The 144,179-nt window shown below is 40.8% G+C and overlaps 4 protein-coding genes across 8 annotated transcripts; all 4 read left to right on the forward strand.

The window, feature by feature from the left end:
- Positions 1-8,340: 8,340 nt before the first annotated feature.
- LOC131128152 (transducin-like enhancer protein 4) lies at positions 8,341-35,303 on the forward strand. Of its 5 annotated transcripts, none has more exons than XM_058070743.2 (20): positions 8,341-8,849; positions 9,092-9,189; positions 12,801-12,864; positions 12,975-13,019; positions 19,272-19,334; positions 21,811-21,885; positions 22,888-23,089; positions 23,452-23,468; positions 27,729-27,851; positions 27,932-27,985; positions 28,065-28,217; positions 28,860-28,995; positions 29,084-29,259; positions 29,609-29,685; positions 29,787-30,036; positions 30,119-30,366; positions 31,400-31,547; positions 31,616-31,766; positions 31,861-31,937; positions 32,439-35,303. In XM_058070743.2, exons 1-20 carry the CDS (start codon positions 8,805-8,807, stop codon positions 32,544-32,546), a joined length of 2,310 nt encoding a protein of 769 aa, XP_057926726.2. In that variant the 5' UTR covers positions 8,341-8,804; the 3' UTR covers positions 32,547-35,303. The 5 variants fall into 5 exon arrangements, with proteins under 5 accessions (XP_057926726.2, XP_057926727.2, XP_057926728.2 ...); XM_058070744.2 differs by having other exon boundaries at positions 28,863-28,995; XM_058070745.2 differs by having other exon boundaries at positions 22,891-23,089.
- Positions 35,304-40,734: 5,431 nt separating this feature from the next.
- mccc2 (methylcrotonyl-CoA carboxylase subunit 2) lies at positions 40,735-50,422 on the forward strand. Its single transcript, XM_058070810.2, has 17 exons — positions 40,735-40,955; positions 41,398-41,464; positions 41,859-41,943; positions 42,055-42,156; positions 42,310-42,437; positions 42,651-42,763; positions 42,888-43,001; positions 43,092-43,156; positions 43,223-43,322; positions 43,402-43,497; positions 44,897-44,969; positions 45,054-45,130; positions 45,913-45,979; positions 46,725-46,881; positions 47,076-47,190; positions 47,566-47,651; positions 48,073-50,422. Exons 1-17 carry the CDS (start codon positions 40,824-40,826, stop codon positions 48,188-48,190), a joined length of 1,695 nt encoding a protein of 564 aa, XP_057926793.2. The 5' UTR covers positions 40,735-40,823; the 3' UTR covers positions 48,191-50,422.
- tmem8b (transmembrane protein 8B) lies at positions 48,556-90,440 on the forward strand. The gene is made up of 14 exons (XM_078789660.1): positions 48,556-48,598; positions 51,653-51,891; positions 56,119-56,308; positions 57,205-57,412; positions 61,895-62,028; positions 63,252-63,523; positions 65,102-65,484; positions 70,829-70,925; positions 71,050-71,173; positions 74,469-74,611; positions 75,313-75,491; positions 76,792-76,938; positions 81,049-81,165; positions 86,714-90,440. Exons 2-14 carry the CDS (start codon positions 51,825-51,827, stop codon positions 87,047-87,049), a joined length of 2,397 nt encoding a protein of 798 aa, XP_078645786.1. The 5' UTR covers positions 48,556-48,598; positions 51,653-51,824; the 3' UTR covers positions 87,050-90,440.
- A 30,444-nt stretch (positions 90,441-120,884) lies between these two features.
- Positions 120,885-128,957, forward strand: tars1 (threonyl-tRNA synthetase 1). Its single transcript, XM_058071690.2, has 19 exons — positions 120,885-121,061; positions 121,568-121,636; positions 121,813-122,003; positions 122,480-122,603; positions 122,677-122,801; positions 123,213-123,330; positions 123,422-123,486; positions 123,569-123,647; positions 124,343-124,489; positions 124,785-124,883; positions 125,380-125,546; positions 125,640-125,802; positions 125,923-126,060; positions 126,654-126,731; positions 126,815-126,915; positions 127,029-127,133; positions 127,229-127,301; positions 128,292-128,406; positions 128,489-128,957. Exons 1-19 carry the CDS (start codon positions 121,002-121,004, stop codon positions 128,635-128,637), a joined length of 2,166 nt encoding a protein of 721 aa, XP_057927673.2. The 5' UTR covers positions 120,885-121,001; the 3' UTR covers positions 128,638-128,957.
- The last annotated feature ends 15,222 nt before the right edge of the window (positions 128,958-144,179 follow it).

A 144,179-nucleotide genomic window follows, 5' to 3' on the forward strand; every position in this document is an offset into this window, starting at 1 on the left:
AACATAAATGTACCCAGCAGCCCCCCGGTGGCCCCCTTTCATGTGTGGTTCTTTTCTCTATATGTTTGTGTAAACCTGCTGGTACACTGGTGTCAGCAGCACAGCAACCCTCTGCGATCAATAACTTCCTGCCGATAAGGAGAGAAATCAGATGACAGAATATTACATTAAGATATCACTTTACATTATTATTGACAGATCACATGACAGGATTTCTTGGGCACTTTTCTTCTTCACTTTCTTGTTGCAAGGTCGCTTTGATGGTGTTAAAATATTGAAGGTTGCTGGGAATTAAGTAAGTCAATTTGTGCTTCACATTCTCAATTGAAAGTAACTGTCTTTCCTTTGAGAACCAAGATAATATAAATAGAATTTACAAAATAGGCCAACAATATAATTGAATTATATGACCATTCATTTGAGAATCACTAGATAGTAGGGGTGCCACAACATACTCATTTCATGACACAAGATGATGCACGAGATTTGATCTATGAGAACAAGACAATATCTTAACATTACTCTTAAGAAAACTACAAAGGAAAAATCTAACTATATATGACAACATGTTGCATTCATTAATTTATTTTCGACCGCTTATCCTCACAAGGGTTGCAGGGTGCTGGAGCCTATCCCAGCTGTCTTCGGGCGAGAGGCGGGATACACCCTGGACAGGTCGCCAGCCAATCACAGGGCACATATAGACAAACAACCATTCACACTCACATTCATACCTATGGACAATTCGGTGTCGCCAATTAACCTAGCATGTTTTTGAAATGTGGGAGGAAAACGGAGAATGGTCGAGGCCAGAATTTAACTCAGGTCTCCTAGCTGTGCAGCCCACAACAATGTGTTACAATGTAGTAAATTCATTTCTATAATGTTGTACTTTACTGTACTTTGTGTATGCTGCCAGCCCACTGTCTCTGTGGGTGGAGGTCGGGCTGGTATATATATGTATATATATATATATATATATATATATATATATATATATATATATATATATATATATATATATATATATATATATATATATATATATATATATATATATATATATATATAGAATGTGTGACTGGGTTCACTCCGGTCTTGCCATTGGCGCATGCACATGGCAATATATTGAGACCGGCAAAATTAGCTAGTTCATTTTCATTTATTGTGGACCATAGGTATGAATGTGAGTGTGAATGGTTGTTTGTCTATATGTGATCTGTGGTTGGCTGGTGACCAGTCCAGGGTGTACCTCAACTCTTGCACGAAGTCAGCTGGGATAGGCTCCAGCATACCCCTAATGTTACCCTAATGAAGATAAGCGGTATAGTAAATGGATGGATGCCATCACACATACACCGTTAACGTCTTTTTGACCAGTCAAATAAACGCATCATGTAAACATCATAATAACAATCATATATTACTTCTTAAACCAAATACATTCTTACCCAAAATAATAATGCTTGCAATCGTTCCACTCCTCGCTTTTCTTAGCACAGTTCTGTGATTTCCAGCGCCCGCTTGATTGGTTTGCATTCCAGTCACCTCTCATTGGGCGAGGCAGAAACCTGACTGAGCCGGGCTAATTTGCCATGCTAATGAGATGGCACCAGCAAACACAGCCAGCTGGAGACCGGAGTAAATGATCCTGTCACCGGTCGAGAACACAAACACGGCTAACGGCTAATTAGCTCTCCTCGGCTTGTCAGGGTGACATTATTGGTGAATCTGAGAAGGACGAACGGGGGTGGGGGGGCGCTGTGTAGAGACAAAGGGAGCGTATATACTTTTGTAACATTAGGCGCAGCAGCTTTCTGCTGCGTGCCTTCTTTTCAGTGTGCTGTACACTGAGGGGTTAGTGTGGCAATGGGCCATGAGAATAAGGCGGGAAAATATGCTAAGCAGACAATCAAAGGTGTACCCCCTGGTGCTAAACAGCCAATCACTGCCACCCCAGCGTGTGTCACCAGCCAGCAGGAGGCAGAATTAGTCCTGGTTAGCGACCAAGGCCCTGCAGTGTGGCTGATTAGGCTTTTAGAAAGAAGAGGAGACAGGACTTGAAAAGTCTGCCTGTGTGAGGTGACTCAGACAAAGGACTTTTTATACTGTACACAAAGTTGGAGTCATAATTTCACTTTTTAATAACATTGTGTTGCCCTTACAATACAGCAAATGTGGATTTTTTTTATTTTTTGACCAACTGGATTGATCTTGTTTTGTGTTATCACACAAACAAGTCACATGACCCTGGGATGGAAAATGACTAATTGGCCCGAATTTGTGTATTTCCACTTTGGTTGCCATTCATTAACTCATTTAATCCCAGCCTTTTCCCAATGCATGACTGATCTCTCAAGGCAGACAGAATATTGTATCATGCAACTGTATAAACATAGAACCAAGCAAAACAAAGATTAGACTGCTGTCTTTCATCATTTTTCTGTTCTTTAGTAATCAGCAGTCGAATAGGTAAGTTTCAGGAAAATATCTTTTTGTGAAAATATACAGTACATTTCAAGCATTTCGCGAAGCCTGTTTCTGCCACTGAAAAAAAAAGTTATCCCAATGGTAAGTCATAATTATGAGATAAACAGTGGAAATTATGAGATACAAACTTTGCATGTGGCACTGGTGCTGCCTTCTTCACTTGGCAAAGATTAATTTTGACTTTCTTATCTCATAATTTTGACTTTTGATCTCCTAATGATTTCCCACCGGGATAACTTTTTTTTCCCAGTTTCGGAAACAGGCTTCCATACGAATGTTTGTTTTCTAACTATACCAACATAAACATCACAAAAGGGAGTTATTTTACAACAAATCAAGAATTTATTTACAAATAAAACGGATTTGGGCTGCACGGTGAATAAGTGGTTAGCATGCATACCTCACAGCTAGGAGACACAAGTTCAATTCCACCCTTGGACATCTCTGTGTGGAGTTTGCATGTTCTCCCCATACAAGCGTGGGTATTCTCCGGGTACTCTGGTTTCCTCCTACCCAGAGTAACCCAGACATGCACGGGGAGAACATGCAAACTCCTCCCAGAAATGCCTGTAGCGTGGAATCGAACCCAGGTCTCCTTGCTATGTGGCCTAACCACTCTATACCGTGCAGCCCATGTCTGTGCATTCATAGAAAAATATGATTGAAATGTAAACACATAATGTAAACATTTATCTGTTCTTTCACATACACATACGTACAGTATGAACACATCTGTCACTTTTTATGCAGATGTAAACATCTGTATCTGTTCAAGTATGCAGTCCAGTCACTGCCAATATTCATTCATATACTCACATCATGTCAACATCTGTCTATCCATTCATGTACAGGCACGATACACACACGATAAACATCTGTCTGAGAGAAAACAAATACATTTGTCATCTTGGTTGCTTTGCATTTTTCTTCCAATTAAACACTTGCAGCCATTTGTGATGTAATAAAGAATCATCAGCAAACTGTGCATTGCTGTTAGGGGCGGCCTGACTTTGAGCACCAGATGCTGATGCTCCCCTAGGGTGGTCGCTGTGATGGAGCCCATCCTTAAATGTCTCCTCACACACGTCGCTCTCCCTGTGTGGAGGCAGGATTAACCTGCTGCTGGTGGAGTAAATCCAGTGCTGCCTCCACCTCTCCATCTCTGTGTCTGGTTATCCCTTCACATGAGCTCGTCCGTTCAAAGGGGACGGCAGCCGGGGATTAATGATGTGTTAAAAGGCGACAATGGGGGATTTAGATGCAGCTTGCTGTAAGGACAGGAGATTTGAGAACACGGGCCACCGGTTAGTGCACAGTGAAGTATGATTAGGTAGGAGCAACAGCCCACCCCACTACACACACACACACACACACATACAAAGACAGCATGATAGACAGGTCATATATTATTATTTCATGTGCCGAGAGGATAGCATGGTGGCGAGCTATTCCTATAGTAAATATACATTGAGAACCCTCCTGACCTTAAGGTCAACAGCACCAACCCCCACAATCAAGTGGTGGAGTTGACATATTGTTGTCACTTGTTGACATATGTGTGATTTATTTCTCCATATTTATTTGTACAGCTTAGTTTCTGCTGCACCAGGTATATAAATATGAAATTAGGAGAAGAAGAAGTGACAACCCTGAGTCGGTGCGTTGTTCAAACAAACTTCCATCCATTTGCTCTACTCGTATGAATATGACGCACCAAAACACCGGATGTGATCACCAAATGATCAGACCATGGTTATCTTCACCAAACAGAAAGCTGAGGCAAAATCAGCAAAAATAAAGAGTTAAATATCACCCTTGAAGCGTAAATATAGTTAAGTATGAAGCCTGATGATTGACATTGATACAATCCCCCTTATTACCAACACAATTTGCTTCTGTTCAGTTTAGACAGTTTTTCACATTGTTACAGCATTGGAATGCTACCAAAATATATATAGCACGTTTTTCATGTTCTCTTCCTCTTCTGTGTCAAATTCATTGGGTGGATTAAACTGTGTCGCGCCTACACACCCCACAGTGGAAACAAAAGCCAGATCAGGGTTTACTGTTCTGAAAAAGTAGTGAAGAGAGCTGAACTGAACTTAACCACTTAGTGGAAACATGTCTGTTGATGTGGCTCGTGTTACTTGTCTGAGATGGATGTAGGGCAGGTAATGCACAGAGGAAGTATTTGACAATGACATTTAAAACCATGTCATGAGATACGGTTTGGATGATTAATTGCATTTTATAAAGCTGGTTTTAAATGGCAGCTATAAATTCAAATGCTGAGCCTATATCAAATTCTATTTACATTGACTGTCATGTGATGTAGTATATCTGATTCATATCTGATTTGCATGCACACTTAAAGGTCCAATATTATACCATTTCTCAACAGTCCCTGCACAACTGTGCCCAAACTCTAGCGAAAGATAACAGCATTAGCATAGCTATATAAGCTACAGTGCTAACATTACAATCACATTTAATGATCAACATCATAATTGTTTAGCCTTTTCACTAGTGCTGTCAAAGTTAATGCGTTTAATGGCACTATTTATGATGTATTATTATTATTCATTCATTCATTTTCTACCGCTTATTGAGTTTATACTTGGCAGCAGGCTCATCTAGCTACGGGCAGGTCAGAGGTGGTAGAAGGTCATTCCTTTATGACGTCAAGAATATTTGCAATTTCAGTAGCAAGTGTTTGAGCGCCTCCGATTTCAAAAGTGGGGGAGGTGATGGATTTTCTTTTTAACGTTTGGTGCTTATAAACAGACTCCAGGGACGCATACTTTTGTAATTATGTCATTCAAATATCAATTTTGCTTTGTTGGGGACCTGTAAAAGTAACAAGAATCGGATCAGAGGACCATCATATTTTACACGTTTTTTTTTGTGTTTGATGCACATCTGAATTGGGAGACCAGGGCGAAAAAAAACTGGGTCACTTGAACCATGTAGGTGTAAATCCATCCAATGGTTTATAGTTGCACATAATACTGTATGTTACAGCCACCTCTTCAGTCGTGCTTAGTGTTGCATTTAAGGACGTACATGGAATGGAGCACAGCTCGCTTTAGCTGAAATAGACCTTCTTACTGTATGTGGCACACTGGACAAGAACAATAGGTTTTTGGTTTTGTTGTGTTGGTGAGGAGCAGTCAAATCCCCACAAAGGGTGAGGGTAAGACACTATATAGCCCCCTCTACAAATACACATACATACAGTATACACACATTGACACTCACATCCAGCCTAACCATCTCAAAAACCTGCAATCTCCTGTGCATCAGATGCCAAATGAAGTTCCTCTTTAGAAAACAAAAAAAAAGAAGCTCGAGCTGTCAAATCGTCAGAGGCTTCGTGGCCGGCGGCCTTGCAGCCCTTGTGTAGAAGCCAATAATCCGGCATCGGGGCTTCAGGCGCGCAGAGAGCCGTGATTGACAGGGCTCGATATGAGGCCCTCGCCTCACTTGACATTTGGGTTTCATAAGGTCTGGAACAAAAGGCAGGGGCAAAATAATCAGAGACGGACGCAGGCAAATAAATCTGTTTATTCCTCCTCACCTGCCTCCCCTCCACTCCCTCCCTTCTGCAACTCCCATGCTCGCCCACATCACCGCTCGGCCGTTGGAGAGGATAGAGGGAAGGCATGATATTACCTTTTCTGAGCCTTAGTGGATTCACGCGCCACGACAGCAGGTCACTTTAGGCCCTGTGCTTACCTGAGATATTAGTTTGTATGTGTGCTGGATCGAGATGTGTATTTGGATGTGTGTGTGCTCAAGCCAGTCTATGTGCCAACCAACAGAAAAGATGGAGAGACATAGGCAGATACATGATGGATGTAGCGTCCAAGCCTAGTTAATTACGCTACAGACCTGAGACCACACTGAATATAAGACGACGACTCTTTTTTTGAAGACCTATTTTTGGAAAAGACTGAATGAATCTTTTAGAATTTATCAGCAATATCATTAATTCATTCATTTTCTACTGCTTATCCTCACGAGGGTCACAGGGGGGTGACCCTCGTGGGGTACACCCTGGACTGGGTGCCAGCCAATCACAGGGCACATATAGACAAACAACCATTCACACTCACATTCATACCTATGGACAATTTGGAGTCGCCAATTAACCTAGCATGTTGTTGGAATGTGGGAGGAAACCGGAGTACTCAGAGAAAACCCACGCATGCACGGGGAGAACATGCAAACTCCACACAGAGATGACCGAGGGTGGGATTGAATCAGCAATATCTTAAAATGATTATCCTAACGCCTCCTCTAAATTCTTAACAACTTATGAGACACTTTTCCAGCATGTCGGTATGAGTGAGTACCGTGAGTGAATGAAGAAAAGCTCTGATTGGATTGGGGAGAATTTGCTGGAAACCACCTGTTGGTTGGAATGTAATCATACCTCTATCCTGAATATAAGACGACCGGTTAGAGGGGAAAAAAATATTGTTTTATATTCCCTCACTGTATTACTTTTTTCAATAAGTAATTTATGATCACTTGTTTTGTGGATGAATATGGTCGAGTAAGAAAATGCATACAAAAGCAAATTGTACGTATTTGTAGATTAAGCATTTTCAAGCATAAAAGTGGCTCAATTAACAAAAATGCCAATAAAAGGTATTGATAAGACTATTACAGTATGTGAGCAGGAGGTTCACAGTGTAGAGAGTGGCCGACAGCAGCTCCTGTGTGAATGTTCACTGCATGCATCTTTTATTTGTTAATAAGGTTATTGTAGTGCGTTGTGAGTCTCTTCATAACCATAAACAGCGTGGCAGTAGAGTAATATTCAACACCAGTCTTTATGTGTCAGTAACGTTACAATAATGAGGTCGGGAAGTACACTGTCAATTTTGGCTTATTTATGTTGAAGATGAAGATGACTACATGGGTGCTATTTCATGTCCAGAGGTCTCTGTATATGATACATATATGTGTAAATAACATCCATGTCTGACACATGTATTACAATTATGTGGAGCTGCATACAGTATATTCCAATAGAGCACGACTTGATTGATCATTGCAGCCTATATCCACAAAAATATCTATATTGTTAAACCACAACATGATCTGGAAAAATCTGCATTTCTTGACAGTAGATATGTATTACTAATTCTGTGAATTAGGAGACCAACATACCTATATTTACATGTACAGTATCATTAGCTCTATTGGTTTCATTGTACTCAAGCAGGACTTCACTTTGCTAATTCTTTGTTCCATTGGAAACTCCGCGTTTCTGTTTAGGTGACAATATGACAACGAGCCATGATGGAAATAACCATACACTATATGGCTGACTTTGGCAGTTGTGATAATTCACATTGGATTCACGTCAGCACACCTACATGTGTTAATTATTCATGTGCAATACAAGCAGACTGGTATACCTGCAAAGGTGTCAATTTAATTGTGGGGATTGTGAAATTTAAAAATCTCCACATAATGGCAGACTGTTTTAATGGGTTAGTAAATAAGTGGCAGAAAGAAACAGGGAGCACGTGTTCACTTTGGAGTTTGTGATAAAACATACATAAATCTAGGGATCGTTACCATTGCCATTGTGTCATTTAGTAGCAGACAGAGAGCCAACCCCACGTGGGGTTCCTGCATAGCTCACACCTTTTTCTGAGGTGATTGGACAACATGAAGATGAGTGACAGGTTGCTAGAGCGCGGGCTGGACTCTTCTTGCTCGCTATTGGTTGCCTTTAATGACCGCCTCTCCTTTAGACCAGAAGCAGGAAGTTGTAGTTTTATTACTCCGATTCACACTCTACTCTCCTTTGGGTTAAAACTACAAATCCCAACATGTTCGATTTACTCGCTTGTAAACGTCGTGAATGTGTAATAGCGCTCGTTTGACTGGCTGCTTCTAAATTTGCTTCTTGAAAGGTGGGGGTGAGAGCCGTCAGTGTCGGTGAAGTGGTCGTAGCCGCCGGGATATGTGAACATTAACGAGGGAAGTAGGAAATTAACTGGCTGGTGAGATGTGGAGACGCCTGCAGGAGGACAAGTGGGGTCACGACATGGCGGAAGACGACGATTAGAAGAGGAAATTCAACAAATAAGTGATTACTAGTGGGATATTTTCTCTTATCACACGGTGTAGACTTTTACAAAATTATTGCTCCAAGAATGGCGATTTGCCGAAGGTCCGAGGGTGTTTACACTCGGCTAGCCGGCTACTGACTGTCTTTTACGCACAGGAGAAAGAGCCACACTTCACTCTTTGTTTCTCGTTTTCATGTGGAGGAACTTTCTAATGCCTTTTTAATGATTCGAGACTTGAGCAAGATGTACCCTCCGGCGCGGCATCCGGTAAGTAGACAAAAAAGCTCATATTGAGGAGCCGTGATCCTCATGCGTAATCACTTTGGTTCGAGTTTCCGTGCCACTGCGCGCTAGCAAGAACAATTGGGCTCATTGACATACTTCTGTGTCCAAAAACAGACATGTCAAGGAGGCTGAGAGGAAACGTTTGTTGTCTTGACACTCGCATTTCAGCTGTCTTAGTCTTCCCTCTCTTTTTTTCTTCTTTGATTCTGTTGGTTCGGTTTGAGGTCGTGCACCAGCCTGGACAGCCGTTTAAGTTCACTGTGTCCGAGTCCTGCGACCGGATCAAGGAGGAGTTCCAGTTTCTGCAGGCACAGTATCACAGGTGAGTGTTTGGAGGAGGGAACAGGAGCGCATTTGTTGTCCAACGGCTTGTCATGGGGTGTTTTGGACTATTAAACCATATTTGTACTATGGAATTAAATCAGTACCAAAATCCGAAATGTGGTCCGAAATGTACAATAAATACAAATGGTCTCCTCTACTGTTCCATCCTTCCATCAATCCATTTTCTACACAGCTTGTCTTTGTTAGGGTAGTGACTAACGAATGAGCTGGAGCCTATCCCAGCTGACTTTGGGTGAGAGGCGGTGTACACCCTGGACTGGTCACCAGTCAGTCACAGGACACACATAGATAAATATAGATCAATTTAGAGTTAACCTAACATGTATGTTTTTGGGATGTGGAAGGAAGCCGGAGTACCTAGACAAAATCAATTCAAGGAGCGGGAGAACATTCTAATTCCACACAGAGATGGTCCGAACCAATTCCTCGAAACCTGTGCAGCCCACATTCTAAATAACAATTTTCCGAACTACTATTGTGCTAACGTGAGAACACATCTGTCCTAGTTTCATCAATTATACCACCAGTGGCTAACCACAGGTATACCTTATCAACCTCCACATTGCACGTCTCCCTCTGCAAGAGCAAGAGGTGTGAAATACTTTTTTAGCCAACATGATGAAGTGTGAAATACATTGCCTGGAGGCAGAACCCGCAAGCGCCATACCAATGCATAATAATCACCTTGCACCTCTGGCCGCTATCATGCAATTATTGCCCAGTCACCTGGTGACTGTTGGCCAGTGGTTCTTTTTTGTTATATTGATTATTAAAGAATTTTTTTTAGATGACGATGTGCTGTTGGAAAAGAATATGTGCAGGATTTTCTGTTTCCTGATTCTGTGGGTCCTTGTAATTCTTCAAAATGCTGCAACGGAGGACTAGCATTTAATAATAATAATAATAACAAAGCACTCGGAATAGTTTGCTCCTTAGATGAAGAAGTGAAATAAAATTGTAATTGTATTTTGTTCTCTTTCTGCTATCACAAAACGGAATTATGTTTCTTTCAATAAAGCAAAAGCTTTGCTTTTGAGTATTTGTACACCTGTGGCTTTTACTGTATTCACATAACTGCAGAAAGTATCAGGTAGCTATTAGAGGGAAGGCATTTATTAAGTGTCATGTTTTTATTTCTACAATATATTAAATATTCGATAGTTTTAAAAATACTTTCCACAGGTCTTTGTCGCTTTATCATTTTTTTTCCTCTTTTTGTCCGACATAATTTCTGGGGGGTTCGTCAGGTTTTACTCCACGGATATAACCAGCATTTTCTTTTTGACCTTTACTGCAAACGTCAGCTTTACAGACACCATGTTTGCTCTGCAGGAGTAAATTTAGTAGGAGTACATTTAGCAATTTTTATAATGTTTTATTTAAAAAAAAATATATATACGTATATAAATATCAATATGGGGCTTTAATTTTGTGGCGCAGTGTGGCGGAGCATGGCGCAGCCCTTACAGTGGTAATTTGGTCCACCACCTTGCACAGCTGATTTTGTAATTTGGTAGACTGCACTGCGCCAAGATGGGCGTGGCGACGCACCAGGGGAGGAGTCCACATTTTCAGCTCGGCACAGTGAGAATTCCGTGACAAAATAGCCCGCCAAAGGTCTATTCGGGGCGCAGGCGAAGCGCAGCCTGCGTAATGGTAAATTGGCTGACAGGCGCACAGTGCAGACACGTCACCAAAACCTCACAGGCAGATTGTTCAGAGTGTTGCACACATTTCAGTGGAAAAAGACAATGCCAGCTTTAATTTACATACTGACAGCAGCTGAAAGTATGATGCCAACCGGAGCCAACTCTACACTGGGGCAGGGTGGTGGGCGTGACGGGGGACAACGCCCTCCTAAATAAATGGCTTGTACCCCAAAATCAACATTTTACAAGTGAAAACTCTAAAATGGAGGAGGAGGAGATACCGCGAATATACCATAAAGGCTCTCCTATTTCGCAATGTAGAACAGGGATGCTGGCGGAAAAAAATTAAGATGCACGGATTAGCGTGATGCTGTGTTTAATGTAACTGTCAGGAACAGATGACATGTCCACGAGGTGGCATGTATAGTGAATGACGTGCATTTGATGCACAGTCCAGTTTGGCGCATTTAAAGGCAATGAGAGGCGTTTATTTGATTAGGTAAGATGGGTTAAACCCTTCTCTCCTCCCTCTTTGCCACTTGCAACGGTGGTAGGGATGGAGGCGTGGGTGCACGGTGCTGTACCAGACTGCGCTGCTCACGAAAGTGCGCTGGCCACACCCCATTGGGGCGGCGTAGACAAGGCCTGGTCTACGAAATTAGAGCCCATTGTGTCTGTTAGAGTGTAAGTGGTTATTTAAGGAAATGCAGTACAGGTGGTCCTCGGTTTATAGTGTTCCACGTGTTAAGTACGTGTTCGCATAAATGAATGAAAAACTTATGAAAAACATAAATGCGAGACTTGCTGGAGAACTTACAGGGCAAGAATACCCTATGTGCTCAATATGCCGGTACATGTATCAATGGCTTGACTCTCACAACCATGACTACAAATAAACATTTTACTATAAACAAGCTACTGTCGGCCAAACTGCGCCAAAACAACATCGGCCGCAAACTCAGCGGCCACAGCCACACACAGTCAGAGCACACATCACATTCACATTCACAGTCCACATAACTCTTCAACACTACACTACACATAACTGCCGGTTCTGCTAACTGCTGATAACTGCTGATCCTCTGAAAGTGACTACAATAACCAAGTAGTGCAGTAGTCTCATTATTGAGATGGAAAGTTTGTATTTTATGTTGTTCTGTGTACAGTGTGCGTGACTTAGGAGTTAATTTAAGTATAATTTAGGGGTAAGATACGACTTGCACCAAAAGTCGACTTACATCACTGACAAGGAATGGAACTCATGGGACCACCAGTATTTGTTGCAGTCCGCTGGAAAAGTTTCCAAATAGTTAAAGTGCTTAAAAGTCCTTAAATTTGGACTTGAAAAATGACATACATGCCCTGTCTCTAGTTCCTGTGTCTCTGGGATTACATCGAAATTCAGTGGCATATGCATCATTATTGCACGTCAGTATGTTCCAGAAAAGCCACAGACATCCGCACAGTATGGTTTCTCTCCACCGTATTGGTGTGTCAGCATCCTCACTTCACCTGCACTGATAAGCTGACTATTATCTTATAAAACACTCACACTGTTAAAGAGTCCAAGTGGTAAGTGGAGAGCTTCCTGTCGTAGACATCAAAATAGGAGGAAAGGGTTAAGCTTTAGTGTAACCACACTTGTGATATGGATGTTTGTTGTATCGTAGTTATTTTGCCGATGGTGCAGTTTGGGCCTTATGTTGAGGTTTGTGTGGTTGACTATTGATCCGTTAATTACTGAGACGTACAGTACGTGCTGAGTAAGTGTCTGCAGGGGAAGCTGGTGAGATACGAAATGCCACATTAAAGTAGCAGGATGTGGTTGTGCACGCTCTCGCCTTTTGCATCCTGAAATTGTTTTTCTGACGTTTACATTGCAAAGAGTTCGCGGAATGTGTCGTTGCACCTTACACTGATTTCTCTATCTACTTCACAGTCTGAAAATGGAGTGTGAGAAACTAGCAAGTGAGAAAACGGAGATGCAGCGACACTATGTCATGGTGAGTTTCATTCCCTAAGCGTGTGTGTGGAATTTTTATCGATGCAAAAAAAAAACAGAACCACACAGGCCACTCGTTTGTTTTACCTTGCTCTGCTCTTTGTTTTTCAGTATTACGAAATGTCATATGGACTTAACATCGAGATGCACAAACAGGTAGGAAATACTTGAGTTGTAATGTGAGGCAGAAGTGTTATTTGTGTCAGAAGGACACTGTAAAGGACGCTTTCAAACACTGTTACATTGCGTTTATGGATGTATAATTTTGGTGTGTGTTAAAAACAGCTCAATTTTAATTGTGGCTTGTTCATATTTAGGACATCTTTTGTTTAAGGAATTATGGAAAACATTAAATTTACTCACATTTCCACTATCCTCTAACTGGGCTTTCATCCACTGATGTTTTGGATCTCCTGTGAGACACATTGATTTCTGCGGAATTGCAGAATTGACTAATAAAAACAGAATCATCTTATTGTGAATGAAATGCTGTCATCGTGAAAAGAAGGACTATTTATGTGGGGAAGTATTTAGTCGTGGCGGAATCTACACTAACCCTAACACTAACCCGCCACCCGAAGTAAATGTATTGAAACTGCAACATTAAACTCAGCGAAAAAACTGTCTCACGAAGCTAGCTCGGTTAGCTTAGTTTAGCAGAGCATGCTAGTGCAGCTGTGTGTGCGCCTGTATGAGTTTCTTGACACGTGTTATGTTTAATCACTTTAGTGAGACACATTTATTCTCATCTTAACCTTCAAGACATTCTCAACAAACACAACACACTTCCGACCTTCAAAATAAGAGCGATGTTCGCCAAATCCCGTCAAATTGTGTAAACAAAATCAGAGTTTCATAAAAAAAATATCTTGCATTAACGCCACCATTGGAATTGCATACGCCGTCTTTTTACCACAAGCACAGATATTAACAGTTTGTCAGGGATTTGTGTGCAGAAGCTGAAATCCCAATAGAAAAATTACAGCTGGGCAAAATGATGAATTGCACCAATAAATGTAAGGATTTTTGCCTTTAGTTAACATTTTATTTACTCTCACAAAAGTGCACATGCTAAGTTGGTGAAGTAAATGTAAAATGTATAAAAAGTAACTCCAAAAAATTGAATGGATTACATAGGGCCTGAATTATATTTGTCTGCAACTCAGATTAGACATAATTGATTCATCTAACAAAGAATGATTGTGAAGTATTTGGTCGATTGTTGTGGAATATTTGCGAATAAAAGCCAAAATAGAGTGCACTACTCGGCTTCAACCAGCAGAGGCGCTGTTAAGTCTCAACTACATTACAGTTTAAAGAAAGACAACATGTCGTCAGCTATGGGAGGCTGAGCTAAAGCCATGCTGGTATTCCATGGAGCATTATTCTGCACAACCTAACACCGGCATGGACACAGGCATTCAGAACATTTGGGCAGAGTTTGTTCCAATCCATTAGAAATAATAAACTGTTGATTAATTGATTGTTACATTTTCCCATGGTGTGTCATGGAAGTTTCCTTTCAATTACCATATATTTAAAACAAACAGAAAGAAAAGCAGTACAGGTCAATTTCTCAAGTTTCTTCTTTATTTTCACTTGTGAAAAATAATTGTCATTTTAAATAAAAGGAAAAAATGACAAGTATTTAGCAAGCCTATGCATTGGGGTTGTTTTTTTTTGTTTTTTTTTTAGAGCAGGGGCCCATTAGCATAAATGTCTGTGTTAAGCACTCATCAGCTGCGAGGCGAAATGGGCCACGGCTAACCAGCCACGCATTCATCTGCAGCAAAGTGTGTGTGTCTGAGTGGAGTTGAAAAAAATGCTTTGCTATGCAGTATGTACAGCATGTCTGCTTGTGTGTGTTTGTATATGCTATATATTTACCTTGTGTGTGTGCGCGCGTGCATGTAGTGTGAATGTGTGGCCATGTGCACATTGCAGTTATTTATTCAATTCTGTGTGCACGCTGATGTTATATTGTGTAAATTTCAGAGTGTTGTGATTGTATATGACGAGTGTGTGCTTACTTCCACAAGGGAATGTTACACACACACACACAGCTTTTCACCGCCCACTAATCATGGTTACGTGATGAAATATGGGGTGTCCACATAAATCCTGCTGTCCGCTGCTGTTTGAGTCCCTTTTGTGTTTGTGTATCTATAAAGCCAAGATGGAAACAAATAGAAATGTGACCGTTGTTTGCATTCTATGGGCAGGCAGTCCAATGATTTCTGTCAGGGTGTGTTTGTGTGTCTTGTAGAATCAAATGATCTTTACACGATGTTTATGTGCGCAAGCCTCTGTGTAAATGTGTGTCTACGCCATCCGATATGACGATGCGACCTGCTGTCTGGATGCCGAGATTGAACAGGATGGTGTGGAGGGTGTCGCTGGGCCCCCCGAGCTCCAGTCCCATTACGGCAGATGGTCTCTCCCACCAAGTGAATCTCTGATATTGCTTGTTTAGCATTTTCCGAGGGTAATAGGCCCATTGATTTTTGGCTCTGCTCTCTGTTTTATTTACACAGAAGGGCCGCGGCGCCCGGGGAGGGCAATGTACCAACACTCGTTAAAGAGAAATTGACTTGTGGACCGAGTGCAGGCTGAGAAGGGAAGGGGGGCATGAAGGCTTTGGAGCAGGCGACTGAGCTACATGAGGACAGCTAATCAATTGCAAATTAGTGAGACTGAAAGAGAAATAAAGCAAGCGATGGACGGGCCGAGACGGGGAGGAGGAGAAGGTGGTGAGAGGCGGAAGTAATAAGACGCTGTGATAGTGAGGAATGGCAGCGTTCTCAAGCAAACCTGACAACTCATTTACAGCTGGTGGATGTGGGGGGGTGTTGGGGGGGGGTGGTGGGATTCATTTGGAGGATTTAACACTCTTTTAATCTGTGACACTTTGGGAGACGGCTCAGGATAGAAAATTAAAAACAACTTTAAATCATCTGAAATAACATTGGTGCTTAAACTGACCTGCTGCTATTTAAGAGGCGATTTTAGACCAGTCACACCAAACTTTTTTTTATTTTATATATAAGAAGTGTCAACAAGCTCATTGTGTTTTCACACTTACAGTTTTTTTTTGTGATTCAAATCCCCTGGTGTGGTTTTCTTTTCACACAGTAAAAAAATAATGAAAGCAACCAACAAACACACAATGTGTGATTGCTCTCTTTTCTTACTGGCTGCAAGAATGTAACCGGAAAGCATATTTTGTATGGACTAGTGAGTGAAATGGCACCAATAAACAAAACATGAAGCAAAATGAGTCTTTAACCGTAATCATTACTCTATTGACCCATATGTAAGATAATACTGAATAAGACTTATTTATTTTTTCAGTTTTTGTATAATATTTCTAGCTGCTTGACATCTTCCCTGATCACCATTATCTGAAAATTTGCATTCTCCACATCGTGTGAGTGACGGAAAGAAAAGCTCTTGTGTCTATATCATTATTCAAGTTATCACTCACTATTTCCTCTTTACATTCTGGCACCCAGAGCTGACCAATTAGAGAAGAAAGCGATGCCATGTTGGCATAGTTTTTGGTGTTCTTCGAACACATCAGCTGATTCGTACCAGAGAAAGTAAACAAGGGTGATGAAATTTGATGTGACATGTCGACTACTGCTTTGCTATTTATTTGCATTTTTCCATCAGTCTCCCAAATAGAAACACCTCTACCCTTGTGTTATGAACATCATCTTGCAGCTTCACATTCTGTGCAGCGCCCTTTCTTTCATAACTCTGTTTCCCTCCCTGCCTATCACACTCTCTTACTAACTCACACACTCCCAGCCAGCCAGTCCCAGAGGGATGCAGCCTTTATATAGTGAGGTCCATTAGGTGTATTAGCTAGTGGTGAAAAGCGGTGCTGATGTGATGCTTACAAAGCTCCACGGGGGAGATGGACATTTGATCTTCTTCCTGACCCAATCTGACTCCAGGGCAGCTGCCTGGTTTCATTTATCTGATGTGATGCTGTTACTGTGGAAGCGTTACCTCTTTCTGATGCTTTCAAGCGACATCCAGAGTGATAAGTAGCAGTCACAGAGTCGCTGTTGTTACGCTACAGAAGCTTGCCATCTTGTTATCGCCATGAAGCCATGGTGCTTTAACCTACATTGGCCCTGAGGCTCAGAACATAAAAACCTATCAAAACCACTTTTCTAAGCGATGACTTGGAGTTCCTTTGGAGTTGGACCAGTGACCTGCAGACCACACTAGTCTAAAATATTTTGGGGCCCAGACTGGACGCCTCCCATACTGTGTGGTTGTGGTACGGTGGCCAACGCTCTAAAACAGACTAGAGCTGTCCCATCTAGTCTGACTGGTGTGTGTCCCACTTTGCGCTTGAACTGATGAAGCCTGCTTGGATGGGAGGCGAAACGTCTTCTAAGACAACCTAAACAGTCCAGTTAGGATCAATTGAATACCCTGAGAATACGATAACCGAAAAACAGAAATTACCCAAAACACGCAAATTAAAATTGCTGCAATAGCTGTCTTCAAAGACTTAAAGACGTAATATTTTAAGGTGTTATACAGCAACCGATTTTTACGAGTGTTTAACAGAGATATTAAAAAGAGTACCTTTCGTTCCACAACTTCCTCCTGGGCATCCTGCTCATGTCTTCTGATATCCTCCAGGTATTAGTTTTTTTTTTATCTAGCAATATTTTTATTTGTGGTATTTTTTATGGTGTTTCTGTGCATGGTTTTTGATGTTTTTTCTTTGTTTTGTTTTTTGAATGCTTGGACATTGTTGCACGTTTGCCCCTGTCGGCCATTGTATTGTGGAAAGTTTGAATCAACTTCAATTTCCACAGAATTGCCACTCTCGATATGCCACAGAATGCAAGACTTGTTGATGAATAGTAAAACGTCTTCATTTGTACAAACACAGAAGTCATTACCGTGGATGCAGGGTGCTTTTTTTTATGCATGCAGGTTGCGGTCTTCTACATCTTTTCTTGTTTGCATGCACGCTGGGTTTGAATTGCACTTCTGGCACTTCCTTTGGGACAGTAGATCAGGCAATTTCCTGTTTTAAAAAAAACACCTGGCGGGGGTGGGGGTGCTTTATAATCTTTAAAAGCTAACCCTTGGGTTCAGTAAAAACATCTGATGAATACAGAGTAGCCTGGGGAGGTGTGTGCATCTAAGGTGTGTGCATGTACCACTCTGCAACAGAACTTGTGTGTGTGTGTGTGTCCACTCTCATGGCCTCTGGCAGCTTGTGTTAGCGCTGATACCAGAACTTCACCTCTGTCAAGGTCATAGACATAAATCAAGTAGTTTAAGGTGAGATTTACGCCCCCCTGCATTAAGTTTGTGTTAAACTTTTGCTTACTGTTACTTTCATCATGCTGTTTTGCACTTCAGTCACTTTTCAAGTCACAAATCAGGATTTTGGTGTATTTTTTTCCCCCCATATAGTACTCCCTGAGATACTGTCAACAGCCACAACTTTAAGTACACCATGTAGTCGATATAGGAGCGTATGCCTCTCCAGACATTATAGTTATATTTGGGGCCCACGCATGAATACAACTAAGATATTTATATATCAAAAACAAGTCAGAGCTTTTCTTCATGTCGCTCACAAACAGCAGTAGCTGCCAAGGAAAAGTACTTCAGAGGTTGGTAGAAAGTTGGCAAACAACACAGGAGGACATACGAGTAATCAGATATTTCTATTGTTATTATGTTATTGCCTTATATTTGTGTCAATACAGTAATTGTTATCAATTAATGGTTTACCTGATCAGGTCAAGCAGCATAGAAAATAGATGGATGGGTTTTGCCTGATTGTTCATTGCCTCGAGTCAAAAAAAAAGAGTGCAATACTTGGCTGCAACCAGCAGAGGTGCTGTTGATTTCGTCTCAACTCGAAAGCAGGCTGGAAAATTGATTTACATCACTTCTGACCTTCCCATTCTCCTTAATGACACAGAGATGGGAAGAGGAGCCAGAAACATCCAGAGAACGATTCTTCCATTTTATTCATATATTTGAAAAAAATAATTACATACATATTTATATTGCTATATCAATTCCTACCTCTGTTGAAGGCAGCATTATTGTACACTCACGTGTAGCTAGCAAGTTTGAATGTAGTAAATTGAAAGATATTTTTAGTATGTTATCTTTACACTGATAAGTAAACTCAAAGTCCTTCCGCCACCACTTTGTACTACTAATGTAAAAGCTTTCAACAACACAGTATACATCACATTCTGATAGCACATCAACTTGCCATACAGATATTGATGACTATTTATGACACTATTTACTACATCAAATTGCCAAGATGGGAGTATTTGCAGGAAGTGCGCCAAATGTGTTTCTCCTGTCAGTCGCTTATGTTTATGTGCCCACTTTTCTGTCTTTCAGGCGGAGATTGTCAAGCGGCTGAATGCAATCTGCGCCCAAGTCATCCCTTTCCTCTCTCAGGAGGTGAGAAAGAAATGCCTGTCGCTGTGAGTTAAGGAGGAGGCGGGTGAGAGAATATGGGAGAAAAAGGGAGGAAGGAAGAGTGTAGCGTGTGGTAGATGGCGAAGAACAACAGACAGCATGAACGCACATGTGCGCTCGCATGTTCACCGCACACACACATGCGCGTGCACACACAGAAATGGATTATCCTGGGTTTATCCCCCCCCCCCCCTCTCAGGATAGGCAGATATGCTCTGAACCTATTAAATGTCTCCCACTAACATATGCAGGAAAGAGTGTAATTTGTGCTGTAATGTGTGCAGTGTTTTAGTAGTATGTTTACTATGGAATGCTTCTTGTGTATGTGTGTGCATTTAGCAGATAAATCCCTCCTCTGGAGGAGTTAAAAGTGCCTGTGTGTGTGTGTGTTTGTGGAGGGGTGGGAACAGCAGAAAAGTGCGAGTGTGTACTCCAGAACTCTCCTCCAGATTAGCCCTGGATTAGGAGGGTTTAGTGTGGATTAGAAATAATGGTATTAGACAGCAGTGCCGCTGCTGCTTGCTGCACAGCCCGGAGGCCCACAGAGGATGGAGGCAGCGAGAGGAAAAAGGCTTTTTACTGTTTTGTTTGGATTCACAGCCACGCTCGCTGGGCATGAATGTGAAATGTAACACAATCACATTAGCACCGCACTTTCATCCTATCTGCATCTGGAAGTGTTTAAGGAGCTTCTTTTATTTTGCGTATGACATTAATGATATTGTGCTTTCATGCTGCTTTAAAAGTACTGTACACATGCTCCTCTCTGAGTTAGCACTTTATCGTGGTGGAGGAGCTTGCATGTCCCGAGGAGCTAAATTGTCAGGAGGCTTTTATGCCCCTGGTACGGCCAAGACAAACAGCTCTTAGGTGAGGGATCAGACAAAGGGTAGCTCAAATAGACTCCTATGACAAGCAAAATATGTGGGCCACTGTTTCCCTTGCCCGGACGAGGGTCACTGGGGCTCCCGTCTGGCTTGCCTATGGCCATGAGCTTTGTGTAGTGAGTGAAAAGGACAAGATTGCAGGTACAAGCGTCTGAAATTAGTTTTCTCTGTAGGGTGGCTCGGGTCTTCTTTAGCGATAAGGTGAGAAGCACTGTCATCCGGAATTGAACCTCCGCTCCTCCGTATTGAGAGAAGCCAGATGAGGTGGCTTGGGTATCTGGTCAGGATGCCTCCTGCACAAGCCTGCCTGGAAAGGTATTCCTGGCATGTCCGACCAGTAGGGTAAGAGACCTTGGGGAAGACCCAGGCCACATGGGAGAGACTTTCTCTTAACTGGCCAGGGAATGCTTGCTTAGGCTACTACCCCCACAACACGACCTCAGATAAACGGATGGACTATACATGTTTTTCTATATTTTGGCTTATTTCTGTTATGATATAGGATCATTTTGCATGTACACTGACTTTGCACAACACTTGTACCATGTCATGAGACCAAATGCAAGAGTATTCTGCTTATACAAAGACAGCAATGATCAGTTTGTTTTGAATTTAGAGTATATCCTATGGGGCGGATATGTTTTATTTGAATTACTCTGACATTTTGTTTGTTTGCCATAGCAGTGTCATATCATTAACCTTAGGAGGGTGAATATGTATACATTGTGGTAGTTTACAGCCACAGTGTATACAAAAAAGTTTCTTTTTTAAAAATTGTATCTGTCGTTCACAATGGTGTTAGAAATCATAAAGTGTTTCTCATATTTTGCCTCTTTTAATGTAGTTAAATAACCAAAATATGAAAACGCATAATAATCCATTGCAAGTGACAGCAACAAGAATAACCAAACAGTTAAATTAATACCTTTCTGACAGTGTCAACAAACAGCGCAGAATTGTCTGTGTTGTATTCATTCTGGTTCAGTATAAATGATGACAAAAAGCAATTATTATTACAACAAAGGAGTGATACGATGTCATTTGTGCTAATGATTTACTGTCATCATAGTGGTTAGACTTATTATTGAAGGATATGTTTCACACAGGCAGGCTAGACGCTGGAACTACACACTTGTTCATTTCCCCACCTGATAAGCTCTTTCATCTCTGGCCTACTTTCAGTTGTTGCTCCTGGATGAATCACTCACACTCCATCTGGATCTCTCTTTCTCTCCATTTCCCTGTCAGGAATACTAGTAGTGTTTGTTGTCAGCTAATGATATCGATTTGGTAAAGTTTAGCTACCATTTAATGTATTGCCTACAACGTGCATAACGGCCATCATGCCAATCTGTTCTTGTACACTTTTATTGGTAACATTTGTTACCCGGCTGTGTTAGGAGCAAGTTACATACCGTCTCCTTAATGGTTGGCATAATTAGGAGCTGTACCACAGTCCCTGGAGGAGGTAAAAAAATCGGTAAACAGTTGTTATTCACAGAGGTCACAACATTTTTAATGCACTTTTGTCAACGTTGTGTCGAACACTAATTCCTCATTGTGTGTCTCAGCATCAGCAGCAGGTGGTGCAAGCAGTGGAGAGGGCCAAGCAGGTCACCATGGCTGAACTCAACGCCATCATTGGGGTGGGTATTCATTTTTCTTGCAGGCAAACATTTAAAGCTCATACTGATACATTTATTTTTCCACTGCAAAATATTCCGAATATTCAAATTCAGAATCCAAATGTATGGTATACAGTCGTCCCTCACCATATCACTCTTCAAATTTTGGGGTTTCACTATCACGATTTTTTTCAAATAATAAATCATTGTTGTTACATAATTGAATACGGCATACTATTAGTCATAAAAAATAATGTTTAAGCAATTTGTATGTAGTTTTTGCCTAAATGATGCATTTCACATGTAAAAACAGTCCCACACTGTGCTCCTTTATAGGAATTTAGTTTGGAATTTGTTATTTTTTTCCCTCCCCTCTCCTCTTGTTTTCCTTCATCCTCCTACTTCATCTCCCAATCATCCTGTCTTGTCTACCTCTTGTCTACTGTATATTATGTTGTATATGTATGGATGGATGAAAAGGAAATATGCAATTTCCTCTTGTGGGACTAATAAAGACATGTCTCTCTTGCTCTCTAAATGACTTAGTGAACTAAAATACAAACATAAGACAATAAATAAAAATGCATCGGAATACATGTTGATATATAATATCTACTCTGGTCGCTAGGTGTCAATAATTAGTCAGCAATACATTAGCCATCACAAGACGTCCCGGAAGTAAAAAGAACACGGAACTCTCCAAATGCTAGCATATATGAGTCTGTATTATATTATATTTTCTGTTTATATGTCTACTATATTGGGTAATAACAGTGTAAAGGTGACTATAGGGGTGTTATTTAATGTATAGAGGGCTCTAAACTCTTTTTCATCTGAAAATAGCTTTTCTATGCTGTAAGTAAGACAATATGCCATTAAAAAAAAAAGAAAATCCTACTTTGTGTGATAAATGATAAATGAGGGATGACTGGGGGAGGGATATATGTTCTATCTGCTCTTTCGTTTTCCCCACTTGTTCAAATGAAGCATTAATGGCTGCCTCGTTGTGTGTGTGTGCTTCAGCAGCAGCAGCTCCAAGCTCAGCATCTCTCTCATGGCCACGCCATCCCTGTCCCGCTCACACCGCACCCAGCAGGCCTTCAGCCCCCTTTGCCCCCTGGTGCCGGTACTGCCAGCCTGCTGGCGCTGTCCTCTGCCCTGGGTCATCCGCTGCCCCTCAAAGATGAGAGGAAAAACCAGGACAGCGCCGAAGAACACCCAAGAGGTAAACCTTCCCTTGAATGTGTTGTTAAGTTGATTTTGCGGAACACATGCTCAATTTGCTCACCAGTGTACAAACTCATTTAGAGGAAGATTAGAATATATTAAGATGCTTTGATAGTTTGAGGCGTCCTGGTTTAACATGTTCTCGAGCTACATGTTTACAATTTTAATGAGCGTATGTTGATTGAATGCAAACAATGAATGAAGTTCTAGTGTTACCTCATGTTGCATCAGACAAAAACCCCTTTATCTTTATTTATTTGTGTGTGTGTGCTTCGTAGTTGTTGACATAATTATGCTGCCTGGTGTTTGCTGCTCATCATGAAATGTTTCCGTTTTCTTTCTCTCGTCATCTCCTCACAGAAAGAGACTCAACTAAGGTAAGTCCTTTCAGTCCTCTTACAATCTGTGACTTCATGCATCAATACAATAGCAGATGTTAATATACATACATCAATGAGGCAATGAGCAATATTGCACTTATTAGATGTACGTTTTAAGCCTGTGGTTACTCAAGCTAGTCTAGTGTTTTTTAAGATTTTGCAATGTGCAAATGGAGACAGAGAAACTTAAAAGGATGATGGTTAGTGAAGGGAGGAAGCGCCAAAGACAAACATTACAGCTTGTAGTAATTAGTCCCTTAAGCTGAGCTTTTTCCCTAGGCAAACATTTGGTTTGGTGAATACTCAATGAGCAGATTAGCATTTCTTTATTCTGGCAGCCTGTGCTCGACTCGACGAACGCACACACTATTAGGAAACATGCACACGCACGGACACACTTTGCAGGCTGCATGCTCCCTTGTGTTTGGGAGTAGGTGGAGACAGGAGGAATGCTTAATATGTTATCTCCTGCCCCCCTCCATGTAGTCTATCCTCCTCCACATACACTCGCAACAGTAGGCACTGTGATGGTAGTGATTAGCCGTGTGTATATGTGGGTGCATATGTGAGGTCTTCTGGAATCAGTGACAAAGATTGGAAGACCAGAATGATGAATGCCTTTCATTAGTGCCCGGTGAGAGAACAAACACACACACGCACACACACACACACACACACAGTTAGAGATGCTCTTTGACATGGCGGCCAACAGTCACTTCATGAAACCAATAAGCCCCTTGTCAGCGGTCTACAGTTGCCTTGGCAACAGTCCACTGGGTACGGTGTGTGTGAAATGCATGAGCTTCTGTGGCGTAATGTCCTTGGTGTTAGCACCTTGCACATTGACAACGCGACGTGGGCGTAAACAGTGACATACGATGTGTTGGTCTGCAGTCACATTATTGTTGTGGTGTGTTCAAGGACTGTAGGTGCTCAGGTTCCTCGTCGTTGCTGATACTTTAAATTATTAAATGAAGTTAATTCTAGGTTTGTTTTTCAGGCTTCAGCAACATTTTATATTCAGCTTCTATAGCAATATAGAGTTACTATACACTGAAAATAGTTAATACAGTTAGGTCCATGGACACTGACACAAGTTTTGTTTTTTTACCCTTTTACTGAAACATACTCCAAAGATGGTGATATAATGGACATGGACATAAAGTGCAGACTCTCACTCAGCTTTTGAGGGTATCGACATTCAAATTGGATGAAGGGTTTAGGAGTTTTAGCTCTTTAACATTGGCCACCCTCTTTTTAAAGGGACCCAAAGTAATTGGACAATTGACCAAAATGCTATTTCATGGGCAGGTTTGGGCAATTCATTCATTATATCACTATAAATTAAGCAGATATAAGGCCTGGAATTGATCTGAGGTGTGGTGTTTGCATTTGGAAGATTTTGCTGTGAAGACAACATGCGGGCAAAGGCGCTCTCCATGCAGGTGAACCAAGCCATCCTTAGGCTGTGAGAAGAGAAAAAAACCCGTCAGAGAAATGGCTACAATATTAGGAGTGGTAAAATGTACAGTTTGGTACATCTTGAGAAAGAAAGCAGGCACTGGTCAACTCAACACAAAAAGACCTGATGGCAGAATCATTTCCATGGTGAAGAGAAACCCCTTCACAACAGCCAGTGACGTGAACACCACTCTCCAGGAGGTAGGAATATCAATACCCAAGTCTACCATAAAGAGAAGACTGCACAAAAGTAAATACAGAGGGTTCACTCATAAGTCTGAAGAATAGAAAGGGTAGATTGGACTTTGCTGAGAAAGATCTAAAAAACTAGAATGTTTCTGGAAGAACATTCTTTGGACAGATGAAACCAAGATCAACCTCTACCAGAATGATGGCAAGAAAAAAGTATGGCGAAAGCTTGGAACAGCTCATGCCCCAAGCACACTACATCCTCAGTAAAACACAGGGGAGGCAGTGTGATGGCTTGGGCCTGCATGGCTGCCAGTGGCACTGGGTCACTAGTGTTTATTGATAATGTTACACAGGACAGAAGCAGCCGGATGAATTCTGCGGTGTTCAGAGACATTCTATCTGCTCAGATCCAGTCAAATTCAGCCAAATCGATTTGGTGGGGTTCATAATACTGATGGACAGTGACCCAAAACATACGCCAAAAGCAACCAAAAGCAAAGAATATATGGAATATTCTTGAATGGCCAAGTCAGTCTCCTGATCTCAACCCAATTGAGCATGCATTTCACTTGTTAAAGACTAAACTTAGGACAGAAAGGCCCACAAACAAACAGCAAATGAAAGCTGCTGCAGTAAGGACCTGGCAGAGCATTGGAATGGAGGAAACCCAGCGTCTGGTGATGTCCATGAGTTCAAGACTTCAAGAAGTAATTGCCAGCAAAGGGTTTTCAACCGAGTATTAGAAATTAACATTTAGTTTTTGGTTATTTAATTTGTCCAATTACTTTTGAGCCACTGAAATGAATTGAAATGAAGGGATTGTGTTTAAAAACTGCTTTAATTCCTGGCATTTTTATGCAATCTTTTTGTTCAACCCGCTAAATTAAAGCTGAAATTCTGCACTTGAACTACATCTGAACTGTGTCATTTCAAATACATTGTGGTAGTGTACAGTACCAAAATTAGAAAAACTTTGTGTCCGTCCAAATATTTATGGAACTAACTGTAGACCTTGCAGTGAACATGTATGTCGTGTAATTCATACAGTTGGTGTTATTGTACACACATTCAAGTGTCCAATAGGCAACGCCTACTCAAGTGTGTTGACTATCAGATGTTTCTCAAATTAATTAAAGTGATTATATTGAACTGTCTGGCACTGTCTGACAGTGGGTAGAGTGGGGGTCAACTTGTCTCATCAGTAAAAATTAATTCCCCATGATGTTATTGAAAGAGCTAATCTCCAGGCTAATTAATCTAATCACTGTGGAGAGCATCAACCTTCTTCAGTGCACTTCCTGACATCTCAACATTGTTTACACACACTCACACACACACACAGGGAGCACTAAAATGTAAACATGTGCGAGTGCTGCAGGCACACACACACTCGGGGAGCACTAAAATTTAAACGAGTGCTACACACACACGCACACAAGCGGCAAACCTTGCTCCACCCTCACAGAATCCTTGTCATCAACACTTGCATCACGGCAAAGGGCAGCGGAAAGGTTGCAAGCGTGAGTTAGTGGAAAGGTCGAGTTAAAGGTCCTGCTTCTTTTCTCTGCTCTCTGTTAGTTGTCTGCGGGGTGAGAAGCGTTTCCCGATGAGACGGCAATTGATGGGCAGTGAGTGATCAGGACAGATGGCCATTGAATTGAACATATTTACGTTCTTCCGTAGTACAACTATCCAAAGAATTCCATTAATGGAACTCCATGTTGATTATTTTTCTGGTCTCTATGTGTCAGTAATGTTACATTGATGAGACAATAGCCACCGGGAAGTACGCCGTTAATGCAGACGTGTGAGACTAGTTTGTAGTATTTATGTGTAAGAAGGCTTATTTTCTATTATTATGTGTACTATATTGGGCCGTACAAGTGTAATGGTGACTACAGAGGTTTTATTTCAGGTCCCGAGGGCTGTAATCATGGTAAAATAAAAAAAACATATCGTTTTCTATGCTCCAACTATGCGTGGGTATTCTCCGGGTACTCCAGTTTCCTCCCACACACCCAATAAAATGTTAATTGGGGATTCTAAATTGCCCATAGGTATTAATGTGAGTGCAAATGATCATTTGTCCAGGGTGTACCCCACCTCTTGATGGGATAGGCTCCAGCATACCCCTAAGACCCGTATGAGGATAAGCGGCACAAAAAATGAATGGACAGGATGGATGAACCCTGCTTCGCGGAAGTTCACTTATCTCTGTCTGGTTTGGAACCAATTAACTGCAATAAACGAGGAATGACTTGGAAGTGGGCAGGTGTGGGTGGGAGTGGCTGGGCAAACCCTAACGCTTACTCTAACCTGGCAATTTTCGACCTTAGGAAGCTATTTAAGAGCTGTAAGACAGGCGGAAAGCTATCTTTATGTAAGGGAATGTTACAATGGAGACACCGGATGTGGAGTTTAACACCCAAAACTCACCTCTTATGCCCTGCTACCCTATTGACAACAGAAAGGAATGTATCAGAACCTTATGCAATCCGGGCATCATTGTGATTAAACTGCATAAAGGTCCTGATGATGGAAAACCTTATTTTGTACATTCTCCATGTCATCTTATGTTCAGTTTACGGCTGTTATTACTTTCAGAGCTCATCTGTGTCTCCGCCTGCCACTTTTCGGACTGGAGAGAAGCACAGGGGTTCGGGTGATTACACCGCCGACAGCAAGAAGCAGAAGACAGACGATAAAGAGCTGGGCTCGACACGCTACGTAAGTCTGTCTTGTCATATACGGTACTTAAAATATGAACTATAGAAGTTAAAACATCAATTTCATACTACGCTTTCCAGGAGAGTGATGGCGAGAAGAGTGATGACAACTTGGTAGTGGACGTCTCCAATGAGGTATGCTTCAGTATCATATTTAGTGCTATTTGGTGTTTGGAAATGAAACAAATGAACTGAAACTCAAAAATCACCCCAGGATCCAGTGTCTCCCAGAGGAAGTCCCGCCCATTCTCCCCGTGAGAACGGTTTGGACAAAAGTCGACTGCTGAAAAAGGATGCACCCCTGAGTCCTTCCTCTGTCGCTTCCTCCAGCAGCACACCTTCATCCAAGTCCAAAGAGATTAATTTGGTGAGTCATTTGGGTAATTATATCCTTCTGATCTTCTGTGTTTCATTTCTCTCGGTAAGTTGCTCTTCTTGTTGGTGATTTTAGCACCACAGATAAAACCTTCCCAATTAAATTTTGTGTGGAAAGTTTATAACAGTAACACCCCCATCACTTTTCAACAGCAATTTTTAGCATGGCATAGCTTCTAAACGGACTATACTATAGAAATGAAACATGAATGTACTTTTGATTAGTTAGTGTACAGCTTGTACTGCAGTACAGGTTTGTTGGCAACACACAGCCATTATTATCTGGCAACACAAATGAGTACCAAGATAAATATGTAGAGCTTGCAGTCAAACATTGCGGTGGTAGTGTAATGGTGTGGGGTTGCATGAGTGGTAGCATGTGGTTCAGTGAAGCGGAACATGTAACATAATAAGGAGCCCAAACCGAGGCAAAAATATGGGATAAATTTTTTTACATTAACCGAAAAACATGGCAACTTGGGTGGGCACTAACCGAGGTTCCACTGTAAATATACGTACACAGCTGTACAATCTGTACACTGACTACTTTAATGTATATTAAACTTTTGTGCTTTAAGTAAGTATTAAATATGAGATTTAATACTCAATTGTTTTAATTTTTTTTTTTTTGGAGAAGAATGAAAAATCCACAACACCTGTTTCCAAGTCCAGCACACCCACCTCCCGCTCTGATGCACCCACACCCAGCAGCACCACCACCCTGGGCCTGAGGGCGGCACCCAGTAAGCCATCAGTAGTGGAGACACTAGGTAGGTAGTGTTGTGTAACGTAATTAATTCCAACCAAATATATGTGCATAGACATTTTAGACCTGATTCTGATCTATTCTTGTTGCAGCCCCGGGTCTCCGCACACCTCTGGCAGTGCCGTGTTCGTACCCCGGTCCGTTTGGAATGGTTTCTCACCTTGGCATGAATGGCGAGCTAAGTGGAGCGGGGGCCGCCTACACTGGCCTGCACAACATGAGCACTGTGGCTGCAGCAGCTGTGGCCGCTTATGGACGCACACAAGTAGTACGCAAAACAGTACCCCTTTGTGTTTGTATTAGAGTCATTTTATATCAGCAGGTAGTATACTGATAATATGTCTGTGTTTGGGGCACCTGGTCATAGCAGGAAATAAAAGTTGTAGAAAATAAGGAATAGTAGCTCTTCTGGGATAATTTGATGAAGAATTTAGATTAATGGAGGTGTGTCCACAGACTTTTATGTTAGAGCAGTGATTCCCAACTGGTTTTCAGTGGGTCGCAGGGTGTGTTTGCCAAAAGAATAGGGTGATGGTGGGTCCCACAGCCAAACCAGTTGAGAACCACTGGTCTGCAGCGTATGTCGTATTGTTGAAGGTAACCTTCATCTTCTCTAGGTTGGATTTGATCCTCATCATCACATACGTGTTCCTGGGCTCCCTCCAAACCTTTCGGGCATTCCAGGTGGAAAACCGTATGTTTCTTTTTATACTTATTTCCACTTATTTATACATTCCCTGCCACCGTTTACTTGGTCAAATGTGACACAATGTGTGATGTATGTCTTTACTTTAGAGCCTACTCCTTTCACGTCAGTACTGACGGACAAATGCAGCCGGTACCTTTTCCTCCTGACGCTCTGATCGGCCCTGCTATCCCACGGCACGCGCGGCAGATCAATACACTTAATCATGGGGAGGTGGTGTGCGCTGTCACCATCAGCAACCCAACACGTCATGTTTATACTGGCGGCAAGGGCTGCGTCAAGGTGTGGGATATCAGTCACCCAGGAAACAAGACATCTGTGTCACAACTAGACTGCCTTGTGAGTCACTTCAATGACCGTCTGATTTGTGGAAGTTGGATATTGGTTTTTTTTAAATTAAAATACGTGTCTGTGCCACCAGAACAGAGACAACTACATCCGCTCGTGTCGACTGCTCCCTGATGGACGGACGCTCATTGTCGGAGGCGAGGCGAGTACTTTGTCAATATGGGACTTAGCGACACCGACTCCACGGATCAAAGCAGAATTGACCTCCTCGGCTCCTGCGTGTTACGCACTGGCCATTAGTCCCGACTCCAAGGTGTGCTTTTCCTGCTGTTCTGATGGAAACATAGCCGTGTGGGATCTTCACAACCAGACTCTGGTTAGGTAGGTCACACATTCTTCACTATACATATCTAGGTCACTGGGGGGGGGGGGGGGCGGCAGGAAGAAGTGCTGTCCACCCTGGACTTAAATTGCATCCTTTCCGCAAGCTATTTCTGATGCTACATCTATTGTTGAGAGGTAGGCTGCATGGCGGAGGAGTGGTTAGCGCGCAGGCCTGAGACCTGAATTCGATTCCTCCCTCGGCCATCTCGGTGTGGAGTTTGCATGTTCTTCCCGTGGGTTTTCTGCAGGGACTCCAGCTTCCTCCCACATTCCAAAAACATGCCTGTTAATTTAATTGGCGACTCCAAATTGTCAATTGTCATACAAAATTGTATGAATGTGAGTCTGAATAGTTGTTTGTCTATATGTGTCCTGTGATTGGTTGGTGACCAGTCCAGGGTGTACCCCGCCTCTCGCCCGACGACAGCTGGGATAGGCTCCAGCACCCCCGCGACCCTTGCGAGGGTAAGCGGTAGAAAATGAATGAATGAATGAATGTATGTTGAGAAGTAAACACTTTCATTCACCATTTGCCATCCCAAACTTATTTCACGGCTCACTTCCAAATGAACAAACCTCATTATATGAAACATATTCATTCATTCATTTTCTCCGCTTATCTTCACGAGAGGCGGGGTACACCCTGGACTGGTCGCCAGCCAATCACAGGGCACATATAGACAAACAACCATTCACACTCACAATCATACCTATGGACAATTTGGAGTTGCCTCGCCGTATCCACATATCCACTCGGTCATTATTTGTCATTAAGTGTAGCTGTCATGTTTGAATAGAACACATACTGAATCCGTTGCGGCCGCCGGAAGTATTCCGCAAGATTGAAATCCCTGTTGTAGGTTCACACTAGCTCCATGCGGTGCAGCTTCATCTCTGGCAGAGGACACAAAATGTATTTAACAATGGACATCTTTGGTCTACCGTACTTTAGAAATTCAGCTATCACTCCTGTTTCTTAGATGTTATCTTCACTCAAAGGCAGCTTCTTTGGCTTTGTGTTTGTCTGCAGGCAGTTCCAGGGCCACACGGATGGAGCAAGCTGCATAGACATCTCCAATGACGGTACCAAGCTTTGGACGGGAGGTCTGGACAACACCGTCCGCTCCTGGGATCTTCGAGAGGGTCGGCAGCTGCAGCAGCATGACTTCACCTCACAGGTACGTCACAGTCTTCAGCTTCTTCAGTGAACATTCAGTAACATAAACATTATGAACTGTACTTGCAGATCTTCTCACTGGGCTACTGTCCAACTGGCGAGTGGCTGGCGGTGGGGATGGAGAACAGCAACGTGGAGGTCCTTCATGTCTCCAAACCTGACAAGTACCAGCTTCACCTTCATGAAAGCTGCGTGCTGTCACTCAGATTTGCTCACTGTGGTGAGTCAGTTGTTGTTTGCTTGTGTTTCTTTTGGCCATCATTTGGGCAGTTGTGTGGTTGTCGTCGGCTCATTAACTGTGCTGTCATTTGCAGGAAAGTGGTTCGTCAGCACAGGAAAAGACAATCTGCTTAACGCATGGAGAACCCCGTATGGAGCCAGTATATTCCAGGTAACTGTGGAGGAACGTCAAGATTGCATGCTGCTGACAAAAAAAAAACTGTAGAGATAGCAGTAAAGTTACAGTGAAATATACACAGAGGAAAAACAAGACATTCAGATGGAGCTCAGGGTGGACCGATTCTAGTGATATAGAGAAGAACATAACGATCTGCTGAAGAAAGGAGATAGAGAAAGGACTACAGCGACAAAGGATATATAGCGCTAGAGAAATAGTGTCCAAAGTGCAGTCCAGGGGCCATTTCTGGCCTACAGCTCACTTCATACTGGCCCACAGCTTATTCTAACAATAAAATGAAATGTCACCCATAAGAGAACAAAAAGGATGAAAAGATTAATTGTAATGGTAAGGGAACAAGTTTGCTTAGTCCCCTTTTGACACAATGCTGAGATGTAGGCTGTTTTGACTTTGAATCTATAGCATCTGCAATTGAATTCTTCAGTATTTGGAGGATTTCCACACTGACATATTCCCCCTCCTCGCCCCCGACAGTCCAAGGAGTCTTCTTCAGTGCTGAGCTGCGACATCTCCGTAGATGACAAGTACATTGTGACGGGCTCTGGAGACAAGAAAGCGACTGTCTATGAGGTCATATACTAAGAGAGGGGCGGAGTCATTCTTCCAATCCTCTCATCCTGTTCAACGTGGCCAGCCCTGTGTACATTATGTATGTTTGGACTTTTTCTTGAACTTTTTTTTTTTTTTTTCTGGTCTTAAACTGTTCTGAACGAAGCACACATTTTTTTTAATGCGTGAATGTCAAAACACACTGAGCATATGTTGATAATTTATTTTTCACACTCTTCTTTTGTCTTTCTGAATGTGTTTGCGTGGAAATTCTTTGCATTACCTATTGCTGCGTGTGCATGGATACTATCTCCTGCCTCGCACATACAGTATCGACAATATATTGTAGGAACTAAACACGATTGGAAGCATATATATATATATATATATATATATATATATATCAATGTATACAGTGGAAACTTGGTTTTTATGATAAAACCTAATTGTAAGAAAACTGAAATAATCCAATTCATCTGTTGTAGACACCCATAAATGTTAACACTTACATATAAATGAGAAATAAATTATAAAATAAATGGGATAAATTTAACATCACTTTTACCTTTTCTTGAAGTCGACATAGAGAGATATACTTTGCTTCTAGTTTTTGATTGAATTCAATAGTGTTTGTCATTTATCTTGCCTTATTTATCAAAACGCTGTCACTCATGTTATATCCAACAAGGCACGGACAAGCACTCGCACTCGCACTCGCACTCTCACTCTCACACAGAGCCTGATCCGCCAAGGTGTGTATGGGAAGAATACGAATAATTGTTGTCGAAAACCAAGGTTCCACTGTATTTCATTTTGATTGTGTTTTTTCCCCCACGTAATTAATACTCAATTTACATTTTCCAACTGTTGAGAAAAGCGTAAAAGTTGAATTGACGGCAAATGCTTCCTAAAATTGTCTTCATTTATTCACTATTGTGAGGAGAAAGTGCTTATTTGTTTTCTTCCAGGATTGAAGCAGAAGAAATGCGAACAAACATAGCTGGAACCACTCCAGCACAGTAGTTCAATACAAATAATTATTTGTATTGAACCACCCCCTCTAATAATAATTATTCCAATAATGCCTAAGTTGAGATAATGATGCTGATGTTTAAACCATCTTTACTTCAATGAGAAGTTTGCAAAACCTCTATAGATAAATTACAAATGTTTTTTTTTCCCCCGCCCACTCACAATAATCTCCTTTTAAATGTGCAGTAGTTTGTGCCTGACATTCGGAAAACCGATTTTTTTGGTTTATTTTTGTCATAATTCGAATACGATATCAAACCCGGTTTGTGTGTCTGTCTACCTCTTGGGCGTATAATAAGTCTGCCCTCTGTGCCCTCATTAGTGAGCGGTTTTTACACTTTTGGTTGTTACCCCACAGTTAGAAGTCTGCTTTCTGTTTAATGACACAGCAGCTCTCCTCCAACAGCACGTGGTCTGTGACATGTCTATTACTCGTCTTGGACTTGTTTGTAGAAAAAAAAACAAAACAACAGTGCCTTTATGCTTCTTTGTTGGACTGATGGATATTACTGTTATTTTTTTGTGGGGTGTTGCGGCAATGGAGGCTCCAATTCAAGTTAAACTGTAAAATATTTTCTTTTATTCCTCGTTTTGCATGTGAAACACACCACTATATACGTAGTTACTGCTGTGTTATTAGTGGTTTGAAGCATGGTGTCATAGTGCCTAAAAAACACTTTCACACAACATCCCATAAACCATGTGCTAAACTATAGCTACAAAGAAGCATTACAGCAACAGCCCTGCAATACAAACTGTGTGATTACTGTTTGGTTGTAATGCTTTATTCATGATTTAGGATTTCAGGGTAGGCTTCTTAGGCAGGCTTTTACAACCTTAAGGTCCAGATTTTCATTTTCTTCATTAAGTTTATTACTTGTATGCGTCTTATATTCTTTGTTAATTTATCAGTGTTATGGTGATTGAGTGCCAGGGAGGAACCCGATTCCTGATTTGGGCTTGACGTTACAAAGGTTTTTGGAAATCATGTCAAAATGGTCAGTTATTATTATTTTTATTCTTTTTTTTAGGCATTTCATTACCTCATGGTGTCCTGTAGAAAATATATTGTATTTCCGTGAGTCAGTTGGTTTACTTGTCACAGCAGTGTCTCAAATGGAAAACATGGCGGGAAACAATGTGCTCTTTTTTCTTCATCAACCCTTTAAAATGCTGCCTCATCTTTAAAATCCCCCCCCAAGCAAGCAGTCTCTTCCAAAAAAAGGATATAAGAAAAATACTGTGAAAACAGTTATAAAGGTATTACTGTTAGTATTTGGGATGTCCGATATTGGCTTTATTGCTGAAAACCGATATCGTCCAACTCTCAATTTCCGATTCCGATATGTGTAACATGACATATCTTCTGTGGTGGAATGAACACATGTGTGTTGTATGCAGCATTTTTTTAAATATCATTTTTCATGATCGGGAAAAAAATCCAATACCGATATCAACCCATATTGCACTGATAATTATCGGACATCCCGAATTATTATTATTTTCTATTTGCGGTTGTTACTTTATCTTCACAGATCTGTGTTGATGTTTGACATGTGTAAACATACAATGTTCAAGCACCATAAAACTGAAATCTAAGCAAGATTAGATATCTCAAAGCAATGTACAGTCGGCCCTCGCAACGTATTCTGCGTTAGACATTCAGAAAACTCATTGAAAGACATGGCATGTAGTATTCTACACTGACCACTAGGTGTTGCTAATGTTACATAAGCCACCACAAGACCATCTGGGAGTTATTTTTTCTGATGATGTTTATTATTTTGGGTATTACCAATGTAAAGACAACAATAGGGGTGTTATTTCATGTTTGAAGGGCTCTAATAGGTTGTAAATAGGTTTTATATGATCTTACAATGAAATTATTCCATTTATGAATTAAGAATCACTTATCAAGTTTGGGTCTGGACCCAATTAACCTCAACAGGGATAACATTTGAACATACTGCGATAGTATTATATCCCGCCTCTTACTGCTTGCATGCACTGACCTAACACACGTTTGTCGTTTTTAGTATTAGTACTCGCGAAAATAAATCACCATTGGTAACATATGCTAGCCGATATTTTGTGAATTTGGAGCAAGTTGCATACCATCCAAGTAAAATATCTACCATCATCTTGCTTTGCCACTCAAATGTTCTTTTTCTGTTGACAGACGATTATATCTCAAATTTCATGAAGTATTACTTAAAGATGTAATAGAAAAATGAAAAGTGCTTACTTCTGCTTGATTTCTACTTCATCTTGCTTAGATTTCAAATTTTTTGCTGACAAACTACCATCATTCACACCTTTTTCTTTTATGCATTTGGATGAATATGTTACTATTTTGTTCCACTATTTTGATACAGTCAAATGCATTCACTAATTATGAGAAATGTTACAAAAATGGTTCATGGACTGTGTTACCTGCAAGCAGGGTTTCCCTAAACATGACCCATCAAGTATTGCTATGATGTTGACATACACTGTACATAATTTCATGATTAAACCACAGATAGCATACATTGACTACAAGCTTTTGTCAAGAAATTTTATGATATCTAACATCATAGATATAAATTAATTTGCATCCTGACCCTAAGTTTGGAGAAGACCTGCCCTACAGGATCAAAGTCATCTGGCTGATACATGGAACTATGATATTGAATAATACGTAAAACATTTAGCTTGACAAAACTTGTGATGGTATTGTACAATAACTGTAAACATGTAATTATTTAAGCTTAAAAAGAAACTTCCTGTTGCTAAAAGCTTTTTCTTCTCTACAAATGGCCTTTGCTTTCTTTTTTTCCTCCCCAAGTCTGTATATGATTTTATTAAATTATTGTGTGGATTTTTTGGAGTGTAAGATTTCGTTATTCCCTTTCTTAACTTGTGAGAATGTTCACTCAGTTCACTTCAAAGAAAGGACCACCGGATCTCTGGGCATCTGTGTGGAGTTTGCATGTTCTCCCCTTTCCTGTGTGGGTTTTCTCCGGGTACTGCGGTTTCCTCCCACATTCCAAAAACATGCTAGGTTAATTGGCGACTCCAAATTGTCCATAGGTATGAATGTGAGTGTGAATGGTTGTTTGTCTATATCTGCCCTATGATTGGCTGGCGACCAGTCCAGGGTGTACCCTGCCTCTCGCCCGAAGACAGCTGGGATAGGCTCCAGCACCCCCGCAACCGTCGTGAGGATAAGCGGTAGAAAATTAATGAATGAATAAAACAATTATAGTGCCTTACACTCATAATTACGATTGTTCCTCAACGCCTCACGGCGCAAGGGGAAAGGAGCAAAAAGGAAACAGAGCATGAAGTTATTCATTGCTCTGTGTGCATCATCGGAACAAATACCCTGTACGTAAGTTCACTTTTACACCACTGCAAAATGTTATATTGTTAAATACCCTCTCTAACAGTGTCAGTGTGTACCTAAATAAGTGTCCTATGTGTGTATAATTTCGTAGCACAAGCTTACTGGTCTCAGTGCTGGGCCATCGTTGGAGTGGGTGATCCAAGCTGTGAGGGCTGTGGAGGATGATGGTGATGCACCATTACAGTGAATGATACTCCTGTTAGCGCTCTCCAAACGGCCTCTTCAGAGAGGAAAGGTGTGGACGTGATGTGGGAACGAGGCCTCCCCATTCTCGTGTTTTATATTTGCAGCTCCGTCATCTGACAAATTGGCCACTTTGCAGATAGAAATAGGAGCAGATTAAACCAACGCGGCCTCTGGAACTGAAAGATGGAGGTTAATTGTCATCACATATTTATTGTTCTTTTACTGACCTTTCGTTGCTGATGCTGCTGACATTTACATCATAGGAAGATTCTTGCATATTATTATTATTATTAAGTTATAGACCTACTTATGCATAGTGTGTAGTACCATATCGACTCATATATTGTATAAGGCTTTATTTAACCCCCTAGAAAAGTCTGAAAATGGTGGGTCGTCATAGGAGCTTCTAGGAGGAGCTTCCCTCCTGAGACTGCTGCCCATGGGAACTCTGAATTAAAGTGACCCAGGCAGAACTTACACCCAAAATATGTTAACAACTTACATTGGAAGATGAACATGAACATGGAGTCTGACCAACTAGTACAACAAGTCCAGTTGCAAGGACGGCCAAAACAAAATAAATGGCTGAGCCATTCGATGAGCTTGTGGGTGGTCTACAGGAAAACAAGCTTCAGCTTGAGCGGCCTATTTTCCGCTTCATCGTAGTGTTTGACGGAACTCCTTTAAAAATATAGCGTAACATTGTTTTGGGAGGGTAGAAACTACAGCTGACCAAAACTGCCCTTTGAAAAAATGCAGGGGACATGTCCTCTTTGCCCCCACCCCCAAATTCCATCCAGTGAGTAAGCTTCACTACTGAATAAATTCCAACAACAAATGGTATAAATGTGATCTTTATCCGTGATCTTATTCAGGAAATGTATTTGTTGGAGCTTTTTAAAGATCATATTATCTATGTGCTGCTAATATTTTAGTGCTCTGTTCCAGAGTGGACAGATGATTAATTCATGTTCCTGCCGCCTTAACGAGGTAATGCCTATGAGTGGGCAGGAGGGAGGCGGCACTCAGCCACGCTTTGATATCCTTCATTTAAGTCTGTGTCAGCCATTAATGACTTCTTTCAGATGGGAAACCAGCATCATTAACGCTTTCTAAAAAGGGGAATGAGGAGAGAGCTTGAGGGGACTCAGTGTGTGTGTTATTGTTTTATCACGTTATGTGGAACACTTTGTAGTGTGGGGTCCGAACAGCAGAATGCAATGTCACTTAGGCTACTTATTCCTGCTTTTTCAGATCATTCATTCATTCATTCATTCATTTTTTACCGCTTATCATCACAAGGGGGTGCTGGAGCCTATCCCAGCTGTCTTTGGGCGAGAGGCGGGGTACACCCTGGACTGGCCGCCAGCCAATCACAGGGCACAAAAACAAAAACCCATTCACACTCATATTCACACCTATGGATAATTTGGAGTCGCAAATTAACCTAGCATGTTTTTGGAATGTGGGAGGAAACCGGAGTACCCGGAGAAAACCCACGCATGCACGGGAAAACATGCATGAACTCCACACAGAGATGCCTGAGGGTGGAATCAAACTTGGGTCTCCTAGCTGTGAGGCCTGCAAGCTAACCACTTCACACCGTGCAGCCCGGTTTCAGATCATCTGTTTTTCAATGAAAGTTTTATTATTAAAAAAATCCTCCAAACCTACATGGCCCTGTGTGGAAAAAGTGAATGTAAAAGTACATCAGATAAGCAGTAAAATATGGTGGTGGTAGTGCGATGGTCTAGGTCTCTTTTGCTGCTTCAGGACCTGGAAGACTTGCTGTGATAAATGGAAGCATGAATTCCGCTGTCTACCAAAAAAAAAAATCCTGAAGGAGAATGGACAATGATCCAAAACACACCAGCAAGTCCACCTCTGAATGGCTGAAGAAAAACAAAACGAAGACTTTGGAGTGGCCTAGTCAAAGTCTTGACCTGAATCCTATTGTGATGCTGTGGTATGACTTAAAAAAGGCACTTCATGTTGGAAAATCCATCCATTCATTTTCTATGCCGCTTATTCTCACTAGGGTAACGGGTATGCTGGAGCCTATCGCCAGCCAATCATAGGGTGGAAAATCCTCCAATGTGACTGAATGACAACAATTCTGCAAAGATGAGTGGGCCCAAATCCCTCCACAGTGCTGTAAGAAACTCATTGCAAGTTATTGTAAAGGCTTGATTGCAGTTGTTGCTGCGAAGGGTTATTAGGTCCCTAATAATCACTATTATCACTTTATCACATTATCACTTTTTCACACATGGTCATGTAGCTTTGGATTTAGTTTTTTTTACCCCTTAATAATATGTATATTTTTCAATTTTAACCAGTTTTGTGATTTCATTGATTGATCATAGTGAATAATATTTTTCCCATTAAAAAAAAGCAGGAAAATGGCACACAAAGCAGATGCACAAATTCTGAGAATTCTGTGATTTGTGTTAAATTCCCCAATGCAAACATCCATTTTCACCCAAGCTATTGTATGAAGCACTCTCCTGCTCTGCAGCTTTTCATGCCTCTACATCCATTCTGTCACTCCACCACTGTGGTAAGGGAGGAGTCAAAAGGTCACGGCAAAGTAGAGCGAGCTGGATGTACCAGAGTGTTGGAGGTCGCACACAGAGTGGAGGATTGTGTATTTGCTAAGACAAACAAGAGCAGCCATTTGAGTGGAGGTCACAAGCACGCTGACGGAGCGTTGGAGGAGAAGTGAAATGAACTAAAAAGCTCTCGTTTTGAACACTCTTCAGCCCACTCGGACAAACGTACGCTGCCTCTCCATGGAGTACTTGGGTCAGAAAGGATGTTTTTTTCTTTTTTTTCCAGCTTTTAAGCTAATGCTGATTTCCATTTAAAAAGCTCTTTAGTTCACATTTATAAATGAGAAATGGTTATAGCGGTGTGGAATTTTATTTGAAGGGCTTTTTATTTGAATCACTGTCACACTCGCATGAATCCTATACATATTTCAGCCAGATGTATTTACATTTAGCAGGGTCAAATAAACAGAGTTAGCATATTTACACAGCACATTTATTTTTATTATGTTTATTTGTATGGAACTATGGATTGGTTAGTTAAATTAGATAATTTTGCTAGAATCTGGTGCAAGTGTTTTGTTGTACTAAGCCTAATGTCTAATGTCTATGTCTCCTAATTGATAAACAACATCCGTTAATTAACATGACTGCAGAAAGTTTGACGACATATGGCATACTTTTGGGTTATTGGTTTGAAAAAACTAAAAAAATTAGTTTGTCAAATATATATATTTGACCTATAATACCATCATAAACCATGTAACACGTGGGTGATCATTTGTATGTGACACTTATATTATACTGTATTAGACTATAAGTTTTGCAAGAGCCTATACCCCGTGCTTTGTCGCCATCTCGCGGCGATATTTCTTAATACAAGTAGTTGCTCTATAACTCTAATGTTTTTCAATCATTGCACTCATCAAAGTATTCCCATGCAACACTGAATAAAGACTGAATTGCTGTTGTGTCAAATGTGAGATAATACTTTCTATTTTATAATAATTAACAGTGAGCCTAATGATTTCAATGTAATTATCATCTGCAGCCACCAGGGAGCAATATCGGTTTTCATTGGTGCTGAAGATAACCAAGAAGAAGAGCATTGCTAGGCTAGCTAGCGAACGCCAGAGTCGAAAACTAAGCATTAAAATGCTGCTTCAGACGGTCAAACCGTTGCTTTTCCGTTGCAGGAGCCTCCCGCTGGCTTGTAAGAGGTCGTACTACGCCGACAAAGTTGCCCGTCTCGGTTCTCAGCCCGATAAACACTCCACCGACTACCAGGTATGCTAGATGCTAACGCCAGCCAGCCCTTGAGGCTAACAGGCATCCTTGCTAATAAACTGTATGGTAGTATGTTAGCAAGGGCTTTTTAAAAAAAAAAATGCCTAACCTTAAAGCCATTGGAGATGACTTCAGTACAATTATACAATTATCAATTTTTGTGCAATTATGTCGATGCATCGATGTTTTACACTTAAAACGCCTTTTATTGCCTTCAACTCACAGTAGATGTCACCTAGTTTTCGCTACCTGTCAGTTAACCTCTATAAATGTCACACAAGGCAGTCAACATAGACGTGTAAATTACAAGTTGACATTAAACACCGATCTTATGTTCATGCACAATATACACATATCGAAATGCCCAGGACACAAATTCATAATAATACATATCATATAAAAGTTGTGTGCTGAGTCTCATCGTTTGTTATTTTTCTTTCAGGAGAACTATGAACGAATGCAAGCTCTTGTTGAAGAATTGAAAAGCCGCACGGAAAAGATTAAATTAGGTGAGTGGTTCTGCGAATGATCTTGACACGTATGAGAATGCACCCCATAGTCCACATTGATGTCACGTCCCCACAATGTAAAGACATACAATATCTCAAAGCATCCATTTTTATTACTGTATACATCTTTTGAAGGGATAATATAGTGGTGTCATTTGCAATATCAGCTGCAGAGAATTAATTCAGCGGGCAAAGGGAAAGGGCAAAGGTTGTCAATCTCTCGCCTATGCTCAGCTCTTCAACGTAGACTTCGTAGACGTAGACGTAGACGTAGACGTACCAAATCTGATGTATAATGTGATGATAACATGTCCTTACAGGGATTTCGTTGATGCAATGTAGTGAAAAGTGGTCACATAAATGTCACTCATGTTTATTTCTGTTACGTTTGCAGGTGGGGGAGAAAAAGCTAGAAAACTTCATACTTCCCGTGGTAAACTCTTACCCAGAGAACGTATCGACAGACTCCTGGACCCAGGGTGCTGTTCTCTTTGGACGCTTTCTTATTGTCTTCACACAACACATTTCATTTTTATTTCTGTGCTCAGAAATCTGCTATTCTTTACTGTTGACTTATTCCTGTTTTACAGGACTCCGTTTTTAGAATTTTCCCAGTTTGCAGCGTACGAGTTGTATGGAAAGGAGGAGGTGCCAGCAGGTGGTATGATTACAGGGATTGGACGGGTGTCAGGGTAAGCCTTATTACTGTTAGGCATCTAGTTTACATACATTCTTTTGCATAGTCTTTAATAACTCCAAACACTAATTATTTTGATAATTTATTGTTGGTAATTGTAAAATGACACAAGGGTCAAACATGTCATAATAATATCTATAATTACCAGGGTTGAATGCGTCATCGTGGCCAATGATGCAACAGTCAAAGGGGGGACTTATTACCCCATCACAGTGAAGAAGCATCTTCGTGCACAAGAAATAGCTCAGCAGAACCACTTGCCCTGTATTTACCTAGGTGAGGTTTCACTCGTATTTGTTCAGTATTTGGACACTTCGGCCAAACAGATATATTAGACTCACTTGTTGCTTTATAAAACGGGGCTTTCATTTCTGCAAAATCTGTCAAATGTAAAAACTCAGCATGTGGACTGAAAATCCAAAGAATAAATAAATGTTTTTTGTGTGTAATGTGAGATCTCCTCACCACATGATGTTTTGATGTCATCAGTGGACTCAGGGGGAGCCAATCTTCCCAGACAGGCAGACGTCTTTCCTGACAGAGAACACTTTGGACGCATTTTCTTCAACCAGGCCAGGCTGTCATCCCAGGGAATAGCACAGGTAATACAGACACTTAATGTTTTGCATTTGCATCTCTATCATGAGGTTATTGATGTATGATGACTATAGTAAATATTGGGAATTTCTTATGTTAACAAATAGTTTTGTCTTGTCTGTCCTTCAGATTGCTGTGGTGATGGGGTCCTGCACGGCTGGAGGAGCGTACGTTCCTGCCATGGCAGATGAAAGCATTATTGTCAGGAAGCAAGGAACTATTTTCCTCGGAGGACCTCCACTGGTTTGTCATGCTTCTACATGAGTTAATATGATGTGTTATGTTTGTCATAATAATAATTTAGCTTAATCTAAAAGTGTGTGTTGTTTGTAGGTCAAAGCTGCTACTGGAGAGCAGGTTTCTGCTGAGGACCTCGGGGGTGCTGATCTTCACTGCAGGTTAAAAATAACACTACTTCTTGACGTTCCCTGTGCGTATTTGTGATGCTTCTCTTTATTTAACAGAAAGTCTGGTGTGACTGACCATTACGCTTTGGATGATAACCACGCTCTTCATTTGGCGCGGAAGGCCGTACGAGGACTCAACTACAAGAAAAATATTGAGGCAAGTCCTGTGACTGCAGGAGTGTGGCACATGTCCAGAAAATAAGCTAATGTCAAGCGTTATACATATATTATTTTAGGTTACTACAGAACCAACCGAAGCACCTCTTTACCCTGCAGATGAGCTCTATGGCATCGTTGGAGACAATCTCAAACGGAACTTTGACATCAGAGAGGTATAATGAAGTATTTTTCTGTTCATTGTTTGAAAAGTTCCACGTCGTTACTATTTTTCACCAATTTTAAATAAGCCTCAGAGTGTATTGGAAAATGTGTTGGCCAAAATCTAGCCTTGACGCTAAAATTTTGACAGTTTCACAGTGCTTTTAATTGGCCTCAATTGGGAACAAACTGCTTTAGTGCGTGCTTGTGTGCAAGTGTGTGCGTGTAGCTTTTAATGCTAATGAACTGTGAAGCACTACAGTCATCCCTTGCCACTTTTCAGTTCGAACATCGTGTCCTCATTCGGCCCCGGTTTCTCAAAAATGTATTAATTCATAAACTGCTGTTTGTGGTTGACTAGGGCCTATTATTATTTTTGTGTGCATATTAAGCATGTTTTTGGAATGTGGGAGGAAACACAGAGAAAACCCACACACAGATGCCCAAGCGGAGGTCTTCCAGGTCTTCCCAATCTCGGGACTGGTCAAAATGCTATCCACTGTTCGGCCCTTAAATACACATACGGTATAATGGATTAAAGGATTAAAGAACTGTAGTACGCTGGCCACTAGGTGTCACTAGTAATATGCACCAGACTTCATTGCTATCAACAATTATTTCCGTTTTGAATGATCTCACAACAGGCACAATAATAATAATAATCCTAATAACAACACAGGCTACTGTTGTGGCGGTATTCTTTCTCTTTCGGCTTTTCCCTTTAGGGGTCGCCGCAGCATATCTCCTTGATCTTCCGCTGTTGTGGCGATAATCCTTCTAAAACTCAACTCTGAATCCTCAATGTCACATCCCGTCCACATGTCTGGAAGACATTTATTGAAACACACATGAACACAAGTCTTATTTATTCTTAAATTGCTTATTTTCCTCTCATTATATCTAATATATTGGGGAATATGAGTGTAAAGGTGACTATGTGGGTGTTTCTGTCATGCACCTCCCCCCCAAAGGAAATAATTTTTTTTTGTGATAGCCCGATTTGAAATACTAGACAAACTGATAATATTTAATTTATCTGAACTGTACAGACTTGTCTGTTGTTATCTACATATTACATTGCTGTGGGACTAAGAATGGTAGGTGGAATATTAACCGGCTGTGATTTCAATGAAGCTTGTGAAGTCATTATGAGCTCTGATGTTGCTCTCGTTGTTTAATTAGGGATTGATATGCTACGCAGGGAAGGAGTGACATAGTGTTAACTGCATTTTGCTGACAAAAAATGTCAATGCTATGTGGTCTACATTGGTTCGGTTCTTTATAAAGGGAAAATCCTGACATTTTTAGGCGGATATGGGGCTGATAATTATCGGTGGTGACTTAATAGGGTATTACATTTCTTATTTCTCATTGTTCACATGAAATATATTTTTATATATATTTGGAATGTAGGTTATTGCCCGAATTGTGGATGGAAGTAAATTTGATGAGTTCAAGGCATTCTATGGAGATACGCTTGTGACAGGTATGTTTCTCTTTCTGAATGAAGCACCAAATGGAAATCTACAATTTGCATTGCTGTTATGTGACTTTGAATATTTCCCTGCAGGATTCTCCAGAATTTTTGGTTACCCTGTTGGAATAATTGGCAACAACGGAGTTTTGTTTTCAGAATCTGCAAAAAAGGTGACTATTGTTTGTGTAACTCAGTAGTGCCTTTAGTCATGTGAAAGTTTAGAAAGAGTTTCCTAAAAGCGTTCGCCAAGTGTCAAGGACTTAAAGACCTTAGCCACTGTGCTTCTTGCAACAATGAATACCAAGCGCATGGTCCTAATAGACGATTTGTTCTGACCCATTTTAGTGCAGGTGCTGGTACAATAAGCTCTCTAATTGCATTTGTCCTGGCCTACTGCTGAGCGCCCAGAATGGTATCGTAATAGCGTTGGATTTGAAAGGCGCAGACCATTTTCATTCAACATTGCTCACTTAATTTGCCAGGCAATTCTGCCATGAACAGAGCTGAACTATAGCCGTCCTTAAAACGGATGAGGGGCTGAATGTGTTATTTCACTGCACTTCACTGCAATTTGAATTTGATTTTTTTGGGGAGTGGGGGGTGTGTTTTATCAGCATGATAAATGCGACTGGCATGGTGCTTCAAATATGCCCGCCAAGCGCATCTAAGGAAAATCAATACTGCACTCGCATTTGGAGATGTCATCACTGAAGACAATGACGACCTTCTGTCATGCTAAATGCTTCACTCCACAAAGCTGTTTGTGTTTGTGAAAGGCTGCCAAGAAAAGATTGGATTCATGTTATTGTGAAATGACGCGACTGATCATTTGTCTGTCACATCATCTCCTACTTTGTTAACATTCTAATTAGAAGACAATGGCTAAACAAAGAGTATGTCTAGACGGTTCTTTTTTTGAATTTACTCTTTTTTTTTACTTTTGTTTTTTTAGGGGACACATTTCATTGAGTTATGTTGCCAGAGAAACATTCCTCTTCTATTCTTACAAAACATAACAGGTGAGCTGATGTTTATGTGTTTTCATGTGTTGATGTATATCGGTATTCACAAAATACACCCACTGAATACATGATTAGGTATACCTGCACAGTCTAAGGTCAAAACCTTTCAAATCCTTTTGCATAATAGAATGCATGGGAAAATCCAATGGTGTCCTGTGGGTTTCACTGTGCTTGTCTACAAACTTGGATTTCCTGTTATGGTTGCCCAAAGTGCTTCCCAAGTATGAACTTTATAAGGAAGTCCGCCTCTCTGTGACATCACAAAGGAACTGTTTTACCACGCCTTTTCAAACCGACCTTCTTTCAGGACTGACTTCCAAATGCTCAAATCATTTAACACGAGAATACAACATTCTAACTATATTTATAAGTCAGAAAAGTGGAAAAAGCATAATAGGTCCCCTTTAAATTACCTAAGTGTCTTTGAACGCAACTCCTCATGACTCGGTTAACAGTGTGATCCAAAGGTTCTGCTACTGCAAAAACAAATACTCAAGACATGTGTGGTATCTTTTTAGCTTTAGTTACATTTTCAGTGGAGCTGTTAATACATACAAAATAATACACCGTGTCATGTACAGTTTTGTTCATAAAATACAATAAAAATGGGCATTTTCCACACAGTTTCAAATGGGATTAATTTAAAAACTAAATTAATTAAAAATGTTTAATCATTTGACAGCCCTAATTATCTAATCTCATTACATTGTGTTCATTTTGTAAACACAATACTCCCTGTCAGGTTTCATGGTGGGCAGGGAGTATGAAGCAGGAGGAATTGCCAAGGATGGAGCAAAGATGGTTACTGCCGTTGCTTGCGCCAATGTACCCAAGATCACGGTCATTATCGGCGGCTCATATGGTGCAGGAAATTACGGCATGTGTGGCAGAGCCTACAGGTAGGGTTACCTGGAGTCTTCTTTTTGTGTGGGCTGCATCCAAATTATGTTTTAGGAACAGGAAATGACTACCCAAATGTTCCAACATCAAATACCTGTGTTTATATTTTGTCACTTTTGGCAGCTCTTCATATACTACAGAAACGGTTAACACATCAAAAATACGCTAACGGGCACATCTTCTCATTTCACAGCCCTAGATTCCTCTACATGTGGCCCAATTCCAGGATATCTGTCATGGGTGGAGAACAGGCTGCCACAGTCCTGGCCACCATCACCAAGGATCAACGAGCCAGAGAGGGAAAGGAGGTAATGTGGAGCACTGATGGCCTTTGTTAGCCAAAAGCAAAAACATAATGGCTACCTTTCTGTAATGCCTTGACAGCTTTTATATAAAGATCTAATTACTTAATGTTGTAATGATTCTAATTAGTGCTGTCTAAGGCTTCAATTAAAATGTGTTAGCTGTACTGTGAGGGATGTGTCAAGGGCATTAATAGCTTCAGAATGACACCTCAGCTTGGCACTGATTATTAAAACGTTACAGATTTTCATTTTTATTGCACCCCCCATGACCATCATGACCATCTGCAAGACTGCCCTCGAAGGAACAAAATTGCTGCTACTTTTTAAATTAATGCCCTCGTCTTTAACTCAGTATCCTAATTTCTTCCCTCTGAAAAGTTCACTGCAGAGCAAGAGGCTGCCATGAAGGAACCCATCGTGCGACGTTTTGAAGAAGAAGGAAATCCCTACTTCTCCAGTGCTAGGTGATGTTTGACCTTTAGACATTTAATGTTATGTTGCTGGCACTTTGCAGTTAGAGTGGATGTCGAGAAGTCTGTTCCAGGACGCTAGGCAGTCTACATATTGATCGCAAAGCAGGTTTTTATCAACAAAATGTTGCCATTAAAAACATTATCTTATCATACAAGCCTTTCTAATATTTGAATGTCATAAGTGTAAAACTAACTAAATAAAACTAAACTAAAATTACTCAAGCTTGTGGCAAACGTGGATATGATAAGAAAGAAAGGTCTGCCAGCTTCATGCGATGCTCTTATGATGATCTTACGTATGATGAATATTTTACATCCATGTTTGTGTTTGAAGTGACATGCATTCATGAATTCATTGCTAAAGCCTCAGATTATAGTATTAATTTTGTGTGATGCATTTGTTTTTCCGCAGACTATGGGATGATGGAATTATAGATCCTGCTGACACTCGTCTGGTTTTGGGACTGAGTCTGAGTGCAACACTGAACGCACCGATGAAGAAAACACGTTTTGGAGTGTTCCGAATGTGATGTACTGATTGAACCGATCAGTGTGACGTGTATAGTACTTGACATAGGTTCACACATAAACAAAGGAGGGATAATACCGGTAGCGCAATTATTTTTGATGATTGTTTTTATGGGGCCAATAGTAATTTGTGCCTTAACTGTTACAATATGTAAATGCTTCTACTATTATAAAACTAAATATTTTGAGTTGTTCAAACAGAAGATGACCTTTTTTTCTCAGTAGCATCAGTGTTGAAAGCTCATCTTTTTCAGGAAATATCTGAGAGAGGAAGCAGTTATCACAAGGGGGCGCTGTGTAGCCATGACTATCCTCATGAAGCTTAACGAGGCAATACATGAACTTGGCTGTTGACAGAATATAGCCGCCTTGGGGGAGCATCTAAAAAGGTGTCTAGAGCAGAGACAGAGGTGGGTTTGTTTTGGTTTTTTTAAATTTGAGTTAATCTTTTATTTTTTTTCTTGACTGTTTTGTAATGGTGCAAATATTGTGTCCTAACAGCAGGGTGGTAGCACCGAATCTGGGGCCCCTGTACAAAACCCTGTCCCCCATACACACACACAGTAATTATTGTGTACATTCGGATGAAACCTGCTTTTTTGCTCTCTAATCGATGGTCCTTGAAGGCATCACAGTTATGTGAAACTTATACATCACTTATAGTTTTTTCCCCATTCTTATATCATTATATTGTTCTCAAGTGTTGCCGCTGTGTGTGTACAATTGACATTCAAGTAAAAGAAAACAATCTTCATACCATGACAATCACCCATCCCCGCCACTAAAGGTTCTTCCATTTTGTATCTTGTAAGTTCATCTGGTAAAATGAACATGTTAACATAATAGTAATAATAGCAATAGTGTTTCCTGAACACTTGGGTTCCTGGAGACTTGGGACAGAAGCTGCTGGTCAGGTTGCTATAGATTGAGAATTTGGAGCAGAAATAACTTCTAGACCCCACTGTGTGAGACGGCGAGTGTGTGAAATGAGTGCCCACCCACACACCGCCTCCTCTAGCATCTAGCACTGATTTTTAAAGCCGGTTTACTGGCCATCCCTTCATCCTCTTCCATCAAATGTACCCAACGGGCGACATTGAAAATGTATGAGACTAAAAAAAGTTTTATGGAAATAAGGTAACTTCATACATTTAAAAGTAAGAAAAATCATTATGGTCGCCTTTTCTGCTTTCAGCGTTCCTCCCAAAAGACTAGGAGGAAATCCTTTAGGACTAATGTAAAATTGGACCATTGGTTGGTGTAGTGTCATGTCACCTTTTCCCCCTCCATCATCTTGAATTGGCTCCACCCCCTGATGTGCATGACCAGTGTAAGTGGTATAGAACATGAATGCATACTATTGGAGAAGGGACTACAATAGTCTCTATTGGCCCATGATTCACCCTTCCACTAAGTTTCTGTACTTTGCGCTGGCTAGGTTTTTTTTTTTTTTAGAATCCTGCTGACGGAAGATGGATTAGCGACCATTGCACAAGTCCAGTCCAAAAGAATGACCCCCCCCTTGACAAATCCTATACTCGAATTATTGCTGCTGCTTCTCTGCATTCATCCACTAAGCTTCAAGCAATCCTTAGCTGGTAAATTAGAGCTCCTATTTGGTTGTCCATGCATGATACCATGTTTAATGTATGTCCCTTGGTCCGTGAGCTCCTTTGCTCCCTGACGAAATGTACTCAGACAATTATGACTCATATTTAAGTCACCTAGCAGCAGACTAAAAATAATCCTGACAGCAAGTGAGTCAGTGTCCACTTCTTGGAGAAAGCTTGATTGTTCTTGGATACAATTCTATAGTACAGGACCCCCCTCTCCCCCGTCCAGCAACCCATTATATTATCTCAAGGGACAACAGGGATACACTTTAGAGCAGTCTATGTACAGCTTGTAAAGCAGTATACAGTCAAGGAAAACATTATCTTCAATGTATTTGTTCACTTTAATACCTGCTACAACTAAAGGTTGTTTTTACAAATATAATAAAAAAAATAGCTTGTAAGAGTTTAAGAGCGTATATCTTGCCATTGCCATGGTTTTCTTGATAATGACCAAAATCACTTAAGTTCTTATGTTAATCGCAATGGCATTACACTGCCAAACACAGTGCTTTCAGGCATTGTGTTTTGTTCATTGCATCCTTCAGGTAACATACCTGTATTGGTTCCAGCCATTAAAATGAACACAAAATTGAACAAAACAAAGGTGAGCTAATCTTTTTTTCCATGACTGCAGATTTACGCTGACTCCAAATAGCTAATGTTGCCTAAAGAGTTGGCAACACAAGTGAGTACACAACACAGTGAACAATATTTCTTGTGAGCACCATTGTTATCTAGCACTGCCTTTTATCCTCTTGAGCATGGAATTCACCAAAGCTGCAGAGTTTGGTACTGTAATCTCCTTCCACTTCTTTGTGATCACATGACTGGAGCTGGTGAATGTTTGGCACAATGTGCTCCTCCACCTTCTCTGGAGAATGTGCCACAGATGCTCGGACATTGGTCCCTCCATTCCCTTCGGCTTTTTCAGCAAGGTACTGTGTTTGTCTTCATAAACCTGTCATGTGCCCCAGTTTCCCCTGCAGGTCAGAATCCTACCGTGCATGTTGGATATTCGCATAATGAATCAGAACTGTAGCTCCCTAGTGACAGTAGAACCCAGATCATGACACTACCACCACCATGTTTGACTGGAGGCATGACACAGTTATCTAGCGACTCGCTTGTATTGCCAGCGGTTGTTTTATTATTGTTGTCTCATTTTCAGTAGATAAGTCAATACTGCTATACAAGCTGTACACTGACTAAAGTATATACAAGATAGTATTGTCCCTTGAGAACATGTACTGTAATGAACAATGGTTACAAACAAAAGGTAAAATCTATCCCAAAATAGCTCCAATTACATTTATACTTCAGTAATATACCCTGCCCGGCCAGGGTATCAAGTACACCTGTACTATATAAAGATGTTCAGAACAAGAGCAAACACAAGGCTCACTATGCCAGTTATGGCTAATATTCTGGCTTCATGAGTGGAGACACAGACTTGGAAACACCTCTGAGTATGATAGCCACTACGCAGTAGATGTGCAGTATGATTAATAACTGACTGTATTTGACTCATTGTATTTCCCTGGTTGCATTAGTATGTGTGCTTTCCGCAAATGTCCAACTGTCCCAGAAATCAATATATTTTATTGAAAGCCTATGATTAACATATCACGCACAGTGTTGTCAGAATGTAGTCATCATAGTTACAAAGATGATAGATACAGTATTGTGGTACAAAATTAAAAGGCTGTCTCCTTGCAATAGTAAACTTCGTCCATCTCTTGTCAGCGTGCGCGCGCCTGACGTAGCCGCTGCTGCAACCCGACGTTGCCCCCCCCCCCCCCCCAGACTGACATCACCGACCCTCCAATGAAAATCTCTTCTCCTCCGTAGCCTGTCGAATCAAAACCCAACCAGCAGGCGGTGTGCTGGGTGACGTCATGCACTAACAGCTGGTCGATGAGCCACCAAAAAAAAAAAAAGGATGTAAAATGTAAAGCGGGCACAGCAGCGAGCTGTGAGCTGCACCGCGGCTCGAGCCCACAGCCACGGAACACTCGGAACCATGTGGATCATCAGGAGGAGGAAGATGCTGCTCTACATCGTTTACACTTTCCTATGCGCTTCTGGAGGTGAGTGCTAATGTGTGTGCGCGCGTGTATTGTTGGCGCTGTCCATCTACTGGTGGTACTGAAACGGACCCGTGATCCGCTCCTTGTTGTATCCTGTTTCGAACCCTGTACTGCACCTATGGAGTACCTTCATTGTAGAGATTCACTGGCATGTTACACCACTACATGCCAACTACATGCTGACAACTGACACCCATTCTATTGTCTTTATTTCACTTATTTGTGGTGTTTGATTACACATGATTCAAGTTGGCACAATTTGACTGACATTCTTATAAACAATCAGGTGGATTTACGATTGGATTATTGCTGCAACATAAGTATAAAAGCATTGTACTCCTCTGTAGGCTAAATGTAAAGGTGTTTTTCCTCTATCACCATGTGAGACCCAAGCATGAAACAAAGACGTCAGCTGTCACATTATCCTTAGCGGTACCTTCTTTGGTTTTCTAGTTTTGTTCCCGCTAGTTTAAAGACAACACGATTTATTACGAGCTTTGCACTACTTTTACTGTCTGTTGAAGGTCTAAAGTAGCCAAAAAGGGGGCTCACTCCCTCCGAAATATAGTATGTTCCATTGTGTTGTGCTTATTCACTCTGACAGCAGAAGCTTTTGCATTGTTTGAACCTAATTTTGTTTATACCCAGTATGTATGTATATACATATATTAGAATTAGTATATTTACTGTATATACAGTAAATAATATACTGCTACTGTCCAGTATAAACAACATGTAAGTCCAAATTGTGTTGATTATCCTGATAATTTTTAAGAATTAAAAATGTCATTGTCATTGGAGAGCGACAATATTTATTAGTTACTGTATATATGACTATATTATTGTATCCTATCCATTTTTACTTGTACAGCACATTTAATCAAACATTTCCAGAGATCTGCATGTAGCTCCACTACTGATAAAATACACCAAAACATAAAAACTGCAAATAAAATAATAATACTAACATTTTAGATTATTTTGATTTCAATGTACACTCTACTGACTCTCTCCACTTAGGCATCTTCTCAATATTTGTTATTATACATTCCAATATACTGTAACACAACAATTTCATTGTGCTTTATTATCTATACAACCGTGTTTTTCTTTGCTATTATATTGGATCTCATTACATTGAGGCATACCTAATGATGTGACCAATGGGTGTCAATACACATTCTGGACAATGAATAATGACCATTAAGTCATTAAACATGACACAATTGAGCCCCACCTACTCTAAGTCATTCTTTTCTATTTGTTTATGATTTATGAGGCTTTTGACCAGCAATTGTTCATTGGCAGCATTTTAGTGTGATGATGCAGCTTTGTGCTGTCATGCTATGTACTGCAGATTGTGAAAAATGCTTCTCTGATCGTATGATAATAGATTATTGCTGGTTTTGTTTGCTTTGTATTTTTTTCTTTAAGTGGTGATAAATTGCGCCTGTCAAATATTAAATGTGTCCATATACAGAAAGTGCACAGTTTTCCAATGCCACAACTACCAACGCCTGAAAACACTAGAAACCAGTGTATGTATTGTATATGCTAATTATTGCTCACTGGGATTTGATCTGGTATGAAGGTTGTGTGATACTCTGACTGTCTTTTATTGCTGTTTGTATTGTTTTAGTATTATTTTATCATTAAGTGTATTCATTTATTATTGTACATTTTCTGTACATTCGTTTTTGTTTATATATGTTAGCTGTGCATGGGTCAGACCTAAAAAAAAGAGTGTAAATGACAAAACAACAGAACAAATGAGACAACACAGAACAGGTGGTGAGACAGGAGGTGGTGGAGCATAGCTGGGTTGGCCAGGTCAGATGGAGGAAAGGTGTCCCGGGAGAGAATACGACACAGCACTATGCAGGTGACGAGCAGACTGGGAGAATGTAGAAAATAAGTCCTTGGGAGGCATTAATCTATACAATATTATATGTGCTTGTTGTGCTTGTAATGAAGTAAAACTGGTTTTGGAGGGTGTCAGTAAAAATAATCACTGAAACATGGCAGTAATCGCAGTGCTGCCTTCAGGGGCATGACTAAATGTTGGAATTAGTCAAGCTGTAGGTCGTAGAAAGGATGAAGACGTGTTGGGAATGTCTTCATTTCGTTGGTAAACAAACTTTATTTTCCTGTTCCTTGGGATTAAGCCTCATTATCATACAGTATACAGTGGTGTGACAGTTTTTGCCTCCTTCCTGTTTTATTTATTTATTTATTTATTTACTGCATGTATGTCACACTTAAATGTTCATCAAACAAAAAAAATAATATTAGTCAGTGACAACACAAATGAACACAAAATGCAATTTTAAAAGAAACTTTTGACTATGAACGTGGAGGAAAAAATGAACCTAAAATGGCCTGTGTGGAAAAAGTGTTTGGCATTTAAGTTACCATACATAGTTCCTTGCCTGATGAAGTACTGCATCTTCTACTGCATCATCTACATCTTGAGCTTAAAGGGGAACTGCACTTTTTTTGGAATTTTGCCCATCCTTATGTGAAACAAGGACACATATTTCTTACTTTTTCTGCGTATTATTACACAAGAAAATTTGTTAATATGAGCTAGCTAAGAATGGACATCAGTGAAGAAAACCTCTAACAGCATTGCATGGTTTGATACATATGTATACTGTGATCATGCATTAACACATACACTGATGATAACATGTAATAGTTGCAGTATCTTGTTGTATTTTGTTGTTTTAAAACACTATAGAAACTTATTTCTCAGCGGCTTGATACACAGTCTTCTGCTAGTTCCGTCAGCAAGAGCAGAATAGTTAGAGCGACAACACTTACAATGTCTGCTCTCATTGGGATGGCTGTGTCTTCCAGCACAAGACGTGTGTTCCAGTCCTCAGGTAAAAAAATGCTGACGGCAAACCAGCATCTTGTTGGATGTTGATCGTGAAATTGAGAGCTGGGTATCCACTCTTCTGTAAATGACGCTGAGATGAGGCTTCATGGTGTCTGCTAGATAGAAATAGTTTTTCATGTTAGCTGCTACGATAATAATATCGGTTTTTGGTTGGTTAATATATGTCAGTTATGCAAATGGAACACTGTTGACATTTTTTGAGGGGCTTTTTGTGTGATGGCTATAACTTCAAAATATGTATTTCCTATGATCGGCATTGTTAGCTAGCTCATATTAACTTGTATTGTTGTGCTAGAATACACAGAAGAGGCAAACAAATATGTGTTCATTGTGGATGATGAGCAAAATTCACCAAAAAAGTGCAGTTCCCCTTTAAATGGGACCTAGTATTGAGTTGTAGACTGGTCTAGAGCAGCTACACACGATAACCTGCACAGAAAGCTTTCTAGATCTTCCAGAATCCGCACCTATCCCAGCTGTATTTCCCTGGATTTATTTATTGGATAATATATGATAATTTATTCCACCCATTTGTACAGTTTAGCTTTTACAACGCCCATATCAGGAAGTCTGGCACACTGTGACATCACAGAGAGCCAGTGTAAGAAAAAAAAACGATGGGTCCATTTAACTCTTATATGGATGTACTCCACTGTGTGTGCACATATGTATTTACCACATTGATAGTATTCATTTAATGACAAAGCAACAGCCCTTACACAGTAAACGTACAGACAGCTCTCTGCGTTTGCTGAGATGAGAGCAAAATAAAAGGGAGCTTTGTAGCTGGGATCAGACTTTAGCTCTTGACAACAAGATTTCTTCATTCTCTGGAGTTTCTTGGGCTTTATCATTCAAGGTTACATCCGGCAGAAGAGCATGTGTGTGTTGTAATTTTTCTCCTTTTACGAGCAAGCATCACAACACACTGCTGAGGGTGGCTGGATTTTCTTGGCTCGGTGTTCCTATCAAGTCCAATGGAAGACATCCTCATATTTTTCTATTAATGTCCATAGGCGATGCAGTATAGAGCAATTAAATGACTCACATGCAGTTTTTGCTGTTCTTTTTGCCCACCTGCTGGCTGAGCTCAGTGCCAGTTTGGCTCATGGCAGATTACACCTGTCACTTGATCTGCTGCTGCTTTTATATGCAGAGCCTCAGCTGGATGTAATCCAAGGATTTGACATTAAGCAGGATGCCTGAGCGCATGCACACACAGATGTCTTAAAAAAATAAGTCTAGGATGATGAACAACAACAAAAAAAACCAAAGAAGAACACTGCATTCATCTCCTCACCTGTTGTTCTTTCTTTTGTTTCCAGATTGCCTTTTTGTGACTGAATACTTCACCCGAACGCCTCGTAAGCTCAGTGCTTTCAACTCCTTCGCCAGTGTGGAGCTGTTTCACTTCAATGTGCCTGATGACACCATGATGGCCGTATGGAACCTCATTACCTTCAAAGAACAAGGGGGCACCTTTGGAGACCGCTGCCCCAATCGCAATGTGACTGTGTAAGGCAGCGACACGACACTTTGTGTTTATGTTTGAAACTTTTGCTTGAGACCATGGGATGCACTTTGACCTTGAACCTGACCCTTGTTATTGATTGTTAAGACTTGTGCGGTCACTGTTAGTGTAGTGGTTCACTTGACGGACTTCCATGCAGCCAGCGTGGCTTCCTGCTATTCATGCACTTCCATTGGCAAAAGGTCAGTTAAGGTTCCAAGCTTTGTGTGTAGTGTGAGATTGGTGATTTCTGAAACATTTCAAGAGACACGGTTAGAAGTTAGATACATAAACCACCTTCACTGTTAATTCCGAAACATGAAAGACCATTATATGGTATAAAACAACTTGTATTTTTAAACTTTCATAATCATTTGGGGCGCATGAGAAAGTGTAAGGGAAAACATAGCTCTCTATGACCACATGGTTGTCTATTAACAACACAGAACCCAAATTGTAATCTCTGTAAGGAGCGAGCTGCTCAGCCAGCATGACATTGTAGCTGTTGGATGCTGACCACTCATGATACTTCAAATGCAGATACTGCCATCGGGAAAAGTTAATTTAAAAAGGTTGCCTCCACAGCTGTTCATGCAAATGTTTTTTGACACAGCACTAATTAGACACCCCGGCAGTTATTTGCTTTTGTCGACCACGCACATTAACTATGGGAGCAGTTAATTGAATAGAGGCATTAATTGGAGCATTTATAGTAAATTTGTTCTCTTCCATTGTTGTGGTTTCTTAGCATGTCTCTTTCCGACTGGCGTGTTCAATGCGGCTTGTTTTTTTACAGATCTTATTCAATTATACAGATGTACAGACGACAGTGTGTGTCCTTGATGTTGCTGTTTGCTGAAATAACCTGTAATAAACAATAAACATATTCTGTGATTGACAGGTACTTCAGGTCTGGCGCTCCACCAGTAATCAACCCTCTGAACACTCATTTCCCACGGGATATGGTCGTGCCAGGATCTTTTGCCGTCACTCTGACCTGGACCCTTCCGAACCGCACCACTGGGGCGTTCAACGTGACCAGCCCGCTCCCTGGGGACTGGTTCTTGGCTGCACATCTACCCAAGGATGAAGGAAAGATCTCAGTCAAAGTAATTGATAATAATGATAATAACATACAGTACAGCGGTGTGAAAAAGTGTCATACGCAAATAATGATGAAAGGTTTTAAATTATGCTCAAACTAATCATCTGCATCACACAACGGTAGGAGAGTTGTGCACACACACACACACACACACACACCAAAGTTGTACTGATGTCAGTAATTATGTTAAAATGAATTATTATCCCTAATGAGTTGTTGCTTGGTGACAACACAATCGCAGCTTATGGTCACTATTATGAATGTAAAAGCTCATCTGCTGCTGACCTTAGTAATCTTTGCTACAAAAATATGGAAATAGGTAGCCATAATAAGACGGAAAACACATTTTACGGTACAGTCATTTTCATAAATAAACCAATAAGATGCTGTCACAGCAACACAGATGGCAGATTTGGGTTGATGATCATTAATTTGGGATATTAGAAGCTCATTATACTGTGTATTGTGAGGAAGTGTCAGGTGTTGTTGCTACTGTCCTCCCACTCACATCCAACACAGCCATGTCTCTCCTAAAATAGTTTCACACATGACTGCTTTTATGATTAGGCGTCATCACTTTTGTCACATTTATAAAGCGCTAGTGTGCATAACACATGGCCAGGGGGAGGAGCAGTCATTAATGTGACTGTGCGGTTATTCATTTTCATCATGCATCAGTCTATTCAGGCATTTATGAGCTATGCTTTGTTTGGACCAGTGTGATCGACTGGCTGACCTCATGACTCAAACACCACCACGCCTCCAGAAACACAATGATGCAGCATCAGCAGCATGCTTGTGTTCCACCTTGCAGTGTATTAACAAACATTGATACACATCTAGATAAATCGATTCAGTCCAAGCATTAAAAACATTGATCTCGGTGTTTGCTCCAATGTTGTTGCAGGATGTTGTTGCACTGAAGGAGACACTTTATCGTGAAACACTTATCTATCATAATTAAATGACCAAGAAACAGAGCTTTTTAATGTACTGTCCTTTACTATTTGAAAAAAACACTAGTAAATTACATCATTATTATGAACATGCTCTATGTTAATGGCAAGCACTACAGTATCATTGCCAGATGATATGTGAGATTTTTTAAAAATTGTATTGACTTTTTGCACAAGTCAATTTAAAGTTGAGATGATGCATTGATGGCCAATGATGAAAGTGATAGCATCCAATCAGATCGCTCTAATATCATTGCTATACTGCTTATAAACACGCCGCCAAAGGCGAACTCCTCTGTCCATTCATCTTGAAATGTACGATACTCCTCATCTTTCTGTCTTTTTGCCATCTTCTTACTCAAAACTGTTTGCGTTAGCTAGGCGCCAAGTTCACCTCTTGACCACTCAATCATGCATTAGCATCTGACCGGAAACTACCGTAAGGACGGCTTTTGCCAATATATATGGACAAAAGACGAATAAAAATACATGATTTTGTTGAAATGCTAACAAAAAATGAAATGACATTTTTTTTGTTTGGCCTGCGCGCTAACCACTTGGTCACCTTGCGTGTTAGCATTTCAACAAAATCATGGGTGGAGACACGGATTTGATTCCCCACTTGGCCATCTCTGTGTGGAGTTTGCATGTTCTCCCCATTTGAAAAACATGCTAGGTTAATTGGCGACTCCGAATTGTCCATAGGTATGAATGTGAATGTGAATGTTGTTTGTCTATATGTGCCCTGTGATTGGCTGGCGACCAGTCCAGGGTGTACCCCGCCTCTCCCCCGAAGACAGCTAGTATAGACTCCAGCATGCCTGCGAACCTCATGAGGATAAGCGGTATAGAAAATGAATGAAAATGTAGTGTTAAGAGAGACATTAAGAGAGCCACAAATAGCTCACGAGCCATACAGTAGGTTCCCGACGCCTGCTTTAGATGCTCCCTTGAAAGATACGTGGAGGCTGATCTCCAGTATTTTTGTGCAAATGTAGTCTTTTTTAATTTGACATACTTAGTTTGAAATCCTTATTTCTATGTTTGACCTTAACACAAAAAGAAAACATCGTCCAGACTGATCTTTTTTTATTGAGATTAGCATTCTAGCTTGCGCTGCAGAGCCTAAAGAGGCAGAACCAAGTGTGAAGAGTTTTTCTTCATCTCATCGCGTCCGTCCATGTGGTCACATCAACACCAGCAGATTTCCATTTCAAGCAATTTACCTACCGCAGCAGTCACCTCTGTTTGCTTGTGCTTTCCTTTGTGGTCTCCAAAATATTCCCCTGCAGAACACACAAATCACAAATGTCATCAGAAATTGCTTCAGACGTGCACTGGGTAGGTTTTGAAGATGCCAATGATACACGGCGTAGATGAGAAACACATAGCTTCTTCCCAATTCTGCTCTCTGAAGCAATTTTCCGCCAATGATGTGATGCACACAAAGCAGGAATAAAGCATACATCAGTGCTGGCAGACACCTATGAGCTGTGATAAATCCTGATGTATTCTTTTGTACCATGAATGAAAAGCAAAATCAAGGGGTGATGTTTCTCTCTTTTCAGCACGTTCTCCACATCTCACAGTCATTTAGCCACGTGCCGTTTATTTCACACTTTCAACCTCATTGACGAAACCTAGCCTTGCACATAATGGTGACATTTAATAGCGACTGATTTAACAACTTATCAGATGAGCGCGCGTGTCCTGATTTGAAGTCATTACCCATCATGCAAAGCTACACGTTGAATGAGGGCTTTAATGGGGAGCGGTATGAGGCGTGTAAGATATCGACTGTTTACCCAAGCGTCTGTCCATCCATCTCTGTGCTCCCAGATGTTGGTTGCCATAACGTCACTGGCTCAAATATACGCACGCATACATACAGCTATATTGACAACATAATTAAATGTCTGCACAGCCCTCCTCCATGCGGGCCTTTAATGCAGTATGACTATGAACCTTCACAAGATCTAAAGTAAAAAGTGCAACATTTAAAGCTTTAAATACAATTTTTTTGTAACTTTAAATACAATTTCTGCCTGGAGAGCAGCAAGGTGTACGGGCGTGTTCAGTTGTCAAAGTACGCGTCTCTCCGGGAGGTGAGGACGCTGTCTTTTCTCACCATCAACTGGCAAAGTCCCAAAAGCCACTGTGGGCTCGCGATCGACGGGTTGGTGACCCCTGCAAAGGGGGATTGGAGAATGGCTGTTAATAAATATAATATATGCACGGATAACACAGTAATGGATGACTTTACTTGGCTATGAATAATGTTCTCATATTGAAAAATTCACTTCAAAAAATCCAGTTATTGTCGCTATTCTTACCATACTAATTTGCGAAATAGCTCGCAGGACCCAGATGATACTCCCTATTGGTAGCCCTCAAGCTCCCTGAATGGATATAATAAATAATCATAAAATATTAGACACAAATGTAGCATCGAGTAAACTACTCAACAACCACAGCAATGTGGAAGCTGTGATTTGTTGGTGTTAATGCTGGCAGCATGATGTTTACTTGCATTTGGCTTTTCAGGTATATAATATACACGCTAGCTAACAGGTAGAAATACAATATAAGATTTGTGGCTGAAAATTTGCACTGTTTAGCCTTGTGTTAGATTGGCATGCTAACATAGTGTTAGCTTAAAATGCTAATGCTAGGAATTGAAATTGATGGGTTTTCGTCACCCTTTAGCATTGTGTTATCATGCTAATATTAGCGCAACAACCACAGCAATGTGGAAGCTGTGATTTGTTGGTGTTAATGCTGACAGCATGATGTTTACTTGCATTTGGCTTTTCAGGTATATAATATACACGCTAGCTAACATGTAGAAATATAATATCAGATTTGTGGCTGAAAATTTGCACTGTTTAGCCTTGTGTTAGATTGGCATGCTAACCTAGTGTTAGCTTAATATGCTAATGCTAGGAATTGAAATTGATGGGTTTTCATCACCCTTTAGCATTGTGTTATCATGCTAATATTAGCGCTAGCTACACGCCACTAGATGGATCGATACGATATACGTTACATAAGGGAAATTAAGCAATCCAGTGATTGAAGTAATGGAAGGCCATGAAAAGGTCACGCCAGCGGAGCTTTAATTTACAGCAAGTAGAGCCAACCGTCCAAGTGACATGCTGTAATCAATCAAAAGGTCACAGACTGGACTAATGACACGCCACAGTAATTGTGGCTACAGAGGGAGCAGGAAGGAGTGTAGTGATCACTTGACAGGAACTAACGACCTCATTGGGCATTTCACACCTGTCGTTAGCGTGATGCCTGGTTTCTTTTCAAGCAAATTTGGCTGCTGATTGCGCGTGGAGACTGCATGCGGCCTCCTGGTTTCACAGTGATGTGCACCACAACGTAATGTCACCCAGCAGTACCAGTCAAATGGAGTTTCATTGGCTGGCATTGACAGTCTTTATCCATCATTCTGATTGATACTCATCTGCACAATGTTAAATAATAAGCCATTTAAAACCTGACTGTATGTGTCCCCCTGGTAGGGTCTGTCTGAAGAATGTCAGTACTTGTTCCAGCCTCAGCTCATCGTACAAAGGCTCATTGGGATATCGCTGCTCTATCCGGGCTACTTCATAGACCAGATGATCCCTGCACACAACAGATCTGCTCTTTATAAGTAAGTCACTGGACAAAGGGGCAAAAAATGTACTCCCAAGATTGAACTAGAAATGTGCGAAATGGAATTTATATCAAGGTTGTAATTGTGGAAAGTAAAAAATGAATGCCATTATAAATCAACCAGCATCAATAACATAATGTTATGTTTGTATACATACCAATTTGCAGTTAATTCCTATTTATTCCCATGACTAGTGTCCAAATTAATATTTATGAAATTGTTTAGCTATACCAGAAAATTTTAGTGTTTTTGTATCCTTGTTAAAACATATTGGAACCTTCACAAATTGCTTTCAGTAAAATTCAAGCATCAGGAGAAATTCGAAATAATTAAACTTCTTTTTATGTGAGGAAGATGTCTGCATCTAAAGCTGGAAGTGTTAGCTGGGTGTGTTTAATATTTTATAAGACATAATGTTCTTTTAGTAGTATTTTATCACTTGAAGCCTACAGTGAACATCTTTTTCACTTTTCAAAGTAGGATATGTTCCATTAGGATTGTTCCTGTGGTAGAGATCTGCAATGTTGTACTGTATGTGACATTTTAGTTGAGCTAAGGGACACACATTTTGAACAGGAAAGACAAAAAAACAGAAAGAAATGAAACTATATATATGCAATAGACAATGTTCAGTCATTCTTTTTGTACCACTTATCCTCATGAGGATCGCGGGGGTGCTGGAGCCTATCCCAGCTGTCTTTGGATGAGAGGCGGCGTACACCCTGGACTGGTCGCCAGCCTGAACATGAGGGGAGAACATGCAAACTCCACACAGAAATGCCAGAGGGTGGAATTGAGCTCGGGACCACTTGTCAATGGTGCAGCCCCAATAGACAATGTAATCAATAAAAAGGAGGTACTACCTCTATATCAGTATTTACATGCTGTGTGGAGTTTGCATGTTCTCCCCGTGCAAGCGACGGTTTTCTCCGGGTACTCCGGTTTCCTCCCACATTCCAAAAACATGCTAGATTAATTGGTGACTCCAAATTGTCCATAGGTATGAATGTGAGTGTGAATGGTTGTTTGTCTATATGTGTCCTGTGATTGGCTGGCGACCAGTCCATGGTGTACTCCGCCTCTCGCCCGAAGACAGCTGAGATAGGCTCCAGCACTCATTTGGATAAGCGGTGGATGAATGAAGGAATGAACATACAATATATGTGTTTTTGCACTGTAAATCCAACAATGGGTTTTTCACTTGCTTTCTCTCTCTACAGAGTTTTTATCCCCAATTACATATCCAAGGTCAAAGTTCAGCTGGTAAACTGCGGCATAAAGAACAAAAGCAACGGCACTTCTTGTCCTGTGGTGTTGAAGATAAGAGCGCGGGCGCCCCCTGTGCACAACTCGAGTGCCCTTGACTGCAGGGAGTGGAACCCTTGTGAGTTAGATGCCGCCGTGCCCGCATGGGAACAATGGTACTACATCCTGGTGGAGAGATACAACACTAACTCCAATGTCTACTTCCGTATCGGAGTGCAGGTCACAGGTGAGTGCCATGTTGACACAGATGTTAGATGCACCTGTACAGAATAATAACTGCATCAAATACATATATACTCAATTTGATTTCTGTCGCATCACTTCACAAAAGGCCCTTTTGCAAGTCTAGAACCAGACTCCAAACCAAAACATTAAATCTGATCTCTCCAAACATTATCTAACAAAAAAATGTTTCTCAGGCTTTTTAAACATTTGCTAAAAAGGCGTTTGATTTTTAGGTTGACCCATTAGGAGGCTTGCTGCTGAAGGATGCAGCCCAAAGAGAGAGGCCTCCTGTGGGAGCACAAAAGTCTGTTAGTCCTGCGTGAAAGTGTAGCATGTTGTTTTTAGCTTGTGAAGAGCAAAAATATTCTGCGCTCTCAGCCCCCGCGGGGAGACTGCTAAGAAAACTGTGGGAAGTCCGCTACCGCGCAAAGATCTCCTCCCACCCTCCCACTGTTCGACATTGTACTACAGTGCACCTTGTCACCATGGCAACACAAGCACTAATTATTCACAGTCTGTCTTTTTCCCTGCTGGCCAGGCTGATCTTACTTGACCTTTTGCGGGTTTAAATTGAAGAACACTTCAGGATCATCCAGCGCGCTCTTGCTCTTCTACTCGCTTGTTGTTGGAGCTCCCAGACTTTTCCAACAGGAAGCAGTGAAACTAGGCTGCTCTTTATTATTTATTATTGTTGTTTTTGCAGCATATTCCATGCAGGTTGTGTTCTCTGTAGACAATTTGGCAGTAAAGAGAGTTGGGCACAAGCCAAATCTTTAGGTTATGAATGTTGTTAGTGAGTGAGTGAGTTCCTCCTACTCACATTTTGAGTATTTCCACTGATATTCTTATTGTCAATGTTTGCTGTATAAGTGTTTTAGTAATGCTTTAACAGCCTGAACAAACTACATTACCAACCATGCAGAGAAACAACATTCGGGCAAATCAGGCGAGGCTCCAAAAACCGTTGCAGTCCTGCCCCCCGGAGAAGCGGTGCTGTTTGACTGTCGTCATCAATGACCATTTTCCAGCAAGTCGCTTTGTGTTCGGTGAAAGCACACTGCCTCGCAATTACTGTGAATCTCTGTCTCATTAAAAAGCTTCCTGTTTACATAGTAGAAGCCTGCCGAAGGGGATGATCTGCAAACGACTCTTTTGCTGAGCAAGCGCGCCTAATACTGCGAGTAAAATAACCCAGCCTTTTATTTCTTGTTTGTGTAAGGCTTGCTATGGATTAACAACACCCCCTGCTTTCACTCTCACACCCACTCTGGCGCCTCAAGTTAGGAACTGTCAAAACACTAGCATAAATCATTTTACATTGAAGATAGGTTCTGTTATAAAACATATGCATCTTTAGTCATTTTATATTGTAATATCCGAGATAATAATGCCTAATTCTGCTTTACACACACAGAACCCAACTCCATGCATGAAAAAACAAAATTACGAAACAGACAAGCATCCTTTGTTTTCCCAGTTTTGTTCTGTAGTACAATTAGGACACGGAAAGATAAGTTGTTGCGGACTCCTGTACTGCAATCACTAAATAAATACATCCACTGTGTGTATTCTGTCCTAGACTGCTCCAAGTCCAATGCATCCAAGGATCAGTCACAGCCAGGCTCCTCTATGAACATGCCACAGTCTTTTGGCACAGCCATGGCTTTCTCCTTGTCAGACACCGTCTCCATGGCAGTGCTGGGGGCGCCGTCTCACAATGCCACTCAGCTGCACACCTCAGGGGACAGCGTGGTTTATCTCACTCCCGCCACAGACGCCAACAAGTGCTGGCCCATCCGCCCGACTCTGCGCAACGAGTTGGACACCTTCTCTGTGCACTTTTATGTCTTCTTTGGTCCAAATATATCCATTCCGCCAGACAGGGCAGCTGTGTTTGCCATCAACCTGATGCCTGTGTTGGACAGCGGTGGGGTCCTCAACATGGAGCTGAAGCTTAACATGGTGAGTTCTTATGCTTGATTACTGTATTTAATTACTATATATACTTTAGGATCCAAATCAGACATGGGGTTCTTCCATTGGACCCAAATGATACTTAGTGTATCAGCCTTAAAAATAATATATTGGCAACCTGATAAAAACTGACATGAGTCCCATTTTGGGATTTTTGGGAACTCTACCGTGATACATTTGATAGAATTTACTTAATTGATGGAGAAAATTCCAGATGTTTATTAATGACTGCTAATTATAGATCAACTTCCCCTCGCCGAAGTCATGTTGTTCCTCTTCAGTTGAGACTGACTTGACAGCACCTCTGCTGGATGGAGTGACGTACTGCACTCTATTTGCATTTCAATTATTCATTCATTTTCTGTGCCGCTTAATCTACATTAGCCTATCACAGCTGACTTTGGGCAAGAGGCAAGGCCCACCCTGGATTGGTCGCCAGCCAATCACAGGGCTGGGTTTCAATTAATCAACGATAAATTCACAAATGTATCATTATGCCCATCCCAACACTGATGCTAAAATCCTATGGAAGCTGAAAGTACCCTAAGAAAGATGTCAGTTTAGACCCCCGACACGCCCAAGTGTGTAAAAGACATCAAGAATATGCCAGGAAGAGTTGTCTTTGTTAACTTGTCCTTCAGCTGCTAATGGTATTAGCAATGCACCTGCAATGACTCTGTAGGTCTGCAGGGAGACACAAGCTGCCAGATGGACTTTTAATAGAAAGCAGTCAGTCCGCGTTGAAATAACAAGAGTATGACACATCCAATCCCACCTGTAAACTTTGATTGTTCGCTTAAAATGTCTATGCCTCCACAATATGCCTTTTTCATGTCTTCTTGGCAAACTGACTCATGCCACTTTATCTCTTTGTGCACCACTTTTAGCATGAAGTCATTGTCATTTATCCTAAGCCACAACATTACGGTAATGGTAATGGTTTCAGAAGAAGATGAAAAAGATATGGAATTATGGGTGTCCTGATACAACCTTTCTCTTCCAAAACAATATTGTTTATTGCAATGAAATGTTGTAAAAAGCTTGCTCAGTTGGTATGACAAAAAACCCGACCCATTTCGTTGTTGTGCATCTGGAGCACAGTGTTCCCTCGCTCTATTGTGGTTCACCTTTCGCAGCCTGGCTGTTTCGCTAATTTTTTTTCATGCAATTTTAAATTTTTTTTTTAATAGGCTGAGGCTGGCCCTTTGAGAAGAATTGCACTATGGGAAGTTGGACGTTCTAGTTCTGTGCTTTAGTGCGAGGTGGCTGTGTCTCTCTGTCTGCACTGCACATTGTATACTGCATCCTGATTGGCTGTACACCATTGTCAAAAACTGTCCTTCACGCCATTTCCTGTTGTGGTGTTTGTCAGCAAACTACCTAACCGTGTGAGCTGCTTGTTAACTCCCCGACAAAATCGACAATCTTGACAAAACATTCTGCACCCAAAAGGCAGAGGAAGATGCAAACCATTGCACAAAAAGTTGGACTTCTCGACATGCTGAAGGAAGGCAGAAGTTGCGACTGTAGGGCGCCATTATGGCATAAATTAATCTTGGAGGATGAGGAGGGGGTGAAATACGACAGCAGAAACAATATGTTTTAACAAGGATACAAAAACACGACAATTTCTTGTGTCCAACCTTATGGGTTGATCATCAAAACTCAAACAATGTTTTTAATGTTTGTCTTGTTTAAACAAGACATAACAACATAATAACAAGACATCGTAATTAATTTTGGTCACTTCCTGTGTTCGACATACACAATTTACGATTACCCTCTATTAAATATCAAGGGTAATCTGTGTTTTTACAACTATTCTTGATGATGCTGTTTAATGCGCGGCACAATGACTTGTTAGTCTGCTCGGTCTCTGATTGTTCGATGTAGACTCATACATTATATCTATAAAGTCATCACTTGTCTTTTGCTTTTTAGGCTTCATAATATCGATGTTGAGGTCACCACATGTTATATGAAAATTGATTCCTGCAAGGGTTTCCTTGATCCAGTTTGAGGCCATACAAGAGCTGTATCAAAAGCCATATGTAAGATATAATACTTAGCTGGCAATGATATGTGTTACATTTCAGTATAATTTTTTTTTATACCTCACAGGATACATCCTGTTCTTGTCTCACATGCTGGACTCCATATTTTGGAAGCAATGTTGGAACAAAAAAACAAACAAAAAAAAAGACGTACATTTAATGTGTCTTGTGTGACTTCCTGGATGATAGAGGTTTTGTAAGGGTTATTTTTCTCCCATTGATGGAAAAATGTACATACGTTATCACATGAAAAGACATTTATTCTTTAGTTATTGTATAATCTACTGAGCAAACACTTGTGCATACAAAGGCAAGTGGAAAAGTACTAGCAGATGGCCTTGAAGTATATCTCTAGACACTAACTCACTGACAACACACACACAAACTAATAAGAAAACTCCTTATATGGGTTGCCGGAATGTAAAACCCGAAACTTATGAACCGAGTTAATAAAAAGGCTAAGGGGAGGAAGCTGCTCTTTGGAAGGGTTTGGCGCTTTGAGCGGAGATGGCTTTCCCCTTTTGCTGCAAAAGACAAAAGTCTGCCTCATCTTAATGCTATTTGTTCCTGTCTTCCTGTTGATGAGCATCCTAATGGAATTTCAACTCTACACCCATTTTTCACCAAATTCAGAATTGTAGACCCGAGGGCCATTTGACTGAATAGGTAATGCTCTAAATTCATTTGTATGAATTCAATAGTGTACAGTATTTGAAGTGGGGTGCTTGACCCCTATGTCACTACACCATTGGTTCCAACAGGTGCTGCAGGCAGGCGATGTTTTATCATAGAATTCAACTCTCTGCTGTTTCCATTCTGTTCTACATCGTGTGATATGCAAACACGTCTTTCATCTCCTGTGAACACACACAGAGATGAAATTGATCATCTCCTCATCTAGAAGCGCTTGCAAGAAAGCAAACAGACCCCCCCACCCCATCTTCCACGACAGGAAATGAGATTAATGGAGTGAATAATTCATTGGATGGTTTATTGATTGATGTGCTGGGGTGACAGTGATTACCGTCACCTCATTGTCAGACAACCACTGTTTTACCTTCTGTGGCTTTTTGTTGTGCTACACAATCCTGAATAAGTCATACGTGGTTATACATGACATTCCAAAAACATGCTAGGTTAATTGGTGACAAATTGTCCATAGATATGAATGTGAGTGTGAATGGTTGTTTGTCTATATGTGCCCTGTGATTGGCTGGTGACCAGTCCAGGATATACCCCGCCTCTCGCCTGAAGTCAGCTGGGAGGATAAGCGGCATAGAAAATAGATGGGTGGGCTGATGTGGATGTCATGTGTGATGAAATCTGGTGATTGTTCAATGAGCTATGAGATATGTTCCTGTGAGATCCTATCATGCTATATTATTTTATAGACCCCCCGCACGCCCCAAGCTATGATGCCACAGGCCTCCTTTAGGGAACTGAAGCAAGAACATTGCATCAGTATCTAGAAAAGACCATGAAATACATGCAATATTGTCTTTGTTATCCCTACAGATCACTTTAATCTCTTAAAATCCAAGCCGGGTTTAAGAAAGTGCTATAATGAGTTAGTCCTTGACACAGTACATCTTATCAGCTTTTCTACATTGCACTGTTTTTTTTAATCCAAGTGATGCACATTCTCTAACAAGGAGTTGAATGAAATCAACACCAATTGGAGAGTCTTACAAAAGACAATTGGTGTTTCTTTTGTGTACATTAAGAAGCCAAATGAAAAGTAATCTCTCAAATTGATTGTAATTAGTTTGGGTGGCAAAATATTCGGGGGGAGGGGGGTTCTGTTTCACTTCTCGTTCTTGCAGCAGTTGACTTGATGGCCTCTGCGGTGCATGTTAGCTACCACATAAAAAAAGAGAGGTGAACCCCCCCTTGCCATTTATCAAAGCCCGCAGCTGTCAGAGGATGCTGATTAAATTGCGCCTCAGACATTCAACGGAATAGATCGGGCACTGGTAAATGGGATTACTATAGCAAGTATTCGCAAACATGTTGGGAATAAATATTATAACAATGTTTACAAAATTCAAGACAGCAGTTTGAAATTTAGCAACAACCAAGCAGCAAAAAAAAATCCACAATATGAAATATTGATGAAAGATATATGGCATCACACTTTATTACTTAACTACAGGCAATTCTTTTAGTGTTGACCTTGTTTTTAATTTTGGACTTATTGTCCATTTATCCTAGTTGTAGTGTGTTGCACAGCCTGAACGGGAAAGAACATTTGAGGTAGACCTTCATTTCACCAAAACGATCACACAGTTTTTTGCTGCACAAAGACTAGCTTGTCCTTGACACCAAGAAACTGAAGTAATCTTATTTTCAATTCTTTTGTTGGTCTGATGTAACGACAATCTGTGCTGCGCCTACAAATTTAAAATCAAAAGATGCTTTAAACCACGGGAGCCTTGCTATGTGGCATTTGGCCCCAAGGGACCACACACACACACACACACACACATAAACAGTAACTCCGTCCTTGCACACTGCACTTTTGGAGCTTTTTGTCACCAAAAGTTTGGTTGAAAAGTGCAGCTCAGTTTTGAACTTTCTCATCTTTATTGTGTTGGGAATGAAACAAAAGTGTGATCAAGGGAGGTGCAGGACTCATTATGGCCCGAGTCTTGGAATTGGCTTTGATTGAAGTCGTTCTATCGAGAGATTGCAGGCCAGATGGTGACTTTAGGAAGCACCTGGCAGAGTGTGTGCTGGGTTGTTTCATTAATCAGCACTGTCCCTGCTTGACTATACTGTACAGTATACACTCCCTTTTCTTTCCTTCCTGCTTGAGGCGGATTGCCAATAAATGACCTCTCACTGCTACGAGTATATGAACTGGAATGCAAATGCATGAAGTCTGTAGACAATGTCTGCATACGTTTACATGAGTTCAATTCCACCCTCGGCCATCTCTGTGTGGAGTTCATGCATGTTCTCCCCGCGCATACGTGAGTTTTCTCCGGGTACTCCGGTTTCCTCCCACATTCCAAAAACATGCTAGGTTAATTGGCGCCTCCAGATTGTCCATAGGTATGAATGTGAGTGTGAATGGTTGTTTGTCTATATGTGCCCTGTGATTGGCTGGCGACCAGTCCAGGTTGTACCCCGCCTCTCGCCTGAAGACAGCTGGGATAGGCTCCAGCACCCCCGCAATCACTTCACAATATGGCCTAGTCAAGTGGAATCCTGTTTTTTGTGTGTTTTAATGCTTCTGGTGTATGACGTCTGGTGTTTTCTTGTCTTGTACGTTGCAGTCAATGCTGAAAGACAAGAATGTCACTGTGTTCGGCTGCCTGACTCACGGGATGCCTCTCTTCCTCTGGCAAAACTCATCATTGAAATGTGAATCAGGTATGTCCGACTCAGCAAAACAGCCATTCCTTTTAAAAGTCACAAAGTTCCACCAGAAGCGTACAAATGAGTCATGCTCTGTTTGCGTCTTGCCTGTACTTTCATTGTTTTTGCTGTGTTTCAGAGTCTGTGGCTGGGTTTTTCCTCTCTTTGAACACGTCCACTAACATCACCAAACTCAGGATTCCTTACCCACAAACGGGCACCTGGTACCTCAGTCTGCGCTCACTGTGTCCCACAGAAGACGGGTGAGACTTCATATGGATACTAAAGAAGTGCTTCTAATGATATAGAGCTTTTAAAAAAAGATTTCAATATGTTACAAGTCTTTAATTCCACAGTTTTCCTCGTGATCAATATTGTACCGAATCTAACTTTAAATGTGTGAATGTGAGTATGAATGGTTGTTTACGTCCATCGCGAGCCACCTTTCATCTTAAAATTCTCATTATGTATAGACTAACTCAGTGGTAAGATGCCTATATTTAAAACAAAAGTTAGCCCTTTATTGGTAGCAGTTAGTTATGTTGGAAAAAAAGTAATTGTTTGATGTCACATCCTGAACTCCACACTGGAGTGATGCATTTTTTCCGCCTGTTAAACTATGATTTCATGATTAATTGCAATGTGGCCATTGCTGAAACCTTTTTAATATGTTGCCTTGACTTGGGCTGTACTGTTTTTGGCATTAACATTTTCATTTATTGTATATCTGTAATATTGAATAGCAAATGCTAATTGGACGTAATGCATGTGTATCTAATGAACGCTACATATTTATTTTGACTGATATACTAGTCAGGTTATGTATAGAACAATGGAGGAATTATGTGGAATTATTTTTATTACCATATTGAATTGTGAATTATTGAATATCAGCTGCTTTCATTACCCGTAAACTGTGAATGTGAAATACTAATCATTAGTATTTAATCATCAATCATCAAAGTTGAGCAGTTATATTTTATACATATGTTAGGTTAGTGTTTAAGACAGTGTAAAAGTAAGGGTTAGGGATAAGTGCTTGGTGCTTAGGGTTGAGGTTAAAATGGGGTTACGGTGCGTTCATGTAGAGTTGGTTGGGGTTAAGGTTTGGGTGTAGGCATGATCCGAATGCGGCTAAGTTGCAGGTTTTGAGTTTGATGTTTAGAAGTGGATAGGTTTTGGGGGTTATGGATTTGATAGTGTTGTGGTTACAATTGCATGATATTTTTGGAGTTTGTGTCATGGGATGGGTTTATCGTTAGTATTAGTGTGCTAGGTGGGATAGGCAAGTGTTAGGGTCAGTTGTTCATTTTCAAGTAAAGTTAAGTTAAAATAGTATTTCCTGCATTTAAGTACATTATGCTCAGAAATCCCCCAAAATACATCAACACGTAAAATGTGAATTCATAAGATTAATACAATTCATGAAAAAAATAAAAAGGGCATATTTCACATTATAGGTTGAATTAATTTCCATCCATCCATTGTCTGTACCGCTTATCCTCAGGAGGGTCACGGGCATGCTGGACCCTATCCCAGCTGGACTGGTCGCCAGCCAATCACAGGGCACATATAGACAAACAACCATTCATATGCACATTCATAACTATGGACAATTCATATTATTTTTTTCTCTGGTAATTTTCAAAGTAAAAATGTCTTCTTACTGCTATTCACAAGTAAACAAAGTGGATGGCTTTTGCTCATTAATATTTACAGGTTATAATAACTTGCCCTCAATTTCTCCAAGCTGAGCCACGAAGAGACACTATTTGTTGTCAATTACAGAATAACAACAATAAAAAAACAAAACATTCAGTATGTCTTATTACCCATCTAAATATAGTTTGTTTACCATGTTCAATAATTCAGTATACTAATGTAGAAGCCATTCTGGCAACCACTTTTTCCCACTGCCTCTGGTGCACGCTTAGAACATGACAAAGAATAAGGATAGACACTCTTAAAACACATATTTACATTTGTTACAGTGTTTATAATCATTACCGAAGTATCTTTACACGGCTCTTTGAAGTAAATGCAATACAATGTCAGTGCTTGTTCTCTGAGGATTGTTTAAAGTCATTGTGTGGAAAGTCTTTGAGGGGGAAATAATTTCCATTAAGTTGTCAGACACAATGAGAATTCTGAGTCTTCTCAGTCAATGAGATGTTTTGTCTGAGCCTTAATGGTGCAAAAGTGTGAAGAGAGTGAAATTGACGAACCCCGCCCCCCCCCCCCTCTTTCCAATTCACTTGGGAGTTGCTATTCAACGTGAATAACAGATGGCGAGAGACAAGCTGTGCAATGAAAAATATGCACGTTGCAATCTGCGAGTTTTCTTTCTTTTTTTTTTTTACATGTTTACTTAATTATTCAGGTCACGTGTCAGAGGTAGTGCTAGTGACAGGTTTTCTTCACAACTCCCAATTTACGTGATTGATAAAACATGGAAAAACTGAGAGGCGAGCAGCTGCGTCAATTAAATAAGATTTCTGCCAAAAAGGCGAAGGAGGACATTTTTTACCTCCCGTAGTTTGAATCGCCGCCTGGGATTGATTGGAGGACGTGGCAATTAGTGAAGTGACAACACCAGCAAAAATATTTTTTCTAGTCCATGAAATATCTTTTAAAAAACGACTTCATAAAAATCCTTTATGTAGTTGTTGGTGGCAGTTGGCAGTCCGTTATGATGTTTGCATAAAATAACTACAGTCTCTTTGTACAGCTGTAAAATACATAGTCCCTATATAAATTGTCACCCTCCAAGCATAAAAACAATATACCATTGGTTTACCTTGATAAGAATGGAATAGACACAAGTGGGGCATCCAGCAAACTACTAGTGCAGCCATAGCAATGTTTTAACTATATGCGATTTATGGACAGATATTGGAAATATTTAACATTGTGTTTGATCAGCATGGTAATACTAATCATTAGACAAATGGTCAATGACTTATTGGCAATTAGTTGCTAAGTCTGACCCTGTAAAGACTTTTAGCTTGATAGTGGCCATGTTTATCAAACAATTTTGGCTGGAGGTGCTGAATGAATCTTTTAAACCTGACATTACTCAAAACCGTCAGGACTTTTTGTTGTCCTGTGGAAGTTTCTCATGCTTTGCAAAAACAGTGGTGGATGTGTCCGGAAGCTGTGGTGTTGTGAAAATCTTTCTTCAAATGCACCATTACATTGATGGTATTATTCTTCCCCTGTTCTTTGCCACCACAGGGAAGTTTCGCGTGGGTTCTGAATGCTGAAGATAAGTTCTGATGCTGATAGTAGTGGTCTGGAATTGGACTGATGCAGGCTGATATAATCCAATATTGTTTTTTTGGCTGATATTGGACAGATATCTGATATTAATAGGTGCTTTTTAGAGCTGTGGGAGAAATTTCAAGTCAATCCGACATATAGACTGTGATAACAGCACCACCATATGGTGTATTCTTCAAATACATAACATAATGTTTTGTTGATACAAACAAATCCATACAAACTACAGCTAGACAGTTACAGCCATGTTAACCTTCAACTTCTGTGTGCCTGTTCCAGTTTGGAGGCGTGTGCCAACACCACTGCGGAGGTGTACATGCGCGCTTACCTGACTCCATGCATCAACGACTGTGGCACGTATGGACAGTGCAAGCTGCTCCGCACCAACAACTACCTTTATGCTGCATGTGAATGCAAAGCAGGTAAAAATGTACCTCTGTCCATGTAAATCAAAGTCTGCTTTGTTTTTAATCATGTGGAAAATAGCTAAGAAACTCTTGGAAAGTCTTTTTTTTGTAATTTACTGCGGAGGTGCAGAGGTCCTTTTCCAAAACTGATTTGACAATGCAGCGATTCCATTTAAGGGCTCAGGTCATATACACAGGGCTGATGTTAATCTTTTGATTCCAGCAATTTTGGAAAGTACAATAAAACAGGCTGTTAATTAAGAACTCTTAATAAAATATGAGCTTATAAAGCTAAATAACGCTTGCCCTTTGAGGTTTGTTTAAAATCCTGCTTTGATTGCTGTGTTATCAGTGCTATTAAATCCCTCATATGTGGAGTCTCTTGCCCCTGGCCTCAAAGTCTCCATTCAACTGTGCTCACAAATATTTAATTCACACCGTCATATCCAATTTACCCTGCGATCTGGATCCAATTCAGGGGTTCTCACCAGCAGTCTTGATTGTACAGGATAAACAACTTCTCAAATATGAGGGTTTTCATATTCCTCCACAGAAAAGATGTGTTGTTTACAAGGTAGAGCTGATAAAAGATAATTTAATTGAATTGATGAGCTCCTCTCAAAGAATGACGGTGACACAAATGGAGTCATCGTCAGTCAACTTCTGCCAAGAGAACAAAAGCCTTCTTCTGAGTTTGTGTTTGCTGTGCATTCCAGGCTGGGAAGGCTGGGGATGCACAGACAATTCTGAGGCCTACTCATACAGCTTCCAGCTCCTCTCCACCCTGCTGCTGTGTCTCAGTAACCTCATGTTCGTCCCGCCTGTGGTCATCGCAGTCCGCAGCCACTACCTGCTTGAGGCATCTGTCTACATCTTCACTATGTTCTTCTCCACGGTAAGTGGCCACAGACATGATTGATTGGAGCTTGTCCCAAAGAAAAGGAGCGCTTGATATGTTCACTTTAGTCCAGTACGCGTAAACACTCCTCATTGGAGAGTTTTCTTTTGTTTTATTATCAGTGCTATTTTTAAAGTTATTGGATTTATCGGTAAGGCGTCGCAATTCCTCATATCGACCCGATAATTATCGAAGTGAAAAACAACACTCAGTCTTAACTTTAACGATGACTGGTGTAATGTGAAGGTCATATGTCTCGCAGATGTCACTCACGCATGATCTGTTTTATAAACATTCTTCTGTCAAACACGTTTTTTTAAAAAGTTAACCACTGTAAAGACAAATAAACTGCCTTAATTTAACAATTTAATAGCTGCACGGTGGTGGAGTGGTGTTCTCCCTGTGCATGCGTGGGTTTTCTCCGGGTACTCCGGTTTCCTCCCACATTCCAAAAACATTCATTCATTCATTCATTCATTTTCTACCGCTTATCCTCACAAGGGTCGCGGGGGTGCTGGAGCCTATCCCAGCTGTCTTGGGGCGAGAGGCGGGGTGCACCCTGGACTGGTCGCCAGCCAATCATAGGGCACATACAGACAAACAACCATTCACACTCACATTCATACCTATGGACAATTTGGAGTCGCCCATTAACCTAGCATGTTTTTGGAATGTGGGAGGAAACCGGAGTACCTGGAGAAAACCCACGCATGCACGGGGAGAACATGCAAATTCCACACAGAGGTGGAGGGTGGAATTGAACCCTGGTCTCCTAGCTGTGAGGTCTGTGCACTAACCACTAGACCGCCGTGCCGCCCCATTCCAAAAACATGCTAGGTTAATTGGCGACTCCAAATTGTCCATAGGTATGAATGTGAGTGTGAATGGTTGTTCGTCTCTATGTGCCCTGTGATTGGCTGGCGACCAGTCCCGGGTGTACCCTCTCGCACGAAGACAGCTGGGATAGGTTCCAGCACCCCCACGACCCTCGTGAGGATAAGCGGTAGAAAATGAATGAATGAATGAATTTAACATGTCACGCTTATGGTTGTATGGAACAAGCGTATTAGGAGTGTGCTGCAGTGAGTGTGAGTCTGAAAAGAACCCCTCCAAAAAGCCAAAGAAAAAGTCAAGTTAATATTTGAATTTGTTGGAAATCTTTATGGTTGTTCATACAGCATATTTTGCAAGTCAAATGATTGTGAAGGCATTCCTATACAGATATTTTCTTCAGTGCTGCTATTACATTACATCATATCATATTTAACCCCACTACCTTTTGTTTGTCCCCTGCCAGTTCTACCATGCATGTGACCAGCCAGGCATTGTTGTCTTTTGCATAATGGAGTATGACGTTCTACAGTTCTGTGACTTCCTTGGCTCGCTCATGTCAGTGTGGGTCACCGTCATTGCCATGGCCAGGCTGAAGTCCATCATTAAACAGGTACCTTTTACACACAACGTACTTCATTCTTATGGAGAATCCAGCTCAAGCGTTATTATGTATGACTGAATGAAATTGTAATAATAAGTTGATATGTTGTGCCCTGTAACTGGAAATATGTTTGCCGTTCTTGGGTCACTGTGGACCTGCCGAGCTCCAGGATGGAGCGGGAATGTGTGTATGCCAATAAATGAGGCTGAGAGAGGGAGAGGGGGAGGACCGGTGGGAGGGCGAGTGTGCGAACATCTGCTGTCCTCTTGAGTTTTCATTTTTGCTGAGCGCTGCAACCCGCAGCCACTAATCAAATGGTACACGTGGGGACTGGCAAGTGCAACAGTGTGTTTGCGTCTAGACAGACACAGTGTTTGTATTTGTGTGTGTTTGTTGGTTGACTTGCCAAAGAATGACCCCAGAGCGCCTGATTGTTTGTGAAGCCTCCATACAAACATATCTTTAAAATTTCACAACATCCTCAAGGGAGCTGTGAATCCACTTTGACTCGAGGTTAATGGGACTTCAAATATTAGATAATACTGAACGTGTCTTCTTTATTATCAGTTTCTTTTGTAGTTTTATCTTCATTTCTATTTTTGATGACTGTACCGTACTCTAATGTACAAAGCTGACCAACTAGAAAGTGAAGTGCGGACCTCCACCAAGGTGGAAAGATTGTCGTTTGCATATCAATTTAAAGACTTGCAGGCAAAGAACGGTTTAAATTGGCTTTCAGTCACATTGTTACATGTATAAGTGTACTCATAATAAGCTCCAGCATACCCCAACGACCCTAATGAGGATAAGTGCTATAGAAGATGGATGGAAGATGGAAGTGTACTCATTAGGGGGACTTCTGACAAGTCTCAAAGAAATTATCAAACGCTATTCACACCAAAAGTGGATACGAATGTGGGCTATATGGGACTGTACCAACTTGAGGGCAAGAGTGAATGGACAAATTGTAAAAAGTGCTTGTCACAAACATGTCAACATATTGAATTATTTCTTACTAAAAGCAGCTCCACTATGAGAAGTTGCGGATATTTTGTGCAACATTGCATAGTACAGTGTGAACGTGAATGTTTCATTTGCATTCTGTCTCTTCATTCTCTATAAACCAGGAAGTGTGCTGCTAACAAACCCATGGACAAACGGAAAGCACTCTGTGATTTCCAGAATGATAATAGTGCAACCCCAATGTTAATGTCATACATTTCTGCAAAGTAGGAGTCCTTTTTTATAAATCTAACATTTTCGTAGTTAGAGCATAGAAAACTTGTTTACAACCGTCTAAATAAAATTACCATTACTAGAGCCCTTTAGACATGAAATAACACCCCTATATTTAAATTTTCACTCCTATTACCCAGTATAGTAACATAAATGACCGAAATGAAGCCATTTAAGAAATAAGATAATATAGACAGTTTAGTATTGGTGCCCTGCGATTGGCTGGTGACGAGTCCACGGTGTACACTGCCTCACACCGAAAGTCAGCTGGGATAGGCTCCAGCATACCTCCGCGACCCTAATGAAGATAAGAGGCATGGAAAATATACTCTAAACCAAAAATATGTAGAATTTGCTTATATCTGCATATTTCTTGATAATAACATGCCATAATCAACAGCAGTGATTTATGAATTATTATATTTTTAAAACCCATGATGGAGTGAGGCCGGGAAATTTTAAATGTGACGACAGTATTGTAATTGCTCCCATTAACGGTTGTATTCAGTGAACTGCGGCATTGCTTTTAGTCATTGGGTGCATGGTCTGTAATGTCTGAAATGAAAAAAAAACATTGGCATTAAAATCTGCGGCCGTAGGCAACCTCCCAATGTTTAAAAAAATAATAATTTCACAAGAGGGAGTGTGAATGGTTGTTTGTCTATATGTGCCTTGTGATTGGCTGGCAACCAGTACAGGGTGTACGCCGCTTCTCGCCCGAATACAGCTGCGATAGGCTCCAGCACCAGCATGAATGAATGAATAATTTCACAAGATGGGAGTAGCTGCATTTGAAGTACCATGATTAGTCAGCATACAGCAGCTTTATGTAGCTCAGTATGCGCTTTAAAATGTTGGTTGTGCGACTGAATTGTGTGTCTGAAATTCATACGCGCTACACTTAGTGTATGTTATACCGCTGTTTACAATGAATACATCTGTATTAATGCTGTGTAAGTAGTTTGTTCCTTACTGCTATTACAACACTGGTTCTGGTTCTGCTGTGTTGTGCAATTTATTTGTCACTGCTTTAAATGGCTCAGTGGTCAAAGAGAGCTATGTTTTCCTTTCCACTCATCAAAATGTGGTTGTACACGCAAACACAAAGTTGGACCTCCAGGATTTTTTATTTACTGTTGTTAACAATTCAAATTGTCCTAATAGGCTATTCTAATGACTAAAAACACTTGACACATATGCACCATCACTAAAGGAGCCTGCACTGTATACGTAATCCAACAACACAGGTGTCTAATAAGATAATGTGAATGTAAATGACAGATAAAAATAATTCTCCCACTTGAATCCTCACAAGCTCGTCCATCACAATGACAGCTAATGATTCATTACCGTGCCCGCCAGTGAGCGGTCACGCGTCCGTGCTTGCGTACAGTACACGCATACGTGCGTGTTTGCCTGCCTTACTGTCTGACCCAGCGGTGCAGCATGACTGATGACTGCTGCCGCACCGCCCAGCTCCCCTCCTCCCTCGTCTATTCCAATTAGTCCTGTTCTCCTGCAGGCGGGTCATCCCTTTCATGCTTGGAAAAAACCCTAAATGTGTCCTCACGTTCCCCAGCAGACAGAACGCAGACGTGTGAGGCATATCTTATTGATTTTTCTTCCCTCCCCTGTCATTTTATCTTTCCCTACATGCTTGTGGCTTTGTGTCAAATTGTGAGCTTGACAAAAAAAAGAGAAAATGAGAAAAGTTAAGCTGGTGTTATTTATAGATTTTGCCTCACGTCCTGGTTTTCTGTGCTTTGTTTTTATTGTTGTGAAGGGCCTCTCACTTCCAGAGTGGAGGTCTTTTTTATATATTGGTTAGCACTGTACCATGTAGTATTAAAAAAAGAAAAGAATAAATCCATGTTATTTTAATCACCTCAAAATTTGGTTTGGGCATGCTTGATGCTGATGCAGGTGATGAAGATGCCTTCACGAAGGGCATCCACTGATGTCCATTTTTGCAAATTTCCCTAGCCATCCATCCCAAAATATTTTCAATTGATGGGGGAAATATGAAGGACATGCAGTGTTATGAAAAAGCCAGTCATGACCACCTTAGACAAAGGCCTTCAGTCATGAAAAACGCTCCCTGCAACATCAACATATAAGCCATCTGCCATTTGACGCCCCTGCACAACCTGAAACTACATTGTCCTATTAAAGGAAAAAGCACCCCCTTCACTGTACCGTGTGGAAAACATCTCAGGAGGGCCCTCCTTGTCATGCCAGTAACGTTAGAACCCATCAAGACTGTCAAAGTTACATTTTTTTCTCATGAGAGGATAAAACTTTCTTCCACCTTTCAATTTCTTTTTAAAACCTTCTATCGCAACTGCTGTATAATGGTTATTGGACTGCACTCGGCTCCAGTATAACAACCTTCATTTGGGCTGAGGATCATCCTGTGTCTTTACGGCGAACATTTTGGGGACATTTTTTGGGTCTATCATTTTAAATGCTGTGTCCAACTTCAGCAGGAATTGCTCCGCTAGGAATTAGCTCCCTGACCACCACCAAACATTCATTCGCATTCATGCACTAGTGTGGGCAGCATTGGAGGCAGGGTGGGTGAAGTGTGTTGCCCAAGGACACAACAGTGACTGGGTTGGAGGACTGGTCTCTACCTCCTGAACCGCTGTCGCCCATTATTATGTCATATACTGTATATTATTTGTTATTTATATATTTATTTGTTATTATTTTAGGAAACGTATTATTGTAGCTAATACGTGTTTTGGACAGCTATGGTCTTTGTAGTGTGACTTTGGGGTGCTGCACCAGACCTATTTGACACAGCTGAACTAAATCTCTGTGGTTGTAGTGTTTCCTGTGACATTGATGCATGTGGTTGTTGTTTTTTTGTTCCCCCTCAAGGTGCTTTATTTGCTAGGGGCCATGTCCCTGTCTATGGCTTTGCAGCTGGACCGTCACGGTCTGTGGAACCTGCTGGGACCCAGTCTTTTTGCTCTGGGCATCATGGCGGTGGCATGGGTAAGTCAAATATTTACTCTGTCTGGAGTGCGTTTGTACCTACTTCATTTAGTAAACAAGTTCAATGGTTTTATGTTGTTGTGTTAGATGTGGTTACATATACTGTAGGCCTCTCTTGGCACGTGTTTGATAGCGTGACCAGAGCAGATCTGTCTATGACTTATGACGGGATGGCCTCAACCCCTGCATGGGGGGGGCTTAGGTAGGTAAAAGGACATCTGACGTATGTGTATCATTCTCCCTGGTACATTAAAGTGTTCAAATTGAGCTATTGTTTCCAAGGATTTGTAGCATGAAAGATAACAAACTAAAAGTGATAAAAACTTCCACTTGGTCCTTCGAGCTGGATCTTGATATAACTTTGACACATTTCCAGCAATTTAAGTGGGCCCAAAAAATAACAAGACACGCAGAAAACCGTTCTTAAAAAAAACCCAAAAAACACATTTGTGACTGTCCCCTCGTGGTGCAGATTGCTGGAATTGACGAGAAAATCCTAGCCATTTTTCAAAAACGGTACCGGCCATTTTTGAAGATTGTGACTATTCAAGGCACACAGACTATTGTGTTCATGGTGTATACCAAAAGAAAGATTCGACTCATCTTTCATCAGAAAAAAGTTAGTTTCTACCTTTTTACATTCTTTAGTAATCATCAGTAGAACATAAGTTACAGCAAAATATCAGTTCTCAAAAAAAACAGGGAGAAAAAAGGCTTTTTGGGAAAAGCATAAATTTCACTGTGAAACAAATTTAGTCATATATATTGAGCCAAGACACAACAATGCCACAACATAAACAATACAAAAAAATGGTATTTTTTACATTTTTACATGAAAATAATATTTTTTTGTTACAAATATAACACCATGAAATATTTGCAGTTTTCATATTTACAACTGAAATGTGTGTGTGTGTGCATGTGTTTTTGCACGTATGTGCAATTTCTCTTCAATGAGTAACCTTCTTCGCGCAACACAGCCAGATGCCTTTTCACTTCCTGGTTGCTGTGCAGCCTGTATTACAATGGAAGACATGCAGGCCAAGTTCTTATAAAATGCACTTCTGCCACCTTGTGGTTGTTTTTTAGGCTTAAAACTGCATCAAACATGCTCTCTTCTATTGTAGAGTTGCATCATCACCTCTTTAAACGTAAAAGATCTATAAATACATAGGAAGTGGTCGGGTTTTTATTTCAATTATTAAGTATAGGAATTATTTTTTTTATTTGGATTTTGAAAATATTAGGATTAGAACAGGAGGCCTGATTTTGAGACTGTTCTGGCTCTGCTGGTTAGAAAACCTGTATTTTGGGGGGGAAGTGAATCTTCGCAAAGTGACTGAACTGTTGCAGAGATTAAGGTAAGATTAAAGTCACAGGGCTGGTCAGAAAATTGGCTATTTTGGACATTGCGGTAAGCTTTGGGGACATTATAGATATCTACAATTGTGTGTCTTTGTGTCGTGATTGAGTTTGTACTACTTGGTAAGGAAAGACATTTAAAGGTGTATACGTACTCTGTCCTGTGTGTTTGTGTTACTATTCATGTCATGTCTTGTGGGAATTCCTGAAAATGTTGTTCTTTGTGTTTGTAAGGTTGTGTGCTAAAATGGCAGATAAGAAGATTTGGAGGTCTAGTTTTGATCATTGAAGTTGTGGTAGTAAGCTCCTAACACGCCGGTTAGACTTCACCCACTCAACACATTTAGGATCAAGCTAAAAGCAGTCGCTTGGCATGTTTGTTAATTTGTCATCTTGTACTTTCACTGACACGTCTGTCAGACATTATGTGCTCCCTGAACTGATACTGAGGAAAAACAGTCTTTCAGTCCAAGAAAAAGACATTTGACAGGAGTTGGAGAAAACACGGTGTGTGGCTTCCTTGGAGAAAGCGATGTGTTGCTGAGTGTGGGCGTGTTGTAGGCTGGAGAGACGCTGTGGAAGTTGAAATCCAGCACCTTCAACTTTTGTGCCAGCAATGGAAGACAGCATATTTTATCATAAACAGGGGTGGTAATGACAGCCTTTCACTGATGTGCTATATTGGGTCGTTATGGAATTGGTATTTGCTAATTCATTTAATCAACTATGTGTAAAATATTGATTAACATGTGCTAATATATGCTAGTATTCAGCATCTTTTGTTGAAGTTGTTGCAGTTCAGTTGCCGATGTCTTCTTGACATTTGTCGTCTGACACTGGTAAAGTGCAAATGGGTGTGCTACACAGTGATGATATCTGCAGAATACAAGTGCACGCCTCTCGTCTGCGCCGATTAAACCCGTGACAGATAAGTCAAGTCAGATTTTGCCGCGGCAATAAAGCAAACACTGGCAACCCCACGACGGTTTCGGATTGAGCGATAATGTTGTGGTGTAAAGGCCTTTTGATGGCTCAGTCTGCTTTCAGTGTGTTGTCAACGAGGGAGAGCACCCTCATTTCAACTCTGCAGAGGCGGCGGCCTTAGCACACGTTTCTAGACACAACCGACTTAGATCAGTCAAGTGCAGGGCACAGAACGTCTGCAGCTTTGCAGGGAAGTGTTGTGTGAATCGAGGTCTAAATCTGTCAATGCTAAACTCTCTAATTCCCCCAACTAAATGAGCTTCCTGACTTATGCATAAAAAGGGCATCCCAGTCCAAACAGACAGTAAAAAAAAACAGCAGGATACTCTCCACTTGGCTTCACATAAATTATTACTTTAATCTCATATGGTAATTTAATCAGAAGCACTTTCCAGCTGGAATACACCTCATTATTCTGGTCATTCATGGGTGCTTTGTATCCGTCTTCACAATCTATACCTTAACGCCTGGGGACGAATATAATGCAAGCCATCAGTGTTTATGAAGTGGGAATAAAGCGGGAATACGGTAATCAAGCATTCTCTAGCTGGTGTTCAGAGAGAAATGAAAAATATGCCTGTTCAGCATTTTATAGCCTTTCTGGGCCACTTATAAGTGGATGAGAATATTCCGTCTTAAACTTAAAGTGACATTACCACGCATCACAGGAGAACAACAAAGCACAAATAATGGAATTAATTACGTTTCATGGCAGCTGAGGTGCAATGTGGTAATTTAAAACATCTATCAGACCATCGTGTCCGCATCGACTTAAAACGATCTTCTAGCTCGATTACTTTATGCTCGTTAAATTCACAGTGCAAGAGCATTTAAAATGAAAATAAACCAAAATAATGCTTTTTCTTATCGGTCCCTTGTTTGTCCATTTTCACAATGCTATTGGAAACAAAAGGAAGACTACATTTTAAAATACAGCCTTTGAATGCAACACAACATTCATTAATTCATTCATTTTCTACCTCTTATCCTCACGAGGGTCGCGGGGCGTGCTGGAGCCTATCCCAGCTGTCTTTGGGCAAGATGCAGGGTTGCAACACAACATAATACAATTATATCATCGTAACATTTATTGTAGTTAATTTTTTTCAATTATTGTGACTATTATTACTTTACTCATATATTTAACTTATATTAGGAATCAGTTAATTTAAATCATTGTAATTCATTCATTCATTCATTCATTTTCTACCTCTTTTTCCTCACGAGGGTCGCGGGGGTGCCGGAGCCTATCCCAGCAGTCTTTGGGCGAGATGCGGGGTTGCAACACAACATAATACAATTATATCATCGTAACATTTATTATGGTTACATTTTTTTAATTATTGTGACTATTATTACTTTACTCATATATTTTACTTATATTAGGAATCTGTTAATTAATAATTATTGTAATTGTTTCATTGAATCCTGAGAAATTCTGTCAACAAGCAATGAACCTAAATCATTTTTTAAATGGTATTTGCAATAAGGAAAGGATATCATGGCCAAACTTTGAGGCCATCGTTTTGTGTGAGTGACAGGAAGAAAAGCTCTGACTTTCTTTGGGGGAAGTTATTTTGTACAATACAGTAATCCCTTGTTTATCACGGTGAATTCATCCCAGACTTATTTATGTACTCAATGTCTACTCCATAAAGTAGACATCATAACGGAAAATAAGACTGGTGCTTGTGTGTGTTGCTGTAAATGTGCTCCCTTGGCGTCAGTTACGGCTGCAACAGTAGCCCCTGTTGTTATTACGTGTTTTTATTAGGGATTAGTGTCAAACCTGCAATTGTGTGTCTCACCAAACATTACAGTAAGATTACTGACACCCAGTGACCACCAAAATATACGCAGCATAGAAAATAAGGTGCCCACTTGTGTGTTACCTGGAAGTCCTGTTAGAGCACCTTCAGATAATGTACCCTCACATTCAATTGTGAGTGAATATCGCCAATAACAGGGGTGCAGGAATTCAGGGCCTTTTTTTAATGTTCTATTTTTTGAGCCTGGCAGTCAGGACACCTTTGAATTATCCAAATTTATTAACAGTCCCTCACTGTGCTCCTTCATTTTAGGATATTAGTTTGGAGTTGTTTTTTTCCCCCTCTCTCCTCTCCTAGTGTTGTTCCCCCCCACTCCTCATCGCCCAATCATCCTGTCCTGTCACCCCTTGTCTCACTGCATAGTATGTTGTATAAGTATGGATGGATGATTGCACTATTTCGCTTGTATAAGTGACAAGAATAAAGGCTCATTCAGTAATTTCCCTCATCATACTCATCATAAATGAGCTTCAAAAATGAATATTTTTCATTAAGAATAGGCCATATTCAACCATTAAACAGCATGATTTACGAGTATATTTGATATTTGATATTTAATATTTGATATTTGATATTTGATGCACCGGGCCTGACAATACAAAATATTTTAATATTAATGGTAAAAATAAAAATGATATATCATATTTATATAATTTTTCAAACTTTTTGAATATGGTTATTTTTAAGTATTTTACTTATAGTAGTTAAGTTGAAATGATAATAATTAGGGCACGGCGGTCTAGTGGTTAGCGCACAGACCTCACAGCTAGGAGACCAGGGTTCAATTCCACCCTCGGCCATCTCTGTGTGGAGTTTGCATGTTCTCCCCGTGCATGCGTGGGTTTTCTCCGGGTACTCCGGTTTCCTCCCACATTCCAAAAACATGCTAGGTTAATTGGCGACTCCAAATTGTCCATAGGTATGAATGTGAGTGTGAATGGTTATTTGTCTATATGTGCCCTGTGATTGGCTGGCCACCAGTCCAGGGTGTACCCCGCCTCTCGCCCAAAGACAGCGGGGGGGACAGCACCCCCCGCGACCCTCGTGAGGAAAAAGCGGTAGAAAATGAATGAATGATAATAATTAGAGATGCCGGATGTATATATTTTTTCTAACCGTGAACTTTGTGCTTGGTACCGATAACCGACAACTTTTTTGATTTTCTTTCTTACGATTTTAAGATGTAGCTGTATGTGTAGTTTGTACACACCTGGGTGTAAGAAGGACTGGGAACAAATTACGATTTGACCAAATTGTCTGACTTTACTATCAAATATGAAATATCGTGACAGTAGTAGTACCACATCACTACTATGAGGAGAACCAAATGATAATGATAAACCCATCAAAAATGTTGTGTCTGGGCCCTACAGACAGTGCGCACCATCCGCCGTCGGCGATGCTACCCGCCCACCTGGAAGCGCTGGGTGTTTTTCCTCTTCCCGGGCACCACCATCGCCACCTCGGCCGTGGCCCTTTACGCCTTTGTGGAAACGGAGGAGAACTACTTCTACATCCACAGCATCTGGCACATGCTGATCGCGGGCAGCGTGGGTTTCCTCCTCCCACCTCGCGCCAAGCCCGACCCCAAGGTGACGCCGCTGAAGCGGAGGCGAGGCTGCGGCTACCAGCTGTGCGTGAATGAGCACGAGGAACTGGGCCTGGTGGACCCGGCCATCATCACCATAAATAGCATCTGCACCAGCTGATAGACTCCTCTCACTTCCACCCCCCCACTCCTGTTACCTTGGAAACACTTCATTGCCTTCTTTTACTTGGGACGTTCACTCACGGGAAAAAAGCCACAGAACTTGAAGAACTTAACTGTAAATACTTTTATGCTGATAAGACATATTGTTTCATCTCTTCTTCTTGTCATGGTTACTGTCCCCGTGAAGCAACGCACTTCCACGCCGTTGAGGTTTGCTTTGACTGCTAGCGACAATGTCGAAGCAAGAGCCATATTGATTTTGAAAAAAACAGAGCTACGCTATGGATGACCGTCAAAGAATGAACCTTATTGTTTTTAATGTATCATCGGCAAAAGCCACAGAATGAACACATCAGTAAAAGTTACCTACTAATGGGCAAATACTTTAATTCTAAAATTAAGAAGCAAGAATTGTGTTGTTTTTTATTCTCTCTTAGGTACAACTAATCTTCCAATCCGAGCAATTATTTTCCTGACGGAATCCTATTGCTTTTGAAGGACAAAAGACACGATAACTGAGGCAGCTGAGGTGCAACAACAATCTTCTAGTTGAACCCTGTTGTTTTTACTAGCTCACTGACAACAATGACAGAGGCAGCTAAGATCAAAGGTCAAGTCAGTGCAACTATTTCGTTTCTATCCCCACACAAGGTCAAAGGTCAGGTGAGTACATGTTGACTGACAATTTTCAAAGCTTTCAGGGATTTTTTTTTCCAATGCCAGCCCTATTGATTTGGAGTCCAGGATGCTATGGGGCTGCATAGGTTCATCGAGCGTTCGCTTGGCGGGGACGTCGCACTGTGGTCGCCTTTGTAAGTTACCATCCATCAACCAAGTGCAAGTATTACTCGTGTATGTACTGTACAGTAGAAGTATTTCTTATAACATATGCTGTGTACTTTACTTTGTACACATGCTTGTTTGTGGGTATGCATTGAAAGTCAAGGCTGCTATCTGACGGTGACTGTAAGCTGCTTGTGGTCCTTATTTATTCAAGCAGGTTGGTTACATTCCACTGGGTACAGCAGAGGGTTTCAAAGTGAAGGCCAGTGACTGACATAGAACCGGATTAAACATTTAAGGGTAGACTAACACCGGGCACCTTCCACTTGCACTCATTCCGGCTTTGTGGGATTCGGTTTTGCTAAAAATATCTTGGCTATTGTACTGCCAAATGGTGCGCCTAACAAACTAGTCTGCGGATTTGAACACCCCAAAGTATCCACATGTTCTTTTAGAGCTGTTCTTTTAGAGTTAGGACATCCCAGCCAGGGAATCCTTTGATCATCTTTATTTATGTGTGTTTTTATTTGTTCATATATAACACACACAGAACGATGAACAACTCGTATCTGTCTCCTTTTTCCTCTTAAGATCATGTGAGAAAGTTGACAGCTCTAACCTTCCAAATTTCCAAAAACATGACAACACTGAATATACAATAACCAAGACACTGTTTTTAGGGAAAAAAGCTATATCAATGACCAAAGACCAAAGAACAAGATATCCTATTTCTCAGATTGCCGCAAAAAAGGTGATAAATCCTTTGGTCTTACTTTACAATAAAGTACAATAAAGTATACTGTAGTTAATGTGCAACTGATGACTAAGACACATACGTTTAGAGTAGTGACTGAGGTACTAACGAGGAACTAATGACTGAGGCACATACATTTAGACTAGTCCCTGATAAACTCATGACGAAGGCACATACATTTAGAATAGTTCCTGAAGAACTAGTGAGGAACTAATAAGTAGAGTGGTTACTGAGGAACTAATGCCTAAGGCACATGCATTTAGAGTAGTTACTGATAAACTAATGGGGAAGTAATGAGTAGAGTGGTTACTGAGGAACTAAGGACTAGGGCACACATACATTTAGAGTAGTTGCTGAATGGGGAAGTAGTGAGTGGAGTGGTTACTGAGGAACTAAGGCACATTTAGCGTAGTAGAATGAGCCGCCATTAGACAATTCCAAGGGCCCCAGGCCAATAGCGCTCATCATCAATAAATTGAAAAATGTACATTTAATCCACGTGCGACAGAGTGGTTAGTGCGCAAGCCTCACAGCTAGGAGACCCGAGTTCAATTCCATCCTCGGCCATCTCTGTGTGGAGTTTGCATGTTCTCCCCGTGCATGCATGGGTTTTCTCCGGGTACTCCGGTTTCCTCCCACATTCCAAAAACATGCTAGGTTAATTGGCGACTCCAAATTGTCCATAGGTATGAATGTGAGTGTGAATGGTTGTTTGTCTATATGTGCCTTGTGATTGGCTGGCGACCAGTCCAGGGTTTACCCCGCCTCTCGCACGAATACAGCTGGAATAGGCTCCCCTTGTGAGGGTAAGCAGTAGAAAAAGAATGAATGAAAATTAGCATTGTTGTTTGCATGCACAAATCTCTCCAGAATATAGGACAACTCATCTTTTTCAGACTTTTAGAGTACTTTCTTAAGTACTTTCGGTACTTTCTCAAGCTGCTCCGCCTCTCACTTTGAAAGCCACTGCAGTAGATTCATGGGATGTGACATGTATCACTTACCAAGGGCACTGCTTTTTTTTTTTTTTATTATCTTGAATTTTACGTTTATCTTTTGCACTGAGACAAAAAAATGTAATGTACATTTTTATCACAAATGTAAAACTAGTCGTCATGTGGAATGTTAGACGGTGTCTTACAGTGGAAATGTATCGCGTTCACGTGAATGTGCTGATTGAAAAGGGAACAATTCCAAAGTGCAGCTGGGGAAGACAATGAGAAATATTATAGAGGGGGTGAGGGTGGGGGTTGCGATGATTTCAGACCTCAAAGTAAGACCTGGCCTCTTTTACTCATCCTCTGACAGGACCTGTGTGTCACCACGTTCATAAACAATAAATGTTTTCTTTCTTTGCCTGGCTTTCACTGCTGCTTTCCAAGCTTTTAAAGGGCGAGCTGGTGAAGACATCACATGGCAATCTGTGGCCCTAATGGCACTCAGGGAGCCAGATGAGATGCTGTCAACAGCATCCTCGTAGGAATACAGCAAGAGATGAATAATTCTCCGGCAGAGCGGCACAACAAGCATCTCCGCTCTCTCCTTATATAAGACAAAAACCTTTATGACTTTTTGATGTTTGCTTTATTAGGTGTGCAACTTTTGGATTGGAAATAATGGCATAGGAACCTTTCAGCACATTGTTTTTGTTGCACTTCTTTACTCTGGGGAAAACTAATAATGACATTTATGAGCATTCCTCCTGTTTGTTGCCTTATTTTGAATTTACGAGCTGCATAATCTAATGAGAAGATGCATCAAAAATTCAGCCTTTCCAAATATAATACTGCTCATTTTTTATTGACACTGTCAGACTGGTGTTGATTTGAAAATATGTGGACTATTCCTGTGATTGTAGTTTGCATTGCATTATGCTGAGAGCTGTTTCTATTATTTTGGGTACCTTATTTAGGTGTCAGAAGAAGCAGGGGCCCCATAAAAAAAGTAGTAAAAACCGTTATGTTTAGTGCTGTGTATAATAGTTGGCCTTATTATTATTATTATTATTATTATTATTATTATTATTATTATTATTATTATTATTATTATTATTATTATTATTATTATTATTATTATTATTATTATTATTATTATTATTATTATTATTATTATATTAATATTATATAAAAATATTACATATATTATATAATACAGTATTATACATACTTATTTGCTTGGTAATAATGTTCATTAGCTGTACTGCATTATTATTTTTTCATATTGTAGAATTGCATTTCTTATTGGAAAAGAAGCAAACACATTAACTAAGTGAATAATTCTAGGATTATCACACTTTTTACTTCTTTTCTTTCGGCTTTTCCCTTCAGGGGTCTCCACAGCAAATCAATCTCCTCCATCCTACCCTGTTTTCTGTATCTGTCTCTTTCACACCAACTACCCTCATGTCCTCCTTCACTACATCCATAAACCTCCTCTTTGGTCTTCCTCTACGCCTCCTACCTGGCAGCATCCTTCTACCAACATATTCACTATCTCTCCTCTGGACATGTCCCAACCATCTCAGTCTGGCCTCTCTGACTTTAACTCCAAGGCCTCTAACATGGAATGTCCCTCTGATGTACTCGTTCCTGATCCTATCCATCCTGGTCACTCCCAATGACAACCTCAGCATCTTCATCTCTGCTACTTCCTGTTCTGCTTCTTGTCCTTTCCTCAGTGGTACTGTCTTTAGACCAAACAACATGGCTGGTCTCACCACAGTTTTGGATACCTTTTCTAAATGTGTGTAAATCTCCATGAAACACACCAACATTTTTATAATATGGTTAAATGAGCCAGAGGCGGTCCGCATCCAAAAGTAGTATGACATCTTTTTCCCTGATTTTTTTTGCGCCTGCTGATGTTTATCTGCCTTTATTACATTAAGGGCTTTAACAGCAAATGCATTAAATAGTCCATGTTGCTCTCATCAGAAAGAAACATGCTGAAACAAGAAAGTCCATCTCGTATGTGTCAGAGGAGTGTCCTTGATGGGAATAAGAGGCCTGCAACTGTCTGTGTATGTGTGTGTGTGTGTGTGTGTGTGTGTGTGTGTGTGTGTGTGTAATGGCACAAATGAGACCACAAGGTCTTCCACTTCAGTAAAAGATGGACAGTTCAAACCATAAATGAAACCACATACAAAGAAGAACCTTGGACACCAATACAACACCAGCCTGCAACATTTCTATGACATACCCCCCCCCCCCCCCCCCACCACCACCACATTCAACAAAGCACGGTCACAACTTCTAAAGAAAGACAGACATGAACCCATCCATCTGTCCATTCATTCCTTTTCTACGCCACTTAATCCTCTTTAAGGTCTCTAAGGGGTTATGCTGGAGCCTATTCCAGCTGACTTTGGGTAGAGTCTACCCAAATTTGACAGCCCAAACTGTGGGAGACTCCTAATTGGCTCAGTATGGGAGCTCATCCCAGCTGTTGGTCGCCAGCGAAAAGAAATAGGCTGTCAATTCACAGTGCTGCACATTTCTTCAGGCGTCAGGTAGTGAGGTTTAACCAAGATGATAACCATGATAACCCTACTAGTTGGCATCCGTTACACATGCACACTCACTGCACTTCTATTTGTTGTATTCTCTTTATAAGACGTTGTTTACAAGACCTTGTTTTAAGCGTATGTTTTGCAGCTCTTTAATGGGCAAGGGGGTAAAATGGCTCTTTCCATAGTAAAGGTTGCCGACCCCTGGGGTAGACAAACCATTCACACTCACATTCCTACTTATAGACATTTTACTGTCGTTTTACCAATGAACCTAACATGTTGCATTGAGATATGCAACAGAGATTTGAACCCAGATCATCCAGCTAACATGCTAACCAACGTGTGGTATGCTGGACCCTATCCCAGCTGGTTGCCAGCTAATTGTAGCAGTCTCAATCCAATAAATCGCTATAAACAAGGGATTACTAAAAGTCGCACAGCAACTTGGTGAAATGTCATCACGCCAATCGTCAGCAAATTCGGTGAAAATTCACAGAAAAGCATGACCACAACAACAAATCTGACGATAACCATGAAATGAATGGTAGGAAAAGGGTACACACTAGAGGTGAGCCAAGGTCAGTGTTTTGCAAGTCTCAAGTAGGTCTCAAGACTTTAACCACAAGTCTCAAGTAAAGATGTGCCAGTCCAAGTCACGTCTCCAAGCCAAGTCAAGACAGGTCGAGTCAAATCTGACGCAATGTCCACCTTTTTGAGTCACTGATGTCAAAGTTTAGGTCAAGTTGCAAGTCTTTGATCCAGTCATCAAAATTCATCATCAAAAATGTATTATTTCTATTCATTCCCATGGGAAAAAACCTTCTATGGAGTGAACCACTGATCAGTTCATTTTATTACTAGTTGTCTAGTTGTGAGACTGATGGATGAATGCTTAGCACCGAGGAAATAGGATGCAAACACCACTCTCCAACATTAAAGGATTAAGAATCAATTCAAATTTTGGTAGACCAATTTCAAAGTTTCAAGTTTAGCCTGGTTTGGGAAGCTGGTGTACCATCCAAACCAAACCTTCCCTCCATTTAACCCCGGTTTTCCTTACCAGTATGACCCTCGTGTACAAAAGTAGTGACTTCCGAATGCAAATGAGAGATTTAGCGTACATCCACGAGGGAGATTAGACGGTGGAAAAGAAGCGTTGTAGCCGCTCGTCGCTTTTATCGGTTCCAGCAATCCGACAAGCAAAACGTCTTTGCCTCTTGACATTTATCTGTGTCGCACATTTCAGGGCTAACATTGGGGGAAGAAGGCTCAGCAGCCAAGATAGCAATTAAGAGGAGATAAAGAAAGCGAGTGGAGATTTAACAAAAAAAATAAAAATATTTTTGAAAAGAAGACACTGATAAAGACAGCAGACAAGGATCAGCCAGGAATTATTCTGTCAACAAGAAAAATACCATCTTTTTGTTTTTATGCACTTTAGTGCATGAAAATAATCATCTAATGTTTGGTTATGAATCCTTTTTCTGTGCATTGTAGTTATATCTGGTCATTATAGCATTGCTGTAATGACATTCTCATAAATGCATACGCATACAATGTGAATTTATGTCATGTTGAAGGCCTTTGAGAGACAGATTGAAGGATTAAGTGTCCTTTGAACGGATAATTCAAGTCTTCCTTGAGCCCAGTTGCTAACCAAACAGCAGCACCTACTGAAGTAAGTAAACAATCACAGTGAATCAAACAACTTCCCTCACCTTAAGTTGTTTTATAGCAGTCAGCATTCCACACTTTCCGCTTGCTCAGCAGTGCTGAGCCCAACCATGTAGGATCACTGGATATGTAGTATTGATGGGAGAAAGAGACATATTTACATATATTTGGTAATATTTGGGTTATCTCCAGGTACTCCGGTTTCCTCCCACATTCCAAAAACATGCTAGGTTAATTGGTGACTCCAAATTGTCCATAGGTATGAATGTGAGTGTGAATGGTTGTTTGTCTATATGTGCCCTGTGATTGGCTGGCGACCAGTCCAGGGTGTACCCTGCCTCTCGCCCGAAGACAGCTGGGATAGGCTCCAGCACCCCCCACAACCCTCGTGAGGAAAAAGCGGTAGAAAATGAATAAATGAATGAATGGTAATATTTGGGCATCATTGCAGTACTCAGTTAGGTCTTAACTAGTACGGATTGGACGCCAGCCTGTGTCCAAGTGGCATTCTGCTGGCCCCACTGCTCTCCCCTCTTCAGCCAGAACCATCTGGATACTTTCTCCGCAGCTTCCACGTTGTTGTTGACTCTTCTCCGGTTGGCACCGGCGCGTGGCTCACAATTTAGGCTGTTCATCTCATATCCAGCCATCTATTTTCTATGCTGTTTATCCTCTTTAGTGTCGCAGCAGTCTTCAGGCGAGAGGCGGGGTACACCCTGGACTGGTCGCCAGCCAATCACAGGGCACATATAGACAAACAACCATTCACACTCACATTCATACCTATGGACAATTTGGAGTCACCAATTAACCTAGCATGTTTTTGGAATGTGGGAGGAAACCGGAGTACCCGGAGAAAACCCACGCATGCACGGGGAGAACATGCAAACTCCACACAGAGATGGCAGAGGGTGGAATTGAGCTCGGGTCTCCAAGCTGTGAGGCCTGCGTGCTAACCACTTGTGTGCCCTGCAGCCCATTAAAGAACCATTCATTCATTAATTCATTTTCTACCGCTTTTTCCTCATGAGGGTCGTGGGGCGTGCTGGAGCCTATCCCAGCTGTCTTCAGGCGATAGGCGGGGTACACCCTGGACTGGTCGCCAGCCAATCACAGGGCACATATAGACAAACAACCATTCACACTCACATTCATACCTATGGACAATTTGGAGTCACCAATTAATCGAGCATGTTTTTGGAATGTGGGAGGAAAACACATACATGCACGGGGAGAACATGCAAACTCCACACAGAGATGGCTGAGGATGGAATTAAACCCAGGTCTCCAAGCTGTGAGGCCTGTGTGCTAACCACTCGTGTGCCCTGCAGCCTATAAAAGAACCAAATTTCATTAATGTTTTTTGTGACAAAGAAAAATCCGAGTTGTAGAAATAACTGGAAACTCAAGAGAGCCATGACATCATGTTCTTTCCAAGTGTATCACAACATCAGATTAGACAAGAAATGCTGGCCTTGATGCAATAAAACCCTTTTACAACAAATTAAAGAGAAAGAAATACTATAATAAAAGTGGCTGTTTCCTTGAAAAGTTTGTCTCCAGTATATATTGGAAATAGCTCATCAGCCCCGAGGACTGAACACCAATAAATCACATAAATAAAGCATGCATTCACTCAACGATGACTTTGTTGACACATTTATCACTGAACTAAGGAACTGCAACCGTGAGATAAGAATGAAAGCGTTGCTCCAAAAATGATTGCTGGTTACTTATAGAACATCACAGACAGACTCAATAGACCAGTCGTCTTGTTTTTGGCCATGCTCATCATTCAAAGACATCTCAACAAAGTATGTTTTCACAGTGGAAAGACATGTTGAGAGGGAGCGTGCGAGACAGACAGAGAGATAGAGAGAGAGAGAGGAGAAAAGCGTCAAAAGCGAGGCTGATGTGAACACGAAGCTTCACGTCTGTCGGTTGGCTGCGCTCCGCCCCTCCCCCCCAGATGGCTGTCAGCACAAAGTGGACTCAAACACATCAAGACGACAGGCTGGCAGTACGACGAGACCAAATAGGTCATGCTGTGTTTCAGATGACGTGTGTGAACACTGACATGTGTCACAGTAGCCAATGATGACTGCCTTTGCAAGCTGGCGTGTGCTAACGATGCTACCGTACTGTGTCCTTGTGGTTCACGTCTTCCTGCTGCTTAGCACACACACACACACACACATGTGCTGCCCACCAGGATGACAAGGCCTTTAATTATCGACCCTCACTGTCAACACTGCAACTGTTGAAATGACCAACTTTGGAATTTCAAATATACTCAGCGGGGCCCCATGAAGAATATCTGGGATGAGTACAATTAGCCTAAGTGAAGGGGGCATCTTAAGTCATCTAAAGAGGAAACTGACATTGGAGCATTCATTATTCACAGCGATCACACTCGCAAGACAGTACACATGTCCCTAAATCTTCATTCAGAAAATCAACATGATGCTTGAAGTTCTGCCTCCATGTGTGGATTTGCCGTTCATTCATAGTTTTGTAGAAAGAAGCCATTCATTTTGTTCATTGATTCATTTAATTTCATTACTACAGCGCGGCTGTATGGTTGTCAAGTGGTTAGTGCGCTGGCCTCACAGCTAGGAGACCCCAGTTCGATTCCTCCCTCAGGTATTTCTGTGTGGAGTTTGCATGTTCTCCCCGTGCATGTTCTCCGGGTACTACGGTTTCCTTCCACATTCCAAAAACATGCTAGGTTAATTCATTCATTCATTTTCTACCGCTTTTCCTCACGAGGGTCGCAGGGGTGCTGGAGCCTATCCCAGCTGTCTTCGGGAGAGAGGCGGGGTACACCCTGGACTGGTCGCCAGCCAATCACAGGGCACATAAAGACAAACAACCATTCACACTCACATTCATACTTATGGACAATTTGGAGTCACCAATTAACCTAGCATGTTTTTGGAATGTGGGAGGAAACCGGAGTACCCGGAGAAAACCCACGCATGCACGGGGAGAACATGCAAACTCCACACAGAGATGGCAGAGGGTGGGATTGAACCCTGGTCTCCTAGCTGTCAGGTCTGCGTGCTAACCACTCGACCGCCGTGCCGTCGCTAGGTTAATTGGTGACTCCAAATTGTCCATAGGTATGAATGTGAGTGTGAATGGTTGTTTGTCTATATGTGCCCTGTGATTGGCTGGCAACCAGTCCAGGGTGTACCCCGCCTCTTGCCCGAAGACAGCTGGGATAGGCTCTAGCACGCCCGCGACCCTCGTGAGGATAAGCGGTAGAAAATGAATGAATGAATGAATGAATGAATGAATAATACAGCGCTATGAAAAAGCAAGCAGACAGAACCATGTGACACTCCATATGTCTTCTGTGAATCATTATGTAGTATAAGACAACAAAATATGTCGACCGAGGTGAGTCGTGTCCGTCGAAAAATTCAGATAGTACGTTGGTTTGTCGTCAAAGCCGTGTGGATAAGAGGCTAACCGATCAAACGTTTCTGTGTGGTGGTACCGGAGTGATAGGAGTAGTACATGACTAGCACACAAAAATTATTTATATTACCAATTTGCTCTAGAGTACAAGTTGCAGGACCAGCCAAACTATGAAACAAAGTGTGACTTATCGTCTGGGAAATACAGTATGTATAAAATTCTAATTTAGATAATTTTTTGGGGGGGGGGGTTATGCATACAAGTCTGAATTACAAGAATTTGGGGGGGGGGTGCTTACAATTGTGAATTAAATTGTTTTGGGAAGACACAATATCCTCCCTGAGTTCATAAAATTAATGACTTTTTTTGTATGTTCATTAAGAAAAACACAACATCATTAGTTCAGTTTTGCTTCTTCACCAAGGGGGAAGAGAAAGTCAACTGGAATCGACTCCAGCCCACCGGTGACAATGAACGGGATAATGCGTTTTCCATTTGCTCTGATGGAATTAAGTTGCGGAATGGATTGAGTGAGGAACTCAATGCAATATAATGAACAACTTCAAGAAACAGTGCAAACAGTTGTTGTTTACAAAATACAACGAAGAAGACGTTTGAACCACTGAGTGCACCCAATACTGTGTATAACCACCCTTGCATGGACTACTAACTCTTCATTAATGGTGAGTACATTGTCTGTACTCACTCATTATCAAACTGTGGCTCTGCCATTGATTTCATCAGCTATCAATTTAATTCAGTAAATATCATTAAGTCAGTTGTATAGTTCTTTAAAGTAGGTATAACCTTGACTATCATGGCGCTGTATGGCTATATTGCCTTAGCACCAGTTAGTTCACCTCCAAAACGATGCCCCCTCCATGAAAATAAAATACGAATCCAAAAGATACCTGGTAGCATACATTGTGGTCATCAACAACCATGCATCCCTAGTCACTCAGGCACCTACGTTAGCATGCCTCAGCCACAAGGTAGCTGTGACACTGATGGTTTAACATGTCCACAGAGACTTCTATCGACTCTCCACACACCACATGAAAAATAAAATAAAAGCTTGGATGGATTGACCTGAACTGCGGTCTATTATTTATGACCACCGCTGACTTTGGTGACCCACATGTTCCTCTCACCACCATGGAGCTGAAATCCACTCTACAACAAAATTGCTGTCAACCCGACATACATCATCAGCACTACTAGTTACGTTACAATTGTTACTATATGTTACTGCTTTACTATGTCTGCCATTGGTGGACAGTCAAGGTAGCCTCAAAGCAAAATATGACAATATCCGCAGCGACAATACAGATAAGCATAAACTGTATTTTTAGTGGTTAACTTTTCACTTGTGCATGAATGGCCAAACATTGTAATGACACTATCATTAACGGTGCTGTAAGTGTAAGTGTCAACTTCACACTCCAAAGTCACAGAGGATTCTCACCTCAAGTAAATATTCCTGCTCTGAAAGGAGAAATATTGCATGCTTCACCGGGTGCTGCGACACATGCAGCCATGGAGTTAAATCCAGCAATTGCTTCTGTCACTACTGGAAAAAGCTCATCTGTAAAAGCCAGTCTCATCTTTACAGGATTTCTCTTCTTGAATTGGCAAGTATTGTTCACATCGCCGTGACAACACCAGGAATGTCACGTTACATAAACAGTGGAATATCTAAGATTTATTCTCCAGGTGTAAACTGTACTGTCGCTATTATTAAACATTTATTAAACGTAAAGACAAAAGTCCTTGGTGGTGTAATGGTACATTCTTCTGCATTTTATATGCAAAGGGCATGGGTTCAATTCCTGGCAAAGGTTGCATCAAGTTAGGGCATCCGGTGTAAAAACAAAGGCAAAACCATTCATACCATTGTTGTGGCTGAAATCCAACATTGGACACTACTTTTTAAGAAAAAAACTCCTACCGCTTATCCTCACGAGGGTCGCGGGGGTGTTGGAGCCTATCCCAGCTGTCTTTGGGCGAGAGGTGGGGTCCAATCACAGGGCACATATAATATAATTCACACTCACATTCATACCTATGGACAATTTGGCGTCGTCAATTAACCTAGCATGTGCAGCCCTAATGATTGTATGATATTTAATACTTACTTTTTTCACAAGTGATGATTCATCTGATTGGTTGGAATCAATTGCACTAATGCCTTATATTGATGCATGCAGTTTACATGACGTACCATATTTGGTTAAAAAAAAAGAAGGAGGATAGGTTAGAAAAGGACATACTTCTTCTAGAGCGTAACTGACTTGTTCAAACATCTTTTTGGGGGGGGGGGTAAGTATGTAGCAGAGTGGGAGCTTTGGGACTTTCTAGGTCATTGAAAGTGAATCCCAGGAAGGCTTTTTTATTTTGACTTAAAGCAACACGATTTGCTTATCTGGCATTGCCAAAGCCATAATCACATTGTCACTCTGCAGGGCTTCTGCTATTTATATAGTTTTTTTTTTATTTATTCTTATAAACAGCAAATTACCACCAAAAAGTAATCATCCTCCCCTGTCATGATTCACGCCATGCTATTAACCTTGTGGCTGTCCTTCCTTTTGGTTATTTACATGTCAGCCTATAATGGGCCTGCATATATAAATACTAGAGGACACGGTGGATCAGTGGCTTGCTTCTTTTGTGAAACTATTTTTTTAATAGAGTGCAGTGTATGTGGATGATGGAAACACTGTATAATAGTGTATGGAAAGTCCTTTTTACTGTCTGATTCATTTGACACATGCATTGTTATGAAATGTCTGAATTAATAACAGATAATCTTGGTGTTTAAATGCATTATTTTATTGCATGTAGCAAGAAGACATAGGTCTTCTTGCTACATGTTGATACTATATCATCATTGATCAGTTTACATGTCCACACAGCTACAGGGATGCCAATTAGTAGCTGGGAAGATCTTGTTGCGATTGGCTGGCAACCAGCACACCCCCACTACACTATATAGGACAAGCGGCATAGAAAATAAACGAAGGAATGGTCAGTCTACATGTGAATGAATTAAGCACAGCACCAGTATAATTACATATATGGCGGCTTTCCCAGTGTATGTGGGTGAGACATACACAAAATAAATCTGTGTGAAAAATCTAATCCCCATCCAATAATTCTTAATTTTCACTTTGTCACATTGTTTTGTCATGAAATGCTTTTAAGATTTGTACATTTGTTTATCCACACGCTCCCTCAGACATCAAATGCAGATGGATCCCAAATTGCCTCCTCCACACTTTCATTAGGCAGAGTGGACATATTCCATTTTCAGGAGAGTTTTGTTTTGCCAGCAGCCAATTTGTGGTCAAGTTGGGGTTGGCAAGCAACCACAGCCTCAAATTACAGCAAACTGCTCATCTCGAAATGGGCAAGTGAATCACCCTCTCCAGTTTTTCGAGATGTTACGATCATACCACTGCATGCAAATTCAACCATTCCCTCGAAATTATGCGTGGCCTCGCATCTTTGACCAATCCCTGCACATTTTGGCATTGTCGTCGTCATTTTTGCCAGTCAAATTTTTCCCTGAGCAGCGCACAAATGTGTCCCCGCATCACTACTGCACATCCTAACGTCCTTGTTTAGATTGCCACAGATATTGACATGTGATGACAACCATTCATCAACAAAAAATCACTGCAATAGGTCGCTCTCTCGGTTCCAAAATGTGTACTGCCGTCGAGTTTCATATGTAAATGAAACATATTTTCTTACATTTGTTGAAGTCCTGTGCTTTTTGAGTTGCAAAGAATGATTCCAAATTCCTAATATCATAAGCTATTGTTGTTATTCAGCCAAAAAGCCTAAAAAATCCCAACATTTGCGACAACCTTTTGAAAAAGATGTCACAAAATCAGGCGCTCGTAGCCACAAGAATCACAAAAAAAGCCTGCAAAATCTGGTTAATGTACAGTACACTCATCTGTAAAGCCATACAAAACATACAATAGATACTTCAGAATGAATCTAATGTATGCAATATCATCTTTAGCAAACATGTACACGTTTTGCAGTATTTACCTACAAATTCACTTCATTGCACTGTAAAAACAAAAACAAAAAAACACTTATCGTACGTATATTGAATGTGTCTAGTAATGGAATGGATATTAAGAATGAAGGCTGAGGCAGTTGAAGTACACTCCTAAAAAGTAATGGACCTCACAAAGTTGTGTCCCTGCTCTCTTTCAGCAACTCTTGGGGAACATTTTGGGCCTGAAGAGAGCTGCCTGTTAACGACTGATGTTACACGGTGAGTTTTTTTTTTTAGAGCCAGAAAGTACAGTAATCCAAAAAATAAAGCTAAAAAATACTTACAAGGACATTCAAATGGTCAATTACAATCCCTATAAATCCATTAAAGGGGACCTATTGTGCTCATTTTCAGCGCTTTGTATTGAGTTATGGACTCCTATAGAGCAGCTACACACATTAACCCGCACACACAGCTTCAGTTTAATTTACTCCACCCACGGCCCTCATCTAGTTACGCCCATACCGCTGTGATTGGACACACTCCCAAGTGCTCTCGAGGACTTCTGGATGTACGAATACGCATTTACCGAGTGCAGGCTATCTGTAGCCCATATAAGGAAGTCCAGGTTGTACTGACGTCAGTAGAACTCCATAAAACCAAGCATGCAGAAATATTCAAAATGTCTTTTAGGGATCACTTCCAAATTTGCAAACCTCATTATCTGATGCTTTGGCATCATTTAACATGAGAATACAGCATTGGAACATAATTTATAGGTCAGAAAGGTGGAAAAAGAATAATAGGTCCCCTTTAATCGAAGACTTGTTCTAGGGGAACAGTACTAGGGAAACAGATGAATGAAACAAAACAAACAAGTGTCCATTGTCCACAAATTTGTTTTCAATTTGTTCCAATAACTTAATCATTTTATGTGATAGAATGTGGGACTAGTATAATTGTATGAAACAACAGTATAATTTGTTGTGGCTTTTGTTCTACATATAAACAGTTCTATATATAAACAGTGGACAGTTTTAGGTGGTGATGGATGTTATAGTTTTCTTTCATTCTCACGACTCACCTAAAAAAAATTGAACTGAACTTTGAAGTAGTTCAAAATAGAAATGGTGAACTATGAGCGTGAAGTATTCATATTTATACTGTGTGATATGAACTTTGAGCTAGTCCATGAGAACTATGAACTTGCACAAAACTTTGGTGGACTTACTACAAAGGTAAGCAACATTAGCGTAGCTATGTGAGCTACAGTTGCAATGATATTTGTACAGCATAATACATAATACAGCTCCCACGTCTGTAGCTGACAGGCAGTTGTTTGGCAGAGCTACAGGCTTTATTTTAAGATGTGGAGGGAAGCCTGATTTTTAGATAAAGCTGTCCTCTATGAGGTGGCACGGCGGTCTAGTGGTTAGCGCGCAGCTAGGAGACAAGGGTTCAATTCCACCCTCGGCCATCTCTGTGTGGAGTTTGCATGTTCTCCCTGTGCATGCGTGGGTTTTCTCCGGGTACTCCGGTTTCCTCCCACATTCCAAAAACATGCTAGGTTAATTGGTGACTCCAAATTGTCCATAGGTATGAATGTGAGTGTGAATGGTTGTTTGTCTATGTGTGCCCTGTGATTGGCTGGCGATCAGTCCAGGGTGTACCTCGCCTCTCGCCCGAAGACAGCTGGGATAGGCTCCAGCACCCGCCGCGACCCTCGTGAGGAAAAAGCGGTAGAAAATAAATGAATGAATGAATGTCCTCTGTGAATTGGTGGGGCGGTCTCATCTAGCTTGGGGTGGGTCCCGTGAGGAAGGAGGTTATTCCTTGACCGTTTCAGTGCGTCTTCTCTCACTTGGAGCAAATAAGCGAGGGAGATGAGCATGTTAGGTGCTAAGAAACAGACTCTGAGGACATATTATTACCATTAAAACATCATTAAAAAGTCAGTTCTGAATAATGAGACAGCCTTTTTTCTGCAAACTTTGGTCAAATCCCGAATTGCAGAACCTTTGGACTTTAGCGTAGCACCATCAACTGGGGGATTCTGTTAGAGTGAATCTAACAGCTGTTATTGACCTGTCCGCTTAGTTTGAGATTCTTGAGGTCCCAACAAGCCAGTGCCGTTCAAGGGCTCAGTGAGAGACTTGAATGGACACTTTGTAACCTTCTGCTTTATTGGATTTGGTGAGTGCCTGAGCCAGACATTAGCTTAAATGACTTCCATTTCCCCCCCAAAACCCCTGAAAAAGTGTTTAAGTGCCTTCTGTCTGCTAAAGGTCAGAGTCGGTGAAAGGCATGGCCAGTTAAATCAGAAATACGCTTTTTTGCTTGACTGCTTGTGGGAGTTCCGTAGTCCCATCCACTATATTAGGTATGGTGCAGATTTTTCTTCAAGTAGTGGAGGTTTGTAATTGCATTTTCTACATTGATACAGTATGCATGCATACTGGTATTTTTGCTATTATGTCAAGCAGTGGTTCCCGAACTTTTTACAGTCCTGTACTCCTTCAGACATTTCACTTGATGTATCCCAAACTCCCGCACATTAAAAAAAAAAAAACTTTTTAAATCTTTAACATGATGAATCGGTTACGTCATTTTTTGCAAAATGAGCCAAAACTGGGGAACTGGGGAAAAGGGGAACTGCACTTTTTTTGGTATCAAATTAATATGACGTTGATTGCTAGCTAGCTTATATTAACTTGTTTTCTCGCGTTAGAATGCACAGAAAAGGGAAAAGGAAAAGTGAAAGTTTAAAAAGTACATTTTAAAAAACATGATAAAGCAGTATCCAAACTACAAAAATACATACAACCAGCAATAAAGCCGTTGGCAGTGTTATCCTAACAGGTTTGGAACATCAATATTATTATTTCTAAAATCACAAATACTTAAACTTGCTGATATACCGTAATTTCCAGACTATAGAGCGCACCTGATTATAAGCCTCACCCACTACATTTTTAGAGGAAAACCGATTTTGTACATACACAAGCCGCACCTGTATATAAGCCGCATGTGCCCACATTAAAACATATTTACAAAGAAAGACGGTACACAGAGAGAGTTTTCAAAGTTTTAATAATATAACTTAACAATAATAATAATATAACTTTCTTCACAAACGGTGCCTGTGACGCGGCAGTAAAACGGTAGCAACATGGTAACAACACGCCGCGGTCTTTTTACATTGCTCCAGTTCTTCCCGCTGCTGTTTCCAACGTCTCACCATCGATTAGTTTATGCCAAGTTTACGTGCAGCAGCTCTGTTTCCTTCTTTATCGGACAGCTCGATTGCTTTTAGCTTGAAAGCTGCGTCATATGCCTTTCTTTTTGAATTTTCCATGATGAGGGTATGTTCACGCTAATTTAATTTATGCACAAGACAAGAAGTTGCAGTATTCCTTGACGCATATATTCCACCGGTCTTAATCTTACCTTTTCTACTCGAGAGCCCCTGGCGGCTGTTAGAAAAATTACATAAATTGGCCGCATCACTGAATAAGCCGCAGGGTTGAAAGTTTGCGAAAAAAGTAGCGGCTTATAGTCCGGAATTTACGGTAGTTCATCATCAAACAGCTAAAATAATGCATAAGGCTAAAAACAACCAATTACCTAAAAATGTCATCCAATACTTCTCTACAAGAGAGGAGAAATATGATCTCAGGGAAGAAGTACATTTGAAACACTTATATGCTAGGACTACGTTAAAAAGCCATAGCATTTCAGTATGTGGAATCAAACTATGGAATAGATTGAGTAAGGACCTCAAACAATGCACAACGATGAGCCAATTCAAGAAACAATACAAGCAGTTGATGTTTGCTAAATACAAGGATGAAGAGTTTTGAACCAGTCATGATGTGCTATATATATCACTATATTGACACTTACTATGGTACCCATTATGTCATTGTATGGTCATATCATATGCTCATACTTCGGTATGAGGTACTTAAAAAAAAAAAAAAAAACTTTTTAAACTTTTAAACTGTATTATGGAAAGCAGGAAGTGAACAAATGTAACAGTTACTGATTGTAAAAGTACCAGATGGAGGGGTAGGATTTAATAAGCTTTGCTTCTTCCTACTCCTTTTGGACATGTGGAACTGTGAACTGATTATGTGATGCATTCTATTGTAATCTGATGCATGTTCAAATGAAATAAAACCAATACCATTACCATTACCATTACCATTACCATTACCATTACCATTACCATTACCATTACCAATATAACTGAAATCTTTAAGACTAAACACTCTTAATGCACAATATGATCATCAAAATTACGTTGTTTGTTCATTCAACTCACGCAAAGCAATGCTGTGTCTTCTTCGTGTAACCCCGTTATGACAATTGGCGTATCCCTAGAGGAGGTTATATACTGTATAATCATTGAAAAATAACAGCAGCAGTCTGACAGTAGAAAGGAATATAAATGAGTACTACAACGTTGTACATGTTGACCTTCATTTGAACTCAAGAGATTAGCAATGGACCAAAACAGTGGAAGTTGTTCATTAATTTGTTGCTGATTTCCCAACCCCCGTAGTTCAAATGCTCAAGTTCATGCCCTCGATAACTAATTAGGGGATAATTGAAGTTTTTGCTTTAGAAGATCAAGAGAGGTTCTGCTAGGAGCAAAAGTTGTACGCTTACGTTACATAAATTGTAGAGGCACACTAACAAGCAGTTTTCATTGGATGTGACTGTATTTTAGAAACAAGTTGCTTTTCTACTGAATTACATCACTTTGCATGTATTGTTACACTTTGTTTGTGACCTCCAGAGAATATATATATATATATATATATATATATATATATATATATATATATATATATATATATATATATATATATATATAGTCATTGGCCGGTTTTTATTTCAACCATTACAGCAAAGCACCAATGATGGGAGGATCATGTGACTTGGTTTTCCAGGCAACGTTGGTTGTCAATCATCCCATGCAACACCAGTAACTTGTTTCCGTGCAAACAACGGTCAGTCCAAGCGGCAATCATGACATATAGTACAAGCATTTTGATGCCCATGTCATGTCAGGAAATTTTACTGTCCGATCATGTGACTCAGCCCTTGTCCAGCTGTTGGTCAGTCAACATGTCATTCATCCATTCATTGGTCAAAAATGTCACTTCGTCTTCATGCAGTCATTGGACAGTCAATAGTCAGTCTTTACAAACATCATCACTGATTGGCAGATCATGTGACTCGGACTTTGTGCAGTCATGACAACAGCACCAGTGACAGCAGCATCATGTTTGTTTGGCTAAAGGTTGACTAGGGAAAGAAAATATGAAAAGTAGTGTTAAGAGCGTTAGCGACTGAAACTTCTGGATTTTCGAAGAAGTAAAATTATTCATTGAATTTCAAGGCACTTTGGTCTTTTTTTTTAAACTAATCAACTGAGAAGGCCATCTTTCTTTAACCTTAACCAGTGACTATGTAAAGCATTTGCTCCAAGCTGCAAATTAAATCTGCTCGGTACGCTCATTTTGTACTCACACTGACACTCCGCAGGTGACTTATTCTGGGAGACAAAATGAGGTGCGCCTTTTCTTTTCAAGCAGCCAACTTGAAACGTTTCAGAGCATTGTAATACAGCAGACTTTCAAACGGACTGAGCGCTCTTTGATCCGCAGCAGCTGTCTGACTCCTGATAAGACAACGGTGTGACAAGAGCGGAAAAGCTCTGAGGTAAACTTTGTTATTCAGCGAGAAGTCGCATCGTGCCGACCAGGAGCGAATTCCCAGACTGTTTAATCAGCTGTATTAATCATACATTATTTATTACCATTACAAGAAGTGCTCTGTGTGCAGTGGTAGCCTCGGCCCTTGAAGGCAATGGCATGGAAAAGCGTGAATACATTAAAGTGAGCCTTGGATACTTCTCAAAGAACAAGATGTGTAGTGGAGGAGCCAGTCAATCAGGACATGTTGTCAGTCTGCAGGCAAAAAGGAATGACACACGTGTGTTCCCGCTGTGTGGTATATAAGCAGAAATGTCAGAAACGCCCTGAAAGCACGCTGTGCTCTCACGGTGAAGCATTTAAGCTGATTATCTCCCCCAGATACAAAGGAAGCACAGTGGGGAAGAGCCATAATTAAAACGGGAGAAATAGTAGCAAAGACTGCTCGTCATCTTTTGGTTTGAGAAACCCAAAGCTTTGCAGAGACCTTGCCATCGCATGTACTCGTACGTATATGTCTTGGGGTCATCCATCATAGTGGCAAGGGAGTGCTGAGGTATGGCGAGGTGAGCCTGATTAAACCCAAGGATGCCTCCCGACCTGCTCCGATTAGAAGCGAGCCTTTGCTCCATCCATCTCCCTTCTGCTTTATTCATGTGGCTTTTCCCTTCCTTTCCCCTCTGCATTATTTCAATCCCCCAGCAGGCGCAAGTGAATTGTGCATATCCCGTCGCACGATACCATCTTTTCTCTGCACTTTTATGTGTGTATGATTTCCCTTTGGAAGAATATCAGCATACATCTAATCACCAACATCGAACTTTTGAAATAATCTAAATAAAATGATTCATCGCCGTGTGGCTGAAGGGGAAATGTTGATAATCCAGTTTTACTGTGTATATTTGCAGGAGAAAGTGATGGTGTAAGCTCAAAATGTAAACATGCATCGGTCTATTAGCTGTACATGTAACCCTGGTGTTTTCTCTATTCCTGCAACTTCCTATTCAATATTCATTCATTTTCTACCGCTTTTTCCTCACGAGGGTCGCGGGGGTGCTGGAGCCTATCCCAGCTGTCTTCGGGTGAGAGGCGGGGTACACTCTGGACTGGTCGCCAGCCAATCACAGGGCACATATAGACAAACAACCATTCACACTCACATTCATACCTATGGACAATTTGGAGTCGCCAATTAACCTAGCATGTTTTTGTAATGTGGGAGGAAACCGGAGTACCCCGAGAAAACCCACGCATGCACGGGGAGAACATGCAAACTCTACACAGAGATGGCCGAGGGTGGAATTGAACCCTGGTCTCCTAGCTGTGAGGTCTGCGCACTAACCACTAGACTAGGCCGTGCCGCCCCCTATTCAATATAAGTGATGGTATTGCAAGACTCAAATTTACTGTTTTATTGATTGCGGGCTACCAACAACAAAGTCACTACCCTTGTGAAAGACTGGGCTCCGTAAGCTGAATGAAGTCTGAAGTCCAAGATCGAATGCGGTTACCTGCTGGTGTGGTAGAAGCAGCCGATCCATTCCCCAAAGGCTGTCATGTCCTGACTTATTCTGACTAAAGGTGCGAACAATGAACCGCACGTGATCAGATACCCGGTTTGACAAGTGAGAGACATGGTTTTGTCGGTATAGCAGCCTACTGGATCAATAAGAATCCGTCATAAATGCTTCGATTAGTCATCTGTAGAGACATACACTCGGTATCGTGAGGCAAACAATTTGACAGTTGACCAATTTGGTTGACAGTGCGATTTCTCACAAATCTAAAGATTGAAACCAATTCGGATTTTAGAAGGATGTGAAAATCGACAAAAGCCACACATTGCAGAGCAGGTCTGATGTGTAGTGGGAACATAATAAATCTTTACTACGAGGCCAACAGAGACGAGTACGGTGCTCCTTTTTCTAGTGCTGCTGCTTACCTTTTTGGTTTGTAGCTTGTTTACTTTCAAATGTTGCACTTTTGTTACCTACTTGGAGTGTTGATGACACTACACTCAGGCTGAAATATTGCACGCTTACACTTGTTGACATTTTAAGCATTTTAATGCACACATGGTACATAGTATTGACTTAGCTATTTTTGCCACTTTGGTAAAAGTTTGTCCTTATTCCATTTCTTTTGTTTTGTTTTTTTAATTGGACTGAAGCCTAATGTGTTTTTTATTAATATATTTTATATAGATCCTATCACAAACACACTAGACCTGATCATTTCATATTCATTCATTCATTCATTCATTTTCAACCACTTATTCTCACGAGGGTGGCAGGGGTTGCTGGAGCCTATCCCAGCTGTCTTTGGGCGAGAGGCGGGGTACACCCTGGACTGGTGGCCAGCCAATCACAGGGCACATATAGACAAACAACCATTCACACTCACATTCATACCTATGGACAATTTGGAGTCCCCAATTAACCTAGCATGTTTTTGGAATGTGGGAGGAAACCGGAGTACCCGGAGAAAAACCTGCGCGCTAACCACTTGTCTACCATGCAGCCTATCGTTTCACATTAACAAGTGAATTTCCATGTGCAACTTATCCTTCTTCTATTGTCCTCCAGAACATCTGCATTCACGGCTGAGAAAGCGAGTATTGTCATTCAGCCACGGCTCAGACACAACTTTAGTGTGCTTAATCCTGAGGGGTGCAATCAGGCCCAGTATATTAGTACAGGTATCGTTAAAATGTTCAGTCAAGTCCATAACACACTCAGAAAAGAGTTAAGCAACCAAGAGTCATTAAAAGCGATAGAAAATTGGGCGTTGAGGGCCCTCCTGTTGTGTTCTGGAACAGAAGGCTTGTCCACATACCAGCACAGCGAAATAGTGAACAGCACAGGGAAATGTTTAAAAAGTCATTGACCAAAAATGTAGAGATACAACAAAAATTAATAGTGAAATCATCTCAAATGAAGAACCGATGAAACTTCTCTGCCACAGAAAACTCTTGGATAAAGTTTTTGTTATACTGGGGAGGGCAATGCATGATTACGCACAACACAAGATTGCTCAGGAGCAACTCAAACAACTGGAGTTCAAAACTAATAAAGGTATTGAACTCTAATGTTTGTTGACCAAGTCACCTCAGAGCCACATTCCATCAAAAACTAATAATCCAGTTGCTGGAATTTAAAATAGCGATTGGTTAGCGCGCAGGCCTCACAGCTAGGAGACCCGAGTTCAATTCCACCCTCAGCCTCAGTGAAGTTTGCATGTTCTCCCCGTGTATGCATGGGTTCTTCGGTTTCCTCCCACATTCCATAAACATGCTAGGTTAATTGGCGACTCCAAATTGTCCATAGGTATGAATGTGAGTGTGAATGGTTGTTTGTCTATATGTGCCCTGTGATTGGCTGGCGACCAGTCCAGGGTGTACCCCGCCTCTCGCCCAAAGACAGCTGGGATAGGCTCCAGCCCCCCCCGCACCCCTCGTGAAGATAAGCGGTAGAAAATGAATGAATGAATGATTTGGTTGCTAGCGATCTGACGTTCAATAAGCCCCCTGGAAGAGTGTAATCCTCACTAGCTGAAGCACAAACATGAACCAGGGAGCCAAGATGAGTGTGATCCACTCCACTTCCACAGGGTTCAGGCTGCTTGATGAAGGCAGGCTGCCGGAAGAAGCTTGGGAGTTGGGGGAGGAATGCTTGAATTTCATCATCAAACTTAAGTGTCTGGCGATCATACTCAAGTATTCCTGAGACATTGTAGTAGGTTACAAAGGGCAGAGCAAACAACAACCAGAACGACACCAACAGACGCGTCGCCATGCACACTGCTGGTGCCATCGTGTCATGGTTTTACATTAGTATTACCCAATACAATGGACATAATAATAGAAAATAACCCCTTTTAGACATTTTTAGCATTGGCAGCTCCTCCGTGTTACTGACACAGAGAGAGACCTCTGTAGAATACTATTCCATTGCCGTTATTTGTGGGTAGGGACAGATACACTTCAATGCTTCATTACAAAGCACACACAAGTTACACATACTGTATTGCACTTCATATGATGTCGTTTGAATCCCTTAAATGTATGTGTTTGTTTATTTGACTGTTTTTATGTGTAAAATTGCTTAACTTTTTAACATATTCAACCACAAAACAGTTATAATTCCATCCATCCATTTTCTATGCTGCTTATCTTCATGAGGGTGGCAAGACAGTGATAATTAATTCATTCAGATTTTTTTAAATGTTTAAAAGCGTACACTGTATCAAATAGTTCTGCTTTTTAATTCAAAAGTCTAAAACATTCATTCATTCATTTTATATGATTCAATGGTGAGATTGATAGTTAAATCAGACTCCTCTGAATATAATTGTTAATGAACTACTCTAAGACACACCAGCACTTATTTAAATAAAACATCTGTGTGCCTGCCGAATACATGAGCACTGCAGTACAATGTGTACAATTTGAGCAGTGGTGAGATTAATACATCTAACCAGGGTGGATCAGTGGAGCTTATTTGGACTCACTAAAGATGCAGGAAAAAAAATAGTCAGGCTTAGGTCAATGAACGTTTTTAGCGTTTTTATGCTTTTAATGAGGCGCCCCATCTCCAGAGGCTTATTCTACTCTGGAAGCTAGCAATTCTACCGTATGTTTGGAATTTAAAATGAGTTAGAACTTGCACGTGCTGTTGTGTAATTAGGTTGCTTTTTTTACGGTGGGACTGGGGCATTATTTTAGGTGACAAATTATTTAGTGGAGTGCATGTTAGCTGGAACTTTAGAGAAGATATGTCAGGGCAGTTATTTCAAATGGAGTCTGAATGAGGAGTGTGCAATGAGTCAATAAATGTGACATAGCAGCTGGGGAGCTTTTCCAGTACTGCTTTTACACTTCTGAAGCACACACACACACATACACACCACATTATACTAATGAATTACCAAAGCACAAGTCGTCCTTGTACAATCCATATTCTTGGCTTTTACTTCCAGGAGATGGATTCTCATATTAACAAATGCTCAAAGTGATTTTTGTTTCGGGGATGGTGCTTCTTTTGGCAGCATGAAGTGTAATCCTTTAATGACAGCCTGGCATATTACTATGAAGAGGTAGTAGCTACAGCAGATCCTGTTAGTTTCAATTTGCTTACTGCTGCTGAGCCAGCACACTGAACTGAATGATAAGGGGCCGCAAAGGAGCCTAATCCCTCTACACGGCTCTCTCCCCCTCCAACTGCTAGATCTGCCATTACCCCTGACTGGAGGAGGAAGCCAATAAACCTTCTTGTGGGCGCAATTTCTTTTACATTTTATTCTTCCGCGTGGCCCCCAATGTCACTTCTTATGCAAGAAAAACACCTCTGCTGCCAGCACAGTTGCGTTGACCTTTGTAAAGCCTTCCCTTGCTGTGTGACATTATTAGCAAGGATGGAGGTGCGACGTAATGCGTCTCAAGCTTATAAGGGCCTTTAATGTATGGAAGCAGCAATAGGTAAGGTGACATTTTCTTTCAAGCAAAAAATAGAGTTATGTCCAAAACTCAGACTTCTAAAAAAAAACCCAACAAATCTAATCGAATGGGCTAGGTAGTGATTATCGGGATATACTCAAAATTCATGAAATTTGTTAGGGATATAATTCAACACTAAATAAAAACAACATTTTCAATGACGAACACTTGGCACTGAGCATAGTAAATAAGTCTGAAAACTGTACTAAGTGGAGAAAACATCTTGTGTGTGAGGAAGGTCCTATGGCAAAGACATTTTGGCATAAACGACACTCTGGAACCTTGGTTAGCGCCATTCATTTGTTTCGGAAGGTCTAACTAGAACTGAAATAGACGCAAACTAAAATAAATTAAATCAAATATGTTAACACAAAAGACATTTTATAGTTTTACAATTATATTTGCGTGAAATGCACAAAAATACATAAAACACATGCATTTAAAAGCCTTTCATTTCCTCAAAAATCCACGATGCACCTCTTAATCCAAAATCTGTAAAAATGTTGTGCTACTTGGCTAAGGGCTCTGCTTGAGTGACTGTTGGACCATTTCCCGCTGACACAGGGACATAATACGTACTCTGGCAATGATAAACCAATCAGAGAACATGGTGTAATAAGACAAGTATGTATGCATTACATGAAGAACATTCAATATTAATTTAGCTCTTTCATTTGTAATTTATCCTAATTTACGGATTATAGTGTGCATGGTATATTAGTTGCATTCATTGAATTTAAAGAGAAAAAAAGATTCAGCCGCACTTGTCTGGAAGCCACTGGTGTCAATGTAATGTGGGATATAGACTATACAGAAAGATTAATTTTATTAATTTTTTTATTTATTTTTTTTCCAAGTAGACTTGAACAATGCGTGTCAAATGGCCTGTAAAAACTAGCCTACCAGAAAAGTCATTCCTGGCTGTTCTCAATCTCCCCCTGAGAACTAGAACCACTAAAGTCGTCCTCTTCTTTACAACTGAACAGCCTCATCATTTCTTCTTTGTCTTACAAACATAAATGACGGTATATGTAATTAGAAATTTGAAATGCATGTGAAACTGTGGTTATATGTTAGAGCGTCAATCCCTGATGACATCATAGACAGGAAGCATAACTTCAGCTTTCTGACAACATCTCTTAGCGTTTACACAAATGCTTAGGGAATTGCTGCTTTTTGTTCTAAATATATTTGCAAACATGCAGAGAATCTCCAATAATCTGCAGGAGTCTGTCATCAGCCTATGGGCGCCGAGTTAGAAAACAATGAGGTGCTCGGTGCCACAACAACTCTTCTGTTTTTGGATTTCTCCTGTGAACATTGTTATTTTTTTTTTACTCCGCTTGTGACAGCTGTCAAGAGTTGTTTCATGAGCACCATGCAGCAGCAGCACGTCTACTCTGATGCGGCACCTTTGTCTGAACCACAAACTAGAGGAAGCTCAGAGGAACAGCCCAGAAACAGTCTGCAAGCAGTGGTCCCCAACCTTTTTTTTAATCCACTGACTGTGTTCCAACAAACCAGACAGGAGTTAAGGGGGTGTAATGGAATGCTATGTATTTACAGTGGTGTGAAAAAGTGTGTACACCCTTTATGCATGTTTGTCACATTTAAATGTTTCAGGTCATCAAGGGAATTTAAGTATTTGTCAATGACAACACAACTAAACACAAAAGGAAAGTGAAACCTTTTATTATTTAGGGAGAAGAAACTCCAAACTTACATGGCCCTGAGTGAAAAAGGGATTGCCCACCCTGTTAAAGAATAATTTAACTTAGATTAATTTAGCTCTATCAGTCTGGAAAAGGTCATAAAGTCATTTCTAAAGCTTTGGAACTCCAGCAAACCACAGTCAGAACCATTACCCACAAATGTCAAAAACATGGAACAACTGTGAACCTTCTAACAAAAATGACCAGAAGAGCGCAACAATGACTCGTCCAAAGGGTCACAAAAGACCCCACAATGACATCCAAAGAACTGCAGGCCTCAATTGCCTCAGTTAAGGTCAGTATATTAATACTGACCCTACCATAAGAAAGACAAAAAAAAAGTTCCAGAGAAAGACCATCATACCAACAGGAAAATATGGTGGTGGTAGTGTGATGTCTGGTCTTCTTCAGGGTCTGGAGGACTTACAGTGATAGATTAATTCTCTTGTCTACCAAAAATTGTCCAGCTGAAACCAACGTGGTTTCTGCAGCAGGAGAATGATCCAAAACATGTCTGCCCTGTGATTGGCTGGTGACCAGTCCAGGGTGTACCCTACCCCTTGCTCAAAGTCAGCAGGGATAGGCTCCAGCATACTCCCGCGACCTTAGTGAGGATAAGCGGCATAGGGGATGGATGGATGACAGTGAAAAATAATTCAATAAATGTTATAATGTTCAAAAATGTCTGAGAGCCAGATGCAGCCACATCCGACTCCCGAGCCATAGGTTCCCTACCCCTGTGATAATCCCTCATGCATTATGCAGTGCCTTAACACAATGTAGCATAATAATATACCAGGTTTGCAACCTGGAGAGTGTGGAGCATCTCTTGGAGGATTTCTCAACAGATGGTTGTCTGAATACTTGTGGTCCACACTGCCCTCCTTTCTGACCCGATGTCATCCGTCATCATCTCCCAGTGTGGAGGGCGGCTGAAGGCCAGTGATTTTTCATACAGGAGCGTGCCCTTGGAGCAGGAGCACGATGGGCTCGCTTGTAAGGAACGCTTTCAGATGTGCTTTATTACACCGAGCCTTCAAATCCCCTCAAAACACCTCCCAGCTCACCACTTTTATCCCCAGTAATTCTTTCCCATCCTGGGTTCTACTTCTTTATTGCATCATGGATTTATATAAATTGTTTAATTAGGAGGCTATCCCTATGTCTTATTTAAAAGCAATGATTCATGGGAGACGATAGAGCGGAGTGATGAGCTAATAAGGTTTAGAAGAGACATGAGTGTGCAAGGAGGTAGGATCAAATATTTATGAAGTGTTTGGAGGGAGCAAATCCCACCATGTACTCTGCAATTTCCTTCCGAGTGATAGAGGTGGGCACTCTTTTGTTTGTAGACAAACTTCAGTGATAGACGTGACTGTACACAAGTGAAAGGAAGTGCAAAGCCAAAAAAAAAGTCTGGATGGTTTATGACGGTCTCTCTACTGACACCTACAGGGAACCCATATAAAATATTTAAGGTACCTCCAAATAATTCAAGATCACTTATAGAAATGCACATTAGCATTCTCTGAACAGCAGGGGTTCCCTAAATAATTCTGCTCTTACAGCACTTGACCCACTCTTTTTTTCTATTTACTCACAATAAATAATAATCATCGTCTATCCACTTTCTTTGCACTCAGTCTTCAACTTGTCTTACGGGTTTGTCATAAAAAAAACCACCATGGCATCACAATCTTATATCCATCACCCTTTCTTGTGCCAAGGGATATGTATATTTGGTTACTATGTGTGCTGCCACGACTACTAATAATATTAATAATAATTAGTAAATGTAATGGGCGGCACGCCGGTCGAGTGGTTAGCGCGCAGACCTCACAGCTAGGAGACCAGGGTTCAATTCCACCCTCGGCCATCTCTGTGTGGAGTTTGCATGTTCTCCCTGTGCATGCATGGGTTTTCCACGGGTACTCCGGTTTCCTCCCACATTCCAAAAACATGCTAGGTTAATTGGCGACTCCAAATCGTCCATAGGTATGAATGTGAGTGTGTACCCCGCCTTTCGCCCAAAGACAGCTGGGATAGGCTCCAGCACCCCTGCGACCCTCGTGAGGAAAAAGCGGTAGAAAATGAGTGAATGAATAGTAAATGTAATATTTTGGTTGTTTACAGTTAGAATTAAATAATATATACTGTAGTAAAAATAACATCAATGAATTAATCATTGTATCGGGTGTTCACATGTTGGCCTCACTGTCAGAAGATTGTGGGTTTGTATCTCTGTGTGGAGTTTACATGTTCTCCTCATATGTGGGTTCTCTCCAGGTACTCCGTCTTCCTCCCACATTACAAAACTATGCATGCTAGATAAATTGGAGACTCTAACTTTGTCCATAGGTATGACTCTTGAGTGTGATTTGTTGCTTGTTTATATGTGCCCTGCAATTCCCCCGCCTCTCACCCAAAAAGACCGCTGGGATAGTCTCCAGCATACCCAAGATGACAAGCGGTACAGAAAATGAGAAGTCTCAAGAGACCAGCCATGTTGTATGGCCTAGATACAGTACCACTGAGGAATAGACAGGAAGCAGAATTAGAGGTAGTAGAAATGGGGATGCTGAGGTTCTCATTGGGAGTGACCAGGATGGATAGGATCAGGAACGAGTACATCAGAGGGACATTACAATTTAGAGGGTTTGGAGATAAAGTCAGAGAGGCCAAACTGAGATGGTTGGGACATGTCCAGAGGAGAGATAGTGAATTTATTGGTAGAAGGATGCTGCGTTTAGAGCTGCCAGGTAGGAGGCGTAAAGAAGAAGATCAAAGAGGAAGTTTATGGATGTAATGAAAGAGGACATGAGGGTAAGTTGGTGTGAGAGAAACAGATGCAGAAGACAGGGTTGTAAATAGTTTAATGATGTCAATGTTGTGGATCAAGTGACCCACGGTGACGGTGGGGTTATGATATGGGCAGGTGTATGTTATGGACAACAAACAAAGATTCTAATGATGCATTGAATGCACAGATACAGTGAGATACTGTGACCAGATCCTAAGGTCCATTGTTGTACCATTCATATAGTGACTGGTTTCCTGATCCCCAGTACAGTAAAACTGCGTATTTTGTAGTGGCCTTATATTGTGGCCAGGCTAAGGCTGAGATAAGCCCAAGCTTTCCCGCTAACCTGAACAGGATAAGTGGTAGGAAATTGATGAAATGTAGACCACTTCCGAGACTTGGAAGACTGTAATGAAAAGCAAACCACTAGATAGACATCCTATTTCCATTTTACACCACCTTTAATACTCTTTAATACTTTAGGCCTGACTTGGCACTGAAACAATGTTTTAAGCCAAAAACAGAGCCAATAACTATGCAGAACATTTACATAGCAGGCACGCGTGTGATTTTTTCCAGCGTTTGAAGGTGAATTATTCAACACTTCCCCTCCTCCTCACAAACCCCCTCAAAAACCAGCATGGAATCTAGACACCGTGCTTCATCTTCTTCTCTAATTCCCTGTGAGAGTGTGAGGAGTTTAAAACCACTGTTCAACATTAATTGAAATGTGCGTGTTGTCTCCATCTTGGCGCCTTGGAGCCCAGAAGAATGAAAATGTAGGGCAAACATCACCTCGTATACTCTCTGCAAATACAGCTATCAGTCCCTATGATTGCAATCAGCCTGCACAAGACTATAATCTGCTCTTTGTTAATTTTACTAGGCATGCTTTGTGAGCTGTGTGAATTATTGGCTTCATGTCATTAAAATGCACGACACACTAACAAAGCCGTAAGTGACAAATCTGCTTTTGTAATAGGGTTTTAAACAATTAATCAAAAGCAATTAAGATACTATACTCTAGTTTCTGTGAGGTCCAAGGTTATTATGAATGGGTTATTACCTCCGCCATGTGCGGCGCAAAGCTATTTTGCTATTTTCATGGGTAGACACATACATAGGTCAACACTAGGGATGAGTATGCTATACGTTAAACTGAATATTGTATGTGTTAACCGATGAAAGATATGGTGTGAATAATTTATCAGTAATTGAAAGCATGAAACAAGAGTTGATTCTACCTACGTCTTTATAAATAAATAAATACAGTGCATCCGGAAAGTATTCACAGCGCTTCACTTTTTCTACATTTTGTCATGTTACAGCCTCATTCCAAACTGAATTAAATTAATCTCTTACCTCAAAATTCTACACAAAATACTCCATTATGACAATGTGAAAAAAGGTTTTTTTGACATGTTTTGAATTTATAAAAAAAAAAAAAAATCACATTTACATAAGTATTCACAGCCTTTGCTTAATACTTTGTTGATCCACCTTTGGCAGCAATTACAGCCTCAAGTCTTTTTGAATATGATCCCACAAGTTTAGCACACCTATCTTTAGGCAGTTTTGCCCATTCTTCTTTGCAATAAGTCTCAAGCTCCATCGGGTTGGATGGGAGACGTCTGTGCACAGCCATTTTCAGATCTCTCCAGAGATGTTCGATCGGATTCAAGTCTGGACTCTGGCTGGGCCACTCCAGGACATTCACGGAGTGGTTCTGAAGCCAATCTTTTGAGATCTTGGCTGTGTGCTAATGTCTACTGTCTATATGGTCAAGGTACATGACCAGTCTACTGAGGTCAAGAGTGCTCTGGAGCAGGTCTTCATCCAGAATATCTCTATATATTGCTGCATTCATTTTCCTTCTATCCTGACTAGTCTGCCAGTTCCTGCTGCTGAAAAACATCCCCACAGCATGATGCTGCCACCACCATGCTTCACTGTAGGGATGGTATTGGCCTGGTGATGAGCAGTGCCTGGTTTCCTCCAAACATGGCGCCTGGCATTCACACCAAAGAGTTCAATCTTTGTCTCATCAGACCAGAGAATTTTGTTTCTCATGGTCTGAGAGTCATTCAGGTGCTTTTTGGCAAATTCCAGACGGGCTGTCATGTTCCTTTTACTAAGGAGTGGCTTTCGTCTGGCCACTCTACCATACAGGCCTGATTGGTGGATTGCTGCAGAGATGGTTGTCCTTCTGGAAGGCTCTCCTCTCTCCACAGAGGAACGCTGGAGCTCTGACAGAGTGACCATCGGGGCCTTGGTCACCTCCCTGACTAAGGCCCTTCTTCCCCGATCGCTCAGTTTAGAAGGCCGGCCAGCTCTAGGAAGAGTCCTGGTGGTTTCAAACGTCTTCCATTTACGAATGATGGAGGCCACTGTGCTCATTGGGACCTTCAAAGCAGCAGAAATTTTTCTGTATCCTTCCCCAGATCTGTGCCTCAAGACAATCCTGTCTCGCAGGTCTACAGACAGTTCTTTTGACTTCATGCTTGGTGTTTGTGCTCTGACATGCACAATCAACTGTGGGACCTTATATAGACAGTTATTATATTTCCAAATCATGTCCAATCAACTGAATTCACTGCAGGTGGACTCCAATTAAGCTGTAGAAAGATCTCAAGGATGATCAGTGGAAAAAAGATGCACCTGAGCTCAATTTTGAGCTTCATGGCAAAGGCTGTGAATACTTATGTAAATGTGATTTTTTTCGTTTTCTATTTTTAATAAATTCAAAACATGTCAAAAAAAACTTTTTCACATTGTCATAATGGAGTATTTTGTGTAGAATTTTGAGGTAAGAGATTAATTTAATTCAGTTTGGAATGAGGCTGTAACATGACAAAATGTAGAAAAAGTGAAGCGCTGTGAATACTTTCCGGATGCACTGTATATGAGTAATAATCATCTTCTAGATCAGGGGTCTCAAACATGCAGCCCGTGGGCCAAATGTGGCCCGCAGGACACTAGTTTGAGGCCCCTGCCTTGATATGAAAGTTTAATGTTAGTGCGGCCCGCGCAAGTTTGATATGGATGCTGTATGGTATCATGTACCCAGAAAAAATTATTACGTTTGATTAATGTTCATGTTAAAGGTTAAATAACTGTTAATAGTTATCCTCCCTATCCATGTGGAAGTGGTAAGTTTTTGGCTATTTAAGTTTAAAGGAAATAACTTGAAGCCTACCGTTTAGGTCGCTAGCTCTCTAGTTTGCGAGTTAGCATGTGTCTCAAGACCCTGCAGTTGCGCAATGTTGTAAATAAAAAGAGTATAAATGTGACTATAGTCGTGTTTTGTCATGTCTACAGGGCTCTAATAATGTTTTGTTCATTTTAATCTGAAAAAAATGATTTGTCTACGCACCAACTAGTATATGTGGTTTCTTAAGTTTTTATTTTTTGCAGTTTTATTATTATTATTTTATATTTATTTATTTATAATTTATATTTATTATTTATATTTATTTATATTATTTTATTTATTTTATTTATTTATTTATTACTGATTGATTGATTTTCTTTATTCTTGATTTGTTTATTTATTTTTCATCTTGTTTTGTGTAGAAAAATAAAAAGTAAGATATTTGAGAACAGTGGAATGTTTTATCAGAGCTTTTCTTGTAGAAAATTACATCCAAAGCAAAGTTTTTTAAATTTTTTTGTTTTTATTAAATGCACTTTTTTTTGAAAACCTGATGCAGCCCAGTCTCACTCAGACCTGAGCTCCAGTGGCCCCCAAGTAAACTGAGTTTAAGACCCCTGTTCTAGATGCTGACGAACTGCAGAGAACATTGCATCAACAATAAACTATTTTCTTATATTATTTTTCTAACTATATTATTTTCATCCAAGACAATTGTTTTTCAAAGACTGTAACTTTTACTTTAGTGGGTTTCCGGAAGCCCTTTATTAACATGCGGCTACAGAAATGTTGCATCAGACTCACCATTTCCGGGTGACGACATCAGCGTCACCGGTCATCGTGACAGTTTCTGCTAGCTAGTAGTAACCGGACTGCGAAAAGTCATTTACTGTGGGACAGCTTTTCACTGGTTATGGCTCAGCAGACCGTCGTGGAGAAAATGAACGAACTGGATGTGAACGGAGGTCTTAAGGTAACACTTTGCCTTCATTTTAGTCATTCATTTTAGCCGGTTAGCATTTAGCTTCGCCTCGCACTCTTCATATACACACTGCTAGCGATGAGGTTCTTAACGCTTACAGGAAACAACTGGTAACCCCACTTTTTGGTGGATTGCAAGTCAAATTAAACGGTCTATTTGGGAGGGGGGGGGTCAGTCTTAATCGGAGAAAATATCACGCTGTATTGTTGTAACGTAGTCTTCACACAAAACTCTACTTTCCAAATGACAAATAAAGGCCACTTGTGGGAAGTCTACGTAAGAATTTGTGGGGCGTACGCAAGACCGTAGAAAGTTGTACTTTTCCATCGGTGACTCACATATTGATGTGTGTATTGACAGTCACTGGCTCAAGTATTTACTATATACTATACTTACTTATATTACTTACTCATATTAATATAATGATGCGAATACTGGCTGTTCAATGCATAAGTAAGGTGAAATTAAATCCATTGTATGATGCAACGTTTGGACAGGGAGGAGCCTCTGGTGGAGGAAAAGTGAAAGCCAAAAATGATGCTGGAGATGCTGGAGGACGAGTTGAGGTGAGTGTGCATATGCAGAAATCACATTTTCATATCTATTTTTACTGCTTTTGTGCATCTGTAAACGTTTACATTGAACTGCATCACAAGACGTAAAAGTGTTAACAGGGCACAAAACCTGACCCAAGAAAACCAAATACTGCAACATGTTCCCAAACTGTTTTCTCGATGTACAGCTCTCACCCGCACCAGAGTACATAGACAAGCGTCTGAGTTTGTACTCGAAGCTGAAAGCTGAGCATGACGCCCTCTTGGCAGAAAGAGCTTCCAAGGAGAGTCGAAACATCAAAGTGACTTTACCTGATGGCAGGGTGGTGGAGGGGGAATCATGGAAGACCACGCCCTACCAAGTGGCTTCTGGAATCAGGTCAGTCACTGTTGTAATTTAGGGTAAAACATTAGCTGCATCACTAAAAACTATAAATGCTGAAAGATATATTATTATAATGTTTGAGACAGCTATAGTATTGGTCTTATTAGTATTGCTGTTTTTTAAAGCTTTTTAGACCATAATATATTCAAGTGTGTTGTCCATAAACTATCTTTGATACTGGAATTTAGGCTTTTAATAAGCTTGTTTGGAGACACGGCATACTGTATTGTGTGCCTGTGGCTTTACTGCTAATGCTTTGGTTAGGTGGTCATAAACATGCTCTATTACTGTTATAAGATCATTAAAAAGTCAATTTTGCACAATTAGGGACCTTTTAACTTGTGCAGGTACGCCTAATTAAGTGTTTGTGGACTACCTTACAATATCGTCACATAGTCATAGCAGTTTTAACCAGACTTGTGTGTATAATTCCTGCACATGAACTTGATGTGCCGCACTCTGCTGTCCAGCCAAGGCCTCGCTGACAATACAGTGATTGCCAAGGTAAACAACAATGTGTGGGATCTGGACAGACCTTTAGAGGATGACTGCAGCCTGGAATTACTCAAGTTTGATGACGATGAAGCTCAAGCTGTAAGTCCACAGAAGCAAATGATTTCACCCTATGAGTCGTTTAGAACAGTCATTATTTTCGTTATCTTTACAGGTTTACTGGCACTCAAGTGCCCACATCTTGGGTGAAGCCATGGAGAGAGTGTATGGGGGTTGTCTCTGCTACGGTCCGCCCATCGAGAACGGCTTTTATTATGACATGTTCCTTGACAGCAATGAGTAAGCCTGGCAGGATATTCCTGATACTTGTGCATGCTAGATTGGCAAATGAGAGATGAATATCTTTCCTGTGAGCAACCTTTCCACTTGACCTTTCCTATATGAATTTCCCTATGCTGCAGGAGAGCTGCCGCTGTCTAATTAATTCCATAGCACCCTTAATTAAGTCATGTTATGCTAATGGACTTCGTTTTACCAAGGAGATTTTGACATTGCAGACTCCCCCAAGCCAATAACTCTTGACTATTATAGCCCAGGTTTCTCAAAGGTTCTCCTATAATCACATTGGTGCTGACACTTCAGATGCCCTTTAAACACTAGCAGTGGTTTCGGGGCAGTTTCATTATCAATGCAGGCCGCAGAGTTGGAAATAACTAAGATGCTGTTGCTTTTTCTGGAATTGTTGTGCAGAGGAGTATCAAGCAATGACTTCCCCTGTCTGGAGACCTTGTGCAAGAAAATCATCAAGGAGAAGCAGCCATTTGAGAGGTTGGAGATCAAAAAGGAAACTCTATTGGAGATGTTCAAGGTTTTGCCGAACACCCCCTCCATTAAAAATCCAAGAGAAAGTCATTTGCTTGAGTAATAAATTAAAAAATAGCAATTCTTCATCTTGACAGTACAACAAGTTCAAGTGCCGCATATTGAACGAGAAGGTCACCACTCCCACCACTACAGTTTACAGGTGAGTGGATGTGCTTTGATTACTCTGATGCATCAAAATGTCATGTAAATGATCTTCAATACCCACAAATGCTGCATTTCAGATGTGGTCCTTTAATTGACTTGTGTCGGGGTCCACACGTGAGACACACAGGGAAAATTAAGGCACTGAAGATCCACAAGGTGAGCCTTTTAATTTTTGGGCTGTATGATTCTTAATCACTGCAAAGTCTCTGCTCTAAAAGACGCGATATTTCAATTAATCACGTCACTTGTATGAATAAATGCTTGACATCAAACCAACAGGTCAGCTCTTAACTCATCATTGAGTTCTGCAAATAGAGTGGCCTGCCACAAATACATTTGGTGCTACTTGCTTGCCCTCACTCATAAACACATTTTCTAACATATTATTTATTGCTGTAACATACCCGGTCTGCCAGAAGATAAAAACACTTAGCAGGAGAGATGAGTGTTGCCAACATAGCAACTTTGTTGCTATATTTAGCGAGCGATCTGACCTTTGTAGAAAACAAAAGCGTAAAAGTGACTTGCAACAAATCTAGTGAAAATACTTTAGTGACTGACAGAACTGAAAGAACGTTTGGCTCTTCTCAACGAGCAACAAGTGCTGCTGTGGGCCTCCTGTCCATACAAAAGCACTCACAGGCTGGTTTGTCTTGAGACAAAAAAACAATGACAAAAAGATGCGACAGTAGAAAGTTCATTTGAAATTCTAAACATAATTGAGTTGCTTTTAATGTGTTTTACTAATTTTTTACTAATGTGTCCTGGCCAATTATCCAAATTTGACAATTACATTACATCACTAATTCTGAAATAAAGAAAGATATTTTTATTTGCTTTTGTGTGTGCAGAACTCCTCCACATACTGGGAGGGAAAAGCAGACATGGAGACCCTCCAGAGGATTTACGGCATCTCCTTCCCGGATGCCAAAATGCTGAAAGAGTGGGAGAAGTTTCAGGAAGAGGCCAAGAACAGAGATCATCGCAAACTTGGCCGGGTATGAACCAAGGAAGCAGTGAGCTTGCAAACGATATCAAGAGTCCATATCAGAGTTTTTCTAGGAGTAAAAGGTACACTGTAACCAGCTTTGAGTGATTTGTAAATTGACCTGACTGTAACAATCAGGACCACTTTAGGAGACTTGGTTTCTAAACTGTCAGCAGCTGTAATTCATGTCTCCGAATTTGCGGAAAAGTAAGCCTATACAGGGAGAGTATTGTCAGACAAATCCTCATTCAAAGTGCTTGATGAGTCAGTTCAAATTAAAACTGCTTTGACCTACTCGTCTACAGGAACAGGACCTGTTCTTCTTCCATGACCTGAGCCCAGGGAGCTGCTTCTTTCTGCCTAAAGGCGCCTTCATCTACAACACCCTGATTGAGTTCATCAGAGTAAGTCGGCATCATAATTGAAAAAAAGTGTAACTAGAGAGTTAGAAGTCAGGCCACACAGAATGGGAATTGTACATGGAAGTGTAGCATTTTCAAGTGCAACTTGGTCTACAACAAAAGAGCATTTTTGGTAACTGGTAAGTAGTGACATGTTCAACAACGTTAATCATTAGGTACACTAATGAGATTCATTCAACACAGTTTATTAATCAATGTGATTGCAGTTTGCACTGCATCATACTTGGAGCTGTTTCATACATTTTCAGTGAGTGTATATTCCAGAAGAATTTCATAAATAAAATGGAGCACACATTGTCCTCCAGCTCTTGGCTCACGGCATACGGTGTGAATTGATATCCGATTTGGATGGCTGAATAGGAAGATAAGTTATTTTTGAGGTGGTTCTGCATCATTTATTGGAGAATCTCCAGAGATAATGTTTAAACTCTGCTTAACGAGATGACGTTAGAAAGCTTAATTTTTTTGCCCCTGGCAGAGTGAGTACAGGAAAAGAGGCTTCCAGGAGGTGGTAACACCCAACATCTACAACAGTAAGCTGTGGCAGACCTCTGGTCACTGGCAGCACTACAGCGAGAACATGTTCTCCTTTGAGGTGGAGAAAGAGACCTTCGCCCTCAAACCCATGAACTGCCCTGGCCACTGGTGAGGTTTCATCCTCACACTTTTTTCAATGGCGATACTTCTATATGAAAATGGTAAATGGCAGTAAGTAACAGGGTCTGCATTTGATTTCAGTCTCATGTTTGATCACCGGCCACGCTCCTGGAGAGAGCTGCCCCTACGCATGGCCGACTTTGGCGTCTTGCACAGGAACGAGCTTTCAGGAGCCCTCACTGGCCTCACCCGCGTCCGCCGTTTCCAGCAGGATGACGCTCATATCTTCTGCTCCATGGAGCAGGTGAGGTCATTTTGTGCACATTACATCTCAGCAAAACTTTCAGTGTATTTAATTTACTGCAATTTGCAAACTTGGTTTTCATTGAAATGTTATTTGCTATACATCTGCTGTTGACTTCAGATTGAGGACGAGATCAAGGGTTGCCTCGATTTTCTGCGCACCGTGTACGATGTATTCGGCTTTACTTTCAAACTAAACCTTTCTACGAGACCAGAGAAATTCCTCGGAGAGCCCGCCGTCTGGGAGCAAGCAGAAAAGGTAATCTGAACGCCTCTTGTTTTTCTCGCTTAGCCGAAAATGTCAAGCGCTCACACAGAGTCTCGTGGGGAGCGAAGATGCCCGTTCTGTGATATTATCAAGATAGAAATTGAAGAGCAGCAAATAGATTGTGGCTTGCAGAAGACAAAGAACATCTATATTTAACAGAATGGGCTGTATGCTGCGTATGTGCTGGCAGCGTTGAAAACTAAAAATGTCTGGATCTCCCGGATTACAAACACCAAATGTTGGCAGCCCTGTATGTATACACAATTGAGGCCTAGTGCGTGCGTGCGTGTGTGTGCGCACGTGTGCATGTAAAAAAATCTCAATTCTAAGCAAGAAAATAGTGATCATTATGTGCAACCCTAAAATATGCAGAAAGGTTTTTCACATTTATATTAACCACTTATTATTTTACAAAATAGTAAAAAAATATATATACATATTATTATAATGGACAATTACATGATGTATTATTATATTGTAATGTACAGTTGATTGATCATTAATTAAGGAAGTGCATCTGTGTGCTCATCCCAAGTAGCAATACAGAATATCTAAATATTTGTACATATGATTTTCTTTGACAGCAACTGGAGAACAGCTTGAATGACTTTGGAGAGAAATGGGTTCTCAACCCAGGTGATGGAGCTTTCTACGGACCAAAGGTGAACAACCTAATGATGCGTTTTAACCGTTAATTAGACAAGTGTCATTCATTTTACCTTCTGTGCCGTGCTTCCCCACACAGATCGACATCCAGATCAAGGATGCTATTGGCCGATACCATCAGTGTGCCACTATCCAGTTGGATTTCCAGCTACCGATTCGCTTCAATCTCTCTTTTGTCAGGTAGTTACGCAGCTTGATGGTTAAAGTGTTGCAGCAGGAGGTGAAACATTACAACTACAATGAAAGATGGTATGGTGTAATCTACATGACGGGCCCATGATGTTATTTTACAGCCATGATGGCGATGACAAGAAGAGACCAGTGATTATCCACAGGGCCATTCTGGGATCAGTCGAGCGAATGATCGCCATCCTCACTGAAAATTACGGAGGAAAATGGTTTGCTGGATTCATTTTAATTAAGGACCTGCATGAGACTCAGTTTTATAAGGGAAACATCAAACATATTTGTCCTTGTCCTTGTTGATGTGCAGGCCACTGTGGCTGTCTCCTCGCCAAGTGATGGTGGTACCTGTGGGACCAACCTGTGAGGAGTACGCTCAGAAGGTCAGCACAATGACACATAGTGTCCCGAATCTGTCCAACTGAAGGATAAAACAGGAATATTTCACAAATGTTCTGGGGGCCACATAGTTGAGGAGTTAAGAAATGGGTCCGCGCTTCGCCCAACACTATACTGTTCTTGTTTTGTATATAATGTGAATGCAAGTATCGACCACAACTTAAAACACTTTTGCCAAATGGCTAACATAATTATAGACTTAATTATATAAAGTAATAAATTCATAATTTTCAACAATGACTATGTTAAAGTGGCCGCATGGTGATCGAGAAGACCTGAGTTCGATTCTCTGCTTGGACATCTCTGTGTGGCGTTTGCATGTTCTTTTTGTGCATGCCTAGGGTTTCTGAGTACTTCGGTTTCCTCCCACATTCCAAAAACATGTTAAGGTTAATTGGTGACTCAAAATTGTCCATAGGTATGAATGTGAGTGTGAATGGTTGTTTGTCTATATGTGCCCTGCCATTGGCTGGCAACCTGTCCAGGGTGTACCCCGCCAGAGACAGCTGGGATAGGCTCCAGCATACCCGCGACCCTAGTATAAGCAGCATAGAAAATGGATGGACTGTTAAAGCTCCTTAAAGATCTTTTGTATAACTGGACCGCTTCACTGATATGATCTGCTGAAAAAAATGCTTATCAAAGATAGTCTATAAGACAGGAGTGCCCTGCACAACTGAAAAATTATTCCAATCAAAGACCTTTTGTATGATATATTTACTGGGAAAAAAAATATTAATCAAAGATTTATAGTGCTCTGGTGTTTTTGGACATCTTGCAAAAAAAAAAAAAAACTGACAGGGGTGGTCTATTATTTTTAAGGATTTACTGGATTCAAATTCATCAAAGATCTTCTATACAGGGAACTACTATTGAAAAAAGAAATATCAAATCTATATTTGCCTTCATAGCTAGAAGGTGCATTACTGCCACCAAGTGGACAGGAGACTTAACACTTGCTTTAATATGTGCAGGTTCAGCAGGAGTTCCACAACAGTGGCTTCATGAGCGACGTGGACCTCGATGCCGGATGCACTTTAAACAAGAAGATCCGAAACGCCCAGCTGGCTCAGTACAACTTCATCCTGGGTGAGTCTTCCTTATGATCCTTCCTCCCTCCTCATATCTACTGTTTCTAATTATTTTTCCCCTCCTGTCTACTTGAAAATAGTGGTGGGAGAGAAGGAGAAGACCGGTAACACTGTGAACGTGCGCACTCGGGATAACAAAGTCCACGGGGAACGTGGCCTGGAGGAGTGCATCCGGCGTCTCAAGGAGCTCAAATTGTCCAGGAATCGGAATGCGGAGGAAGAATTTTAAGCTTTTTACAACATAACAAACGGCTTTCCACCCAATCAACAAAACCTTGACTCGGTTAAGTGTAAGAGGGCTCTATTTTTTTTACATTGGTGAATGTTGTTCATTTGGTCCCGACTGCGTCTCTTGTGCGAGTAACATTGTTGACTTTAACGTCATGGGATTACATACAATCATGTGACTTGGTGCTTGCTCTCCTCGTATTGGGTAACTTGTAACACACCAGTTTGCATTTGTAATGATCTGCTCTTCATGCTCTGTCTGCTGCTTTCAGGGAATTATACTAGAGTTGCCATTTTTGGAAATTAAACAAGTCAATTCTTGATGTGTGTGTGTGTGGACTGAATACATGTATTAACCTCATTGCCCATTGTCATTTAGGCTAGAATGTGGAGAAAACAGACAATCTTAATTATTTGATAATCTACGAACCAATGCGATCATCAGATATGTTGTTCTGAAATACACTTCGAGCCGACCCCTAGTGAGGATAAGCGACATAGAAAAAGGATGGCTGGACTACCAGTTGACATTTCCTCACCATCATATGTAAGTGCTTAACTTGAATGTAACCTTTATGCCATGGATGCCCTAAATAATAATATGTATATAGATAAATTGTAATAAAATGTTATATTTGTATTTACATGAACAAAAATATTTCTAATTTACATATTTTTTTAATATTGTGTACAGTTAATGCTATGTTTATGTATATTTTGTGAAAGTTAACAAATTTGTATGAGATCCCAATAAAACATGAAAGAGTTAAAATGTGTTAATAAAAATGACATTCATGCTGAAAGTACAAGTACAAAATACAGCTTGTATTAACTAACTACACTTCATTATACTGTCCTGTACCTTGTTGAAGCTCTTACCACTAGTCGGCGCTATATCTATCGACTTCCACAGCTGGAACACATTAGCGTGGTTCCAATGTAACGACTGTTGGAGGGGGGCGGGGGAAGCGAGTGACCCTGCACAGTCTTGCTTTTCAGGTGGAAAAAAAACATACAAAGCAAAGCTGAAAGAAAATGTATCTTTAACCTTTGCAACGACTTGACCATTTTTGTTCAATTTAGCATGGCTAATAATTATTCACATGACTCAGCCTGTAAAAAAGAAGAAGAAAAGAAATAAATATGTACTTAACCATCTGCTCTGCTTCTGGCTACATGTTTTATTTGGAAATGGCCCGTCTAAATCATGCAAACGACTCCCATTACTTTAAGTAGGGACATTAAATGTTAAAGATAGAGCAAGAATATAGTTTCACATTTTCCAATAAAAACATTGATTTTGGCTTCTCTGACAGTTACAGGTGATTAAAATAAGAGGGGCTGACAGCTATGTTGGCTGCTGGGAAGGTTTCAGCACCAAATAAAGTGAAGATTGGTTATTGTGGGCTGGATTTTATGGGTGCAAAAACACAGCACTTTCGCACAGATACGTCAAACTCTGAACACTAATTTATATTACCCTTTTTCATTACTTAAAAATATTTTAAAAGAATAGTAACATATATGTATTTTTTAAAAATATTATTCTTAATTTTCATTAATTATTCTTCTTAATTTTAATTAACCCTACAAATTTTATTGTATTTACTTGGCCACTTTTCTTTAAAAAGTGGTTTAATAATCATTGAAGACTAATAATAAGTCCTATATTTTAAAATAATGAATTCAATTGAATTGACAATAATTTATTAATTATCAAGCTAGCATAATTAATACAAAATCCAAATACAAAATAATATAATCTTGTTTCTTCGACCTATCAAAGAGCTGCGCTTTCTTCCATACAGTACAGCATATACTATACATCATGTGGTCATATAAGGCACAGAAAACAAATGAGACATATGAAACCTCCCCACAAGGGGGAATAACAGACCCAAGGTCGGTTTGGTTGAGGATGTCAGTGAAGTGCAGGAAAGCAAAAACATTTAGATAAGAGGTTAATGAAAGAGTCGGTGGTGTAGGAGACTGTCAACAGATGGAATATACGCATCGATTCAGTACTCGTGAGTCAGGGATCCCTGCTGGATCTGTGCTCAATGCTTCAATGGCAGTCTGGCCTCCACTACTCCAAGGGTCACAACGCTTCAGTGAACTGAGCAAACGTCTCTTTCTCCTCGCACACATACACTTATTTTAAAGTACCGCTTGTGGTATCTCTGCTGTAGCCTGTCATAGGACCATATTGGAATGTATTGGAATGTATTGGAATGTATTTTAAAGTGTTTTTTAATTTTTTTTTATTACAGTCATTATCTGAGCCTGCCCAAAAGGTTCCTGGTAAACCTCAAAACATTTTTGATTATTTATAGTCTTACTTTTTATTAAGAGCTAAATTAAGGTACTCGGCTTTATCCGCCTCTGTGTGCGCGGTAAATTGTCATTTGCGCTACTTAGCTGTTGGTGTTGAACTCAAGCGCTTTACACCCACTGTACTGTTGTTTACAACAAACTCATCAACAGTATTAAAGTTGGCTGAACAGTTTGCTTCTTACTGAGATTACAACAATGGTTCTGTTGCTGCTGTGTTGTGCAATGAGCTTGGCAATAAATTACTACATTTTCCTTTCCACTTTTTCATGCACTCCAAATCATTATGAATGTTAAAAATTCAGATGCTTGCAATTTACGATCCATCCTCTTTTGTGGTTGAAGTAAATAAACACAGTAGTTATAATTACAGTATTTTACAGTACAGTATCCAGAATTACAATTATTAGAGTCGTTCTGTTGTTCTGGTTGTTACACCTGTTATTAAGTGGATTCGTATTATTTGTGAATATCGTGTATGAACATTCATTCATTCATTCATTCCTTTTCTGCCACTTATCCTCATGAGGGTCACGGGGGAATGCTGGAGCCTATCCCAGCTGTCTTCGGGCGAAAGGCGGGGTAAACCCTCGACTGGTCACCAGCCAATCATAGGGCACATATAGACAAACAACTATTCACACTCACAGTGCATGAACATTCACACAAAACATTTATTTAAGAAGAGTTGCTTGGCCCGAGATTACGCTAAAGCTAATTTCCATCTTTCATTCATTCATTTTTTCTCCCACTTGTGAATGTAAATAAGTGAATAAAGTATTATATTACATTGTAAAGTAATTACATAAGTCAAAAGTTTTGACCTGTTCACCAAACATCAAGCTAAAGGAAACGACCAGTTTCCACTATAGTTTCTTTGAAGTTAGCTAATGTTAGCTGGCCTTAGCATTCTGTGCCATTTAAGGGTAAAACTAAGCAGTAAGGACATATATGGTTAACAAAGTCAACATTACAATTCGACTTCAACAACCTAAATAGGTCAATTACGATATTATAATCCATGATGTCACAATTGTACTAATTATTGTGACCTTTCACTTATGCTAAGCTAATTAGCATCTAGTTGTCACTTCAACCAAATGGGGTGCTTTCTCTTGTAACTATCAACAGTCAAATAAATCACATTTTTCCAAGATGTCAACTCACCCAGTAAAGCTCTTATTTTTTTTCGTGTGGTGGTTAAAGTTGGTCATTGCTCTTCTGTTTTCACTGTCGCCATAACAACTCCTTCTTAGATATATTTTTCCCAACATAGGCAGCCAAAAGCCTCCACTGTGTCACACACTGTTGTGACTCCGCCCCTTTTTACCCCCAACTTATGTTGCTTCTGAAACCAAGAAATGCATTTTTGAATTTTGACCAACCATTTTCAATTCACACACACACACACACACACACACACATGCTCACAGACAGTCTACTACACCTCCATCCCTGCGCGTGAATGCAGTGCAACCCTAAATTATGGTCAGCCGCCAGTTGAGTTAGTTTAGCTAGGGCAAACCAAGCTGCCATCTTTAATATCATCATGTTGCCAAATTATATGCTTCTAATTGGGAATCGTTTGATCAGACCTTCGAGCCTCTGGAACGTCCAGGCATGTTTTTTTTTTGTTTTTTTTTAATTTACATCTACACAAAAATATGATGGGTGCTTGTGAGCCAGCATAAATGTAGCAAACCACTTCACACCAAGGCAGAGGCCTTGTGCTGCAGTCACACCCTGCATGAAGCCAACAGCAACATTTCCCGTTAACATCTATGATGTAGGTCTGGAGGAGTCACTGAACTCGATACATCTCCGTCATGTAAACACACCACTGCACAACATGACACTAGCACAGTTAAATGGTGTGTTTTGGGAAATTAATTGCACATTTCAGTGTAGGTATACTGTCTTCTATAATAAGTCAACACAGCCAACACAAGGGAGTACACCTCACAGTGTTTGTTATCTACAGTAGCACTACATTTAGAGTGGTTACTGAAGAACTAATGAAGAACTAATGACCAGAGTAGCACATGCACATGAGGCACATGCATTTAGAGTAGTTACTGAAGAGGTAATGAAGAACAAATGACTAATGCACATACATTTAGAGTAGTTACTGAAGAGCTAATGAAGAACTAATGACTAGAGTAGCTACAGAGGAGCTAAGGGCACATACATTTAGAGTAGTTACTGAGGAACTAAGGTACATACATTTAGAGTAGTTACTGAGCAACTAAGATACTTACATTTAGAGTAGTTACTGAGGAACTAAGGTACATACATTTAGAGTAGTTATTGATGAACTAATGAAGAACAAATTACTAAGGCACATACATTTAGAGTAGTTGCTGAATAACTAATGAAAAACTAATGACTATAGTAGCTACAGAGGAACTAAAGGCACATCAATTTAGAGTAGTTACTGAGGAACTAAGGTACATCAATTTAGAGTAGTTACTGGGGAACTAATGAAGAACTAATGACTAAGGCACATACATTTAGAGTAGTTACTGAAGAGCTCATGTAGAACTAATGACTATGGTAGCTACTGGGGAACTAAAGGCACATCAATTTAGAGTAGTTACTGAAGAACTAAGGCACATCAATTTAGAGTAGTTACTGAGGAACTAATGAAGAACAAATGTCTAAGCCACATACATTTAGAGTAGTTACTGAAGAGCTAATGAATAACTAATCACTAGAGTGGCTACAGAGGAACTCGAAGCACATCAATTTTGAGTGGTTACTGAGGAATAACTAATGGCTTTCAGGAACAGATAAATTTGATTTACATTATTTCTTATGGAAAAAAATTATTTGTTTAGCGTCTGTTTTGGTTAAAGTTCTGGAACAAATTAATGACACAAACCAAGGTTCCACTGTAGTATACCCAAATGTAATTTTAATGCTTTGTCATCTCTGGCTTCTGCAATTGTTTGGTGACCAGTCCAGGGTGTACTGGTTGCCCGAAGTCAGGGGGTCTGGGATAGGGATAGTCTGGGATAGGCTCCAGCATACCCCCGCTACCCTAATGAGGATAAGCGGTAAAGAAAATGGATAAATGGATGGATGGATTTCTGCCTTATGACAGAGTAGATCAAACTCATCCTGATGAATGACTTCTTTCTCACCAAGCTAAAAGTCAGACAGACTCTGCCTTATTCACAGCTGTCCATATGTTTACACTGGTGGGTCTCCACAGAGCTGGCCACAGTGCTAAGAGTGCTTGTTATTTATCCAAATTGTATTTTCCTCAACATTTTCCCCTGCACTCAGAGGTAGCTCACTTTGACCCTAAAGTGGGAGGTGCTTGGTGGTGAGCTACCCACAATTCACTGCCGGCTGATGAAGTCGAGTCTGACAGCTGCATAAATCACCGGTTCTCGGCGCTAATAGAGGGCAGTATAAAAATCAAGCCCGGACCACCCAGGCTGCCGGGGCGGGAATGGGAGCATCAAGTCATATCTAGCGTGCAGCACTGTAAAGCCAGCTGAGTGCTTCACCTCCCTGTTGCCACCCGGCCTGTTCCTGTGCAAAGCGCGCTCTTAGCAACACAGGAAAAGGCTGTCTGGCATCCACAGCACAGTGATTCATATTTGGCACTTTCATAAAGCTTCCAAGCTGCTTGAGTTGTTTGGGGGCACTTTTTTGTCACACTTTTTGACCTTTTGAAGAAAAAAAAACCTATAAACATTTCAAGGCCCCGTAAGTGAACAGGGGTCTGCGCTTTATCCTCTTTCATACCAAGCACTCAATACTCACACTGCTCCTTACAGTCAGGAGAAAAGGACTGCCCACTTGCCATTAATCTGTTTTGTAGCATGTGTGTGGTAGGTTTTTCTCATCTGAATGGAAAGTGCTTGAGCTGCTAAGAGAGGTGTGAAGGTGGCTGTTTGCGGGGCCTCTTTCTTTGTCAGCGTGCAGATAAAAACACAAGCAGAGCAAAAGGGGGGTGGGTCCTCACAGCACAAAACCAAGCATATTGCTCAATAACAAGACGTGACTCCCCCCTAGGCTCATTGGAGTTGACCATGCATTGATGACCTCTTGCACCAAACCCCGCCTTTACCATGTTTTTCATGGCCTCTCCTGTGTCGTGTCACTCATGAAGAATACGGTATATGCATAGTGAGGCAAACAGTGACAATATGCATTAACCTACACATCATCATCAAAAGTTTTACATGAGCAATGATACATCGATACATATTCGTCCTACATATCTTTTATTTCAATGGCATGTTGGGATCCTTCACTCTCATCCATATACATTAACAGGTTTTCACCGATTAAACACTCTTGATGCACAACATAGTTACTTACTTGTTTGTAAAACTCGAAAATAGCAATGAAGAACATCATGCTGTCTCCTTCCTTCTTTCTGCTCTGATTTCCACAGTGAGACGTTCAGGTGCACTCATAATTGCGAGAATTAGGCCGTAATTGTTTTTCATTTTTATTAACAATTGACGTATCCTGCTTTGGTAAACAAGGTATTACAGGATAGCTTCTCAAGGGCCGATACTATGAAAATTTAAGTTGGATATACAGCTTGTATAGCAGTATAGATTTACTATCCATTGGAAATAAGTTGGGCGGCACGGAGGACGAATGGTTAGCGCGCAGACATCACAGCTAGGAGACCAGGGTTCAATTCCACCCATCTTTGTGTGGAGTTTGCACGTTCTCCCCGTGCAAGCGTGGGTTTTCTCCGGGTACTCCGGTTTCCTCCCACATTCCAAAAAAACATGCTAGGTTAATTGGCGACTCCAAATTGTCCATAGGTATGAATGTGAGTGTGAATGGTTGTTTGTCTATATGTGCCCTGTGATTGGCTGGCGACCAGTCCAGGGTGTACCCCGCCTCTCGCCCAAAGACAGCTGGGATCGGCTCCAGCACCCCCCGCAACTCTCGTGAGGAAAAAGCGCTAGAAAATGAATGAATGAATGGAAATAAGTCAAGGTAGCAGAGATGAGGATGCTGAAGTTCTCATTGGGAGTGACCAGGATGGACAGGATCAGGAACAAGTACATCAGAGGGACATTACATGTTAGAGACCTTGGAGATAAAGTCAGAGAGGCCAGGCTGAGATGGTTGGGACATGTCCAGAGGAGAGATAGTGAATATATTGGTAGAAGGATGCTGCCAGGTAGGAGGCGTAGAGGAAGACCAAAGAGGAGGTTTATGGACGTAGTCAAGGAGCACATGAGGGTAGTTGGTAGACAGGTAGACAGATGCGTAAGACAGTAGCAGAAAACATTGGCAGTTTTCTGAAATGATAAGCAGCCCAAACACCTCCAAGATGACAAGTGTCTTCTGAAGGGGACGTGGTTAAGTATATCTCCAGACCTGAACCTCACATTTAAACCCAAAACACAGAAAGAGCCAATCCAGAAGTTGAACCCAGAACCACCTGGCTGTGAGGCAGATGTGCTCATCAAATATATTTAATATATTTGAATATTTACTCAACATTTCGCACTCCTTTGAAAGAATAATGCTTTGAAAGGTATGAATAACATACAAAATTTGCTTTAAACGCAACAATAAGGGCAAATGTGATTAGAGTCACTGCTGACAAGCAAACTGCAAATGACGTATACGTAAACCATTTTGATCTTGTTGAAACACTCAGTGGAGCAAAATATAAACACTGCAGTATAATTTGCAACTGAAAGTTGCAACCTGCAATTGTAAACAAATTACAGCAGTCTGCTTAAATGTGGCTATACTGGGCAAGTATCTAAACCCTGCGTCTGACGATCTGACCTAAACTCCATGATCATACAACACAAGTGGAGTGTGACAAAATCACTCAGTATAAAAAGTAAAATTATCAAGTTAAAGCAGCCAAGTGAGAGTCAGCTGAGGCACTAAAAATGCACTCCAGTTACACAAGCCTGTGGAACCTCCATTCACTTTCCACCTCAAGTTGGAATTATCAATATTTATTATTCATTTATTCATCATGCTCATATGCGGGATGTTTTACTACCTCACTTCCTGTCTTACTGGGCCTCTTTAATGTCTGTTAGTCTCTGTGAAGACACAGATCGGTAGCAATGTCATTGTCGTTACCTCTGAACATAACTTTAACATCGGTCATGCCCCTACCATAATCGTCGCTATAATTTAAACATGCACATATGGGTACTTGCTACCCCCTTTTGGTGACATCTGGTGATTAAATTAAATACTGATTCTATTGTACTTGGCATCTCCTCCTCTGAATTCTATCTTGATACCTCCCTTTGCTCTACTGGGGAGTGATATCGAGTATATCTCTCGCTTCTTCCTGCTTTGAATATTCCAACATAACACCCATGCTCATTGCTGATGTTTGTTGTCAGCTAATGATAACAATTTGGCAAAGTTTAACTACTAATGTTAGCTATCCTAACCACACAATGACTCCAAATTGTTGGTTGCTTCCTTGAAACGTGCTACCGACATGAACATGACTGACAGCCATGAACGCCAGTGAATTTATTTTGTCCAAATGAAAATTTACGACAATGCCAGCCATCAGTGGTGTTCTTTTGTTGTCAAAACTGGTCATTTGAAGCAATTTGCTTATAGTCTTAATATTAACGTGTGTTTTCACCAGGTTGTGTTTTGCGGCTTTAATGTAAGCAAGGTTTTACAGTGCCACGTGCAATTTCTAAGTGGACAGCAGTGACAGCATTTCAAAATAAAAGCGCACGAAACAAGAGTGAGAATTGCATGGGTGACTACATATTCCTTCATCACAAGCACAGGCATTACATTTTGTTGAAGATTTAGTAGCAATGTGTGCGGAGGCGGAAATCGCATAAGAAAAGTTTGCCAGATTGTTACCAATAAATACATGCTAAGTGTATTTCATTATATGGCTTAAAGTTTGTCACCGCTGAAGCTAAATTTGATATCTTTTCATATCATCATATTGTGATATATCTCAAAACTATCATCATATATGCAAAGGTCCATATCGTCCAACCCGAATGAGTACTTAAACACATCCCAGCAGGCTACGTCATGCTGCTCATCATCACATCCTTCTGCCTGTGTTGACCTCTGCTTGAAACCCACTCAAGCTTCGATGGGGTTTTTACAGCCTATAAATAGTTGCAGGTCATCTCTCATTAAACTAGCATGTAACAAAATGACTGTCAGCCCACAACGATAAAGACTTCATTGCAACTACCCGTACCACACAAATAAATGATGTCAAACAGGTCCTAGTTGATAATCTTTGTTTTTCAGTATACTCACTCTTAAGATGCCATTAAGACTGAAAGAGGCCTCTATGTGGATTTTACAATGTTTGCTCACTTGCACCACCAATGATTGACGTCTGCTGTCAAAAATGACCTGATGGCCAACTTAGCAACCAAGCAGCAGTTTGTGGTGTTTATGGTGTGTGATGTGTTACGAGGGAAAACAGAGTGCCAGTCAGTGGTCAAACAAGCTGGGAGCAAAAAAAAAAAAAAAAAACGCTTCAGGAGAGAGAATTCCTCATTCCATTGAAAATATTATTATTATCATTATTATTACTATCATTATTACTGGTTTAATTGATGGTTAATTGCCCCCATAATCAATCAATTTAAATATATTGTAAATTAATTGCATTATTGCATTATTATTTTTAATAAAAATGCAGATTTAAACATTTTTAAATGTATGTTTCCCCTGCATCTTCTAAGTCAACTTAAGAAAATTAAAAGCTTGATTTATTTTCACATGTTAAAATTGTTTTGATGATCTGAAACATTTACAACAAGTGTGGCAAACATGCAAAAAAATAAGGTATTATACTAAATACTGTGTATTTTTCACATTTTTCACAACACAAATCAGATTTTCATGTGTTTCTAATCAATTCACTTGCGTACACCTGTTTGCTTGTTTTTACCTGCCATTTTTGCATGATATGAATCGGACATAACCTTGTGACTGTTGGAGGAAATCTACCACGGGTGGAAAAACACCTGCAACGTACCCACAGTCTGCACGTTTGCTGGTGTTTACATTCCCACTGCTGGCAAAATATGCAGTTGCTATGCTAAACTGAAGTGAGTTACATTTGAGTAATTTAGTGTTTAAAGATGAACACATACACAACTAATTGTCCTGAGCCGTCAACAGGACGCCTCTTACTAAATGTTGCTTGACGTGATGTCACACCCTGGAGTGACATCATGCCTTGAATAAACGTGACTCCAGTGTAAGCCCAGGATTTGGCTGCTGCGTTTAATGCAGTCATGGGAGAGGTGACTGCATTAAACGCAGCCCCAGCCCCTTTTGCACCCCCTTCATTGCCCCAAAACACACCCATATCTGTCTGGAATCACCTCCCAAAATTACCAAAGACAGTCTTTGGAATTGTCAGTGTAAATGTCAAACTGTCATAGTCTGTCTAATGGCGGCACGCTCCAACATGACTCATTGACTGTCTGGGAGAAAAACAACACTTTCATTGGGTTTCTTGACTGGACTGTTTACCCCTCCATGTTATAGCAATACGGTATAATCATACATTCACAAAAATGATAACTTTGTACCCTGTAGTTACTTTTCCGCAAAGAGACAACATTTATGAGAAAAAGATCAGCAAGAAAATTGACTGCTGCAGCAAAATGGACACACTGGAGTTTACTGTAATAGTGAAGCATCAATAAGCAGACTAAGCTAACATTAGTGTGTGTGTTTGTTGTTAAGAAACACATGTGGAGTGAATCAAGTCCTGTGGCGTTCACTATGGGAACGGAACTGGAGGAGCTCTGCTGCCCTTCCATTGTCTGATGGAGTGGGTGGATGGGGTTGTCCATGATGCAGAGCAGTTTGTCCAATGTACACTAACATGTTCCCATCTAACCTGTGGCCTCAATACAGTACAGTGGAACTTCTACAGGAAAGACCAACACTGCTGAGGATACACAAATCTGAATTTAAATGTAACACTAGGCCATTTTTTAAGACTTGTGCTCAAAAAGAGTCTTTCTCTGTGTGCATTAGGTCTAAATTGGCAATCATTGTATCAACAGAGACTGCATGGTGAACAAGTGGTTAGTGCGCAGGCCTCACAGCTCACAGCACAGACCCGAGTTCAATTCTAGCCGTGCATGTGTGGGTTTTCTCCGGGTACTCCGGTTTCCTCCCACATTCCAAAAACATGCTAGGTTAATTGGCGACTCCAAATTGTCCATAGGTATGAATGTGAGTGTGAATGGTTGTTTGTCTATATGCGCCCTGTGATTGGCTGGCGACCAGTCCAGGGTGTACCCCGCCTCTCGCCCGAAGACAGCTGGGATAGGCTCCAGCACCCCCCGCAACTCTCGTGAAGAAAAGCGGTAGAAAATGAATGAATGAATGAATATTCCATTTATTAATATTGAAATCTTACTTACTTAATTGAGGGACGACTGTATACCCAAATGTTAGAAATGCTCCTCAACAATTAACATTATTATCTTTATAATGGCAGAATTTGTGACAGTGTTGTGGCAGGTGAGGGAAAACCATTCCGGCATTGTTACTACGAGCACAGACAGTTCATTCATCTCATCTGAAAGCTCATCTCAGGTTTAATCCAGTCATTACGATTTCTGATGAGATAGCGCCTAAACAGACGACTTGTGAGAAGACTATTTTCTCCAAGACAGCTGGGATAAGCTCCAGCACTTCCGCAACCCTTGTGAGGATAAGTGGTAGAAAATGAATAAATGAATGTATCAACAGAAAAAGCTACTTTGATGGTTACTGTGACTGTAGAACTGTACATGTAGTATATGAGTAAATGTTGACCTAAAAAAGTAATTTATATTTTAAAATGCTTTTTATAATGATGCCATTGCAGCCTAAAAACTCGAGAAAATCTAAAATCAACGTTTTATTGTGAAAAACATACATGTTTTCCATTCCATTCCAAAAAAAAAAACCAAAACATTTATCATTGCACTAAAATTAATATATCAGCTCCTGCATATGCTCCTGTGCAATACTATGTGTATATTTTGGATATCTTGTTAAATTGTCTTTTTTACTTTTATATACTTTTTTTTTTAAACATGACTACTGCACTGAAAGGAGAAGCTCTCCAATCTTGTTGTACATCTTGTATAATGACAATAAAGGCCATTCCATTCCATTTTATACCACTTCTGGCAACATATGCTAGCCAGTGGTGGTGTTATTTTATTTTTTGGTTGTAAAATTTTTTTAAAAATTTGTAAAAAATTTGTAAGCTGCAGGTCCTATAAAAGGTTGCAGTCATACATGGCATCATACTAGGTTTATGACGATGGCAGTTTGACACTGGAACGGATTATTTCCAGGATTTCCTGTGGGAAAGAGTCTCCCCTGTGTACAGTATGTCATAAAAACCACAAAGCCCTGTCTGCACCCTCTTGAGCTCGAGCACAACAGGTGTTAAAAGGAAAGCAAACTGGCAGACTTGCAGTGACAAAAGGAGCTTTCCGGGCTACCCATAATTATTTTGCAAACAAAGGGCAGGGATTGTGGCTGTGGAAATACTATGGCTGTGTCTGATACCTTGAGGGGGAGCGCAACGCAACTGTATTTACAGGCATAAAGGCTAAACAAACCTCGTTGACAAGACGGAGAGCTGTGCAAACACAAGATTAGAGTGGAGATGAAAGGAAGAGGAAGGTTGCTCATTGAGTCGCCTGCCAACGCTCTGTGGCTTGTTGTTAACCTTACCTTTCTCATTGACAACATGACAATCAAACCTACTGATGGCCTTTTTGTTTTGAGGGAAATAATTTATAATAGAGTGAGAGTGGTGACAAAGTTATGTAAAATTGGAACCACATGAGTATTTTTGGCATTATGCCTGTAAAGACAGAATCTTGTTGATGTTCCTCAGTAAAAACAAGCTATGAGTCTTTGATATACGGTACTGATCGGAGAAAACCTGCTTCACTGATCATCATTATCTCAAAATTACCATCATAACTCCTCTGTTGTTTGCTAAGTTGTGTGTGTTTGAGTGACAGGATGAAAAGCTCAGAATTGGTTTTCATATATACATTTCTTGACTCTGAATACTATAGGAAGCGTAACTTTTTCACTCTTTTTCCTCTGGAAAAACTGCTCTCTGGTATTGCAGTATTGCAGCCTGGTCCGGAAACATTCATTCATTCATTTATTTTCTACCGCTTTTCTTCATGAGGGTCGCAGGGGTGCTGGAGCCCATCCCAGCTGTCTTCGGGCGAGAGGCGGGGTACACCCTGGACTGGTCGCCAGCCAATCACAGGGCACATATAGACAAACAACCATTCACACTCACATTCATACCTATGGACAATTTGGAGTCGTCAATTAACCTAGCATGTTTTTGGAATGTGGGAGGAAACCGGAGTACCCCGAGAAAACCCACGCATGCACGGGGAGAACATGCAAACTCCACACAGACATGCCCGAGGGTGGAATTGAACCCTGGTCTCCTATCTGTGAGGTCTGCGTGCTAACCACTCGACCACCGTGCAGCCCCTATTCCTTCTTTTAACCGGATATTTAATTTTTATCCTTTTTTTTAGGATAAAAACCAAAATCTAAACTTATTTCTATATGCGATTAAATTAGATTAATTCTGAGTTAACTATGGACATCAACACGATTATTTACTTTATCCTTTATATTTAATTTTCAGCATTCAAATTACCTTATTAGGTATTTATTTTCATAATTATTACTAAATAAATTACTTCATTTTAATGAATGATTTTGTTATGCTGTTGAGTAGTGTCATGTGACAAGACGAGATTTTAATATTACTTTTTTGAAAAGTACAATGAAAACAAATAAAAAATATATTAAACTATATTGCAAGACACAAATTTAATTTCTACTAGGTTACACTCTTCTGCTCTCCACAGATATAACTGCTACTATATACATGTTTGGGTGGACATTATTTCCCACGCATGCACAGGGAGAACATGCAAACTCCACACAGAGATGGCCGAGGGTGGAATTAAACCCTGGTCTCCTAGCTGTGAGGTCTGCACGCTAACCACTCAACCGCCGTGCCGCCCGGTCCGGAAACAATTAAAAATAAAAAACAAGGACTGTCTATATATTAATGATCACATAATAGCTACATAATTTATATCATTGGCAAAATATTGCATGTTGCACCAGTATTGCAGCCCTCAGTGTGAGCCATGAGAATACAAGCAGATGCATTATGCATGGCACTTGTGTGCACACTTGATCTTCCCATGACTCTGTGCCATGAAAGGACACATGGTGTGGTCTCCTGCTCGCTCCTCCTCTTCACAGCGACAACAAAAGCAGCCGTCATGTTGTTTGGTTAGTTTCACTGTTCCCCGCCAAAGCAGCGCTTTATCACGGCGTGGCCAAGTCCAGATCGACAAACACTGACAGGCAGAGTTGGTTGCTAAACAACCAAGGTAAAGGCATGTTTGGAGATGAGCGCCATCCTGGGTCTTTAGGACCCCTGACTGTGCTGTGGGCTGGCCATGTCCTGCCTGCAGAGAAGTGTGACAGAGGGAACTGACAGCTCTGATGCCTTGCCCAAGGACATGGTGTCACAGGGGCACAATGAGAGCCGACTGAGTGGCCCCTGGTCCTCAACAACACCACGGCCCCCGCTGGACGCTTAGAAAGAGGTCCGTAACAAAGACTTAGCCAACAAAAGAGCCATGTTAAATTAGGCATTCGGGCCACAAGGGCAACAATAAATCATAAAAGATATGAAACTGACGACCAAGCAGAACAACAGCGTGTACACTTAATGTATGTCAGTGAGACGGGAGCTCCACTTCAGCTTCAGGGGAATCAGATCGCTCGCCTGTTGGGACTTGTCATCGCCTAAGCAGTATCACATTACACATTACACCAGTCTACTGCTGCCATGTGCAGGGATTGCTATACATGTGTGCATTGTACTCTTCTTTATCAGACTATTAGAAATTGTGAGATTAATCAAGTCTTGAAGTAAATAAAGCAGAATGGAGTCTAGTACTTGGATGCAACCAGCAGGGTTGCTGTTTATTCAGCTCTTTATCCCGTGTTTATCCGTCTCTCTGTTTTCAAAATAACTCAAAAAGTTCGGATGGATTTGTATGAAATTTTCAGGAATTGTCAAAAATGGAATATGGAGGAACTGATTCAATTTTGGGGTTGATTGAAAATTCAAAAGAAAAGACAAACACAACTAATAGGAGGAGA

Source organism: Doryrhamphus excisus, linkage group LG3 (genome assembly GCF_037039965.1).
Source record: "Doryrhamphus excisus strain RoL-2023G ecotype Guam linkage group LG3, RoL_Dexc_Guam_v1.1, whole genome shotgun sequence".
Taxonomy (NCBI): domain Eukaryota; kingdom Metazoa; phylum Chordata; class Actinopteri; order Syngnathiformes; family Syngnathidae; genus Doryrhamphus; species Doryrhamphus excisus.

What these genes read in the sequence shown, in the direction of transcription:
- LOC131128152 (XM_058070743.2), top strand. Translation starts at nt 8,805, where the DNA reads ATGATTCGAGACTTGAGCAAGATGTACCCTCCGGCGCGGCATCCG. An exon ending in AGCTGGGCTCGACACGCTAC is followed by an intron (nt 27,852 to 27,931) that starts GTAAGTCTGTCT and finishes TACGCTTTCCAG; the next exon opens with GAGAGTGATGGCGAGAAGAG. An exon ending in ACTCAGATTTGCTCACTGTG is followed by an intron (nt 31,767 to 31,860) that starts GTGAGTCAGTTG and finishes TGTCATTTGCAG; the next exon opens with GAAAGTGGTTCGTCAGCACA.
- mccc2 (XM_058070810.2), top strand. Translation starts at nt 40,824, where the DNA reads ATGCTGCTTCAGACGGTCAAACCGTTGCTTTTCCGTTGCAGGAGCCTC. An exon ending in CTTGCCCTGTATTTACCTAG is followed by an intron (nt 42,438 to 42,650) that starts GTGAGGTTTCAC and finishes TGATGTCATCAG; the next exon opens with TGGACTCAGGGGGAGCCAAT. An exon ending in TTTCAGAATCTGCAAAAAAG is followed by an intron (nt 45,131 to 45,912) that starts GTGACTATTGTT and finishes TTGTTTTTTTAG; the next exon opens with GGGACACATTTCATTGAGTT.
- tmem8b (XM_078789660.1), top strand. Translation starts at nt 51,825, where the DNA reads ATGTGGATCATCAGGAGGAGGAAGATGCTGCTCTACATCGTTTACACT. An exon ending in AAGGAAAGATCTCAGTCAAA is followed by an intron (nt 57,413 to 61,894) that starts GTAATTGATAAT and finishes TCCCCCTGGTAG; the next exon opens with GGTCTGTCTGAAGAATGTCA. An exon ending in TCACTATGTTCTTCTCCACG is followed by an intron (nt 75,492 to 76,791) that starts GTAAGTGGCCAC and finishes GTCCCCTGCCAG; the next exon opens with TTCTACCATGCATGTGACCA.
- tars1 (XM_058071690.2), top strand. Translation starts at nt 121,002, where the DNA reads ATGGCTCAGCAGACCGTCGTGGAGAAAATGAACGAACTGGATGTGAAC. An exon ending in ATGAACTGCCCTGGCCACTG is followed by an intron (nt 125,547 to 125,639) that starts GTGAGGTTTCAT and finishes ATTTGATTTCAG; the next exon opens with TCTCATGTTTGATCACCGGC. An exon ending in GAGCTTTCTACGGACCAAAG is followed by an intron (nt 126,732 to 126,814) that starts GTGAACAACCTA and finishes TTCCCCACACAG; the next exon opens with ATCGACATCCAGATCAAGGA.